Here is a 121896-nt window from a genome sequence, read left to right as displayed (position 1 = left end):
CTCAGCGACCCAGGGTGCCCATAGCGACAGGGCATTGGAACGTGGGACAGAGTGGAGGGAGGCAGGGACAGTGCGAGTTGCGGGTGGCAGCAGCGGCGCTCTGCAGCCGTCGCCCTCGGGTTCCCTTGAGCTGCGGGACGGAGTGACTCGGAAGAGAAGCGCAAGCGCCTTCCCGCCGCTCCAGCGTCCGCGCGGGGGGCGCGCGCGCATCCACCCGGCGCGGGGCCAGCGAGCTAAGGCCGGGACTCGAGCAGCTCAGCCTGGAAGTACCGACCAAGGCGCGAGCCTCCGAGAGGCAAGACCCAACCCCAAACGCACGCGGTGCGGACAGCCTGGTCCAGGGCTTCCCGGCCGGTAGCCTCGAACCCGACTCCCAGTTGCGCCGCGTTCCCAGTCACAAGTTTGCCTCGCGCCGGCCAAGTTGCGAGTGTGGAGCTTATCCCGGGCTCCGGGAAGAATGTTCCAGTTCCTGGCTCGGGCTGGTCTGGGTATGGCCGGGCCAGGGGCCTCGCTGCATTTCTGGGGGTGGCTGTTGCTCGGCTGCTGCATTCTCGCCGGAGCCCAGGTAAGAGCCAGTGCCCCGAGGTACCTGCTTCCCGGAACCACCCGCCAGAACCCGGCGTTAGGGCCGCACGCCGGGACTTGGCTGAGACCAAAGTGCGCAAATCCTTACACATCCACGCACTAACGCACACAGAGGCAGACAGACAGACACGCACACACAGAGGTGCACCCGGCAAGGTTTGACAGGCATATAGTGACAGGCTGCAGAGATATACTTTAGGCGAATGATGTCCTGGGGTGGTATTCCGGCCAGCATCTTGGCATCTGCTAAGTCAGAGGATTTTTAGGAACCACGGCTTTCTGGATCAGTAGAGTGAGATTGAGAGGTGAGGAACTTTTCTTACTGTTAGACTTCTTGCTTCCCCGTTTAATTAAATTGTTTTTTGTCTGCTGGCAATTTACCGTCCGTTTTGAGAACTTAAATTTCTAGGATTGTTTGTGACTACTGCCTGAAAGGATAACTGGATCTCGCTAATACAGAATCATGCATCATCAAAGAGAGGAAACTAGATAGAAAAATATACGTAACTTGTTAAAGCTGAGTTCGTTTTTAGAATAAGTGGCAATTGTCATTTTCGGACTGCTAGTATCCTTCAGAGAGTTTCTGGGTTATCTTTCACAAAGGAGCCTCTCTAATGTACAAGTCATAATTCATCCTCACATTGTTTTGAATCAAATAAAATGTAGGATTTACACTCAGCTTTTCAGACGAGCTAGAAAGAGATGCTTGTAGTGTCGAGTGGAATGCAGTTTAAGAGCCCAATGTTATTTCTCTCTTTTGTTCGGAAGGGGGCGCATTTTGACCGTCAAATAAAGCCCCAAATTAGTTAGTTGTTTTTTTTTTTAATTCTTTCCCCGTGAGAAAATTAAGGTATTAATTTATGCACGGATACTGTCTAAACTTAATACTATGTTCTTGGCTTTCAAACGGCCAGTTTAAATTTCAGTTATTCTAAACGTGCAGTTTGTTTGTGTGTGTGTGTGTGTGTTTTGCCCTGCTGATATGACCAGAATAGTTCATGTGAAATAAATCTGTTAAAAAAAAAATCAAACGAGGTACGCTGTCATTGAGCAATAAAATTGTCAATGAATGCTCAAAAGTAGGGTATGCTCAAACCTGAAAAATTTCACCCAGATAACAGAAAGAATGTGAAAGAATGAAAAAAACGAAGAATTTGGTGACAGTGATAGAACTTGGGTGGTCACTAATGTTTCTGTCTCATAAGGTATTTGGATAATGTGCTTGAAAACGCAGCTTGCTTATATAAGGGGCAAATGACCTCTAACCATTTATTTTATTCAATGTCCCAGATTAATTTTTATAAGGAAATGGAGAGACATTGTTTAACACAACAAAGAAAAAAAATCACTGTGCTACCATGGGAAGGATATTTCCTTTTAGCTTTAGAAAACTCAGGACATTGAACACTTTTTCTATAATTTTAAGTCAAAATTTCTCAACATTTTGGGCCATGTAAGTCTTTGTTATGGGAACTGACTTGTCCATTGTAGAATATTTAGTAAAATCTCTGTCCTCTTTACACTAGGTCCAGTTGCAACCCCCAACCCTTGCCTGGCTGTGACGACCAAAAATGTGTCCAGATACTGCCCATGGTCCTTTGGGAGGCAGAATTGCCTCTGGTTGAGACCCGTTGCTTAACAATGATTTCCATTTATGTTTATAGATTGAGTTATGTAAAATGACAGTTTGTGATAATATTTACATTTTTGGCACTTTAAACAAAATTTGAAGGTTACATTAAAGAGATTTGCATAGACACATTGACACCTTGTTTGGTGTTCAGTTTCTTCATTCCCAGCCAAGACATATATTTAAAAGTTTTGATATTTTGATGGAACAACAGAGGGAACTCATCTAAGCAGAGTTAGCTTCTGGCTTGTGTATAATAAATGCTTAGTACCTGGGGAACACTGGATCACATTACAAAATAGATAACATAGGCCAGTTCTTTCAATTATTTTAAATAACTCTGTGGTCTTTAGTTGGTGAAGCTACCCCGCACCCCCTCCTTTCCCTCAGATCAGTTCAGAGGCCATGAATTCATGCATCCAGCATCATTGCAGAGCCCAGCAATACATTTCCCAGTCAGATTTTCACATGGTAATGAGGACAACTGTATTAATGTCTGTAGTTTTTCTTTACTGTTAGTGAATCCTCCTGGAAACAGACTGAGAATAGGGGTATACATGCTTATTGGAGGGTAATGCCTGAGAAAGATAACTGGGTGAGGAAGCAGGGTTGCACAAGGAGACCTCAGACTGGGATGCAAGCCTGACAAAGTCTTGGCCAACCCCATGGAGAAGTAGTAAGCAGTTTGAAATCCCGTGTGACAATTAGCATGGTGGCTTTGGGTGGTAGCTTCTCCATAAGGTACCACCTTTGGAGTGGTATCACTCCATTGACTAAGGTAATTTGTATTTCTTTCATTCCAAGAAAATCTTTTTTGAGCCCCTAGGGAACCCAAGTCTCTAATTATTTATTCCAGTTTTAATTTTAAAAATGTCATTCTATTCTAAGGGGCAGAGGTGCCTGCTCTGGGTACGAATTACGCAGTGGAACGCACATCTGGTCACAAAGCTAGGGAGAAGAGAGCTACTGGCAAAGCATATATCTAAAAGAGTTGGGTGTTTCTAGAACTCTCCTGTCTTAGTAACTGACAAACAGAATTCAATAAACATATTCTTTTAATCCTTTAACTGCAACTTTTTGTCACTATATGAATGGAAGAGTGTTATATCTTTAAAGGTCAGAGTCTTGAGATTGGGCTATCCTATATATTAATATTTTAGGCTGTACGCAGCATTCTTTCACAAAAGGTGCAGAACCAGCTTGACTAAGCATAGGCAACAGAACACAAAGGTTAAAGAAAAAGAGATCCACTATGGAGTCAGATGTGTTCTTCCCTATTACAAATGATCATTTGCACAGGAAACATTGCTAAAATGTATTTTTCTAAATGTACTGCTTTGTTTTGGATGTAGTTGTTGCTTTTGGAGTAACAGACACTGAATATGAAAACTGCTCTTTTGGTTTAAATACACTGTGAATAATAGTGTCCCTTTATGGTAAAGAACATGTGTTTCTGTAACATAGGTAGAAGAGAAAACAATGTAAAAGATGAACATTTTCTTACTTTCACTTGATGAAACAAATAAAGATCAATTTAACAGATCATCAGCACATGCTAATCAAACTTACCTCCTGGTTAAACCGGCCACATTTTTTTTTTTAGAACAAAATTATCTTTAGAAGCTGTAGTTTACATGAGGATTTTGTTCCTGAAAAGATTATCCCAGTAAAAATGCTACATCTGTACAAAAGGAAACAAAAACAAATGTGTTCAGGTAAGAACAGTACACAGTGTGATTTGAAATGTTCATGTTTAATAATTGAGGTCAGATTTCTCTCAATCAAATTTATAGTTCTGAAACTTGGTCATAGGTTACCCAGTGTTTTCTGGAATTAAAGTAAAAGAAAGTAACTATTGAATTGGAAAAACAGCCAGGAAAAACAAAACAAAAAACCAAAACAATTTGAATGGTGCCTGACTATTTCTAGAGAATATTGGAAGAAGTCAGATTTTCCTCCCTGCCCACTCAGGTGACTCATCTCTTTCCATATTGTTCTCTGTTTTTGATAAGTTAGATTTTATGGCAAACTTTTAGTGTAGCTGCCTTTAACTCACAATCTGCATTGTGTTAGTCTATTAGCTAAATTATGGTGTGTATTTCAATCCAAAAAGTTAGTTTTGATTATTTTCTCCTTTCACGTTAAAATAAATGTGGGTTGTATACTCGCTAAGTTGTATCCGACTCTTGGCAACCCCATGGACTTTGCTCATCAGACTCCTCTGTCCATGGGATTTCCCAGGCAAGAATACTGGAGTGGGTTGCCTTTTCCTTCTCCAGGGGATCTTTGAGACCCAGGGATCAAACTTGTGTCTCTTGTGTTGGCAGGCAGATTCTTTACCTCTAGCCATGGGGAAGCCCATGAATACTATGCAGAAATATTTAAGGCTATATACCTATTTACTAATCTACTCTATTACCTGATTTCAAGCTTTATTACAAAACTACAGTAATCAAAACTGCAGAATTCTGGCATAAAAACAGACACATAGACCAATAGAGCAGAATCAAGAGCCCAGAAATAACTTTTTGACAAGAGAGCCATGAATACCTACTGGGGAAAGACAGTCTCTTCAATAAATGGTGTTAGGAAAATGGGATTCATATAAAATGAATAAAATTAGACCCCCATTTTATACTACTCACAAAAATTAACTCCAAATGGATTAATGACTTAAATTTAAGACTCTAAACTTACTAGAAGGAAACAGGGGTAAATTTTCTTGACATTGATCTTGGTAGTTATTTTTTGGATATAACGTCAAAATGCAAGCAACAAAACAGAAAATAAACAACTGGGATGACCTCAGTCTAAAAAGCTTCTGCACAGCAAAAGAAATAATAGGTACATGAAAAGATTCTCAACATCACTAATAATGAGGGCAGTATACCTCAAAAGCACAATGAGGTATCCACCTCACACTTGTTAGAATGGCTATCATCAAAAAGACAAAAGACAAGATTTGGAGAGGATGAGGAGAAAAGGGAACGCTTGTGCACTATTGGTGGGAATGTAAATTTGTAAAACTACTCTGGAAAAAGTATAAGTTCCTCAAAAAATAAAAATAGAGCTATTGTGTGATCTGGCAGTCTCACTTCCAGATAATACCCAAAGGGAATGAAATCACTATCTCAAAGGTTAGGTGTCTGTACCCTCTTGTTTATTGCAGCATTGTTTACAATTGCCAAGACATGGGAAAAATCTGAGAGTCCATGAAGGGATGAATGAATGAAGAAAATGTGATGCACACACACAGAGGAATATGATCCATCCATAAAGAGGAGGGAAGTCTTGCCTTTTGTGCAACATGGATTGACTTTAAAGCCATTATGCTTAGTGAAATAAGTAAGAGACAAATACTGTATGTTCTCATTTGTATGGAACCTGAAAAGGCTGAACTCAGAGAGAGTAGAATAGTGGCAGCCAGGGCTTGGGGAGTGGAGGAAATGAGGGGACATTGGTCAGAGGGTTCAAACTTCTAGCTATAAGGTGACTGAGTTCTGGGGATCTAGTGTATAATATGGTGACTATAATTAACAGTACTTTATTATATACTCAAAAGATTGTTGAGAGAGTAGATCTTAAATGTTATCATCACACACACGTTAAAGGTAATTATGGGGGGGAGGAGGTGTTAGCTAATCTTATTGTGGTAGTCATTTCACAATATATAAATGTATCAAATCACTACATAGTACACTGTAAACTTAATTTATGTTGTCTTTAAGTAATATCTCAATAAAACTGGAGGGAAAAAGGCAAAAATTAACTAGAAACCATTTGGAGTAACTCTCTTATTTCATAGATGAGTAAACCAAAACCCCAAAACATGGAATGATTGTCCAGTTTCACTGGTAATTTTTCAGTAGAGCTAAACAGAATCTTTTAGTCCATTTCTCCTTTTTATGTGCCATAATTGACATATTATAAGAGGACTAATAACATTCTGGGTCTTTGTAACATTCCAGGAAATTTTCAATATGTTTATTATTTTTTCTGATTATATTATATAGGGTTACCTAATTAAAAATTTCTATAGCTTTTTAATTTTTAAAAAATGGGTTTTTTTTCTTTAGGCTAAGCAGGTAAAATATGATTATTCTAAAATCTTAAACATTGATGGATTTTGAATTTTGATTCAGATGAAGAACTACTTCTTTAGAACTAGTTCTATAAAGAACTATATCAAGGTAGCTTGATATCAAAGTAATTTTTAATTAGAAGGTGAAATAATGAAAGATTGTGTCATGGCTTAAAAAAAATAGTGGCATGTTTTTCTCTGTTTGTATTTTGTTCATATCTACAGCTGGATTCTGATGGCACTATCACTATAGAGGAGCAGATTGTCCTTGTGCTGAGAGCTAAAGTACAGTGTGAACTCAACATCACAGCCCAGCTCCAGGAAGGAGGTAAAGATGCTGAAGAAACTGTGTCCCCCATGTGTCCCACCCAGATCCTCACAAAGATTGCAAATCTCCTTATTGAGTATTAGGGAGCTTCTCATCAGTTATTCCATGTTTGTGTGTGGAGAGGTGTGTGGCAGAATAACGCTATTTTCATCTCTTTCACCATCATCTCTTCCCTCCCTGTGGATGAGTGACTTGCCTGGTTTGTGAGTTTGGGAATAGACCAGGCATGTATATGCCAGCCTCTTCCTCACACCTGTCTTTGTGATCTGTCTGTTTGCAGAGAGCATGCATATTGTTTTGCCCTTGACTGTGCAGTCAGCTTCAAGGAGCTTCAAGGTGTTCATCTGCAGTTTTAGTAGGTAAAATTCAAAGGAGTCAATAGGCAAGCTGACTGATGCATACATAGACTATGTTCTCCAAAAACTTTCTTCTCAATAAAGTGATTATTTTATCTTCATCTGCCGACTCCTTATATAATTTTTCAATTAGTTCCAAGTGGTAAACTGTAAAAACAAAGCTGCTGACGAGTTTGTGGTGATGTTGGTGGTCTCAGGCGTCTCTGCTGTTGCAGCTGGGGACCTGTGGCTTGTGTTCCTTGGGGTCTGGTGGTCACTCACAGCTCTCATTAGGGCCATTGGATAAAGTCATGTATTGAATTGAGTAGTATGAAAATTACAATGTTGTAAATAGGGAAATGCCTTGTCTTGATAGTTGACTGTATTCAGAGACATTTTTTTAAAAACAGAGAGGTGTTGTTTACCGAGTTCCCTAAATCTGCATGCACTAGATGATGTCCTTAAAGCTGTGCTTTAAAAAGACGTGTGATTGATTTCGCAGTTGGTTATGATCAGAGAACGTGGTCTGCATGATATTAATTTTCGAAAATGTGCTGAGACTTACTGGCTTCTGTTGCGGTCAGTTTCGATAAATGTTTCATGTGGTTTTCAAAAGAATGTGTACTGTTCAGTTTCTGAGCATAGTGTTTTATAGTATCCACTGGGTTAAGCTTATTGGTTGTGTGGCTCATGTATTCTGTATCTATGATTTCTCATCTATTTGACTTATTCTTTTCTGATATATATATCTTAAAATAGCCTACAATGATGATAAAATTTTTGCTTCATATATTTGGAAAATATGTTATTGGGTATATACAAATTGAGAAATGTTATATTTCCCGGTAAGTCAAACCTTCTATTGATATGAAGCATCTTTCTTTGTTTCTAGTTTACTTTTGCTTAATTTTTTTATTTTTATTTTTTTACTTTTGCTTTAAATACTAACTAAATACTAAAATTATTATATTAAAATAACAATATTTAAAAAATAACGTAGTTCTTTCTCTCTTGTTTGATATTTGCCTTGCACACCTTTTCCTATCCTTAAAAATCTTTAATTATGGTACAATGTGCATAATATTAAATTAATCATCTTAAGTATTTTAAGCATACAGCTCAGTAATGTTAAGTATATTCACATTGTTATGATAAACCAATAGCCGGAAATTTTTCATTTTGCAAAACTGACACTCTAACTCTGTTAAGCAATTCCTTATCTTTTCCTATTTATTTATTAAACTTCTCTGTGTACTTATACTTTGGGAGTTTCATTTATAAACAAGACACAGGTGGGATTTTTCTTATCCATTTTGATAGACTTTGTCTATAATTAAAGAATTTAGCCAATTGCATTAATTATGATTATGAATACCCTGTATTTGAATTTACCGTCTGTCTGGGCTTTTCATTTTACCAGCTCTTCCTATAATTCCTTCCATTCTCTACTTCCACCTTCTGTTGGCTTCTTTTGAATTGATTGAGACTTTTTTCCTTATTTCATCCTCCCTCCCCCTACTAGTTTGGAAGGTATATGTTATATTTAATTCTTTAGTGATTAGCCTAGAATTTTTCATGTTATATTAAAGAAAGTTTAAAGTTATCAATAACTTCCCTCTATCAAATAGTGTAAGCATTTTGAAATACCTTAACTGCTTCCAAATTATATGCTATCATACAGTTTTATATTAAGTGTAAGTTTGTATAATTTTTCTTTTTCCTAAAATACATCTTTTTAAGAGATTTCCTTACACTGGAATTTACTTATAATGATACTATAAGTAGTATCACTGCTTCTGGGTTTCCCTAGTGATTCAATGGTAAAGAATCCATGGGCAGATGCAAGGGTCGATCCCTGGGTCAGGAAGATCCCCTGGAGGAGGGCATGGCAACCTACTCCAGTATTCTTGCTGGGAAAATCCTGTGGACAGAGGAGCCTGGCAGACTACAGTCCCTAGGACTGCAAAGAGTTGGACACAACTGAAGCGAGGGAGCACTCATGAACACATAGTGAACTTTGTATTTTTGTTTGTTTGACAAGGTATTAATTTCAATCTCAATCTTCAGAGATATTTTTTCTGGGCTAATGATCTTTGGATGAGAATTATTTTCTTTAGCTCCTAAAGATTTTATTTTTCCACTGTGGCTTCCATTGTTATTGTTGGCAAATTTTGTTGGTCATTAATTTTTCTTATTAGCTCCTTTTCAGAGTTTCTCTTTGATTTTGAGGTTCTGCAGTTTCACAGTGTGTCTAGGTATGGGTTCACTTGATTTCTGGAGCCTAAGGATCTGTGTCTTTCTTCAGTGGTGGGAATGTTTTGTTATTTTGTCTTTGAAAATTTGCTCTTCCTCATTTTCCTGTTTTCTCCATTACCCTTTGTATCTTGCATGTTTTCCTTTTCTTTGTTTTTCTACTGCTGTTTTGGTAATTTCTTCAAATATATTTTCCAATTCATCAACTCTTTTTCAAGCTTTGTCTAAAGGCTCTTTAATCCATCCATTAAATTAATTTTTATTATTCTATTTTTCAGTTTTGAAGTCTATTTAATTTTGATTTTTTTATCTTAAATATAATTTTAATCTCTTTCTTTTTTTCTCACTAGACATATTTTATATTCTGCATTTGATATTAAGATAACCACAGACTTTGCTTGTCAATACTGACTACCACACATGGGGGCTTATTTCCTTGTGTATCTAATGACTTATGATAAAGGATTTATGAGATCCTCATTTAATATCCATTCTTCTAGAGAAAATTTCTGTTTTCTGCAAGGTGCCTAGTAGAACTATTGATATAACTCCACTTTAAACTAAGACCATGTATTAGACCACACCTAAGTGTGAGCTTGTGGTTAGAAATTTTCAGAGAAGAATCTTTTTCTTACTGTTACCTGTTCCACCTCTAAATGCAGCCAGCAGTGAAACAGCCAGTCTCTTTCTAAAGGATTCTTTTGTGTTTTGTTCACCCACTAAGTGATTCATCTTTTGGGAATCCTGACCTTATACAGGAGTTTCCAGTATAGCTTCCTACTTCATCAGGTCTCAGACTAATTTTTTTTTAATCAGAATACCATCAAAATCCATTTTTAAGCCAACAAATCAGTAGAGGCCTCTAGTGTAAGCCCCAGTGTGGTGATTGCTGATCCTGTGGAATATTTTCTGGCCTCATATTTTTAAATTTGTAGCCATAAACCATATTTAAAGAAAATTTAAGTGGAGGAAAATTGCTTTGTGTTGGTTTTTGCCATACAACAACACAAATCAGTCATATATATATGTACCCCCTCCCTCTTGAGCCTCCCTCCCTAAGCCATGTTTTAAGCAAGAAAATTTTTATATTAATTCAGCCTTTGTAGATGTCTTGCACTAGGAAAGAGTTTTCTGAATGGCTAGGCTAATAATGTCAGGAAAGGAAATCACTAATGTTATCTTTAAAGAACACTGACCCTGATGTCTCAGACATTTAAGTCTACTAATGAGGGACAACATTACCATGAAGGTATTTATAAAGATTGTTATCTATGAGAGTTAAATGAATTATCTTTTATGAAGTCTCATGAAATTTTGAGCTGGAAGATGTCTTAGAAATTATCTAGTCTAACATGATTATCTGTAGTGTCCCTTTAACAGTTCAACAAATATATTATGTGCCTACAGTGTGTTGCTTCTGTAGTGAGCACTGGAAGAAATGAATCAGGTTCTATCCTTACTCCATGGAAATGATTATCTAATAGTATAGGAAGTAGACACCCCTCAGATGGTGTCTGAGTTTAACAACAGAAGTATCACAATTGTGGAACCACTGAAAAAAAGCATCTTAATTCATCACAGTGGAATCAGAGAAAGCTTTATGGACAAGTAACCTTAAAATTAAAGGAGTAGGAATTAGATGTGTAAAGGAGGAAGTAAAGAGACATTCCATGTGGACAGAATAAAGTCGTCAAAGACAAGCAACTGGCAATCAGTAACACACCTTGAGAGTTAAACATAAAAAGAGTAAATGATCTAGATGTAAACTTATATAACATCTAAAATTTGTGAAGGTGCACCTCATGGGAAACATGTAGAGGAATAAATATTAAGAGAAAAAAGATACGTTCTTTGAGATCTTTCTCTATTAAAAATGCTAGAATTAAATCTGGACAAACTTTGGTCTACTTTCAATGAAAAATGTCTAATTATATGTAAATTGATTCAACATTTCTTCATGTGCAACTAAAAAGATAAATGACAATTTGAATTCACTAACTTATTTAAGAAGTTTTCATTTAAAAATTCTCTTAAATTGAGAGATGTATATCAAAATATTTAGGAGTGAACTGTTATACTGTCTGCAACTTACTTTAAAATACCACAGTGAAAAATAAGTTAGATGAAATAAATTTGATAAAATCTTACTAACTGTAAATTTTAAATACTGGGTATATGATATCTTCCATTTTATTTCTGTAAAAATGTTTATAATAAAAAGGAAGTAAAAATTTTCCTCTTTTCTATGAAAGAAAGAAAAGAAAATATAAAAATATCTAATTATAAAACTATTTAAGTATTTAAAAGCAAAACCCCAAATATTATGATCCTAGGTTTATTTCACAATTGTATGGTCATATTATGCTATGGAAGCTGTAGAACTGAAAAGAGTCAAAGTCAGATTCTCCAAATTTTAGAATGCTTTGTGTAAACATGGTTTGACAAGTTTCACTAATGATCAGTTCCTCCTGGCACACAGAAAAGATTGCATGGAATGTAATTAATGGTGTTAATTTATAAAGGGAGTTTGGTGACACATTGGGCAATTAATTAGTTTCTTGATAAATAATGAAAGTATTTACTCATACAGATTGTGAAATGTTGATCAAAGAGAAGATGCTAATTAAGGTCTCTGTATTATGTGTATGAGGGCATGGTTTTCCCATTCTTCTCAATCTTTTGTGAATATTGATTATTCTTTTTGTCAAATAGCCAGCAGAGAAATTATTACAATCTACAGAAACATTATTTTTAGGGAGTGTTGGTTTTCTCAGTTTTGGAGTATATCTGTGTGTGTATGTGTATGGGATGGTATTTTTTTTAAAAGAGAAATACTATTTTATTTTTAAAAACTTAAAAATAATGAAGTATAGTTAATCTACAATGTTGTGTTAGTTTCAGGTTTATAGCAGAGTGATTCAGTTATATCTATCTATATGCATATTTACATTGTAAGTTTCTATTACAGGTTATCATTAAGATATTGAGTATAAGTTCCCCGTACTATTCAAAAAGACCTAGTTATTTACCTGTTTTATATATAATAGTGTGTATATGTTAATTTCAAACTCCTAATTTATCTTTCCCTCACATCTCCTTTGGTAACCATAAGTTTGTTTTCTGTGTCCAGGAGTATATTTCTGTTTTGTAAATAAGTTCATTTGCATCATTTGTTTAGATACCACACAGAAGTGATATCATATAATATTTGTTTTTCTCCGTTTGGCTTATTTCACTTAGTATGATCATCTCTGGGTCCATCCATGTTACTTCAAATGACATTGTTTTATACTTTTTATAGCTGAGTACTATACCAGTGTATATTTCTATATAGGTATCACATCTTTATCCATTCATTTGTTGGTGGACATTTAGGTTTCTTCCGCATCTTGGCTTTTATAAATACTGCTGCTGTGAATATTGGGGTGCATATATCTTTTCCAGTTAGAGTTTTTTCATATTCTTTTCCATTGTAGTTTATCACAGGATGTTGAATATAGTTCCTTGTGCTATACAATTGGACCTTGTTGTTTATCTATTCTGTATATACCAGTTTGCTTCTGCTAGTCCCAAATGTCCAATCCACCCCTCCCTCATCCCCCTTTTCCTTTGGCAGCCACAAGTCTGTTCTCCATGTCTGAGTCCGTTGCTGTTTTATAGGTAATTTCTTTTGTGTCATATTTTAGATTGTGTCATATAATTGGTACCATATGGTATTTGTCTTTCTCTTTCTGACTTACTTCACTTAGTATGATAATCTCTAGGTTGTTGCAAATGGCATTATTTCATTCTATTTTATGGTTAAGTAGTATTCCATTACACACACGCACACACACATATACATATGTACACACATACATATATACATATATGTATGTGTGTGTATGTATATATATATATATGGGCTTCCCTTGTAGCTCAGTTGGTAAAGAATCTGCCTGCAATGCAGGAGACCTGGGTTCGAGACCCTGGGTCAGGAAGATCCCCTGGAGAAAGAAATGGAGCCACCCATTCCAGCATGGGATCCTGGAGAATCCCATGACAGAAGAGTCTGGCAGGCTACTGTCCACAGGGTGACAAGAGTCAGATAGGACTTAGCGACTAAACCGCCACCATACATATATAAGTGTCACATTGTCTTTATCCATTCATCTGTTGATGTGTAGGTTGCTTTGATGCTTTGATGTCCTGGCTATTGTAAATAGTGCAGCTATGAAGGATGCATGTAAGTTTCTGAAATATAATTTATTTCTGGATATATGCCCAGGAGTGGGATTGCTAGATCAAAAGGCAACTCTATTTTTAGTATTTTGAGGAAAATCCATACTGTTTTACATAGTGGTTGCACCAGCTTACATTTCTGCCAACAGTGTAGGAGGGTTCCCTTTATTCCACAACCTCTCTAGCATTTATTATTTGTAGATTTTTAAAATGATGGCCATTCTGACTGGTCTGAGGTGGTACTTTGTTGTAGTTTTGATTTGCATTTCTCTAATAATTAGTGATATTGAGCATCTTTTCATGTGCCTGTTGTCCATCTGCATGTCTTCGTGGAGAAATGTCTATTTAGAGTTTCTGCTCGTTTAAAAAAATACTTATTTGTTTACTTATTGGGTTGTGGCATGCAGGATAGTTCCCTGACCAGGGATTGAACCTGGGCGTCCTGCTTTGGGAGCATGAAATCTTAGCCTCTGGACCACCAGGCAAGTCCCTTTGCTCATGTTTTGAATGGGTTGCTATTTTCTGACATTAAGCTGTATGAGCTATTTGTATATTGGGGATGGCATGAAGCTCCAATACTTTGGTCACCTTTTATGAAGAACCAACCCATTGGAAAAGACCCTGATGCTGGGATAGATTGAAGGCAAAAGGAGAAGGGGACTGCAGAGGGTAAGATGGTTACACAGCATCACATTTTCAATGGACATGAATTTAAGCAAACTCCAGGAGATATTGGAGGACTGAGGAGCCTGGCATTCTGCAGTCCATGGAGTGGCAAAGAGTCAGACATGACTTAGTGACTGAACACCACCAACAACCTTTTAAGGAACCAAAAACTATCCCTTTTAAAGCATAAGCAAAATAGCAACAGTTTTCTCTATTGCAGCTTAAAAACTGCATAATTAGAAAATAAATTGATCATTGATTCAGGCTTCTATGAAGACCTTAGTCCCTCACATGACCAACTCTTGGAAAATCTCATGTGACACTGAAGTACACATTTTGAAGGACAACTAGTTACAAGAACAAAAGAATATGTGTCTGGGTCCATTTTATGTAGACTATATGATAGATATCTGCGAAAGTATTGGTTTCAGAAAAATAAGGAAACATGACTTATTAAATATAAAGTAAATGGATGGGAAACCATATTGAATGCTATCAAGACAGAAAAATAATTCAGAACAAAATTGATGCTTTTGAGCTGTGGTGTTGGATAAGACTCTAAAGAGTCCCTTGGATAGCAAGGCTATCCAACCAGTCCATCCTAAAGGAAATAAGTCCTGAATATTCTCTGGAAAGACTGGTGCTGAAGCTGAAACTCCAATACTTTGGCCACCTGATGTGAAGGATTGACTCATTTGAAAAGACCCTGTTACTGGGAAAGATTGAAGGCAGGAGGAGAAAGGGACGACAGAGGATGAGATGGTTGGATGGCATCACCAACTCAATGGACATGAGTTTGAGTAAACTCTGGGAGTTGGTGCTGGACAGGGAGGCCTGGTGTGCTGCAGTCCATGGGGTCACAAAGAGTTGGACACGACTGAGTGACTGAACTGAACTGAAGCTGGTGGAAGAGATTGATTCATTATACTCTATTTAAACAAGAAGAAAGATAAACAAAAAATAGGTCATGGTGGAAAGAAGCAGGTAAAGCCATGTACCAAATATTGGAGCCAGTGTGAAGAGTTCCATGGTTACTAGCAGTATGTAAATCCAAGCTTTTGTTATGAGAGCAAAGTAAGGCTGGTTCCAAGAAAACATTCTCTTCTGTGAGAACAGTGTGGATGAGGGAAGATATTCTCATTTTCTTATTGTTTTAGCTATCCACAGAAAAAATCAAGTATTTGTTTCCATATGATATGGTGGACATTAGCAAGTCAATTTCAGGTTCACATTGAATTCTTTGCTGTAGATACTGGTCTTTCCATGAGGTTCTGTTATGCTGAATATTCAAAACCAAACAAACGACTTGACATAATGAACGCTCTGTGTGTGTGTGTCTGTGAGCTCAATATATCCAACTGTTTGTGACCCCATGGACTAGATGGCTGTTGACCCCATGGTCTGTAGCCATGTACTGTAGCACAATTGCACTCATCTCACACGCTAGCAAAATAGTGCTCAAAATTCCCCAAGCTAGTCTTCAACAGTGTATGAACTGAGAACTTCCAGATATTTAAGCTGTATTTAGAAAAGGCAGAGGAACCAGAGATCAAATTGCCAACATCCATTGGATCATAGAAAAGGCAAGAGAATTCCAGAAAAACATCTACTTCTCTCATTGACTACACTAAAGCCTTTGTGTGGATTACAATATACTGTGGAAAATTCTTAAAGAGATAGGAATACCAGACCACCTTACCTGCCATCTGAGAAATTTGTATGCAGGTCAAGATGCAGCAGTTAGAACTGTATATGGAACAATGGACTGGTTCCAAATTGGGAAAGGAGTACGTCAAGGTTGTATATTGTCACCCTACTTATTTAACTTAATATGCAGGGTACATCATGTAAAATGCCAGGCTGGATGAAGCACAGGCTGGATTCAAGATTGCTGAGAGAAATATTAATAACCTCAGATATGCAGATGACACCACCCTTATGGCAGAAAGTGAAGAAGAGCTAAAGAGCCTCTTGAGGAAAGTGAAAGAGGAGAGTGAAAAAAACTAGCTTAAAACACAATATTCAAAAAACGAAGACCATGGCATCTGGTCCCCTCACTTCATGGAGAATGGATGGGGAAACATGGAAACAGTGAGAGACTTTATTTTCTTGGGCTCCAAAATCGCTGTAGATGGTGACTGCAGTCGTGAAAGTAAAAGACACATGCTCCTTGGAACAAAAGCTGTGACAAACCTAGACAGCATATTAAAAAGCAGAGACATTACTTTGCTGACAAAGGTCTGTCTAGTCAAAGCTATGGTTTTTCTAGTAGTCATGCATAGATGTGAGAGTTGGACCATAAAGAAAGCTGAGCACTGAAGACTTGATGGTTTTGAACTGTGGTGTTGGAGAAGACTGTTGAGAGTCTGTTGGACTGCAAGGAGATCAAACCAGTCAGTCTTAAAGGAACTCAACCCTGAATATTGATTGGAAGGACTGATGTTGAAGCTGAAGCTCCAATACTTGGGCCACCTGATGTGAAGAACCAACTCACTGGAAAAGACCCTGATGCTGGGAAAGATTGAAGGCAGACGAGAAGAGGAAGACAGAGGATGAGATAGCTGGATGGCATCACCGACTCAATGGACATGAGTTTGAGCAAGCTCCTGGAGTTGGTGATGGACAGAGAAGTCTGGCCTGCTGAAGTCCTTGGGGTTGCAAAGAGTCGGACATGACTGAGCGACTGAACTGAACTGAACTGAACTGGACTTTAGCCCACCAGGCTCTTCTGTCCATGGGATTTCCCAGCAAAATTACTGAAGCAAGTTGTCATTTTTTCCTCCAGGGGATCTTCCCAACCCAGGGGTCAAACCTGCATCTTGCATCTCCTGCATTGATAGGCAGTTTCTTTACCACTCTGCCACCTTAGCTAGAACAAAATCTTCAGCCACAGTTAGTGTAATTGGTAACTAAAAGATTGAGAGCTGTAATGGTAGTTCTGGTAGCAAAATAATGTCCCCTCAAAGATGTGCAAACCCTAATCTCTGGTGTTCTGCCTGTGTATTTATGTAACAAGGCAAAGGGGCATTGCAAATGGAATTAAGGTTATCAACCTTAAAATAGGAAAATTAGCCTGCATTATTTGGGTGGAACTAATGCAAATATATGGATTCTTAAAAGTGGAAAACAAAACAAAAAAAAATAGATGGTAAGAGAAAAGAGTGGAGAAGAGATTGAAAACATGAGAAAGACTTGACCTCCCTTGTTGACTTTGAAGACAGAGGAAGGGGACCATGAACCAAGGAATGCAAGTGGCTTCCAGAAGTTGGGAACAACCCTCACCTAACAGCCAGGAAGGAAATGAGAATCTTAGTCATCACTGCAAGGAACTAAATTCTACTAGCAACTGGAATGAGTAAGGAAACGGGTTTTTAACCCTGTATAGTTCCTGATTTAGGTTTGTGAGTCTCTAGCATGGATGGAGGAGCCTGGTAGGCTGCAGTCCATGGGATCTCGAAGAGTCGGACACGACTTCACTTTCACTTTTCACTTTCATGCATTGGAGAAGGAAATGGCAAGCCACTCCAGTGTTCTTGCCTGGAGAATCCCAGGGACAGGGGAGCCTGGTGGGCTGCCATCTATGGGGTCGCACAGAGTCGGACACGACTGAAGCGACTTAGCAGCAGTAGCAGCAGCAGCAAGCACTCATCTCACATGCTAGTAAAGTAATGCTCAAAATTCTCCAAGCCAGACTTCAGCAATATGTGAACTGTGAACTTCCAGATGTTCAAGCTGGTTTTAGAAAAGGCAGAGGAACCAGAGATCAAATTGCCAACATCCGCTGGATCATCGAAAAAGCAAGAGAGTTCCAGAAAAACATCTATTTCTGCTTTATTGACTATGCCAAAGCCTTTGACTGTGTGGATCACAAGAAACTGTGGAAAATTCTGAAAGACATGGGAATACCAGACCACCTAACCTGCCTCTTGAGAAATCTGTATGCAGGTCAGGAAGCAACAGTTAGAACTGGACATGGAACAACAGACTGGTTTCAAATAGGAAAAGGAGTATGTCAAGGCTGTATATTGTCACCCTGCTTATTTAACTTATATGCAGAATACATTATGAGAAACGCTACACTGGAAGAAACACAAGCTGGAATCAAGACTTCCATGAGAAATCTCAATAACCTCAGATATGCAGATGACACCACCCTTATGGCAGAAAGTGAAGAGGAGCTAAACAGCCTCTTGATGAAAGTGAAATTGGAGAGTGAAAAAGTTGGCTTAAAGCTCAGCATTCAGAAAACGAAGATCATGGTGTCTGGTCCCATCACTTCATGGGAGAAACAGTGGAAACAGTGTCAGACTTTATTTTTTGAGCTCCAAAATCACTGCAGATGGTGACTGCAGCCATGAAATTAAAAGATGCTTACTCCTTGGAAGAAAAGTTATGACCAACCTAGATAGCATATTCAAAAGCAGAGACATTACTTTGCCGACTAAGGTCCATCTAGTCAAGGCTATGGTTTTTCCTGTGGTCATGTATGGATGTGCGAGTTACACTGTGAAGAAGGCTGAACACTGAAGAATTGATGCTTTTGAGCTGTGGTATTGGAGAAGACTCTTGAGAGTCCCTTGGACTGCAAGGAGATCCAACCAGTCCATTCTGAAGGAGATCAGCCCTGGGATTTCTTTGGAAGGAATGATGCTAAAGCTGAAACTTCAGTACTTTAGCCACCTCATGTGAAGAGTTGGCTCATTGGAAAAGACTCCGATGCTGGGAGGGATTGGGGGCAGGAGGAAAAGGGGACAACAGAGGATGAGATGGCTGGATGGCATCACTGATTCGATGGACGTGAGTCTGAGTGAACTCTGGTAGTTGATGATGGACAGGGAGGCCTGGCGTGCTGCGATTCATGGGGTCGCAAAGAGTCAGACACGACTGAGCGACTGAACTGAACTGAACCGAAGCAGAGGTCTGGCTGAGCTCAACAGACATCTGACAGACAGATAATAGTTAGATAATAAGCTTGGGTTATTTCAAGCTGTAAGTTCGTGGTGTTATAGTAACAAGGGAAAATGAATACAGAAATCATTAAAAGTCTCTTTTGGGGAAGTTTGAATATGACTTGCCTGATGGGCTCTCTTCTTGGAAGTTTTATGCACAACTAATGGAGAAGAGTCCTGAACAACACAGAATAGCAAATGTGTGTGACAAAATTCCCCACTCTCAAAGCCCTTAAATCCTATGGTTTAAGAAAATTATAATAAAACTTGATAGTGGAAGAAAAAAGAAAGCTCACAGAGGGATAAAGAGTGTAGCCTGGGGTGGGAGGATGAGGGATAAGCCAGAGAAGAGAGCAGATTCTGTGGGGCTTTTAGATGTTGAAGAGACTTGGCTTTTCCTCAGAGTGAGGTGGGAAGCCTTTGGGCTATTGCATGAGGGGAACAAGAATAGAATCAGGAAGATCAGTCAGGGGCCATTGCAATAATTAAGGCTGGAGTTGTGGTGGCGTGGATGGGCGGTGAGGGTGGGGGGTGGTGGTGGCAGTCGAGATTGTGAAAAATCATAGGGTTCTGGATTTATGTGGAGGAGAGTAAAGTTCATGACAATTTTGTCTGAGATGATTGTTAGACTCAAATAAATTACTAATTATTTGTAAAAAGGCAAACCCAGATCTTAGAACTTATCTGTGAAGTTCAATCTTTTTCATGGGTCATATTTTTCAACAGTAATTTGAAAAACTTAGGGTAAAAAAATGTAGCTACAACTATGATAGAATTTTACTAAAGGAAATTGTTCTCAATGAATTTTGGTGTTTCTTACATATTCATTGCTATGATTCATATATATTAGAATCACTAGTTTTAATTTATGCAAATCAAATGTTCCTAGCAATGGGCCTTTGATGAGGCTAGGTGGATGAATTTTGAGATGTTTGTATCATATGTCCATCCCATTCTAGTTTACACAACTACCAGTTCGCTTTACATTTTGCTATAGGCAGTGACTTGAAATTTTGTATTTTGAACACAATAACTCTCTGGTTCTAACTGCATTTTTGTTTATTTGTTTTTAAATTTTTTCCTTATCAGAAGGAAACTGTTTCCCAGAATGGGATGGACTCATTTGTTGGCCTAGAGGAACGGTGGGGAAAATGTTGGCTGTCCCATGTCCTCCTTATATTTACGACTTCAATCATAAAGGTATTTAATTTTTTGTGAAATGACTCATTTGGAATAGAAACTTCCTTTTTTAAAAATAATAGACTCTACAGGAACTGAGCAATCTCAGTGTTTTTCTTCACATCTTTATAGGAGTTGCTTTCCGACACTGTAACCCCAATGGAACATGGGATTTTATGCACAGTTTAAATAAAACATGGTCTAATTATTCAGACTGCCTTCGCTTTCTGCAACCAGATATCAACATAGGAAAGGTAATGGTATTTTTGTATTTGTGAGTCCCTAAAGGAAAACAAAATGATTACCAACCACTGTACAAAAAACTCTTATATTATCTGATACAAATATCAAAAAAGATAAAAGCAAGCTTGAAAGCTTTTCAGATACCTGGTTAAGGAGAGGTCTAGGACCTGAAGCATTTTGATATCTTCTTTTGGTTAGAATTACCTGGCTGAGATATATGTATGTATACTTGTGAATATGTGTCACTTATCTTACATTATGTTTATATTACATTCAGTTCAGTTGCTCAGTCATGTCTGACTCTTTGTGACCCTACTCTATGATGGTGTATCATGTGTAAAATTCCAAATAGGTAGTCAGCAATATAATTCATGATTTTTTTCTTGGTTACATATGAATAGAAACATCTTGTCTCACTATATGTTCCTGGAGTAACTTTATATTGTATAGATGTGTTTTTCATCTCATAAGATTCGCCAGTAGGTGATTTCATTAGTATAGGAAAAATCAGAGTATGTAGAGTTAAAGAGGAGCGAGGAGGTATCTTATAGATCTTCTCACGTAATACCTCAATTGTACACATGTGTGTCAACTTAGAACCAGAGATGAGGGGTTGATCAAAGTGACACAGCTCAGTTATGACAGGGTCTAGAGCAGGGCCCTGGTCTCCACATTCTTTATCGGTGCTATTTCTGATATGGTAATCACATGTAAACTTCAGAAACTTCTAGATAGTTACTTTTAGGTTATATATGGTCGATAGATTAAAAGTCATGCTTAAATTCCTATCACTCAGACCTCATCTATAAAATGCTTGATGCTATAGGGATGAGCATAACTTCACCATAGTCATATGATGGTAGGGGGGAACATAAGTTGAAGCGTAAGTGATTTTACGAGGCCCCTGAGAACAGTCGTAATACGTAACTCTCCTAACATCAGACATTTTCCTTTATGCTTGGTGGTCTTTTTTGGTTGTGGGGGAGGAGGAGCAGTGGCGTGAGAGTTGGTGAGTTGGAGAGTTCCTTGTCTGATTAGGCGTTAATAGTCAGGACTTCTTTCCTTAATTTTTTTTCTAACACAAAACCCTACCACCTTAAGGACTCTTTAGTAAGTTGCTAAAAGGCTTCAGTTTTGTATGTCATTGTTGACATGCTTCTCAGGTAAAATTAGTTAATGTGAGGAGATTATTGTGTATGTTACAGTGGAGCCAAAGCCAAGTTAATGTAAAACACTTTAAAATAATTTCAATTTCATTGAAATAGATAAACATTCACAATGTTTCGTGTTCTGTGTTATAAATTTGTGGATTAAATGACAAATGCAAGTCTTTCATAGCTTTTAAATGGCATTAAATTGCATCATGATTTTATTTACATTGAACTCTAATATTACAACCATTCTTTTTGACTACTCTGTATTCCAAGAGTCAAAGTATCAAAGGAAGGTAAAATATCCAAAATATATACTGTTTTATATGAACATGATTTAAAGTTTAACTGAAAAATTTGACTAATTTTGTTAGCCATAAGTAATTTGATCTCCTTAATTAAAACACAGAGTGTTTTCTATTGTTTACAACCCTTAAGTAATAATTTGAGAAAACTTCAGAAATGTAAAAAATCTTTTAATAAGAAAACTGGATATGTCCTAAAGTTTTGATATGCTGTAGGGCAAAATGATATTACTTATTTATGAGATATTAATTACTGATGGTTGTAATCAGAATTTTTGTATAAGAAACAAAAGATAAAAGTAAAGACAGTGAATTTAGAATACATGCCAAAGATTTTTAAAATATCTATTGTTTTGTTCTTTAAATAATTTTCATATCATTGACTTGACAAATGAGAGAATTACTTTTAATAAAAAAAGGGAAAATGGCTTCCTCTGTGGATCAGTGGTAAAGAATCTGCCTGTAATGTGGGAGACGTGGAGATGTAGGTTTGATCCTTAAGTCATGAAGTTCCCCTGGAGGAGAAAATGGCAACCCCACTCCAATAATCTTGTCCAGAAAACGATTTCAAAAATTAAAGAACAAATAAGCGGGGATTACTTATGAGGGGCCATGAAGTTGTTAAATTCTTTAGGGTATTATATTCAAAACATCAGCATACTATAAAAATTATTATATATCCTTCTGTCTAAAGGCTATATGAATTTTTGGACAACAATTTAACAATATATACTAAGAGACTTCAAGAGGGTCTTGTCCTTTGATCTTATAATTTCATTTCTGAGATTCAAGCATAAAGATTTGGAGTTGAGGGGAACTGAATGGAATAGTGTTCACTGAACCATTAATTATTATAGTGAATGTTTTGAAGAATTTAAATTTCCAATGAAGAATTGGCTAAGTCAGCTGAAATATATATTTTGTGTAAAGAGTTTGTGGTCTTAGGAAATCCTTTTGTTATTCAATTACTTGGAAGAAAATCAAAGTTGTATATAAATTAGGGATGCAAATATTCAAAACAATGGGAAATGATACACAGAAATAGAGAAATATACGAAATGCAGTGTTTCTTTTTGCTTGTGTGGGAATTATGGAGTTATTTCCCTTCTCTCTCTCTCTCTCTCTTTTTTTTTTTATTTTACACATTATCCAAATATTTTCTACAGAAGTTTAACATTTTATTAAGAGAAAATATGTCATAAATGTTTTAAAAAGGCAGTCTTCTGCTTCCAGTCAGCATGTGAGAAGTTGCAATATTAAGAAAAAGCTGAGTAAGATGCAACATTAATAATTTGTAAAAGCCTGTCAGTGAGCTGAAGATGCCAAGAAATCTAAATGGAGCTAATTGCAGAAAGAGGAAAGCCTCTTCTTATGACAGAAGAGACCTGTAGCTGTATTTATCTCTGTTTCTGTGCTAGAAGAGAGCAACCAGGCTATAGAAGAGGATAAAAAGAAAAGAACCATTTTTAAAAGAACTTTCATCAGACGAGGACTAGAATAAAGGCTTAGAATTCCAAGAAATGAAGCCCATTCAGGGTGAGCTGTTACTCATCAGCCAGTTCTTACCCATGAGCCTTCACTGAGTTTCTGGAGGCAGTGAGTTAAAGGCTGGGGGCAGTGTAGGTGGTCGCAGAGAAACTTCCCAGGATGTATGTAGGACCCTCACTGGGTGAGAGGTAGCTGTTAGCTGAAGGTATGGGATAGAAACAGAGGAGCTGAGAGATATCTCTTGGGCTATCTGGGGCCCTCACTTAGAGCATGACTGCTGGGGGAGGGCAGGAAAGTTGAGAGAAACCCCCGAGATGACAAATCTCAGTGAGTGAAAAGCCTGACAAAATAGAGCTGAAAAAGATCTTTACTAGGCACAAGAGGTCTTCATCTAAAATGAGGCAGTGGCTAGCTGAGAACTGGAGCAGAGCAGCATAATGGACAGACGCGTTCTGAGATGCAGGAAGCTCAGGGCAGGCTAGAGAGCAAAGCGAAATTCACAGCAAAGTGAAATTAAAAGACAAAAAAGGTAGGGAATGCTTATGAGAGGCCATGAGGTTGTTAAATTCTTTAGAGTATTATATTTAAAACAGCAGCATACTGTAGAAATTATCATATATTCTTGGGTCTAAAGGCTATATGAATTTTATATAGCTGATGGATGGTTCAGAAAGCAGAAAGAGTTTCTCTGCAGCTTAGAAAACCTTCAGATGGACAAAAACCCATATAATGGCCGCTAGAGGCTGCTGGTCCCATCATCTACTGAAGGAAAATTCAGAATTCTTCTCTCAAAACCTAAAATCAGGATAAACAGAATCATGGAAAGAACAACAAACTGAGAAAAACTACCACAAACCCAACCTCAGATTAAAACAAAGTAATCCATCCTCACTACCCAAGAAGCCTGATAGAGGAAGATGAATGCCCTTTTCAGCCTGTTAATACCGATCTTGGGTGGCCTCTGTCTGCAGTGACTTGGGGCGGGACTTGGATTTCCAGCCAGACACGGGCTGGATTGCAGCAGTGAAGGCACCAGATCCTAGTCACTTAGACCAGTGGTCGGTGACAAGGGCCCTGGCCATTTGGCTTTGCAGAAAAGAGTTTCCACAAAGATGGAAAGTAGTGAAGCAAGTAAAGTATTTACTAGGAGGAGAGTACAGTGCATGTGGGATAGACACGCAGGCAGACCCAGAGGGAGAGTCACTGAGTGGTACCTTCATGGCAGTTTAAATCACTAATATGGGGCATTTCTTTCGGGTTTCCTTTGGCCAATCATTGTGATTTGCCTGGTTCACAGTCCGTATTTGTAATATCTCAGAATCCTCCCATGTGTGCATATGCATTCCTTAGCCAAGATGGATCCTACTAAAAAGGCATCTGGGTGGAACATCCCTTGACATGACTCCCCTTTGGCCTCCAAGTGGCCTTTTCTGCACATATGTGGTCCAGGAGGTCTCCCAACTTCCGGAAATGAGAACTATGTGGTCTGTGCAGGGTCCAGCCTCTTCCCTTAATTGCCCCACTATTCTTATCTTAGAATTTTGGTCAATAGAAAATGAATCTCCAATTTGCTTTACCCTGGTGGGAGAGGGGGCCCATCTGCCTCCTGCCTCAATATTACATGCTTCAGTCCCAACTCTTCTTTTACTTACAGTGCACATAATGCAATAAAAAATTACAGAGTAGGGACCGCAAATCTAGAGTAAAAAACAAAGCATAAAAGATAGATGATCCAGATGTTGTAATTTCCAGGTAATGACTCATAAATATGTTAGCTGATTTAGTGAAAAAAGTACATAAACAGATGGGAAAACTACAGAGAAATGAAAACTTAAAAAAAAGGAAATTCTAGAATTGAAATATTCAATTCAAAATGAATTTATTTGATATGCTCAACAGAATACTGGACACAGAATGATAAAGATCAGTGAACTTGAAAAGAAGGCTACAGAAATTTTCCAAGTGACACATTAGGAGAAAAAGTAAATTAAATAAACAAAAGTATCTGAGATTGTGAGATAATATGTAATTGCTTAAGATATGTGAAATTAGGGTAAGAAGAGAGGGAAAGAATAGGACAAAAGAAATATTTCAGAAGGCAATGGCTGGTAATTTTATAAAGTGGCTGAAATAAATCAATCACAGGTCCCAGGCATTCAGGAAACCCTAGGCAGGTTAAATAAAAAGAAGACCATACTTTGACACATCATAGTTAAAATGCTGTAAATCAGGGTAAGAAGAAAACCTTAAAAGCAGTGAGAGGAAAAGCGCACATGGTATTCAGGAGAACAAAAACTAAAAGGATGCTTGTCTTTTAGTTAAACAACAGAGGCCTGAATACAATGGAATGACATTCTAAAAGTGATAATATGCATTAAGATAAAGGGAAAATAATAATATTTTTCAGACAGAAAAAAATCTGAGAGAATTCATCTTTATCAGACTTCTGTATAAGAAATGCTCAAAAAAAATTCTCTAGATGGGAGAGAAATATATCAGATGGAAGCCAAGATTGACAGGAAAGAATGAGGAGTACCAGAATAGATACATATGTGGATAAAAATGACAGACTAAAATAATAAGCAGAACTATATACCTATCCTTATTTATTACTATGTTTATATCCATCTTTATATCTATAATTTAATTCACTTAAAAGTCTGCTGACTGCTTAAAGCAAACATAATAACCTCTCATTAGGGTTTATAAACTATGTAGAACAAAATCTAGATGTGACAAAGGCTAAGGGAGCAAAATTAGGGACATAATTGCGAATATCTGTTAATATGGTGAAATAGTTCAGTATTATTCAGTGTAGGTCTGATAAGTTCAAGATGCATAACTAAGTCTCTATAGTAACTGCTAAAAGATAACACAAGTGAAATACTAATAAATACCTGATTGAGTTCCCCATCCCTCAACCCCCAATAAAAGGTAAGGAAGTAGGTACAGAAGCTCAGAGAAAAGATAAGACGTATAGAATGCAAATACTTATATGTTAGATCTAAACCCAGTCACAGCAATGATTGTATTTGAGGTCAGTGAACTAAACATTTCTCTTAAAAGGCAGAGATTGATAGAATGGATAATAAAAGTACCGCTCAACTGTATGCTGTCTTTGAGAAATGTAGACATTAAGACAAAGAGCATTACCAAGACAGAGCAATATTTAAAATTACGAAGAATCAATTTACCAAGAGGAAATAATCCTAAATATACATGCTTTTAGGAACTTCAAAGGCTTCCCTGATGCTGCTTTCCTTTTGCTGCTGCTGCTGCTAAGTCACTTCAGTCATGTCTGACTCTGTGCAACCCCATAAACGGCAGCCCACCAGGCTCCCCCATCCCTGGGATTATCTAGGCAAGAACACTGGAATGGGTTGCCATTTCCTTCTCCTTCCTGATGGCTTAGATGGTGATAAATAATCTGCTTGCAATGCAGGAGACCCAGAGCTTGATCCCTGGGTTGGGAAGATCCTCCTGAGAAGGGAAAGTCTACCCACTCCAGTATTCTTGTCTGAAGAATCCCATGGACAGAGGAGCCTAGCGCGCTACAGTCAATGGGGCTGCAAAGAGTCAGACACGACTGAGAGACTTTCACTTCACTTTACTTCATTCACAATAACTGAAAAATTCACATTCTTTTAAAGTACTCACCAAAGTTTATCAAGATAGAACATATGCTGGGGTATAAAACAAGTTTCAGTAAATCTCAAGATTAAAACCACACAGCCTATGTATGTTCTCTGACCACAAAAGAATCAATAGAAAATCAACTAAAATATGTAGATAATTCATAAATAGTTGAAAATTATGTGACCAATGGCAAAAGTTTGGATAAATATGAAAGCTCAATATATATCAAAGACTGTGGGAAACAGCAAAAGCAGATGTCGAGATAGATTTATAGCTCTCAATACTTAATTAGAAAAGAAGAAAGTTGAAAATTCAGTGGTCAAATCTTCCACATTAAGTTATATGGTATAATACCTAGAGCCACCACCAAAAGCCACCACCAAAAATACACATCAAAATGGAATTCTACAAATTGTTCGAGTAATTCAGGGATGGCCAGAAAACTAAAAGAAATGAAAAACATAACAGAAAATAAAAATATAAAATGGACTTAGCCTTAATATTATATCAATGTTATATTAAAAACAAATATCTTAAGATACCAATTAACATAGAAGAGTCTATAAGAAACATGACCCAACTTTGTATGTTATCTACAGAGTCTGAAACTCATTTCAAATATAATGGTGGTTATGTACATACCATGCAGTGTGCTAAGTTACTCAGTCGTGTCCGACTCTTTGTGACCCCATGGACTGTAGCCCTCCAGGCTCCTCTGTCCATGGGATTCTCCAGGCAAGAATACTGGAGTGGGTTGCCATGCCCTCCTGCAGGGGATCTTGCTGACCCAACGAGCGAACCTGTGTCTCTTATGTCTCCTGCATTGGCAGCAAGGTTCTCTACAGCTCGCGCCACCTGGAAGGCCCTAGTTTAGTTATATCTCTTAATTATTCTAATCATTTGCCACAAACTGTGCAGCAATAAAAAAGTACAGACTTGGTATGAATAACAACCTGAATGAATCTTGAGGTTATTACTCTGAGTGAAAAAAGCCAGACTCAAAGTTCATGTTCTATAGGATTTCATTTATCCATTTATGAAATGACACAATTGCAGAGATAGAAAACAGATTAATGTTTGGTGGGTGATAAGGATGGTGGAGAGGAATAGGGTAGGTATGACTGTAAAAGGAACAGCAGGAGGAAGATCTTTGTTGTGATGGACTATTTCTTTAGTTCGACTGCAGAGATGTTTAAAAATTTTTTTCATGTGTGATAAAATGACACAGACTGTAAACACATGAATTGCACCAATGCCAAATTCCTAGTTTGGTATTTTAGTGTAATTAAATGCAAGCATTGGAGGATACTGGTGAAGGGGCACAGAGGACCTTTCTTACTGTCTTTTCCTACTTCTTTTGAATTCATAGTCATTTTGAAATACAAAAGAAGAAAAAGGAATGAACTGTTGATTCATGTAATAATATCAGTGAATATCATAACAGTGTCTTGACAAAAAGGAGTATACACTATATAATTCTAAGAAGTCTGAGAAGAGTCAAGAAATATATGAAGTACATGAACAGATAAAGCCAATTTGTGATGACAGAAATTGGAACAGTAGTTAACCTGGGAGGTGGATGGTGGGTGGATTTTTGACTAGCTAGTGGCACAAAGAACTCAGTTTGTCAAAACCCATCAAACTGCTCATTTAAAATCTGCACAGTTTGCTTTCATAGAAACTACAGCTTGGTAGAAAAGCAAAAGAAAACTAGAAATAATATTCCAAAAGTGATATATCCTTTTGACTAGTTTTAAAATCATCCTTCAGTGTGTTTTATTTACTTCAAATATCATGTTAGATATACAATTCCAACTAGTTAAAATGAACACTGCAAAAAATCCGTGAAGTGAATCTTGAAACATTGAGTTTGGCCTCACTTAAAGCAAGAAGAAATGCCAATTATTTTTATTATATGTTAATCCTGACTTCAATCTGGGGAGTAAAAGGAAGGCCATAAAAATAATTTATATATTATATGAATGTGGCAACACATTGCCTATCTTTTCAATGCACACTCTTAATTTACCTCCATTAAATATGCTTTTCTGATTAAATCTCTTGCCCTGCAGCAAGAGTTCTTTGAACGCCTCTCTGTCATGTACACTGTTGGATACTCTGTCTCCTTTGCATCCCTGGCCGTGGCTATTCTCATCATTGGTTACTTCAGGTGAGTAATTCTCAATCACTTCCTCCGTGAAGGGGCAGGTCTGTTTCTTATGCATCAAAGACACAGACCTCTCACAATCTGTGCCTCCAGATACTTTCCCTAAACATAAGCTTCTGAATTCAACCTTGCGTTATATTATTTGACTTTGAGAAGTTATTTTTGATGAAAAATTCAGGGTTATTCTTCGTTGTTTGTTTGTTTAAAGACTTAAAGCCTCAAAGCAGTATGAAACCATTAAAACAGTGGGTCTGCATTGCAGTCTATTTTTGCTAAGTGATGCAGAGTATTGTCAAAGGAGTTAGAAAATTTTCATTCATGATGTGAAAGCTTATTTCACCTTTTCCAAATGGTTTTGGTGGCACGGGACGGAAATTCATCTTAAATAATCTCTAGATGATTCAATACCATACAGGAAGAAATAGAGGCTTCTCAGGTGGGTCAGTGGTAAAGAATCTGCCTGCCAATGCAGGAGATGTGGGTTTGATCTCTGGGTTGGGAAGATCCCCTAGAGAAGGAAATGGCAACCCACTCTGGTATTCTAGCCTGGGAAATCCTATGGACAGAAGAGCCTGGTGGGCTACAGTCCATGGGGTCACATAAAAGTTGAACATGACTGAAGCAACTTAGCATGTATGCACACATAATATAATGGTATATTATAATATTATACTGTAGTATAATATTTAACACTGCATAATCTGGATAAACATGGTAGCTGCTCAGGATATATTTGAAATTAACTCTCAAAAAATTATATTTTAGTTTTTGACTCCAATTTTTGCTCTTTTTGTTCAGGTTTATTATATTTCTTTTTTTGGGGGGAAGTTTGAGCTCATTTACGTATTTTCTGTCTCCATTTCTAATTTTATTCAAACCTAACTACTAAATATTTTCTTTCTGTAGACGACTGCATTGTACTAGGAACTATATCCACATGCATTTATTTGTGTCTTTCATGCTGAGAGCTGCGAGCATCTTTGTTAAGGACAGAGTGGTCCACGCTCACATAGGAGTAAAGGAGCTGCGGTCCCTGATACTGCAGGATGACCTACAAAGCTCCATAGAAGTGCCTGCTGTGGACAAATCACAATATGTAAGTGTTTTCCTCATGACCCCTTACATGGCTCACCACTTCTAAAAGTAAAAGCAAAACCTACCTGCAAAACTAGAAGGTTGGGATTTAAAAACCCAGGGGATTTAGTTCCTTTATTAGAGACCCAAAGACTTGTTCCCATGTAAGATTCCATAGTACTTGATTGTGCTCTTAGATATCCTAGTGTTATTAAGTATGTAGAATTACCCAGCCATTCAGTTAATGGGAAAGCATTTTCACCTTAAAGTGGTATATCTGGAAATTAGGTAGAGTAGACTGATTTTTTTAATGCCATCGTTATCTTTGTCCTTTTCCCTGTAATTCACTATCGTCTCTGCTGATTGTAATTCTGCATTGGCTTTGTGACTTGTTTAAAATGAAGGATGAAGTGGGTGTAGTGGTATGCCAGTTGAAAATAGGCCTCTATGAATGAACCTAGTCAAGATTACCTGAGCTTCTCCCAGATCAGTAGAATCACCTAGCCAATCCATAGATTCATAAGACACATTAAATGTTTAGTGTTTTAAGCCATTTAACTTTTGGAGTATAACAAAGTCCAGAATAAAATAAATTCATGGTAGAATGATAGATAAATTTCTTCTTTATGCTTTTCTGTACTTTCCTAATTTTCTCTGATGATCAAGTATTCTTTTTTGAATAAATTGAGGAAAAGTGATTTCTTGTTACTTCTAAAGGAAAAAAAATTCTTATTTTAAAAATAAAATCAAGCCAGCAGTCTTAGAAATGCTATATTTAAATAACATTGTTGTGGCCTCTTTCAAAAGTCTTGGCTTCCCCATTTATAAGAGACATTAGATTCTAAAAAAGAAATGGAGTAACTGCTTTTTAGTGGTAGAAACAGTATGATTAGGAGTTCTAATATGGTGCCATGTTGGTTTATTTGTAACAGATTGGGTGCAAGATGGCTGTTGTGATGTTTATTTACTTCTTGGCTACAAACTACTATTGGATTTTGGTGGAAGGTCTCTATCTGCATAGTTTAATCTTTGTGGCATTCTTTTCGGACACCAAGTACCTGTGGGGCTTCACCTTGATAGGCTGGGGTAAGGCATTTCTGTCTCCTTTCCTTTTCAAGTGGATTATGGATTTCAGGGCTTTGTGTCATGCCTGTCATCAGCATTCTTTCAGCTCTTTTCCTGAAATAGTCTCTCCCCACCCCATCTTTATGTTTCCTTTCTCTTAAATTATTTATTGAGGAAAATCGTTAAAATCAAGTCTATGATTCTCCCAGTGGTAACAAACTTTTCACATTTAACTTAGGGTTACTGTTCTTAGACCAGAATCTTGAGAGGATTCTTTGGGGGAAATACCTTGTTTGCCTTACACATTTAGAACTGCTGTGCTCATCATGTCTTACGCCAGTGTCTTGATTTAACCGTAATTCCATTCTACAAGTTTTGATTTTTGAATTTCTAATCCATAATGATGCATCTTTGATTTATAATTCTAGGTCATATGATGAGAATGACAGAAAGAAATTTATAGAACCATCTTGGCTGTATTTAACAATACAAATTACAAGCTAGTTATGTAGACTTACCATGTCTTTTGGAAGGAAATAGTTAGAATTACTTTTGGCATAGGTAATTAAAAAAAAAAGATTGAACTCACATTCTAAAATGCCTTTTCAGTCCTAGAGGGATTACTGAACCAGGCACTAACTCAATGTGATATGGAGAAAGAATGTTGTTTGTTTGTTATAGTTTAAGAGAAATTAAAACTCATATGTGGTTAAAATTAAGAAGTCTCAAGATTAGCAACTGTTATTTTAATTTGTAAATGATCAGGTGGTCAGCAGAGGGAAAAAATTAACTAAGTGGCTCAAGATTAAATTTGAAGCTTTTTTTCCCCTCCAAAATAAGAAAGTTTTTTGCCTGTTTTGCCTTAACATTGTCTTAACATTTAAAAGCGTAAAGTAAGGGATATTGAATTTCCTGTTAGTTAATAACCTTGAAGAAGACAAAGGGTCAATTTACTGTTACTCTTTATTTATTATGAAATACTAATTGTTGTGAATAAAATTTTATTTCTGAAAACAGTTTGGTTTCAAGCTGTCCCTTATCTTTGACTACCAATTACTAAAATAAAAAAAGATACATTTAATATTTTGGGGGGGTACTTTGGTAATTTTCTTAACAGTTTTTGTAGTTTACCTTCAAGTCAAAATTATGTCTGTGTACTCACATCATTAGTAGAAGTTGATAAAGTTGTTGATAGAAAATTCAACAGTGACTTTGTCTGAGTTTGATTTTATTTTTTGGCTTGCTGTGACACTGGTCACACTAGTAATAAACTTGTTTTTTTTTTTTTAATTTACGAATTGGTTTGATAGTCAGCTGCTCAGTCCCTTATCAGCTCTTATTTGGGCTGTATCACTCAGTCTGTCGCTTCATAAAGTCAGGGATTTGTCTCACTGAAACCCAGGAAGTGTTAGTGGCTCTAGTTGTGTCCAGCTCTTTGCAACCCCATGAACTGTATAGCCCACCAAGCTCCTCTGTTCACGGGATTTTCAAGGCAAGAATACTGGAGTGGGTTGCCATTCCCTTCTCCAGAGAATCTCTCTGACCCAGGGATTAAACCCGAGTCTCTAGCTTGTCCTGCATTGCAGGCAGATTCTTTACTATCTGAGCCACCAGGGAAGCTCTGAAACCCAGGAAACTAGTTTTCAAATCTTTCTATGAAAAATAAAATGTAACAACAAAAAAAGTAGGATTCCAGTGAGCTTCTATACAAGTCTTAGCTTCTTACCTTTCTTTAAAACTTATATTAATTTCCCCAGAAACATTTTGGCATAGGAGTGACAATTATAGTAGATAACCATCACAACTTGAAATCATCATTTCATTGAATGGTTTAACAACATGCATGAAAGCAAGTAGGATTTACATGAAAGCTCACTTTTATAAATCATATTACATGCAATATTATGCTCACTTAACCACAATTTAAAACAGTAACAACTAATCTTTCTCTATGTTGTATATTACATCTCTAGTACTTATTTATCTTATTGCCGGAAGTTTGTACCTTTTGTTGTATTTATACTGGAAGTTTGTACTTTTTGACTGACCCCTCTGGTGGCTCAGACGGTAAAGCATCTGCCTGCAATGTGGGAGACCCGGGTTTGATCCCTGGGTCAGGAAGATCCCCTAGAGAAGGAAATGGCAACCCACTCCAATACTCTTGCCTGGAAAATCCCATGGATGGAGGAGCCTCGTAGGCTATAGTCCATGGGGTTGCAAAGAGTCGGACATGACTGAGCGACTTCGCTTTCTTTTCTTTTCTTAAGTGTATAATTAAATGCAATTTTAAAATGTGCAGTTGGAGCCAAGAATAAAGTACCTTATTTATGAGAAAATTGAGGCAGGGATAGGAAAAATTAAGACTATGATTGGTTGAAAGAATAGAAACATAGTTATCATTAGAATTTGCTTTTGCTTCTCTGTACATCTTGTTTTGTGATAAGGATGTACAAAAACAGTCATTTTAAATATCCGTCTTCAATTTACAAAGGCAGATACAGCATATGTTCCTCTTTAGATGGTAATTTCCTTCCTTGCCGATTTATTAAGAACCAGCAAAATCAATGTAAATAAAAGCAGCTCCACACATCATTACAGTGTGAATAATAATGTGCTGAGTGTTTACCTACCAAATGAGTGAAGTGAAGTTGCTCAGTCGTGTGCGACTCTTTGCAACCCCTGGGACTGTAGTCTACCAGGCTCCTCCATCCATGGGATTCTCCAGGCAAGAATACTGGAGTGGATTGCCATATCCTTTTCCAGGGGATATTCCCGACCTAGAGATCGAATCTGGGTCTCCCACATTGCAGGCAGATGCTTTAACCTCTGAGCCACCAGGGAAGCCCGTTAACCTACCTAGAGGGAGCCTTAAGTTATAATTGGGTCTAAACAAGATTTAGACCTAAAGTAATGTATAAGATAGAAAAAAAAGTTTCAATCTTGCTTCTTTATCCTTATTGAATGTGGTAATTTACCTCTGTATTAGCAGCTATTAATTTTCACCTGTCAGATGACATGCCAGAATGTGTGTATTATCATATAAAAGCACTTTACCTTTGGGCTTCCCTAGTAGCTCAGCTGGTAAAGAATCTGCCTGCAATGCAGGAAACCCTGGTTCAGTTCCTGGGTTGGGAAGATCCCCTGGAGGAGGGCATGGCAATCCACTCTAGTATTCTTGCCTGGAGAATCCCCATGGGCAGAGGAGCCTGGTGGGCTACAGTCCATGGGGTCTCAAAGAGTCAGACACAGCTAAGCACAGCACAGCACACTGAGCTTCCTTGGTGGCTCAGATGGTAAAGAATCTGCCTGCAATGCAGGAGATTGGGGGTTCAATCCCTGGATCACAAACATTCCCTGGAGAAGGGAATGGAAGTTTACGCCAGTATACTTGCCTGGAAGAGTTCCATGGACAGAGAAGCCTGGCAGGCTTCGGTCCATGGGGTCCCAAAGAGTTGGATGTGACTGAGGGACTAACACTTTCACTTTCATTTTGACAAAAATTTCCTAAAACATAGAATTTGAGCAGATTTTTTAAAAGAGGGAGTTATATAAAAACAATAAATAAAACTGGAATATAAAGTTATAAAATTAAATAGCCACACAGGCAGACTGAGGTTAAATTCAACTAGATCACTAAGAAAACCAAAGAAATTCCCTGCTGTAGGATATCACCTTATTTTAATTTTTCTGAAATTTTTAATCTACATCTATTTTTATGTTCCTTTGCTTAGAAAAGATATCTGAAAAATTACAAATGTGTTTTTTATTTTTTTTTAACATATATATGGAATTTTTTTTTAAATTTTTTTTTATTTTTTAAATTTTAAAATCTTTAATTCTTACATGCGTTCCCAAACATGAACCCCCCTCCCACCTCCCTCCCCACAACATCTCTCTGGGTCATCCCCATGCACCAGCCCCAAGCATGCTGCACCCTACGTCAGACATGGACTGGCGATTCAATTCTTACATGACAGTATACATGTTAGAATGTGTTTTTTAAAAGGTAAAAAATATTGTGTTAAAAGTGTTCTGAGTTAAATTTTTTTCTCTCTTTGTAAAGTGCTTCCTGTGGCCTCTCTTTCCTTTTTTAAAAACTTCTTTCTAAAAGGCCACATATTCATTAAATCCTTTGATCTTCTATTGCAGAGTTCTAAAGTATGGTTTGTGGTTTTTTTCATGATGTCAGAGTCTAACTGAGTATAGCATAAACAGTCCATCTTTACTGGAAGCAAAGACTCATAGAAAGTCAGTATAATTAATAGATTTGATGTTGCAAGCTCATAGGTGATTATTACTTATGAAAGACAAATATGTCATGCTCAAATCATCAAGCTAACATAGCACCATTCTTTGGTAAGTTTTCAGTACCTGCAAACGCTTCTGTCTGCAGCCAATATGAGCAAAAAAGAAGAGGCTAAACTGATCAAAACGTCCTAATTTTGTAACTTTCAGTGTAGGCTCTCTATGCCTTCCACCTTTAGAATGAGAAAATTCAAATTTTTAAAAACAATAGCCTTCCTGTCACTTCTCATGAGTCCCTCTTGTTGCTTCATGCTTCTTGGAAAGCATGTGGCTGTTGGAGTGGCAAGAGGTAAAAGTTATATGCACCGACCACTGCCTGCCTTTGACTCCAGGAACTTCAGTCCCCTCCTCACATAGCTTAACCTTATACCCCTCAAATGAAAATAGGGCCAATCTTCTTCTTCAGACTTTTGGGAACAAATAACATCAATGTACCAGCTCTCTTCTCAAATGGACAAGATGAAAATTAAGTGGAATTTTCTTGTTTACATAGTAACATTTTTCATGTCCAGTTTTTCTCTTTCACCTTTTAATAGTATATTTTTATGTGATGAGTATAAGAAAAAGATACCTTAATCCTGAAACAAATATTGTCTCTGAATTCTTTTCTGTTTGCAGGGTTCCCAGTGGCTTTTGTGGCAGTCTGGGCTATAGCACGAGCAACTCTGGCTGATGCAAGGTGGGTAAAAAGGAAGAGCTAAAGCAAGAGCTTCAGATTTTCTCAAGGCTGGCTTCCTGCTTGGAGTTCGCACTTGCGGCTGTTCTCGATGACATTGCCCTTTAGGGATTACCCTGTAGCCTCTCATGTATTACCAGCCAGCTATCCATTCCAGAGTCATGGGACGGAAGGACTCACAGACCCAGTTGGGATGCTTGAACCCCATGGTTTATGAAATCAATTTGAAACATACCATAAGAAGCTGGGGGAAAGAGATGGGTTAGTTAACATACTTAGGATATTGTGCACACCGGTGAAAGGACCGCAGTAACTGAGTTTAGGCAATATTCATATCTCCTTTCTCTTACTCTCTGCCACATTAGCATTCCCCACTGATGGTGTGGTTATAAGGGCCAGAAATAAGGTTGCAGCAAGAGACCCACAGACAGAAGGTGCCCTGGGCCAGGGACACGCACTTGCTGTCTCAGAGAGATGTAAGGGCACGTAGCCTACTCAGCAGTCCTAGGTTTTATTTGCCTTCTTTGGGCAAAGGATATGTGGCCATGATTTCCACCTATTGGTGCTTAATTAAGACATCAAGAATATCAAGGACTCCCTGTGTCTCAAGGGATACTTTGTGTCTCATATATTTGGTGAACTGTGGATATTTAATGCTCAGTTGCCCTAAATATATAGTACCTATGCTTAACACACATGTGTTCTACTTACTACTTACATATATGTGTTGTCAAGTATAGGTTTAATCTACCTCTTTGTTTTCTTGTCTTGCATAGCATAGGTAAATATATTAAAATGATAAAACAAGTGCACATTAGAAGTGGAATCCATCCTAGGGAATCATTAGCCTCCCAGTTGCCTGTTTCTTTTATGATGCTACATGACGCATGGATGCTGAAACATTCATTGCTTCATATTATTTCTGTTTTTAGTGATGATGAGTCAGAAAGGAAAGGAGAACATAGAGAAATATTCAGTTCCTGCTCATTGCTTTCACTGTCAAACTTATTGCTTGGACTAAATGTATCTCCCCCAAATTCATATGTGGGAAACCCCAACCCCCAATGTGGCTGTATTTGGAGATAGTACCCTTAAGAAGGTAATTAAGGTTAAATGAAGTCCTGAGGGTAGGATTCTGAAATAACAAGATTAGTGTCTTTGTGAGAGGAGAAACCAGAGGGTGCCTTCTCTCTCTGTGTGTACATAAAGTAAACATTTTATGAGCGCACAGCAAGATGGTGTCATGGATATTGGTTAGTGGTTAGGTAACAGGGTGACGTTTTGGGAATCTTAATTACCAGTCTTCTGGTTTTAACCAGCCCGGGGACTACATGCTTGTAGTCAGCATGTAGTCAACATCCTCCTCTGGGCTGGTGCTTAATTTCTGCAGAACAGTGCAAAGTTATGCATTAATTCAGTTCAGTTCAATTGCTCAGTCGTGTCCGACTCTTTGCAACCCCATGAATCATAGCACGCCAGGCCTCCCTGTCCATCACTCAAACTCACGTCCATTGGGTCAGTAATGCCACCCAGCCATCTCATCCTCTGTCGTCCCCTTCTCCTCCTGCCCCCAATCCCTCCCAGCATCAGAGTCTTTTCCAATGAGTCAACTCTTTGCATGAGGTGGCCAAAGTACTGAAGTTTCAGCTTTAGCATCATTCCTTCCAAAGAAATCCCAGGGCTGATCTCCTTCAGAATGGATTGGTTGGATCTCCTTGCAGGCCAAGGGACTCTCAAGAGTCTCCTCCAACACCACAGGTCAAAAGCATCAATTCTTCGGCACTCAGCCTTCTTCACAGTCCAACTCTCACATCCATACATGACCACAGGAAAAACCATAGCCTTGACTAGATGGACGTTTGTTGGCAAAGTAATGTCTCTGCTTTTCAACATGCTATCTAGGTTGGTCATAACTTTTCTTCCAAGGAGTAAGCGTCTTTTAATTTCATGACTGCAATCACCGTCTGCAGTGATTTGGGAGCCCAAAAGAATAAAGTCTGACACTGTTTCCACTGTTTCCCCATCTATTTCCCATGAAGTGATGGGACCAGATGCCATGATCTTCGTTTTCTGAATGTTGAGCTTTAAGCCAACTTTTTCACTCTCCAATTTCACTTTCATCAAGAGGCTTTTTAGTTCCTCTTCACTTTCTGCCATAAGGGTGGTGTCATCTGCATATCTGAGGTTATTGATATTTCTCCTGGCAATCTTGATTCCATCTTGTGCTTCTTCCAGCCCGACGTTTCTCATGATGTACTCTGCATATAAGTTAAATAAGCAGGGTGGCAATATATAGCTTTGACGTACTCCTTTTCCTATTTGGAAACAGTCTGTTGTTCCATGTACACTTCTAACTGTTGCTTCCTGACCTGCATACAGATTTCTCAAGAGGCAGGTCAGATGGTCTGGTATTCCCATCTCTTGAAGAATTTTCCACAGTTTCTTGCGATCCACACAGTCAAAGGCTTTGGCATAGTCAATAAAGCAGAAATAGATGTTTTTCTGGAACTCTCTTGCTTTTTCCATGATCCAGCGGATGTTGGCAATTTGATCTCTGGTTCCTCTGCCTTTTCTAAAAGCAGCTTGAACATCAGGAAGTTCACGGTTCACGTATTGCTGAAGCCTGGCTTGGAGAATTTTGAGCATTACTTTACTAGCATGTGAGATGAGGGCAATTGTGCGGTAGTTTGAGCATTCTTTGGCATTGCCTTTCTTTGGGATTGGAATGAAAACTGACCTTTTCCAGTCCTGTGGCCACTGCTGAGTTTTCCAAATTTGCTGGCATATTGAGTGTAGCACTTTCACAGCATCATCTTTCAAGATTTGAAACAGCTCAACTGGACTTCCATCACCTCCACTAGCTTTGTTCATAGTGAGGCTTTCTAAGGCCCACTTGACTTCACATTCCAGGATGTCTGGCTCTAGGTGAGTGATCACACCATTGTGATTATCTTGGTCGTGAAGATCTTTTTTGTACAGTTCTTCTGTGTATTCTTGCCACCTCTTCTTAATAACTTCTGCTTCTGTTAGGTCCATACCATTTCTGTCCTTTATCTGAGGACATCTGAGCCCATCTTTGCATGACATGTTCCCTTGGTATCTCTAATTTTCTTGAAGAGATCTCTCGTCTTTCCCACTCTGTTGTTTGCCTCTACTTCTTTTCATTGATCACTGAGGAAGGCTTTTGTATCTCTCTTTGCTATTCTTTGGAACTCTGCATTCAGATGCTTGTATCTTTCCTTTTCTCCTTTGCTTTGGCTTCTCTTCTTTTCACAGTTATTTATAAGTCCTTCTCAGACCGCCATTTTGCTTTTTTGCATTTATTTTCCATGGGGATGGTCTGTACAATGTCAAGAACCTCCGTCCATAATTCATCAGGCACTCTATCTATCAGATCTAGTCCCTTACATCTATTTTCACTTCCACTGTGTGATCATAAGGGATTTGATTTAGGTTATACTTGAATGGTTTAGTGGTTTTCCCTACTTTCTTCAATTTAAGTCTGAATTTGGCAATAAGGCGTTCATGATCTGAGCCACAGTCAACTCCTGGTCTTGTTTTTGTTGACTGTATAGAGCTTCTCCATCTTGGCTGCAAAGAATATAATTTTGGTGTTGACCATCTGGTGATGTCCATGTGTAGAGTCTTCTCTTGTGTTGTTGGAAGAGGGTGTTTGCTATGACCAGTGCATTTTCTTGGCAAAACTCTATTAGTCTTTGTCCTGCTTCATTCCTCATTCCAAGGCCAAATTTGCCTGTTACTCCAGGTGTTTCTTGACTTCCTACTTTTGCATTCCAGTCCCCTATAATGAAAAGGATATCTTTTTGGGGTGTTAGTTCTAAAACGTCTTGTAGGTCTTCATAGAAGTGTTCATCTTCAGCTTCTTTGTGTTACTGGTTGGGGCATAGACTTGGATTACCGTGATGTTGAATGGTTTGCCTTGGAAACGAACAGAGATCATTCTGTCATTTTTGAGATTGCATTCAAGTATGCATTTTGGACTCTTTTGTTGACCGTGATGGCTACTCCATTTCTTCTAAGGGATTCCTGCCTCAGTAGTAGATATAATGGTCATCTGAGTTAAATTCACCCATTCCAGTCCATTTTAGTTTGCTGATTCCTAGAATGTTCACTCTTGCCATCTCCTGTTTGACCACTTCCAATTTGCCTTGATTCATGGACCTGACATTCCAGGTTCCTGTGCAATATTGCTGTTTACAGCATCAGACCTTGCTTCTGTCACCAGTCACATCCACAGCTGGGTATTGTTTTTGCTTTGGCTCCATCCCTTCATTCTTTCTGGAGTTTTTTCTCCATTGATCCAGTAGCGTGTTGGGCACCTCTGACCTGGGGAGTTCCTCTTTCAGTATCCTATCATTTTGCTTTTTCATACCATTCATGGGGTTCTCAAGGCAAGAATACTGAAGTGGTTTGCCATTCCCTTCTCCAGTGGACCACATTCTGTCAGACCTCTCCACCATGACCCGCCCGTCTTGGGTGGCCCCATGGGTATGGCTTAGTTTCATTGAGTTGGCAAGGCTGTGGTCCTAGTGTGATTAGATTGACTAGTTTTCTGTGATTATGGTTTCAGTGTGTCTGCCCTCTGATGCCCTCTTGCAACACCTACTGTCTTATTTGGGTTTCTCTTACTTTGGACGTGGGGTATCTCTTCACGGCTGCTCCAACAAAGCGCAGCCACTGCTCCTTACCTTGGATGAGGGGTATCTCCTCACCGCCCCTGCTCCTGACCTTGAACGTGGAATAGCTCCTCTAGGCCCTCCCTGCGCAGCCACCGCTCCTTGGATGTGGGGTTGCTGGATCATTAGATCATTATCTATATTTCTTTAGGAGAAACTAGGAGTCCTGCAACTCTGTCTTTCATGTTGTTACTACTTTTCTTGCTTGACTGCTTTTCCTTTGTTTCTGCATTTTCTCACTTTCCTAATTAGTAACTGAGTCTGCTCTTTGAAACTTGGGGAAGCCCTTGAAGACTGTAGACTGAAAAATATAGTCACAACCTGAAAGCAGAATTATTTTGTTTGGTGTGCATGTTTAGGACTCAGAGCCCAGGAGACAGTATCTCAGTAACTCTGAGAAAACTGCTCCAAGGAGGCAGGAGGGCGGAGTTTGGCTATATACAAGTTTGCAACAAAGGGAGTAAGCAGTCTGAACATCAAAGATTAGATATCAAGTTAAGGAATTTAGCATTCTATGTATGGAAAGATGCAAGCCTCTGAGCTCACTGAATTCATTCTTTTCATATGCAGCTCAGCTCTCTGGTGCCAAATCCTATTTCCTAGTTCAACCTTAGGAGTGGCTGTTGGCTGTTTCTTGCATTCCCTCAGTTCCTCAGCAATTACCTCAGCGAGGGGGAAGGGGGAAGTGGCAGCATCTGTTGGATCACAGTTTTGGGAGCCCTCATTCACATTTGGAGGCCAGAAATTGCTGAAGGCTGTGACATTTCTTATTTATTGATATGGCAGGAGATGTTTTCATTTCACAAGGCTAAAGCTTTTTCCCAAATAAGAAGTGGGAATGTGGAGGGGCTTGTACCCAGAAGAATCCTGCAGGGTTTCATCCTTACTTACCTTTATCTCTTTTTGCTATTTGGATTTGCTGACACTTGGGGGTTAATGAGGGCTTCCCAGGTGGCGCTAGTGGAAAAGAACCAGCCTGCCAAATGCAGGAGACCTGAGGTTTGATCCCTGGGTTGGAAAGATTCCCCTAGAGAAGGAAATGGCAGTCTACTCCAATATTCTTGCCTGGCAAATCACATGGACAGAAGAGCCTGGCAGGGTACAGTTCATGGGGCCACAAAGAGTTGGACATGACTGAAGTGACTTAACACACACATGGGGGTTAATGCTATCTACATTGTTATCATTATTGTTATGTTTACACAGCAACATTGGAAATCTCAAAGAAAACCTGCAGCCTTGCTGTTTGATTTCTTGAAGGAGAGAGGGAGGTTGAGTCAGTAAAGAGGTACTGCTAAGTCGCTTCAGTCATGTCCAACTCTGTGTGACTCCGTGGACTGCAGCCTACCAGGCTCCTCCGTCCATGGGATTTTCCAGGCAAGAGTACTGGAGTGGGTTGCTGTTGCCTTCTCCTGAAAGAGGTACTAAATAATGCTAACTAATTTTACCCTGAGATATGTAACCAAATCACTCAGATTTGGAATTTTAGAGAGGGTAGACCCAAAAGCATTGTTTGGTCCAGTCCTCTCTTGTGAGAGATGAATAGAATAAGACCTGATTGCCTATACATATCCTGGAGCATTTTGACTCCATTCATCCCATTCCATTAGCTCTTCCAGGCCTTGATCCTGGAAAGAAAGCAAATATATTCATAGTGCATTATATATTGAATTAAATAGGTAGGAGAAGGCAATGGCAACCCACTCCAGTACTCTTGCCTGAAAAATCCCATGGACGGAGGAGCCTGGTAGGCTGCAGTCCATGGGGTCGCACAGAGTCGGACATGACTGAAGCGACTTAGCAGTAGGAGTAGCAGGTAGTTTCCTTAGTTATCATGCATTTTTCTCAAAAATTATAAACTAGATATTGCTATTAATAATTCAATTCTTTTGCTGAACAAATGGGAAATATGAGTTTATTATTTTGAGAAAAAATCCATTAGGTACATGATACTTGCAAAACTACAACTGATGCTAAATATTGCTCTAAAACAGACGAATTAATGTAAAAATATTGACTATAAGTTAGATCATATGACTCCTCTGCATAGCATATTTACTCCTACCTTACCTTAGATTAAAATCTTGAATTCTGTAGTGCTCTGAGTGTGATAACTGGGTTAAGAGGTCATTTTACATTTATTTTGCATAGAAAATAAAACTGTGTTACCACATTCATGGCATAATTTCATAACTGCCTGATTTGATTTCTCGTGAAATTCAGCTTGTCTAAGATAAAAAGATTTTTGGCTTTTCTTGAGTGTCTTCTGACCTACGTATCGTGTCACGTCACAAAGTTCAGGTGGAGAAAGCAGACTGGGAGCATCTCCAAAGGCCAGAAGGGGTCCTGGTTCATGTCTCTTACACTTGAGATTTATCTTTTTCTTATCTGGACTTTCAAAGCTAGAACTCTTATTTTCTCTGTATCTTGGACATTTAGAAATAAGCAGATAAGACCTAGTTTTAGAAGGTACTTTAAACTATTGAATATACAAAAAGTTTTCTTCCAGTTCTAAAGTTCTAGTGAAGTGTTGACTAACGCAGGGTAAGATAACTGAGTCCTGTAGTTTGTGTTGTGTTCGGTCACTCAGTCATGTCCAACACCTTGCGACTGCAGCACGCCAGGCTTCTCTGTCCTTCACCGTCTCCCAGAGCTAGCTCAAACTTATGTCCATTGAGTTGCTGATGCCATCCAACCATCTAGTTCTTTGTTGTCCCCTTCTACTCCTGCCTTCAATCTTTCCCAGCATCAGCGTCTTTCTCAATGAGTCAGCTCTTCGCATCAGGTAGGTGGCCAAGGTATTGGAGCTTCAGTTTCAGCATCGATCCTTCCAATGAATATTCAGGGTTGATTTCCTTTACGAAATTTCCTGCAGTTTAGATTGGACAAATGACTTAAAGAGTGAATAATTTTCTCTTTCTTTTTAACTTACAAAAGCAAAATACCTTATGACTGTCTCCCTGCTCACTCAAAGGAGATAAGAGGTGCCAATAGGAACATTAAGGCTTGCAGTGGAAAGGACCAAGAAATGTTACATTCTATCATTCCTGGGAAATCTGCATGGCTTTGAGGTTACTTCACTTCCTCTTCTCTTATCAGAGTGTGAGTGTTGGAGACAATACAGTATTTCAATACTGGGTCCCTCTGGCAGAACAATGCATTTCCTGCTCCCAGCTTGGCTGCAGAAGGACCTACTTTCCTGTCTATGCTCTACTATTCAAGACTACTGTATTTTATGCCTTACCATTCAGAGTTACATATTTACTGACATTTATTCCTGCATTTCTAGGGTGTTAAAATTTATTTTAAAAAATCTGAACAGATGGTAGTTTCTTGGCCATGTTCACAAACACAGAGTGAGCTGGGTCATTGAATAATTAATGAAAAACAAGAATCAACAGCATTTTCTTAAAAAAAAAAAAAAAACAAACGAAACCTCAGTTGCCTCTTATCAAAGGGCAGATTTAAAACTTTGACATTGAAAATGATCAAAGTCAAGTTTTTCTTGTTTTTAGAAGTAGCTAATTTGACCTACTTCCAGATACGAGCCTTTTGTAGAGCTGATGTTGTAGCCACACATTCCGGGAAACAAACTCACTCAGAAGGACAATGCAGATAGTGGAGTGCAATTTATTACACCAGCGGGCCCAAGGCAGAGTCTCCTCTTAGCCAAGGACCCTGACCAGTCCTTGTGAAAACCTTATATACCTTAAGTGTGTGTGCCCAAACCCACCTCCCCAAATTCCCTGAAACTAGTCTGAACAAAGGAAAAGAAAGATACAGTCAAAGATAACCCGTGATTCATATGCCTTAGGCCTAAGTAGTTAACAGTGGACAATTATCAATAGGCCTGTGGTCAATAGAATTTATGATTCTATTCGGTTACACAGATAATTAGGGTATTCTTTTAGGTGAGGAGTCTAGGTGTGAGCCCTGGGGCTCTTCCATCTGGGGGGTCTGGTTTTCCAGTTGGTATGTTGTTTCCATAGATACTGCGCATATAGCTCAAAGTCCATTCAGGCCCAAGATGGAGTCGTGCTTTCAAGATAAAGCCTGTTCTGTTTCCTCCTTCACTGAAATTGCATAATTGAATTCCAGTGTGTTAGGAGACACCACAATGAAATGTCATTGTGGCAAAAAGAAAGAGGACTATAAAGATATTATCAAATGTCAAAACTGAAAAGAGAATTTATGAAATCCAAGAGTCTCATAGCTAGTGAATCAGTGTTCAATATATATTTTCACAATATGTGCCACTTTCCTTACAGTTGGAAGCCTTTTTAGAGCAGTGTGATAGACGTTTTGCATGACTCCATAACACTGTCTTTCTCTTGTCTGGCTGAACAATGTGGAAAATAGGTGCATGCAGATAATATTGGGCAGTGTTCAATACTGTGTAAACAAGTAATGTACGCAAGTTACTTGTGTAAACAAGTAACATATGTTTGATGTCCATTCTGATTCAGTCTTCAAGCCCATTGATTTTGCTGATTTCAGTGTGGCTGGATCAGAATTACACTTTGGTGTAGGAGTTTGGTCGATTTAGCTGTGGTACCTCCTTCCAATGGAATGCTGGGCTACTGAGCTCTCTCTGTACTGACATGGAAAGAAATTAAAGATATGCTATAAAAAGGAAAAGGCAAGTTACAGAACAGAGTGTACATTGCATTTTTGTAAGATGGGGAAAATAAGATTATAGTATCTGTATGTGTTTGTTTATGCACGACAAAATACTGAAAGCATGCACAATAAAGTAATAAAAGATATTAACCTGTAAGCAGAAGGGCAAGGTCAGATATAGACAGCAAGATGGGGAGGACTGAAATGTCTCAATGTCTGTCTTTTTATATAGGTTGATTTTTGAAATGAGAATATATTGCTTACATAAAAAAATAAAATTTTTGTTATTATATGTGTGCTGAAAATGTTTTACTTTCAAGAAATAGTTGAAATAGCTTTTTATTATCCATAATTTGTTTATTAATTTAAAAGTAACTTCTTAATATAAGTTTATCATCTAGAATTTAAAAATTATCATTATTTCACTAAAATTTCTTCATAAGCTTTTATTTACTAATGCTACAATCAATGCTAGGTGTAAGGAGAAAGAAACTGAAGGCTTTTATTTATGTATCTTTAATTTTAAAAACTGTTTAAAGTGTGATGTTAAAGTTTCAAGTGGAACTAGTTTTTCTCAACTCTGTTCCATTTATTCTAGTGTAAGACCTTTACCACAAACCAAACTGGGTGAAGTTTAACTTACTTTGAATTCAGTTAATTCAAAACATGTTTATTGGCTACCTAAATCCTTTGTATGTTCTAGGCACTTATAACAGAAAACAAAAACAACAGCAATCCCTGCCTATCTAAACTTAAATTCCAGTTGGAGCGAGCAGGAAGCAGAAAATAAGTATAGCAAATAGATAAATTATATACTGGTGGCTCGGACGGTAAAAAATTTGCTTGCAATGCAGGAGACCCAGGTTCAACTCCTGGGTCAGGAAGATCCAAGATCTTTGGAAAAGGGAATGCCAACCCACCCCAGTATTCTTGCATGGAGAATTCCATGGACAGAGGAACCTGGTGATCTACACAGTCCACCGGGTTGCAAAGAGTCAGACACGACCGAACAACTAATGTATTTTTATTAATGCTATTAAAAAAACTCTTAAAAAAAGAAGATAAAAGTCATGATGTTATGCAAATATGAAATGACTACCTGTCAGAGATTTTTTGACTCACTGATTAGTAAGCTAACCAATAAGCTTAGCTTAGTAACCAGTAAGCTATTGTAACTGGTTCAAAGGAGAAATAAAAGAATCGCATGTTTATATTTAGTACTGTGAATGCTGAAATGATTTTACAAATAAATGTAAAAACTGGTCAATATTCACAGATCACTAGTCACTTACATTTCACCAAACAGCTAATTTTCCTTTCTAGGGATAAAAATCATTTGTATTCAGTTTTCTTCTCCATTCCTATTAACAAGGATCATTTGCATTATTGTTAGTTTTATGTTGCATGTCTATGGATAAGAATGTATTAATGTCAGTGTCTTACAGCCAATGAAGTAAATTCTGAAAATGGGAGGACTTTCTTGGTCAACTGTTAAAAAATGGCTCATTCCAGTGATAACAAAAGTAAAGAATCAATGGTACCACATTTAGAAGACTAATTTTTTTGTGGCTCTGGAAGCATAGTTTTGACTCTTGTTATAAAAATAATACACCACTATTTATAATACTTATCCCCAAAGGGTAGCTAATAGTATAGAAAGCAGGACTCACTACATTTTTCCCCACTGGGAGTTTTAGGAGCCTTTTTTTTTTTTTTTGGTCTGCTTGTTTCTTAATCAAAATCCTGGGTATGGAGTTTTTGGTAAAACTTAAAATGGTACTTAATTTTTATCGCTTATTTGCTTTGCCAGTCTATTCATGGAAGTTCTTTTTCATGTCTCAGATGCTGGGAACTTAGTGCTGGAGACATCAAGTGGATTTACCAAGCCCCAATATTAGCCGCTATCGGGGTAAGTTTAAAAGCCTGTATAGTTTAAAAAAAAAGAAAAACAAGATGCATAATTAAACTGGTGCTAAAATCCAGAGAAAATATGTTGGTCACTTTGTTTATAAAAGTTTAGGAAACCTCATGTTATATAATAGCTGTTGAGAAACTCTGGGTTGGGAATCCTTATTCCTTATTCCTGGATCCTTATTCCTGGCTGACACTGAGATCCATGAAGATCCACGAAGAAAGCTCCCTTTAATCTTCTAGCACATAGGAAAAATTCTGGGACTTCAAAATATCTATGAACTTTTGCAGGTTCAAGCAGTTGGGAGGTCCTTACACTCTTCCCTTTTTTCAGCCATTATTTTATAATGTTCTGATCACCTGGTAATAGGTCAGGAGGAGAGGTCAAGAGGGAATAGCAAGAGAACAGGAATTATCGAGAGGGAAATATGGGAGTATGATTTATTATAAAGCATTGCCTAAAGCTTTTATTTGACATATTTTCCAAAAGGAGTTAAGAGAATTCCACACTGATGTGTAGCCTCTAATAGGTACTAAGAAAAAGACTAGAGTTGGCAGTGATATTGCATGGGACCTTATCTGCTTGTAATATTTCAAGTATATAGTACAGTTGATTTTTATCTGAAGGTCTGTCGTTTGTTTACAGATTTTGTGTATGTCAGTTGCTCAGTTGTGTCCGACTCTTCGTGACCCTATGAACTGTAGCCTTCCAGGCCCTTCTGTCCATGGGGATTCTCCAGGCAAGAATACTGGAGTGGGTTGCCATGCCGTCCTTCAGGGGATCTTCCCAACCCGGGGATTAAACCTGCATCTCTTACATCTCTTGCATTGACAGGCAGGTTCTTTACTCACTAAGCCACCTTACTCACATCACCAATGTGGATGAGAAGTTTATATGCTGAGTTTTCTAGATTGCAATGCGAAACAGTTAAGTTAGGTGATAATGACTGAGGGAGTTAAAGTCGTTCAGTCATATTTGACTCTGTGACCCCATGGACTGTAGCCCACCAGGCCCCTCTGTCCATGGGATTTTACAGGTGAGAATATTACAGAAACCAGTAATCAAGAAACCAAGCACCACACTCGGAGAGTTGGAGAACTCATGTTTATTATGCCAGCAGGAGTTAACACTGTAAGCTCTGAGCCCTGAACAAAGGGGTTACAGAGTTTTTATGGACAGACTATAATGGGCAACACTAGCTGTTAATAGGCTGATTTAAGCTAAGGGGTTTTGCGAGCGTGGGGGGAACAGCAGTCAAGATGGGGAGGGGAATGCCTGACCTTTACACAGACAGGCATGATTAAGCAGGTTTACAGGGGCTGGGCTTTTGCAAACAGCAGGACAAGGGTGTGTGAGATAAGCTCCAGTTCCTAGTATTGTAAGTTCCCACTTTCTGAGACTATGTTACCTATGTGATCCAGACTTTGCAAGGAGCAAGCTGAGTTACAGAGGCAGAAGGAGCAGGAGGTTATGTAAAATTTTAACTTTTCCTCTTCGAGAATACTGGAGTGGGTTGCCATTCCCTTCTCTAGGGGATCTTCCTGACCAGGGATTGAACCTGCGTCTCCTGCATTGGCCGGTGGATTCTTTACCATTAGTGCCACCTGGGAAGCCCCTAGGTGATTACAGAGATTCTGAAAGATTCACCATTGGTGAAAAGGAACCAGAAATGATGGTACAGTCAATAAATTTTGAAGGATACTTGAGTGGGATGTCATTTTCATCTTCTAGAACTAAAATTATACAAATCAAAAATTCTTAAATCTTTTTTCCCTATTAGAACATCCATTTAATTTCAAAAATCAGATTTTTTTTTTCTCTTCACTTGAAGCTACCTTTTTGTTTCTTTATTACAATTAGGGGTTATCTCAATTCCTTTTAGTTTCCTCATTTTATGGTGGAAACAGCCTGTATGGGAAGAGATGCTCTAGAGCCCAGGTCTCAGCTCCTGGAGTGCAGTTCTCCTTCCTCTGAGCTTTTCTGAAGCCTGAAAGATGATGCTAATAATAACAACATACATAGCCAAGAGCTTATCACCACTGGGCACTGTTTTATATACTCTTTTTACATTGATCACATTGATTTACATTGATCTAATCCTACCAATAACTCTAAATGAGGAAACTGCCCAAGGTCACTCAGCTAGTAAGTGGTAGGGCTCGGATTTGAACATCAGGGCCAGTGTCCCTGCCTAGTGAGCTCCATACACTCATGATAAAAGCTGGCATTCTTGATAGTTCAGAGGAGACCCTGTCATTCATGCCCACATGCCTTTATGTGCTCTGCCTTTGCCTCGTTTCTCTTTCGGTTCCTTGAACTTTTCCATGTCTGCCCCTCTCAGGGCTGTTCTTCATTTTGCACTATACTCCCGAAAGGCTGGGAGGTGCTGCCTCCTACTCCTCACTTTAAATGTCACCTCTCCATTGTGGCCTCCCTTATGCTGTCCATCTAAATTAGTTCACCTGTTATAACCCGAGGGCTTACCTGGTGGCTCAGTGGTAAAGAATCTGCCTACAATGTAGGAGACCTGGGTTCAATCCCTGGGTTGGGAAGATCCTCTGGAGGAGGGCATGGCAACCCACTGGTGTACTCTTGCCTGGAGAATCCCATGGACAGAGGAGCCTGGCAGGCTGCAGTATAGGGTTGCACAGAGTTGAACGTGACTGAAGCAATTTAGCAGCAGCAGTATTATATCCCACAGAGCCTGGTGAGGTTTTTTCCTCTTCAAGATCATCATCAAGTATAATGCTTTGGCTTATTTGTTGAATGCCTTTCTTGCCCACTAAACTGCAAGGTTTATGTGAATAAGAACCATGTTTTTCTCTATGTCTATATTCTAATGTCCAGCAATTTGCCTGAAATGGAGTGGCCACTTCATAAACACTTGCTGAAAAAAATAAAACTTGTGTACAAAGTAATTAATCTGCAGAAACAGTAAGAAGTAAGAAGTGAAATAAGAGCACAAAGCCAGTATAATTGCAGAACTTTTGAGTTCATTTCACACAATCTTTTTATTTTCTTAAAAAGGAAACTAAAGTCCACACACATAAAGGTCACACAGCCAGTGTGACAAAACAAAGACTATACCCTGCATTTTTGGACCATATTTTTTTCACTTACATTTCCAAAGCATGTAAAAATTTTTTCCTCAAAATTATGGGGAAATAATCTTTTTATTTTTATGGCTGCATTTATAGCTTTTATATGTTAAATTCAAGATAAATTTTGTTTTTTAGTCTTGCATTGCATATAGTATGAATGAGAATTCATAGTTTCTGACTTGAAGTCATCTCAATAGAATTGAATTTTAGAGATAATTACAGACAAGTACAAGTTTGGAAGAAACCACCCACTTGATTTTGGACTCATGAAATCTAAAACCGTTGTTATTCAGTCGCTTATTTGTGTCCAACTCTTTGTGACCCCATGGACTGCAGCATGCCAGGCTTCCCTGTCCTTCACCATCTCCCAGAGTTTGCTCAAACTCTTGTCCATTGAGTTGGTGATGCCATCCAACCATCTCATCCTTTGTCATCCCCTTCTCCTCCTGCCTTCAATCTTTCCCAGTAACAGGGTCTTTTCAAAAGAGTCAATACTTCACATCAGGTGGCCAAAGTATAGGAGTTTCAGCTTCAGCATCAGTCCTTCCAATGAACACCCAGGACTGATCTCCTTTAAGATGGACTGGTTGGATCTACTTTCTATTTATTTGATAAATGAATATTTTAGGGTCTTTTTTGCTCCAGGTTTTATCGCAAAACCTTTTCTTCCTTAACCTGCAAACAGCTTTGAGACTGGGATTTTCATTATTCTTAGTTTGAGTCCAAGAGCAGTTATGTAACTATTAATACCTTAGGTTTATACATTTATAATATATAGAAAAGGCCAGTTTTCATTCCAATCCCAAAGAAAGGCAATGCCAAAGAATGCTCCAACTACCGCACAATTGCACTCATCTCACACGCTAGTAAAGTAATGCTCAAAATTCTCCAAGCCAGGCTTCAGCAGTACGTGAACCATGAACTTCCAGATGTTCAAGCTGGTTTGAGAAAAGGCAGAGGAACCAGAGATCAAATTGCCAACATCCACTGGATCATCGAAAAAGCAAGAGAGTTGAAAAACATCTATTCTGAAAAACATCTATTTCTGCTTTATTGACTGTGCCAAAGCCTTTGACTGTGTGGATCACAATGAATTGTGGAAAATTCTGAAAGACATGGGAATACCAGACCACCTGACCTGCCTCTTGAGAAACCTGTATGCAGGTCAGGAAGCAACAGTTAGAACTGGACATGGAACAACAGACTGTTTCCAAATAGGAAAAGGAGTATGTCAAGGCTGTATATTGTCACCCTGCTTATTTAACTTCTATGCAGAGTACATCATGAGAAATGTGGGGCTGGAAGAAGCACAAGCTGGAATCAAGATTGCTGGGAGAAATATCAATAGCCTCAGATATGCAGATGACACTACCCTTATGGCAGAAAGTGAAGAGGAACTAAAAAGCCTCTTCATGAAAGTTAAAGTGGAGAGTGAAAAAGTTGGCTTAAAGCTCAACCTTCAGAAAACGAAGATCATGCATCTGGTCCCATCACTTCATGGGAAATAGATGGGGAAACAGTGGAAACAGTGTCAGACTTTATTTTTTGGGGCTCCAAAATCACTGCAGGTGGTGATACAGTCATGAAATTAAAAGACACTTACTCCTTGGAAGAAAAGTTATGACCAACCTAGATAGCATGTTGAAAAGCAAAGACATTACTTTGCCAACAAAGGTCTGTCTAGTCAAGGCTATGATTTTTCCGGTGGTCATGTATGGATGTGAGAGTTGGACTGTGAAGAAAGCTGAGCACCGAAGAATTGATGCTTTTGACCTGTGGTGTTGGAGAAGACTCTTGAGAGTCCCTTGGACTGCAAGGAGATCCAACCAATCCATTCTGAAGGAGATCAGCCCTGGGTTTTCTTTGGAAGGAATGATGCTAAAGCTGAAAGTCCAGTACTTTGGCCACCTCATGTGAAGAATTGACTCATTGGAAAAGACTCTGATGCTGGGAGGGATTGGGGGCAGGAGGAGAGATGGCTGGATGGCATCACCAACTCGATGAATGTGAGTCTGAGTGAACTCCAGGAGTTGGTGAAGGACAGGGAGGCCTGGCGTGCTGTGATTCATGGGGTTGCAAAGAGTCGGACACGACTGAGCTACTGAACTAACTAGCTATACATTTATAAAGTGCTGACTGCTGCTGCTGCTAAGTCGCTTCAGTTGTGTCCAACTCTGTGAGACCCCATGGATGGCAGCCCACCAGGCTCCCCTGTCCCTGGGATTCTCCAGGCAAGGACACTGGAGTGGGTTGCCATTTCCCTCTCCAATGCATGAAAGTGAAAAGTGAAAGTGAAACCACTCAGTCATGTCCTACTCTTAGCGACCCCATGGCCTGGAGCCTACCAGGCTCCTCCGTCCTTGGGATTTTCCAGGCAAGAGTACTCAAATTCAGGCAATGCATTATAGTTACAGAGCCCACAGATTTCTCTGTTCATGGTAATTGAATTTAAGCTCAGCCAGTGTTTACCAGATTGAGAGCACATACCCTTGGACATAGAGGACTGATTAAGTAGTACATGCAATATTATTAAGTAATGTGCAGTCATATGTTGAGAGTATTGATCCTTCTCCAACTCTTCTGAACACATCTCAGAGACAGTCTCATTATGGTACTGGTCTTTAATACTCTTCTATTATGTGTGATATCTTCCTTTGGGGAATGGAGGTGGGGGACAGACAACCCAGTCTACATAAAATTTCATGTGACTTGTTTCCATTGTATTTATTTTTACAGTTGCCACTTGCTTATAGCAGCTTCTACTGGATTTCCATTTATGGTAATGATATGCAATTTAAAAGTTTAAACTTTAATAAAAGTAGATTGAAGAAGGGTATCAAGTAAATAATAGTGGATGAATAATATTGATATAGCAAAATTATGGTGATGGCACTCTAAGCCACTTGGAAAATGCTGAAATAGACAAATTCCCTTGACAATTAAATTTGAAGTGGCTGCAAAAGACATGACAAGTGTAACCAGTAGTTGTGGAAGACTAGCTATGTTTCATGTGATCAGGAATTTTAAAAATGTAAAAGGACGGGTCATGTTTTCTGTGGCTGGCTGGATGGGTGCATTTGTGGAAGATGCGGGAGAGTAGACTGAAAGTGGAGAGGGGTTGATTTGTGATTGGCCTTGTATTCTGTGCTAAAAGGACACTGGAATTTTCCTTAAAATTGTAATGAGACTTTGGAAGATTTTAAGCAGGTTAGTGATCAGATTAGATTTGGGCTTTGACATAACGGGGATGGTGTCTAGGCACAGGGTGCTCCTAACCCTGGAGATAACTGCAGAGGAAGTCTGGTCACCGCAGGCTCCCTCCATAAAGAAGGGTGGGCTGAGTCAAGCAACCTCAGTATTCTTCCCACGTTCACTCATCATATGCTTTAGTCCATCACCTCCAGGGCTGGAGAGAGTAAGGGAGGTGGGGAGAGCAGAAGTGCACATCAGTTGAGCTGCCTCCCCTGGAAGGAAAGATCAAGAACAGGGGTTAAATGAACTAGTCTGGAGGTATGGACATCTGTTTAAGAGAGCTATTAGCTATTCACTTTTAAGTACATAATTCTATCCGATTAACTCTCACATCAATTACAATATTTTGAAGGTCCTTAGATTTCACTATGAGAGGTCATTTTCTTCATGTAGGTTTCCAAAGAAAGATACAAGCATTAAAGAATTATGTTAAAATTGGAAAAACCATGAAGAGTGTTAAACTAAGGTGGGCAGCAAAGGGACATCAGTGCTTCAGTAGCTGGTGACCATGAGGAGGGTGACAGCAATCCAAGGCTTTTTCTTTTTCTGATAGGAGTCAGTCCCATCTCTTCCATTCACATAAAACCATTCCTTTTGAGGCGTCACAAACTCTCAAAATATTTTTCTGTACAATGTTTTGCTTCATCTTAGCAGAACCAAAATGTACATGCAATAAAAACTATTTATTTTTAAGGAACCAAGAAAAGGTAAGTGTCATTGATAAAAAGTATTACTGATTTAGTTAATATTTAATAATACATCTTTTATACCTGGGAGCTTCCCAGGTGGCTCAGTGGTAAAGAATCTGCCTGCCAATGCAGGAGACACAGGAAATGCAGGTTCAGTCTCTGGGTCTGAATGATCCCCTCGAGTAGGAAATGGCAAACCGCAGCAGTATTCTTGCCTGGAAAATCCCATGGACAGAGGAATCTGTGGACTATAGTCCACAGAATTGCAAAGGGTCAGATATGACTGAGCATACATGCCATACAACTTTTATATTCGTAGGGTATAAATTTCTTTGAGTTACTTTTCTTATGGTACGTACATCTAAGTAATGTGGGAGGGGTGAAATAGAAAATCCAAAATTCAGTCTTAAAGCAATCCAAAACTTTTATTAAAGAGACTGAAATGCGAAATCAGGGCCAGTTACTTGCTGAGATACTAGAATTTATGTACTTGTTTTTTTACAGGCAGCAGTTTATTTCCTGGTAACACCCCCCAAATAATCCATAAAATAAAAAAATGTACATGTTGGAAAGCATTTGGGGGATCTCTTGCCTGATGATAATCTGTCAACACTATTTCAGAGATTTTGATCTTTAAATAATCCTACAGAAAATTGCTAACTGTGAGAGCATATAGTTTGGTTTATACATGTTGATGGATTTTAGGAAATTACAGGGCAACAGTTCCTTCCTTCCTTCCGCCCCCGTCTCTCTCTCCCCTCTCCTCCCCCCCCCCTTTCTTTCTGTTATTGGTATATTTGCCTGTTTTTAGATGTCTGTCATGGATTACAGCACCATTGTGTACCCAAGCTAAGGACTAATCTCTGGCCAACAAGGAGTTTGTGATGTTTGTCATGGGCTTGCTCATCCTATGAGTAATGATCTAATTTGAGTGAGTAAGTAGTGGCCCTTGAAGAGACTGTATGCTATTTAGAGTTAAATGGAGAGGCTCCAGACTTTCATTTTTTTCTTATACATGTTTTGTTCATGTACCTGTCAAAAGATATTTCGGGGAATTCCAGAAAATGGAATAAGATGGTACTTTTACTAGTTCCTTTAAGAAAAATTTTACAGTGATGAGTTAAAAAAAATAATACCCAGTGCACTTTATGAAATATAAAAAGAAGGGGACAAGCAGAGTACAAGCACCTCAGCTGCTGTTGAGTCAATGATTCATTTCCGCCCAGTGGTTATTAAAGAAAACTCAGTGATGAAGCACAAGAGGGGAGGGTGAGAGGAATGACTGATAAGGAAGGAATTTAAAGTAAAGTGAATGAAATTTAATTTCTAATCTTTGATGGAATTGCAAATACAAAATTTTTTTTTTCCCCCAGAGGAAAATCTCTGCTCCATAATCCCTTTCCTCTTCTAAAAAGTCAAATATAGAACTTCAAGTGAAATTAAAGCTCAAGCATTTACCCATAAGTTACAAATTGAATTCCAACTGATAAGAATTGAATTAAATATTTTATCATCATGCCTGTTATAAAGATAACCAAATGATAATAATTGATAAAGATTAAGGAGTTTATTATTTATCATTAAAAGTTTAATATTTAGAACTGATGTACATATAAACAAAGCAGACACATTTCCTAGGTTCATGATACTGAAAAAGAAACCAGTATATGGGGTGAGGTATGATGTGTTCAGAGGATCTCTGAGGACAGCTAATACATCGCATCCCTCTTTGCTGCTCAGATTCCAAACAAGTCGAGATATAAAACAAAGGAGGAGAGAGAGAACCAAAGCAAAATCCTTAGAGCTGCTGGAGTCTGGGGTGATCTTAATCTGCCGGTGCAGTGGGCCTGTTGAAGAAGCCCGTAATTAGGCAGTATCTGCCCACTCAAGCACAGGATGTTCAGATGCTGAGATGCTGCAGAGCAAGTCTGCTCACTGCAAGCTGCCAAAGTAAAGAAGGATGAGTTGGATTAAACAGATTTAGTATTCTTCCCGCATTCACTCATCAAATACTTTAGTCCATCTTCTCCAGGATGGAGACAGTAAGGGGGAGTGGGGAGAACAGAGGTGCACACCACTTGAGCTATCTTCCCTGGAAGGAAAGGTCAGGAATGGGGAGAAAGAGAACCCTCCCCATTACGTATCCAAAGGCACTGACGAAAATTTTAAGTGTAAATAGATAGCTTTACAGATTCTTTAGCTCAGACAGTGAAGAATCTGCCTGCAATGCAGGAGACCCGGGTCAGGAAGATCCCCTGGAGAAGGAAATGACAGCCCACTCCAGTAATCTTGCCTGGAGAACCGCATGGACAGTAGAGTCTGGCGGGCTACAGTCCATGGGGTTACAAAGAGTTGGACAGGACTGAGAGACTAACAGTTTCAGTTTCAGATATCTTTAAAGATATTTTAAAACAGTGGACTTTCTTATACATAAATTTTGACTTCTTTCTCTACTAAAATCTTTTGTGATAGACATTTAGAGGTGAAAATTCTACACTGAAGTGGATGTGCTAATTTACCTCAATATAAGTAGGGTTTAGAGAGTGCACATTTCATTCACTCATTTAACAAGTCTTGTTTAAGACCAAGAACACTGCAGATGCTGTGTGAGCAGTGGGGTTGAGATGGTGGGAAGACAGTCACCAGTTTCTCCTTAAACTTAACCATAGTCGGTTAAAGCATGCAAGTGAGTCATGTCTGACTCTTTGTGACCCCATGGACTGTAGCCCGCCAGACTCCTCTGTCCATGGAATTTTCTAGGCAAGAATACTGGAGTGGGTTGCTATTTCTTTCTCCTGGGGATCTTCCCGAGCCAGAGACTAAACGTGCCTTGCCTGTGTCTCCTGCACGGGCAGGCAGATTCTTTACCACTGCACTACCTGAGAAGCCCATGGGGGTGAGATGAGATTTAAATGTGACAAGTGCTAGGGTGGGACTGGGGTGTCAGGAATAGCTTTTGAGAGAAAGTGACATTCAGGCTAAAGCCTGAGAATGAGCTGTCCTAGTAAGGATGAGGGAGAAGGCAATGGCATCCCACTTCAGTACTCTTGCCTGGAAAATCCCATGGATGGAGGAGCCTGGTGGGCTGCAGTCCATAGGGTCGCTAAGAGTCGGACACGACTGAGCGACTTCACTTTCATTTTCACTTTCATGCATTGGAGAAGGAAATGGCAACCCACTCCGGTGTTCTTGCCTGGAGAATCCCAGGGACGGGGGAGCTGGGTGGGCCTCCGTCTATGGGGTCGCACAGAGTCAGACACGACTGAAGTGACTTAGCAGCAGCAGCAGCAGCAGTAAGGATGGGAGAGCAGAGGGAGTGGGGAGAATGATTCTGGCAAAGGTGATTCTAGGAGCAGTCTTTGCGATGGCCTAAGGAGCCACAGGTTTCATGGCTGAAATTTTGAATTTGAAATTTATCTATGCTTCACTTTGAATAAATCTTTAAAAACGTAATTGAGAGAGAATCTAATGTTTATATTTGCATTATTTTAAAGCCACACTTCCATAAAATGTATTCTGTGTGCTACTGGCTTACTCTGTGTGCTACAGGACTTCCGTGGTGGCTCAGTCGATAAAGAGTCTGTCTGCAATGCAGGAGACCCAGGTTCAATCCCAGGGTCAGGAAGATCCCCTGGAGAAGGACATAGCAACCCACTTCAGTATTCTTGCCTGGGAAATCCCTCCAAGGAATGCTTTTGTTGAATTCCTTGGAGTTCTCTTTTGGGATTCCCTGAGAGCTCAATTGCTTTCGAACTATGGTGTTGGAGAATACTCTTGAGAGTCCCGTGGACTGCAAGGAGATCCAACCAGTCCATCCTGAAGGAGACCAGTCCTGGGTGTTCATTGGAAGGACTGATGCTGAAGCTGAAACTCCAATACTTTGGCCACTTCATGTGAAGAGTTGACTCATTGGAAAAGACCCTGATGCTGGGATGGATTGGGGGCAGGAGGAGAAGGGGACGACAGAGGATGAGATGGCTGGATAGCATCTCCAACTTGATGAACATGAGTTTGGGTAAACTCTGGGAGTTGGTGATGGACAGGGAGGCCTGGCATGCTGCGATTCATGGGGTCACAGAGTCAGACACAACTAAGAGACTGAACTGAACTGAGAGCTCAGTTGGTAAAGGATCCGCCTGCAATGCAGAAGACCCCAGTTTGATTCCTGGGTGGGGAAGATCTGATGGAGAAGGGATAGGCTACCCACTCCAGTATTCTGGCCTGGAGAATTCCATGGACTATAGTCCATAGGTGGCAAAGAGTCAGACACGAATGAGCCACTTTCACTTTCTTTCACTGGCTTATTAATGACATTAAGCAAAATTTTCCCTTCAAGAAGGTTACTTGAGATATGCAAGGATCCTCTAAGTGATTTCTCTCTCTCTAAATGATATTTCTTTATTTAAAAGAAATTTTAAAATCTCCCCAGAATGTGAGTTGTTATTTTTCATTCCATTTCCCAATATATAGTGTCGTTTTTCCTTCTGTAAGCTCAAATCTTTCTCTAGAGCAGGCTTTTTTCTTTTTATGTCTTTATTGATTTGTTCTATTTATAATTTTCTTCAGAAAGAGAAATAATCTTTCAATTTTGTGCCCTCCATGTAGACATCTAACCCTCATCAAAAAAGTCTTTGTTCTTCATTCCTCCATTTGGAGAGATTCTTCAAGTGTCTTCTAAATTGCGAAATCCATTTTCCTTCTTTGTTAGACCTAATGTTTGTGTTTCTAATATTGATTTTAAAACCTGGTTATAGCAAAGGAGAAAAGGAAAGATATACCCATTTGAATGCAGAGTTCCAAAGAATAGGAAGGAAAGATAAGAAAGCCTTCCTCAGTGATCAATGCAAAGAAATAGAGGAAAACAATAGAATGGGAAAGACTAGAGATCTCTTTAAGAAACTTAGAGATACCACTGGAACATTTCATGCAAAGATGGGCTCAATAAAGGACAGAAATGGTATGGACCTAACAGAAGCAGAAGATGTTAAGAAGATGTGGCAAGAATACACAGAAGAACTGTACAAAAAAGATCTTCACGACCCAGATAATCACGATGGTGTGATTACTCATCTAGAGCCAGACATCCTGGAATGTGAAGTCAAGTGTGCCTTATAAAGCCTCACTATGAACAAAGCTAGTGGAGGTGATGGAATTCCAGTTGAGCTGTTTTAAATCCTGAAAGATGATGCCGTGAAAGTGCTACACTCAATATGCCAGCAAGTTTGGAAAACTCAGCAGTGGCCACAGGACTGGAAAAGGTCAGTTTTCATTCCAATCCCAAAAAAGGAAATGCCAAAGAATGCTCAAACTACCACACAATTGCACTCATCTCACATGCTAGAAAGTAATGCTCAAAATTCTCCAAGCCAGGCTTTAGCAATATGTGAACTATGAACTTCCAGATGTTCAAGCTGGTTTGAGAAAAGGCAAAGGAACCAGAGATCAAATTGCCAACATCCACTGGATCATCAAAAAATCAAAAGAGTTCCAGAAAAACATCTATTTCTGCTTTATTGAGTATGCCAAAGCCTTGGACTGTGTGGATCACAAGAAACTGTGGAAAATTCTTCAAGAGATGGGAATATCAGACCATCTGACCTGCCTCTTAAGAAACCTGTATGCAGGTCAGGAAGCACAGTTAAAACTGGACATGGAACAATGGACTGGTTCCAAATAGAGAAAGGAAGTCAAGGCTGTATATTGTCCCCTGCTTATTTATTTAGTGGATACACCAGGCTCTTTGTCCACAAACATTATTTCATTAAACCTGTAACACTGTAAAAAAAATCCAGCAAACTCTCAAAAAGTTGATTAAAGAAGACACCCACCAATCAGTCTATCAATTTGATAGCTAAAATGGCAATCAAATGGATTATGGAAATAATTAAGAAAAACTAAGATTAAGAGAACTTGCTGCCTTAAAAGACAGGTAAACAAAATGCACACATGCACGCACACATGCACATACGCTCACTTAACAGTTGAATGAAATTTAAAAAAATTATAAATAATTTGAGAAATTATCATATATAAGTTGGAGAAGGAAATGGCAACCCACTCCAGTACTCTTGCCTGGAAAATCCCATGGACGGAGGAGCCTAGTAGGCTGCAGTTCATGGGGTTGCGAAGAGTCGACACGACTGAGCGACTTCACTTTCTCTTTTCACTTTCATGCATTGGAGAAGGAAATGGCAACCCACTCCAGTGTTCTTGCCTGGAGAATCCCAGGGATGGGGGAGCCTGGTGGGCTGCCGTCTATGGGGTCACACAGAGTCAAAGACGACTGAAGCGACTTAGTAGCAGCAGCGGCATATATAAGTAATATATGCAGAATGCATCATGAGAAATGCTGGGGTGGATGAAGCACAAGCTGGAATCAAGATTGCTGGGAGAAATATCAATAACATCAGATATGCAGATGACAACACCCTTATGGCAGAAAGTGAAGAAGAACTAAAGAGCCTCTTGATGAAAGTGAAAGAGGAGAGTGAAAAAGTTGACTTAAAGCTCAACATTCAGAAAACGAAGATCATGCCATAACTTCATGGGAAATAGATGGGGAAACAGTAGAAACTGTCGGACTTTATTTTTCTGGGCTCCAAAATCACTGCAGATGGTGATTGCAGCCATGGAATTAAAAGATGCTTACTCCTTGGAAGAAAAGTTATGACCAACCTAGATAGCATATTAAAAACAGAGACATTACTTTGCCAACAAAGGTCTGTCTAGTCAAGGCTATGGTTTTTCCAGTGGTCATGTATGAATATGAGAGTTGGACTATAAAGAAAGCTGAATGCAGAAGAATTGATGCTTTTGAACTGTGGTGTTGGAGAAGACTCCTGAGAGTCCCTTGGACTGCAAGGAGATCCAATCATTCCATCCTAAAGCAGATCAGTCCTGGGTGTTCATTGGAAGGACTGATGTTGAAGCTGAAACTCCAATACTTGGGCCACCTGATGGGAAGAGCTGACTCATTTGAAAAGACCCTGATGCTGGGAAAGATTGAGAGCAGGAGGAAAAGGGGATGACAGAGGATGAGATGGTTAGATGGCATCACCGACTCAGTGGACATGAGTTTGGGTAAACTCTGGGAGTTGGTGCTGGACAGGGAGGCCTGGCCTGCTTCATTCCATGAGGTTGCAAAGAGTTGGACACTACTGAGTGACTGAACTGAACTGATAAGTTAGAATCTTTCCAAACTTTTCTTAATTCATTCTACTCTTTAAAAAATTTCTTTATCTCAGTCCACCATTAACTCTATTTTATGGGCAGTTTGGTGCAGTGGTTGAGTCCATTCTATACCTAGGCTGCATGTGTTTCATTAGGGATCTGCAACTTGCCAGCTGTGTGACCATCCCTAATTTGTGTAAGCTGTGACTCAGATTCCTCACCTGCAAAATGGGGAGAATAATGTGCCTGTTTCATAGAGCTGTTGTGAAGACTGTCGATTCACCTGAAATACTTAGGATAGTACATAGTCAGTAACTCAGTTTTTGACTAACCTATAGTCTATACTTATTTTCTTGAATTTCATTCAGCTGTTATGTGAGTGTATGTGCATGTGTGCATGCATGTGTGTATTTTGTTTACCTGCTTTTTAAGGCAGCAAGTCCTCTTAATCTTCAGTTCAGTTCAGTTCAGTTCAGTCGCTCAGTCGTGTCCGACTCTTTGCGACCCCGTGAATCGCAGCACATCAGGCCTCCCTGTCCATCACCATCTCCCGGAGTTCACTCAGACTCACGTCCATTGAGTCAGTGATGCCATCCAGCCATCTCATCCTCTGTCGTCCCCTTCTCCTCCTGCCCCCAATCCCTCCCAGCATCAGAGTCTTTTCCAATGAGTCAACTCTTCGCATGACGCGGGCAAAGTAATGGAGTTTCAGCATCATTCTCTCCAAAGAAATCCCAGGGCTTATCTCCTTCAGAATGGAATGATTGGATCTCCTTGCAGTCCAAGGGACTCTCAAGAGCCTTCTCCAACACCACAGTTCAAAAGCATCAATACTTCAGCGCTCAGCTTTCTTCACAGACCAACTCTCACATCCGTATGTGACCATTGGAAAAACCATAGCCTTGACTAGACTGACCTTTGTTGGCAAAATAATGTCTCTGCTTTTGAATATACTGTCTAGGTTGGTCATAACTTTTCTTCCGAGGAGTAAGCATCTTTTAATTTCATGGCTGCAATCACCATCTGCAGTGATTTTGGAGCCCCCCAAAATAAAGTCTGACACTGTTTCCACTGTTTCCCCATCTATTTCCCATGAAGTGATGGGACCAGATTTCATGATCTTTGTTTTCTGAATGTTGAGCTTTAAGCCAACTTTTTCACTCTCCTCTTTCACTTTCATCAAGAGGCTTTTTAGCTCCTTTTCACTTTCTGCCATAAGGTTGGTGTCATCTGCATATCTGAGGTTATTGATATTTCTTCCGGCAATCTTGATTCCAGCTTGTGCTTCTTCCAGCCCAGTGTTTCTCATGATGTACTCTGCATATAAGTTAAATAAGCAGGGTGACAATATACAGCCTTGACGTACTTTTCTTAATTCTTTCCATAATCTACTTGATTGTCATTTTAGCTATCAAATTGATGGACTGATGGGTGGCTGTCTTCTTTAATCACATTTTTGGGATATTGCTCCATTTTTTTTTAACACTGTTACAAGGTTTAATGAATAATGTTTGTGGATAAAGAGCCTGGTATCCACTAAATAAATATTAGTTCCCTTTCAGGTCAGTTCTGTTCAGTTCAGTCGCTCAGTCATGTCTGACTCTTTGCAACCTCATGTACTGCAGTACGCCAGGCCTCCCTTTCCATCACCAACTCCCAGAGTTTACCCAAACTCATGTCCACTGGGTCGGTGATGCCATCCAATCATCTCATCACTGTCATCCCCTTTTTCTCCTGCCCTCAATCTTTCCCAGCATCAGGGTCTTTTCAAATGAGTCAGCTCTTCACATCAGGTGGCCAAAGTTCCCTTTCACTGTCAATGAATAGAAGATCACCTACAGTTTAAATCAGTTTTGTCTAGATTATTGTTTTATTGGAGTGAAAGACAGACAAAGACTGAATTGGTAAGCATATTACTTCATCTATCTTTAGGTCTATCATAGTGCCAGCCACTCAGAAGAGACTTAAAATTGTGCATTGCACTGTGCTTAAGTACATCGTATGTTTTATTTACAGAATGTTGCTCTAACATTTATTTTCTTATTTAAGCTTTTTTTTTACATGATAACTAAAAGATTTTATTTTATTTTATTTTTTTAATTTTAATTTTTACTTTATTTTACTTTACAATATTGTATTGGTTTTGCCATACATTAATATGAATCCACCACGGGTGTACATGCATTCCCAAACTTGAACCTCCCCCCGCCACCTCCCTCCCCATAACATCTCTCTGGGTCATCACTGTGCACCAGCACCACGCATGCTGTATCCTGCGTTGGACATAGACTGGCGATTCGATTCTTACATGATAGTATACCTGTTACAATGCCATTCTCCCAAATCATCCCACCCTCTCCCTCTCCCTCTGAGTCCAAAAGTCCATTATACACATCTGTGTCTTTTTTGCTGTCTTGCATACAGGGTCGTCATTGCCATCTTTCTAAATTCCATATATATATGTTAGTATACTGTATCGGTGTTTTTCTTTCTGGCTTACTTCACTCTGTATAATCGGCTCCAGTTTCATCCATCTCATTAGAACTGATTCAAATGAATTCTTTTTAACAGCTGAGTAATACTCCATTGTGTATATGTACCACAGCTTTCTTATCCATTCATCTGCTGATGGACATCTAGGTTGTTTCCATGTCCTGGCTATTATAAACAGTGCTGCAATGAACATTGGGGTACATGTGTCTCTTTCAATTCTGGTTTCCTCGGTGTGTATGCCCAGCAGTGGGATTGCTGGGTCATAAGGTAGTTCTATTTGCAATTTTTTAAGGAATCTCCACACTGTTCTCCATAGTGGTTGTACTAGTTTGCATTCCCACCAACAATGTAGGAGGGTTCCCTTTTCTCCACACCCTCTCCAGCATTTATTGCTTGCAGATTTTTGGATCGCAGCCATTCTGACTGGTGTGAAGTGGTACCTCATTGTGGTTTTGATTTGCATTTCTCTAATAATGAGTGATGTTGAGCATCTTTTCATGTGTTTGTTAGCCATCCGTATGTCTTCTTTGGAGAAATGTCTGTTTAGTTCTTTGGCCCATTTTTTGATTGGGTCATTTATTTTTCTGGAATTGAGCTGCATAAGTTGCTTGTCTATTTTTGAGATTAGTTGTTTGTCAGTTGCTTCATTTGCTATTATTTTCTCCCATTCAGAAGGCTGTCTTTTTACCTTGCTTATATTTTCCTTTGTTGTGCAGAAGCTTTTAATTTTAATTAGATCCCAATTGTTTATTTTTGCTTTTATTTCCAGAATTCTGGGAGGTGGATCATAGAGGATCCTGCTGTGATTTATGTCTGAGAGTGTTTTGCCTACGTTCTCCTCTAGGAGTTTTATAGTTTCTGGTCTTACATTTAGATCTTTAATCCATTTTGAGCTTATTTTTGTGTGTGGTGTTAGAAAGTGATCTGGTTTCATTCTTTTACAAGTGGTTGACCAGTTTTCCCAGCACCACTTGTTAAAGAGATTGTCTTTACTCCATTGTATATTCTTGCCTCCTTAGTCAAAGATAAGGTGTCCATATGTGTGTGGATTTTTCTCTGGGCTTTCTATTTTGTTCCATTGATCTATATGTCTGTCTTTGTGCCAGTACCATACTGTCTTGATGACTGTGGCTTTGTAGAAGAGCCTGAAGTCAGGCAAGTTGATTCCTCCAGTTCTATTCTTCTTTCTCAAGATTGCTTTGGCTATTCAAGGTGTTTTGTATTTCCATACAAATCTTGAAATTATTTGTTCTAGTTCTGTGAAAAATATGGCTGGTAGCTTGATAGGGATTGCATTGAATTTGTAAATTGCTTTGGGTAGTATACTCATTTTCACTATATTGATTCTTCCGATCCATGAACATGGTATACTTCTCCATCTATTAGTGTCCTCTTTGATTTCTTTCATCAGTGTTTTATAGTTTTCTATATATAGGTCTTTAGTTTCTTTAGGTTGATATATTCCTATGTATTTTATTCTTTTCGTTGCAATGGTGAATGGAATTGTTTCCTTAATTTCTTTTTCTGTTTTCTCATTGTTAGTGTATAGGAATGCAAGGGATTTCTGCGTGTTGATTTTATATCCTGCAACTTTACTATATTCATTGGTTAGCTCTAGTAATTTTCTGGTGAAGTCTTTAAGGTTTTCTATGTAGAGGATCATATCATCTGCGAACAGTGAAAGTTTTACTTCTTCTTTTCCAATTTGGATTCCTTTTATTTCTTTTTCTGCTCTGATTGCTGTGGCCAAAACTTCCAGAACTATGTTGAATAGTAGCGGTGAAAGTGGGCACCCTTGTCTTGTTCCTGACTTTAGGGGAAATGCTTTCAATTTTTCACCATTGAGGATAATGTTTGCTGTGGGTTTGTCATAGATAGCTTTTATTATGTTGAGGTATGTTCCTTGTATTCCTGCTTTCTGGAGAGTTTTTATCATAAATGGATGTTGAATTTTGTCAAAGGCCTTCTCTGCATCTATTGAGATAATCATATGGCTTTTATTTTTCAATTTGTTAATGTGGTGAATTACATTGATTGATTTGCGGATATTGAAGAATCCTTGCATCCCTGGGATAAAGCCCACTTGGTCATGGTGTATGATCTTTTTAATGTGTTGTTGAATTCTGATTGCTAGAATTTTGTTGAGGATTTTTGCATCTATGTTCATCAGTGATATTGGCCTGTAGTTTTCTTTTTTTGTGGCATCTTTGTCAGGTTTTGGTATTAGGGTGATGATGGCCTCATAGAATGAGTTTGGAAGTTTACCTTCCTCTGCAATTTTCTGGAAGAGTTTGAGTAGGATAGGTGTTAGCTCTTCTCGAAATTTTTGGTAGAATTCAGCTGTGAAGCCGTCTGGACCTGGGCTTTTGTTTGCTGGAAGATTTCTGATTACAGTTTCAATTTCCGTGCTTGTGATGGGTCTGTTAAGATTTTCTATTTCTTCCTGGTTCAGTTTTGGAAAATTGTACTTTTCTAAGAATTTGTCCATTTCTTCCACGTTGTCCATTTTATTGGCATATAACTGCTGATAGTAGTCTCTTATGATCCTTTGTATTTCTGTGTTGTCTGTTGTGATCTCTCCATTTTCATTTCTAATCTTATTGATTTGATTTTTCTCTCTTTGCTTCTTGATGAGTCTGGTTAATGGTTTGTCAATTTTATTTATCCTTTCAAAGAACCAGCTTTTGGCTTTGTGGATTTTTGCTATGGTCTCTTTTGTTTCTTTTGCATTTATTTCTGCCCTAATTTTTAAGATTTCTTTCCTTCTACTAACTCTGGGGTTCTCCAATTCTTCCTTTTCTGTTTGCTTTAGTTGCAGAGTTAGGTTATTTATTTGGCTTTTTTCTTGTTTCTTGAGGTATGCCTGTATTGCTATGAACTTTCCTCTTAGCACTGCTTTTATAGTGTCCCACAGGTTTTGGATTGTTGTGTTTTCATTTTCATTAGTTTCTATGCATATTTTGATTTCTTTTTTGATTTCTTCTGTGATTTGTTGGTTATTCAGAAGTGTGTTGTTCAACCTCCATACGTTGGAAGTTTTAATAGTTTTTCTCCTGTAATTGAGATCTAATCTTAATGCATTATGGTCAGAAAAGATGCTTGGAATGATTTTGATTTTTTTGAATTTGTCAAGTTTAGATTTATGGCCCAGGATGTGATCTATCCTGGAGAAGGTTCCATGAGCACTTGAAAAAAAGGTGAAATTCATTGTTTTGGGGTGAAATGTCCTATAGATATCAATTGGGTCTAACTGGTCTCATGTATCATTTAAAGTTTGCATTTCTTTGTTAATTTTCTGTTTAGTTGATCTGTCCATAGGTGTGAGTGGGGTATTAAAGTCTCCCACTATTATTGTGTTATTGTTGATTTCCCCTTTCATACTTGTTAGCATTTGTCTTACATATTGCAGTGCTCCTATATTGGGTGCATATATATTTATAATTGTTATATCTTCTTCTTGGATTGATCCTTTGATCATTATGTAGTGGCCTTCTTTGTCTCTTTTCACAGCCTTTGTTTTAAAGTCTATTTTATCGGATATGAGTATTGCTACTCCTGCTTTCTTTTGGTCTCTATTTGCATGGTATATCTTTTTCCAGCCCTTCACTTTCAGTCTGTGTGTGTCCCTTGTTTTGAGGTGGGTCTCTTGTAAGCAGCATATAGAGGGGTCTTGTTTTTGTATCCATTCGGCCAGTCTTTGCCTTTTGGTTGGGGCATTCAACCCATTTACGTTTAAGGTAATTACTGATAAGTATGATCCTGTTACCATTTACTTTATTGTTTTGGGTTCAGGTTTATACACCCTTTTTATATTTCCTGTCTAGAGAATATCCTTTAGAATTTGTTGGAGAGCTGGTTTGGTGGTGCTGAATTCTTTCGGCTTTTGCTTGTCTGTAAAGCTTTTGATTTCTCCTTCATATTTGAATGAGATCTTTGCTGGGTACAGTAATCTGGGCTGTAGGTTATTTTCTTTCATTACTTTAAGTATGTCTTGCCATTCCCTCCTGGCCTGAAGAGTTTATATTGAAAGATCAGCTGTTATCCTTATGGGAATCCCCTTGTGTGTTATTTGTTGTTTTTCTCTTGCTGCTTTTAATATTTGTTCTTTGTGTTTGATCTTTGTTAATTTGATTAATATGTGTCTTGGGGTGTTTTGCCTTGGGTTTATCCTATTTGGAACTCTCTGTGTTTCTTGGACTTGGGTGATTATTTCCTTCCCCATTTTAGGAACTTTTCAACTATTATCTCCTCAAGGATTTTCTCATGGTCTTTCTTTTTGTCTTCTTCTTCTGGGACTCCTATAATTCGAATGTTGGAGCATTTCATATTGTCCTGGAGGTTTCTGAGAATGTCCTTATTTCTTTTAATTAGTTTTTCTTGTTTCCTCTCTGATTCATTTATTTCTACCATTCTATCTTCTATTTCACTAATCCTATCTTCTGCCTCCGTTATTCTATTTGTTGCCTCCAGAGTGTTTCTGATCTCATTTATTGCATTATTCATTATATATTGACTCTTTTTTATTTCTTCTAGGTCCTTGTTAAACCTTTCTTGCGTCTTCTCAATCCTTGTCTCTAGGCTATTTATCTGTGATTCCATTTTGATTTCAAGATTTTGGATCATTTTCACTATCAATATTTGGAATTCTTTCTCGGGTAGATTCCCTACCTCTTCCTCTTTTGTTTGGTTTGGTGGGCAACTCTCCTGTTCCTTTACCTGCTGAGTATTCCTCTGTCTCTTCATCTTGGTTATATTGCTGCGTTTGAAGTGGCCTTTTTATATTCTGGTAATTTGTGGAATTCTCTTTATTATGGAGCTTCCTCACTGTGGGTGGGGTTCTATCAGTAGCTTGTCAAGGTTTCCTGGTTAGGAAGGCTTGTGTTGGAGTTCTGGTGGGTGGAGCTGGGTTTCTTCTCTTTGGAGTGCAGTGGAGTCACCAGTAATGGGTTATGAGACATCAAAGGTTTTGGAATAACTTTGAGCTGCCTGAATAACTTTGAGGAAGCTCAGGGGAGTGTTCCTGTGTTGCTGGAGAATTTGCATGGTATGTCTTGTTCTGGAACTTGTTGGCACTTGGGTGCAGCTTGGTTTCAGTGTAGGTATGGAGGCTTTTGATGAGCTCCTATTGCTTAATGTTCCCTGAATTCAAGAGTTCTCTAATGTTTTCAGGCTTTGGACTTAAGCCTCCTGTTTCTGGTTTCCAGTTTTATTTTTACAGTAGCCTCAAGACTTCTCCATCTATACAGCACCGATGATAAAACATCTAGGTTAAAGATGAAAAGTTTCTCCACATTGAGGGACACTCAGAGAGGTTCACTGAGTTACAAGGAGAAGAGAAGAGGGAGGGGGTAGTTAGAAGTGACTGGAATGAGATGCGGTGAGATCAAAAGAGGAGAGAGCAAGCTAGCCAGTGGTCACTTCCTTATGTGCGTTCTATAGTCTGGACCACTCAGAGGTATTTACGGAGTTATACAGGGAAGAGGAGAGGGAGGAAGTAGACAGAGGTGGCCAGGAGGATAAGAGAGAGGAATGAGAAGGAGAGAGACAAATCCTACCAGTAACCAGTTCCTTAGGTGTTCTCCACGGTCTGGAACACACAGAGATTCACAGAATTGGATAGAGAAGAGAAGGGGGAGGAAAGAGACAGAGGCCACCTGGTGGAGAAAAAGGAGAGTCCAAAGGAGGAGAGAGTGGTCAAGCCAGAAATCTTGCTCTCAGGTAAAATTGGGTAGTGAAGTTTGGGTTTTTAAATGTACAAAATTGACAACAAAAACCAAAGAGCAAAGATTAAAAATCTAGAGTAGAGGTTGGATTTTCAAAAATACAATATTAAAGAAAAGAAGCAGAAGGAAAAAGGAAGAAAGAAAAAAAAAAGAATTATTAAAAAAACAAAAAACAACAACACACCAACAACCACCCAAAGACTATATATGGTGTTTGCCTTAAAAAAAATAGTCTTCTTTTTTTTTTTTAAATAGTAATAGTAGGTTATAGAAATAAAAATTAGAGGAGAAATAAAAGACTTAACAAAAAAAAAAGTTAGAAAAAAAGAAAAAAAAAAAGGAATGATTTTAAAAATAGTAAAAATATATCTAGCCCTTCTCTGATGTTGTGGGCAGTGTGGGGTCACTTCCAAGGCGGTTCCCTCTGTTTAACTTCTTCTGTTTGCTGGTTTTTTAGGCTCACTAGTTCAGTCGCACTGTGGGGAGGGGGGATGCTGCAAACAAATAGCACTGTTGTGTGCACACAGTGTCTCAGCCCCACTTGACCTGTCCCTTCTCGCGGCGCACAAATGCTCCGGCTCTACAAAGCTCAGCCGGGAACCGTCTGAGGCCGGCCCTAGGCTGTGTGCACTTCCCCGGTCTAAGCTGCTCAGGTTCGGCGCTCAGGTAGCCCTCAGAGGCACAGATTCGGTTGGGACTGCGTTTTGTGCCCTTCCCAGGTCCGAGTAGCTCAGGAGTTTGGCGAGCACGATGGCTGCGACTTGTCGCCTTTTCTGCCTCTGCTGCTCAGCTCTCTGGGTGGACCGCTGGCGCCCCTTGTGAGGCAGATGGTGACTGTCCAGCACCCCCAGAAGTCTTAGCAAAGAAGCCTGCTTGCAGTTAGGTAAGTAAAGTCTCTCTGGGTCTGCAATTGCCCCTTTCCAGTCCTTAGGGCTCTGGTTGCCTGTCCCCGGCGGGGGATGATCTGCAGCCGGCTTTTTCCGTCCTTTGTTCTGTGCTCAGCCCTGGCGGTGTCTTATATTCGAGCTTTTCGTGCAGTAGCTATCCCACAGTCTGGTTTGCTAGCCCAAGTTAGATCATTCTAGTTGCTCGTGGGGCGTTCCTGCCCGATTCTTACAAAGCACTGCAGCCTGCGCCTCCCACGCTTCCCTGCCCTGCCCCCACTTGCTTGTGGCGGATGCAGGCGTCTGTGCTGCTTTTCCGCTGGGGGAGTTACTGTTGGGCTTGTAATCTGTTGGTTTAAATTATTTATATGTTTTTCCCTTCCTGTTATGTTGCCTTCTGTGTTTCCAAGGCTCGCCACAGACTTGGCAGGGAGAGTGTTTCCTAGTGTTTGGGAACCTCTCTTCTTAAAATTCCCTTCCCGGGATGGAGCTCCCTCCCCACCTCCTTTGTCTCCTTTTCCGTCTTTTATATTTTTTCCTACCTGTTTTTGAAGACAATGGTCTGCTTTTCTGGTTGCTTGATGTCCTCTGCCAGCCTACAGAAGTTGTTTTGTGGAGTTTGCTCAGCGTTGAAATGTTCTTTTGAGGAATTTGTGAGGGAGAAAGTGGTCTTCCCGTCCTATTCCTCTGCCATCTTTGATTCTCTTCCTAAGCTTTTTTAAAATTAATTTTAAAATTTTAATTGGAGGCTAATTAATTACTTTACTATATTGTGGTGGTTTTTGCAGTACATTGACATGAATCAGCCATGGGTGTACATGTGTCTCCCATCCTGCACCCCTCCCACCTTCCTCCCCATCCCATCCCTCTGGGTTGTCCCAGTGCACCAGTTTTGAGTGTCCTGTTTCATGCATCAAACTTGGACTGGTGATCTATTTCACATATGGTAATGTACATGTTTGAATGCTATTCTCTCAAATCATCGCACCTTCGCCTCCTCTCTCAGAGTCCAAAAGTCTTCATCTGTGTCTCCTTTGCTGTCTTGAATATAGGGTCGTGGTTACCATCTTTCTAAGTTCCATACATACACGATAATATACTATACTGGTGTTTTTCTTTTTGGCTTACTTCACTTTGTATAATAAGCTCCAGTTTCATCCACCTCATTAGAACTGATTCAAATGTGTTCTTTTAAAATAGCTGAGTAATATTCCATTGTGTATATGTACCACAGGTTTCTTATCCATTCATCTGCTGATGGACATCTAGGTTGCTTCCATGTTCTAACTACTGTGAACAGTGCTGCGGTGAACACTGAGGTACACATGTCTCTTTCAATTCTGGTTTCCTCGGTGTGTATGCCCAGCAGTGGGGTTGCTGGGTCATATGACAATTCTATTTTCGTTTTTAAGAAATCTCCACACTGTTCTCCATAGTGTCTGTACTAGTTTACATTCCCACCAACAGTGTAAGAGGGTTCCCTATTCTTCACACCCTCTCCAGCATTTAATGTTTGTAGACTTTTTGAGAGCAGCCATTCTGACTGGCATGAGATGGTACCTCATTGTGGTTTGGATATGCATTTCTGTGATATTGAGTGACACTGAGCATTTTTTCATGTGTTTGTTAGCCATTTGTATGTCTTCTTTGGAGAAATGTCTGTTTAGTTCTTTGGTCTATTTTTTGATTGGGTTATTTTTCTGGTATTGAGCTGCATGAGCTGTTTGTATATTTTTGAGATTAATTCTTCATTAGTTGCTTCATTTGCTATTATTTTCTCCCACTCTGAAGGCTGTCTTTTCACCTTGCTTATAGTTTCCTTCGTTGTGCAAAAGCTTTTAAGTTTAATTAGGTCCCATTTGTTTATTTTTGCTTTCCTTTCTATTACTCTGGGAGGTGGGTCATAGAGGATCTTGCTGTGATTTATGTCAGAGCGTTTTGCCTATGTTTTTCTCTAGGAGTTTTATAGTTTCTGGTCTTACATTTAGATCTTTAATCCATTTTGAGTTTATTTTTGTGTATGGTGTTAGAAAGTGTTTTAGTTTCATTCTTTTACAGGTGGTTGACCAGTTTTCCCTAAAGAGATTATCTTTTCTCCACTGTATATTTTTGTCTCCTTTGTCAAAGAAAAGGTGTCCATAGGTACATGGGTTTATCTCTGGGCTTTCTATTTTGTTCCATTGATCTATATGTCTGTCTTTGTGCCAGTACCATACTGTCTTGGTGACTGTAGCTTTGTAATATAGTCTGAAGTCAGGCAGGTTGATTCCTCCAGTTCCATTCTTCTTTCTCAAGATTGTTTTGGCTATTCGAGGTTGTTTGTATTTTTATAAAAATTGTGAAATTATTTGTTCTAGTTCTCTGAAAAATACCATTGATAGCTTAATAGGGATTGCATGGAATCTATAGATTGCTTTGGGTAGTATACTAATTTTCATTATATTGGCTCTTCCAATGCATGAACATGGTATATTTCTCCATCTGTTTGTGTCATCTTTGAATTCTTTCATCAGTGTTTTATAGTTTTCTATATATTGGTCCTTTGTTTCTTTTGGTAGATTTATTCCTAAGTATTTTGTTCTTTTTATTGCAATGGTGAATGGGATTGTTTCCTTAATTTCTCTATCTTCTCATTGTTAGTGTATAGGAATGCAAGGGATTTCTGTGTGTTAATTTTATACCCTGCGACTTTACTATAATCACTGATTAGCTCTAGTAATTTTCTGGTGGTGTCTTTAGGGATTTCTACATAGAGGATAATGTCATCTGCAAACAGTGAGAGTTTTACTTCTTTTCCAATCTGGTTTCCTTTAATGTCTTTTTCTTCTCTGATTGCTGTGGCTAAACCTTCCAAAACTATGTTGAATAGCTGTGGTGAGAGTGGGCACCCTTGTCTTGTTCCTGACTTTAGGGGCAATGTTTTCAGTTTTTTGCCATTGAGAATAATGTTTGCTGTGGGTTTATCATATATGGCTTTTATTATGTTGAGGTATGTTCTGTATATGTCTGCTCTCTGGAGAGTTTTTATCATAAATGGGAGTTGACTTTTGTCAAAGGCTTTCTCTGCATCTATTGAGATAATCATATGGTTATTATCTTTCAGTCTGTTAATGTGGTGCATCATATTGATTGATTTGTGAATATTGAAGAATCCTTGCATCCCTGGCATAAAGCCCACTTGGTCATAATGTATGATCTTTTGAATATGTTGTTGGATTCTGTTTGCTAGAATTTTGTTGAGGATTTTTGCATCTATGTTCATCAGTGATATTGGCCTGTAGTTTTCTGTTTTTGTGGCATCTTTGGTTTTGGTATTAGGGTGATGGTAGCCTCAGAGAATGAGTTTGGAAGTTTACCTTCATCTGCAATTTTCTGGAAGAGTTTGAGTATGATAGGTTTTAGCTCTTCTTTAAATTTTTGGTAGAATTCAGCTGTGAAGCCATCTGGTCCTGGGCTTTTGTTTGTTGGAAGATTTTTGATTGGAGTTTCTATTCCATGCTTATAATGGGTCTGTTAAGATTTTCTATTTCTTCCTGGTTCAGTTTTGGGAGGTTATACTTTTCTAAGAATTCATCCATTTCTTCCAAGTTGTCCATTTTATTGGCATATAGTTGCTGATAGTAGTCTTTTATGATCCTTTGTATTTTTGTGTTGTCTGTTGTGATTTCTCCATTTTCATTTCTAATTTTGTTGATTTGATTCTTCCTCTCTCCCCTTTTTTTGATGAGTCTGGCTAATGGTTTGTCTATCTTTCCAGCTTTTAGTTTTGTTGATTTTTGCTATAGTCTCCTCTGTTTCTTTTTAATTTCTGCCCTAATTTTTATGATTTCTTTCCTTCTACTAACCCTGGGGTTCTTCATTTATTCTTTTTCTAGTTGCTTTAGGTGTAAAGTTAGGTTGTTTATTTGATTTTCTCTTGTTTTTTTGAGGTAAGCTTGTATTGCTATGAATCTTCCCCTTAGCACTTTCACTGAATCCCATAGATTTTGGGTGGTCGTGTTTTCATTTTCATTACTTTCTATGCGTATTTTGATTTTCTTTTTGATTTCTTCCATGATTTGTTTGTTATTCAGAAATGTGTTGTTTATCCTCCATTTGTTTGTATTTTTAATAGTTTTTTTCCCCTGTAGTTGACATCTAATCTTACTGGTTTATGATCAGAAAAGATGCTTGGAATGAATTCAGTTTTTTTGAATTTACCAAGGGTAGATAAATGGCCCAAGATGTGATCTATCTTGGAGAATGTTCTGTGTGCACTTGAGAGAAAGGTGAAATTCATTGTTTTGGGGTGAAATGTCCTATAGATATCAATTAGGTCTAACTGGTCCATTGTATCATTTAAAGTTTGTGTTTCTTTGCTAATTTCCTGTTTGGTTGATCTATCCATAAGTGTGAGTTGGATATTAAATTCTCCCACTATTATTGTGTTATTGTTAATTTCCCCTTTCATACTTGTTACCATTTGCCTTACATATTGTGGTGCCCCTATGTTGGGTGCATATATGTTCATAATTGTTATATCTTATTCTTGAATTGATCCTTTGATCATTATGTAGTGTCCTTCTTTGTCTCTTTTCACGGCCTTTGTTTCAAAGTCTATTTTATCTGATATAAGTATTGCTACTCCTGCTTTCTTTTGGTCTCCATTTGCATGAAATATCTTTTTCCAGCCTTTCACTTTCAGTCTGTATGTGTCTCTTGGTTTGAGGTGGGTCTCTTATAGACAGCATATATAGGGGTCTTGTTTTTTAATCCATTCGTCCAATCTTTGTCTTTTGGTTGGGGCATTCAACCCATTTACAGTTAATGTAATTATTGATAAGTATGATCCCATTGCCATTTACTTTGTTGTTTTGGGTTTGATTTTATAAACCTTTTCTGTGTTTCCTGTCTAGAGAAGATCCTTTAGTATTTGCTGAAGAGCTGGTTTGGTGGTGCTGACAGCTTTTGCTTGTCTGTAAAACTTTTGATTTCTCCTTCATATTTGAATGAGATTCTTGCTGGGTATAGTAATCTGGGCTGTAGGTTTTTCTCCTTCATCACTTTAAGTATGTCCTGCCATTCCCTCCTGGCCTGAAGAGTTTCTATTGAAAGATCAGCTGTTATCCTTATGGGGATCCCTTTGTGTGTTATTTGTTGTTTTTCCCTTGCTGCTTTTAATATTTGTTCTTTGTGTTTGATCTTCATTAGTTTGATTAATATATGTCTTGGGGTGTTTCACCTTGGGCTTATCCTGTTTGGGACCTTCTGGGTTTCTTGGACTTGGTTGGCTATTTTCTTCCCCATTTTGGGAAAGTTTCCAACTATTATCTCCTCAAGTATTTTCTCATGCCGTTTCTTTTTGTATTCTTCTGAGACTCCTATGATTTGAATGTTGGAGTGTTTAACATTGTCCCAGAGGTCTCCGAGGTTGTCCTCATTTCTTTTCATTCTTTTTTCTTTTTTCCTTTCTGCTTCATTTATTTCCACCATTCTATCTTCCACCTCATTTATCCTATCTTCTGCCTCAGTTATTCTACTGTTGGTTCCATCCAGAGTGCTTTTGATCTCAGTTATTGCATTATTCAGTATTGATTGATTCATCTTTACTTCTATCCTTGTTAAACATTTCTTGCATCTTCTCAGTCCTTGTCTCTGGACTATTTATCTGTCACTCCATTTTGTTTTCAAGATTTTGGATCATGTTTACTATCATTATTCTGAATTCTTTTCCAGATAGACTCCCTATCTCCTCCTCTTTTGTTTGGTTTGGTGGGCATTTATCATGTTCCTTTACCTGCTGAATATTTCCCTGCCTTTTCATTTTGTTTAAATCACTATATTTGGGGTGTTCTTTCTGTAAGCTGAAAGTTTGTGGTTCTTCTTTATTGTGGAGCATGCTCCTTGTGGGTGTGGTTGGACTAGTGGCTTGTCAAGGTTTCCTGGTTAGGGGAGCTTGTGTCTGTGTTCTGCTGGGTGGAGCTGGAGCTCTTCTCTCTGAAGCGCAATGAAGTGTCCAGTAGTGAGTTTTAGGGTGTCTATGGGTTTGACATGGCTTTGGGCAGCCTGTCTTTTAATGCTCAGGGTTGTGTTCCTCCTTTGTTGGATAATTAGCAGGGTATGTCTTGCTCTGGAACTTGTTGGCTCTTGGGTAGACCTTGGTTTCAGTGTAGGTATGGAGGCTTTTTGTTAAGCTTTGTCTATTAATGTTACCTGGAATCAGGAGTTCCCTGATGTTCTCAAGTTTTGGAGTTAAGCCTCCTGCCACTGGCTTTCAGTCTTATTCTTACAGTAGCCTCAAGACTTCTCCATGCATTCAGCACAGATGATAAAACATCTAGGTTAGTGGTGAAATAATTCTCCACAGTGAGGGACACCCAGAGAGGTTCACAGAGTTACATGGAGAAGAAAAGAGGCAAGAGAGAGATAGAAGTGACCAGGAGGAGAAGAGGGGGAGTCAAAAAGGGAGAGAGCAATCTAGGCAGTAATCAAGTCACTATGTGTGGTGGTCCCGAGATGGTGGAGGAATAGGACAGGGAGACCACTTTCTCCCCTACAAATTCACCATTAGATCATTTGAATGCTGAGTAACTTTGACAAAACAACTTCTGAATGCTGGCAGAGGACACCAGGTACCCAGAAATGCAGGCTGTTCTCTTCAAAAGGAGGTAGGACAAAATATAAAAAACAAAAAGCGAGACAAAAGAGTTAGGGATGGAGACCCATCCTGGGGAGGAAATCGTGAAGGAGGAGAAATTTCCAAACAGCAGGAAGCCTTCTCACAGGTGGGTCTGTGGGGAGTTTTGGAATCTCAGAGGGCAACATAACCAGGAGGAAAAAACTCCACAGAATATGTGCCTAACCAGGACTCCCAGTAGAGAAGTAGCCCAGATGCTCATGTCCGCCACCAGCAAGTGGGGGCTGGATGGGGAGGCTCAGGCTGCATGCTTAGGGTAAGGACTTGGCCTGAGTGACCTGAGGACAATCTGAGGGAGCTGATGTGAGATAGCAACCCAAACTGTGGGATCACCAGAGAGAAAAAGCCTTTCCCGTGAAAGGCTCTAACCTAAACATGCAGCCTGGCCTGCTCACAGAACAAAGGATTGAGCGAATACCAAAGGAGAGCTAGCCGGCTCTATGAAATTTGCTTTAAAAATAGGGTCTTTTTTTTTTCAAGGTAATAGTAGGTTATAAAAATGAAAATTAAAGGAGTAATAAAGAACTTAAAGATAAAAAATTTAATAATAGTAGTAAAAATAAATCTAGGAATTTCTCTGGAGTTGTTGTGGGCAGTGTGAAGTCAGTTTAGTTTCAGATAGTTCCTTGTTCCAGCTTGTACTTGTTCTCAAGGTCTATAGGCCCCTTCCAATGCTTCAGTTCAGTTCAGTTCAGTCACTCAGTCGTGTTTGACTCTTTGTGACCCCATGGACTGCAGCATGCCAGGTCTCCCTGTCCATCAGCAGCTCCTGGAGTTTACTCAACCTCATGTCCATCGAGTTGGTGATGCCATCCAACCATCTCATCCTCTGCCATCCCCTTCTCCTCCCACCTTCAATCTTTCCCAGCACTAGGGTCTTTTCAAATGAGTCTGTTCATCACATCAGGGGCTTAGTCAATGTTAACTACAGGGTTTTCATCTATTGCACCTGTCACTTCCAGAGTGGTTCCCTCTTCTTTATTTTAGCTTCCTCTGTTTGCAAGTCTCTTTGGTGTCTAATTTCTGCCCTGACACAAGGGGGTGAAGGTAGTCACTTATTTAGGTTCACTTGTTCACTTGTGTTGTGGGAAGGGAGAGACACTACAAACAAATATTGCGGGCATGTGTGGGGAGTGCTCACAGTGTATGGACCACACTGGGTTTGCCCCAGCTCACGGTGTGTGTGCTTTCCGGGTCTACGCTGCTCAGGCTCCAGGGTGCTCTGCAGGGGTACTGTCCAAAGCAGGCCCTGCATTTCATGCACTTTCCAGGTCTCAGCTGCTCAGGTTTAGGTTCTTGGGTACTCTGCAAGGGCACAGATTCGGTTGGACATGCATTTTGTGCCCTTCCTAGGTTCGAGCAGCTGAGACACCAGGTGCTTGGCAAGCATACTGTCCCAGGTGGGCCATGTATCTTAATCACCTCCTCCATCCCGGCCACTTGGTTTCGCAGTGCACCGCAAGAGCACCATCTCAGGTGTGCTGTGTGAATCCTCTGGGGAGCTGATCTCAGGCTGCAACCCTCCTGGCAGGTGTCAACCATCCAGGATCCTAGGAAGATGTGGTTAGCAACTGGGAGCCTGCTCACAGTTTGGTGAAGGATGCCTGTCTCTGGGGCCAAGATTGGAGCAGCCCCTTGCTCTCCGGCTCTGGCTGTTGCATGCCTGCTTCTCTGCCTCCAGCGGTGGGGAGGGACCTGTACACAGCTGGCTAGCTCTCCTTTGGTATTTGTTCAATCCTTTGTTCTGTGAGTGGGCCAGGTTGCGCATTAGGTTAGAGCCTTTTGAGGGTAAATTCTCTTCTTTTTTCCCCTCTCTGACGATCCCACAGTTTGGGTTGCTATCTCACGTTAGCTCCCTCAGATTGTCCTCAGGGCATTTAGGCCTGGTCCTTACCCTAAGGACTGATGATGTGCCCGCATCTCTCTGTCCAGCCGAGTGTCTGGGCTACTTCTCTGCTGGCAGTTGTGGTTAGGTGCCTATTCTGTGTGTGTGTGTGTGTGTGTGTGTGTGTGTGTGTGTGTTTTTCCCCCAGTTATGTTGCCCTCTGAGATTCCAAAACTCCCCACAGACCCACCTGCGAGAGGGCTTCCTGCTGTTTGGAAACTTCTCTTTGACGACTCCCTCCCCAGGACAGGTCTCTGTCCCTAACTCTTTTGTCTCTCTTTTTGTCTTTTATATTTTGTCCTACCTACTTTCAAAGAGAACAGCCTGCCTTTCTAGGTGCCTGGTGTCCTCTGCCAGCATTCAGAAGTTGTTTTGTGGAAGTTGCTCAGCATTCAAATGATCTTTTGATGAATTTGTGGGGAAGAAAGTGGTCTCTCCACCCTATTCCTCCAGCATCTTGGAACTGCCCCTAAGTTTGCTGCATTTACTTAGTATGGTCTACTAACTTGAGTACAGAGTCCCTGATCATGGGCATCTTAATATAGATGGAGCTAAAGATTGGCTCATCTGTAGCCATTTGCAATTATTTATTTTCTAGGAATAGGGAATGGCAAGTGGCAGTACCCAGCTAGTATTGTTTCCATGGCTCTGCCAGCTTCAGCTCCTAGCACTTGGACCTTCACACCTGCGCAGTATCACTTCCACCTGCATTGTATTACCAGGGAGTATAGTCTTAGGGAAAGAGGAATTAATGAAGCATGAAGTAAGTTTAGCCATTCAGAAAGTAGCACTCATATGATACACATGCAGTATCTTCTTACCTTCTTACTGAAAACGTTTCTATAGATGTGAACCAAATATTGTGGTGGGAGAGGATAAATGAAAATCCTCAGCTCTCATGTTTTGCATCTTTTTATCCTCCTGAAAAGAAGGTATAAGATTGTGATTAAGCATGACATCAGCATCATTGTGGTGTGTGGCACTCTCTTTGCCTTTTCTCTTCAATTTACAACCAGTAAAAACATCCATAACTCAACAATGGTGCCTCTGTTCAACACAGCAGGACGCCAGAGTTCCTAGGTGGCACTAGTGGTAAAAGAACCCACCTGCCAATGCAGGAGATGTAAGAGACGTGGGTTTGATCACTGGGTCTGGAAGGTCCCCTGGAGGAGTTCATGGCAACCAGCTCCAGTATTCTTCACTGGGAAATCCCATGGACAGAGGAGATGGTGGGCTATAGTCCACGGGGTCACAAAGAGTTGGACATGGCTGAAGTGATTTAGCATCTTTGCAAAGGTAGGTGGACTGGAACACATGGAGGAGGCAGAGCCAGGAGAATAGCAGAGGTGATGTCTGTGATCCTGGAACCCCCGCCATGGCAGCTGAGCCTGCAGCCCCAGAGAGCCTGGCAGCATCAGGGGGAGCAGAACATATGACTCCAGCCTCCCTGTCAAAGGGGTGCCCCTTGCTACAGGGATCCAGGCAGTAGTGGCAGTGGGCCTATGGCCCTGTCCCCCAAGTGTTGGACATACTGATTACTCTGGCTCCTCCATTTGCCCCTACCCACAGTGGTAGTGCCTGACAACCCTGGCCATGGCTCCCTGTCACCCCTTGTCCTGAGGGATAATAGAGACTGAGACCCTGGGCAGAAGTGACCACCACCCTAATGTCCAGGTAACAATGCCAGCAGCAACAAGGCACTAATAACCCCAAGGGCACAAGCAGTGACATGCGTGACACCTCTGATAGAGCTGATGGAAGGTAGAAAAGGCTGATTCTCAAATATAACCAGAAACAGCTCAGGTAAGAGACCAGAAACTTGTGAGGCCTCTACTAATTACTAATCCACTGAATCCTTAGAATCAAGTTCTAAAAAAAACAACAAAAAACTTTACCTAAAGAAGAGTGTTCACTACTTCACATGTGCTGGCAAAGGAACAACTCATCAAGAGCCATGAAGAACCATAGTAACAATGTATCACACACACAAAAATGACAGACCCCCCAAAACCAAACTTAAAGTCACAGAATATTGTGATTTTACTGATAGAGAACTCAAAATCGTTGTCATGAAGAAACTCAACAAGCTATAAGAAAATATAGAAAGACAGTTAAGTAAGCTCAGAAATAAAATTGATGAACAGAAGGGATATTTTACCAAGGAGAATGGAACTCTGAAAAAGAACCAAAGTGAAATTCTGGACCTGAAGGATTCTAAATGAGATGAAGAAGGTATTGGAAATACAGCAGCCAATATGGAAGAGAGAACTAGGGAGTTTGAAGATAAAAATCTAGAAATGATAGAGACAGAAGGGAAAAGAGAATGAAGATCTTAAAAAAATAAGACATTCTATAAGAACTGTTAGGAAGGAAAGAATTATGTTACTGGTATCCCAGCAGGAGAAGAATGGAAGAAGGGAGAAGAAAGTTTATATTTAAAAAATAATAGCTGAAAATTTCCCAAATCTGGGGAAGGAATGCGGTATATTAGTCAGGGAAGCTAAGAGAACACTTATGGTGAGCAGAAAACAAATCTAGAGCACAGACATGAAACATAAACAGTTCATCAATCTCTTTGGCATGAAAAATGAAAGTGTTAGTTGCTCAGTCGTGCCAAATTTGTGACCCCATGGACTATAGCCAACCAGGTTCCTCTGCTCATGGGATTTTCCAAGCAGGAATAATGGAGTGGGTTGCGGTTCTTTTCTCCAGGGGCTCTTCCTTATCCAGGGATCGAACCCAGGTCTTCTGCACTGCAGGCAGATTCTTTACTCTCTTGAGCCACCAGGGAAACTCCTTTGGTATGAAACTAGAGATCAACTACAAGAAGAAAGCTGAAAAAAATAATAAACATTTTGAGACTAAAAAACATGCTACTGAAAAGCTGTTGGGTCAAAGAAGATATTAAGAAGAGGTGGCAAAAATACAAAGAAGAGCTCTACAAAAAAGATCTTAATGATGCAGATAACCACGATGGTATGATCACTCATGTAGAGCCAGACATCATGGAGTGTGAAGTCAAGTAAGGCCTTAGGAAGCATATCTACGAACAAAACTAGTGGAAGTGATGGAATTCCAGCTGAGTGATTTCAAATCTTAAAAATGATGCTGTGTTGCTCTCAATATGCCAACAAATTTGGAAAACTCAGCAGTGGCCACAGGACTGCAAAGGGTCAATTTTCATTCCAATCCTGAAGAAGAGCAATGCCAAAGAATGTTCAAACTACTGCACAATTGCATTAATTTCACATGCTAGCAAAGTAAAGCTCAAAATTCGCCAAGCTAGGCCTCAGTGGTATGTGTACTGAGAACTTCTAGATGTTCAAGCTGGATTTAGAAAAGGCAGAAAAACCAAAGATCAAATTGCCAACATCTGTTGGATAAATTAAAAAGCAGGAGAAGTCCAGAAAAACATCTACTTCTGCTTCATTGACTACACTAAATACTTTGACTTTGTGGATCACAAAAAATTGTGGAAAATTCTTCAAGAGATGGGAATACCAGACCACCTGACCTGCCTCCTGAGAAACCTGTATGCAGGTCAAGAAGCAACAGTTAGAACCAGACATGGGAAAACGGACTGGTTCCAAATTGGGAAAGGAATACGTCAAGGCTTTATATTGTCATCCTACTTATTTAACTTATATGCAGAGTACAACATGCAAAATGCCAGGTTGGATGAAGCACAAGCTGGAATCAGGACTGCTGGGAGAAATATCAATAACCTCAGATATGCAGATGATACCACCCTTATGGCAGAAAGTGAAGAGGAACTAAAGAGCCTCTTGATGAGAGTGAAAGAGAAGAGTGAAAAGGCTGGCTTAAAACTCAACATTCACAAAATGAAGATCATGGCATCTGGTCCCATTACTTCATGGCAAATAGTTAGGGAAACAATGTAAACAGTGACTTTATTTTCTTGGGCTCCAAAATTATTGCAGATGGTGACTGGAGCCATGAAATTAAAAGACGCTCCTTGGAAGAAAAACTATGACAAACTTAGACAGCATATTGAAAAGCAGACACACTACTTTGCTTACAAAGGTCCATATAGTCAAAGCTATGGTTTTTCCAGTAGTCATGCATGGATGTGAGAGTTGGACTATAAGGAAGGCTGAGAGCCAAAGAATTTATGCTTTTGTACTATAGTGTTGGAGATGACCCTTGAGAGTCCCTTGGACTGCACAGAGATCCAACCTATCAATCCTAAAGGAAATCAATCCTGAATATTCACTGGAAAGACTGATGCTGAAGCAGAAGCTCCAATACTTTGGCCACCTGATGCAAAGAGCTGACTCATTACAAAAGATTCTGATGCTGGGGAACTTGAAGGCAGGAGAAGAAGGGGGAAGACAGACGATGAGATGGTTGGATGGCATCACTGACTCGATGGACATGAGTTTAAGCAAGCTCCAGGAGTTGGTGCTGGACAGGGAAGCCTGCTGTGCTGCTGTCCATGAGGTCGCAAAGAGTTGAACATGATCAGTCAACTGAACAACAACAACAAAGAAGAAATCAAAGTAGAAATGAAAAAAAAATTAAGATAAATAAAAATGAAAATACAACATACCAAAATCCATGTGATGTAGCAAAGGTAGTACTAAAGAGGGAAGTCTGTAGCAATACAGGCATATCTCAAACAAGAAAAATCTCAAACAGTCTAACAATCTAACTTTATACCTAAATGAACTAGAAAAGAAGAACAAATGAAGCCCAATAAAATATTGCAAAAACCCTCAACAAAATATTAGCAAACTTAATACAATAACATATTAAAAGCAGCATACATTATATAAAGTGATATTCATTCCAGGGATTCAAGGATGGTTCAATAACTGCAAATCTATCATGATATACCACATTAAAAAAATGAAAAATAAAAATCATGTGATCATCTCAATTCAGTTCAGTCACTCAGTCGTGTCTAACTCTTTGCAATCCCATGGACTGCAGCACGCCAGGCCTCCCTGTCCATCTCAATAGATGCATAAAAAGTAATTGATAAGATTCAATGTCCACCAATGATAAAAAACTCAATAAAAATATCAAAGGAATGTACTTCAACATAATAAAGACCATATATGATAATCACAGCTAACATCATACTCAACAATGAAAAACTGAAACCTATCCCTCTAAGAGCAGGAGCAAGGCAAGGTTGCCCACACTTACCACTGTTATTAAACATAGTATTGGAAGCCCTAGCTAGAGCAGTTAGGCCAGAAATGGAAATAAAAAGCATCCAAATTAAAAAGGAAGAAGTCAAACTAATGCTGTTTGTGGATGACATGATTTTATACATAAAAACCCCTGATGACTCCATAAAAGAACTGTTAGAACTAGTAAGTTCAGTACAGTTTCAGGGTGCAAAATCAATATACTAAATCGTTGCATTTCTATACACTAACAATGAACTAGTAAGAAGAAAAACTAAGAAAGCAATCCCATTTACAATTATAGCAAAAAGAATAAAACACCTGGGAACAAATGTAACCAAGGAGGTGAATAATATCTACACTGAAAACTATAAGACAGGATGAAAGAAATTGAAGACTACACAAAGAAATGGAAAAACAGACTGAGCTGATGGATTGGAAGAAATAATATTGTGAAAATGTCTACATTACCCAAAGAAATTAATGCAATCCCCATCAAAATCCCAAGGACATTATACACAAAACTAGAACATAAAAATTAAAAAATTTTTATATAGAGCCACAAAAGTTTCCTGAATAGCCAAAGACATCCTGAGAGAAAAGAACAAAGCTGGAAATCTCTCTCTCCCTGATTTCAAAATTATTACATGGCTATAGTAGTCAAAACAGAATAGTACTGGCTGAAAATCAGACACAGTGGAGTGGAACAGAATTGAGAGACCAGCAATAAACCTATGCATATATTGACAACCAGTTTACAACAAAGGAACAAAGCACATGCAATGGAGAAAGTATAGTCTTTTCAAAAACGGTGTTGAGAAAACTGGATTGCCATTTGCACAAGAATGAAGATGGACCACTGTCTCACACAATACACCAAAATCAACTCAGAGTGGATTAGACTTGGATGTAAGACCTGAAACCGTAAACTCCTAGGAGTAAACATAAGCAGTATGCTCTTTGGCATGGATCTTAGCAATTTCTTTCTGGGTCTGTCTCCTCAGGCAAGGGAAACAAAAGCAAAAATAAGCAAATGGGACTATATCAAATTAGAAAGCCTCTGCATAGCAAAGAAAGCTATCAGCAGCAAAAAGGACAGCCTACCAAATGGGGGAAATACCTATAAATCATGTATCATTATTCTAATAATGGGACTAATATCCAACACATATAAAGAACTTACACAACTAACCAGCAACAACAACAAAAATGGGTAGAGGAGCTGAATAGATATGCAGATGATCAACAAGCACCAAAAAGATGTTCAATATCACTAATTATTAGGGAAATGCAAATCAAAACCACAGTGAGGTGTCATTCCATGTCCATTAGAATGGCTATTATCAAAAAAGGAGAAATAAGAAATGTTGGAGAGAATGTGGAGAATGTGAATTGGTGTAGCTACTATGGCAACAGTATTGAGATTCCTTAGAAAATGAAGAATAGCACTATCATATACAATCCAGTTTTTCCACTTCTGGCTATTTACTCAAAGAATGCAAAGACATTAATTCAAAAAGATATATGCACCGCTATAGTCCTAGCAGCATTTTTTTTTTTTTACAGTAGTCAAGATATGGAAACAACCCAAGTGCCCACTGATAGATGAATAGACATAGAAGATGTGATACTTATATATCTATATTTATCTACACACACTCAAGCACACAGTGGAATATAAATCAGCTATAAAGGTGAAATCTTGCCATCTGTGATACAGATGGACCTTGAGGAAATTACACCGACTGAAATAAGTCAGACAGAGAAATATGAATATTGCATGGTTTCACTTGTATGTGGGATACAGAAAAATTAAAAAAAACAAACCCTCAAACAAAGTAAATGAGCAAACCAAACTAAATGAAAACAAATACTTAGATACAGAGTTTACCAGAGAGGAAGAGGGTGAGGAGGACGAAAGGGGTAAAGGCGAAGGATAGAAACAGACTTTTGATGTTAAACATGCTGTAGTATATACCGAAACTGAAATATAACGTTGTATACATGAAACTTATGTATTGTTATAAACTAATGTTACCTCAATAAATTAAAAAATTCAATTTAATTAAAAAATAAAGATAATGGTTAGGAATTCCATATTACAGACTCATACAGACCTGGTTCAAATTCCAGCTGGTAGCTGGGTAGTCTAGGTTAAATCAGCTAACCTCCTTGAGCTAGAGTTTGTTTATATATAATAAATATGCCTGTCTCATATTTATGTGAACATTTAAACTAGAGAGAGTGTTCAATACTTAGTAGCTCTTATTAACCTGAAGACATCCTTATTCTACAAGTTCACAGCATAGCTCTGTTTGTTCTCTAGGATATGGGGCTCAAGACCCCCAATTCTTGTGGGAAACTGTGAAATTGGTGAGAGTTGCCTATGGAGTAGTCAGTGGTAGGATGGCAAAAATGGTAAGGGCTGATGCGGATGATAAACTCGATTGGGTAATGGGGCACATAAATCACCCAATAACCGAAATTCTCCAAATACCAGAAAGGACTGAAGACTCTGCAGGATAAGTCATCCCTGGATGCAGAGTTGATAGGTCCTCCCGTTGAGCTGTTAACACAAACCCACTCTTGGTAACCCACATTTCCATTATTCCTGAGTACTGGCACTTCCTGGACTATAGACATCTTGAATGAAGGGACCCAAGGGGTTTGGGCTTCCACCTCTTTATGAACCCTGACCTGGAGATCTTTCCTTCTTTTTCATTTTGGACCTCTTCACTAATCCTTGAGGCCCTTGGACATAAAAAAATGTCCAATATCTTTTCCTCACTCCCTCCTTTTTAAAGCCAGAACTTGATTGTCTCTGGTGGTGCTCATATCTCAATTTAACTGCCAACACAGGGACCTTTTCTTACAGCATCTTACCTGGCTTTCCCCCCCGCCCCCTTAACCTTATATATACTTCACCCAGTGCTTTTCATACATCATAGAAGAGACAGCATCCCCAAAGCAACCCTGTTATTCTCCCTAAAATAGATACAGAAATGGGTAATTCATTTTGAAAAGGCAGTCAGTTACATTTATATGTAACTTTAACCAGTCTTCCACAGAACTTCATCTAAACTTTGGCCTGGAAATCCCCTATGGACTCTGGCAGATTATCCTCTGGTATTTCTGATTTCTAGTGTTGTTGAAATTTTCTCTGTGTTATCATAAGGGCAAATCAAGAATCACTATCTTTCTAATATCTTATCTGAGGTTTCCTCATTCACATTTACAGAATCAGTAATTTTCAGTCTTTGAATACAAAGAAGTTCAATTTATGTAAATTTTTGCAAACGACTTGAAGACTAAGTTATAATTCTTTGTAATATTATCTTCTTTTTCAGCTGAATTTTATCCTGTTTCTGAATACCGTTAGAGTTCTGGCTACTAAAATCTGGGAGACCAATGTGGTTGGGCATGACACAAGAAAACAATACAGGTAATTCCAGGACAGACATCCATAAAAGAAGATATTTTGGTTACTATTTAGACTAAAGGACAGGTATCAATTGATCTGAAATGTCTCTAAGAGACTAAATTGGGAATATGTATTTTTGTTTGGTTTAATTGTGCTATTTATCGGAAAAGTATATATATTTTAGGAAAATATAAATAACAACAAACCTTACCATGTGCTTAAATTCTAAGTATGTTTTTAAAAATATGTTCTTAGCATTGGGATTTTATAATAAACTTTGTAACCAGGGTTTACCTGGTGGTTCAGTGGTAAAGAATCCACCTGCCAAGCAGGAGATGCAGGTTCTATCCTTGGGTCAAGAAGATCGCCTGAAGGAGGAGATGGCAACCCACTCCAGTATTCTTGCCTGGGAAATCCCATGGACAGAGGAGCCTGGTGGGCTACAGTCCAGGAGGTCACAAAAAGTTAGGCAGGGCTTAGCGACTGCACACACACACAACAAAAATCAAGAAAGTGTATTTGCTATATTGGTTCCAGTCTGCCCATCAGACTGTGTGTGTTGTGCGCTCGGTCATGTCTGACTCTGTGACCCTATGGCCTGTAGCCCATCAGGTTCCTCTGTCCATGGGATTTTCCCAGGCAAGAATACTGGAGTGGGTTGCCGTATCCTTCTCTAGGGGATCTTCCTGACCCAGGGACTGAACTTGCCTTTCCTGCCTCTCGGGCACTAGGAGGTAGATTCTTTACCACTGTGCCATCTGAGAAGCCTTCCCATCAAATTGGCACCTCCCAAATAGTTGATTTTTAAGAACTTTCAAATGTATTGATTGAAGGAGGTCTATTATTCAGTCTTTGTTGGAAAAAAGGACAAATTAAGTATTTATTCACTTTTCACTTTCATGCATTGGAGAAGGAAATGGCAATCCACTCCAGTGTTCTTGCCTGGAGAATCCCAGGGACGGGGGAGCCTGGTGGGCTGCCATCTATGGGGTCGCACAGAGTCGGACACGACTGAAGTGACTTAGCAGCAGCATGAATATGAAAGTGTTAGTCACTCAGTTGTGTCCAACTCTTTGTGATTCCTTGGACTGTAGCCCACCAGGCTACTCTGTCCGTGGGATTCTTCAGGCAAGAGTACTGGAGAGGGTTGCCATTTCCTTCTCCAGGTGTTCTTCCTGACCCGGGGATCAAACTTGGGTTTCCCGCATTGCAGGCAAATTTTTTACTGTCTGAGCCACCAGGAATATCCTAAGTATTTATAATTATTATCAAACTATTTTAAGACTATGTCTGTTTCTCCCAATGATCATTTCAGAGGTTCTAAGTCATTCTGGAAGTGGCTTTTAGGCAACTGAACATATACACCCACTGGTCAGGAGCATGTGGATTAGTTTCTGCAGTGTTCTGCCTCACGTTGTCATGAAATGCTATCTCAGACACAGAAAGGAAGCAATCATAGCCAGCATTTCCATCTTGTCTCACAAACATTCCCCTATACCATGTAGGAAGCATTTACTGTCAGGCAGAAAAGACTGCAGGTACAGATGGACCGAGGTCTAGAATAGGACGCACAGTATGAGCGAGTGATCAGCTGCTAGCTCCAGTTATTTTCAGTACGGTGGAAGTGGTGGTACTGTAAATTGTGCCTAAGCATTTATAGTAAAGGGTGCATGCTATACTAGTATAGCTTGTCCCATGTCACATCCCACTGGTGAAGACAAAGGTCAAAGGATGGAAAAATGTAAGTAGCCTTTCAATCTTCATAAAATGAAAAAGTGCACTTGTGTTTGAAAGATGCTTACTAGTTCTGAATAAAAGCTATTATTTCCTTTATTTCTGAATGATGTGAAATTATACTTTCAGTAGAAAGTTGCCCAAGAGACTTGAAAAACGCTGGTGAGAACAAAGAGTGGATTATCTTTGAAACTAGATAGAGTAGTCAGCTTACCTCCAAAAAGAAAAAAAATAAGTAAGTAGGGAAAGAAAGAAAGGAAAGAAGGAAGGAAGGACGAAAGGAAGGAAGAACACTGAAGGAAAGACTAGTGAGGGAAGGAAGGTTACAGTCCTTTGAGATTGTCTTAGTTAGTTCAGGCGCTCAGTTGTGTCTGACTCTTTGTGACCCCATGGACTGCAGCATGCCAGGCTTCCCTGTCCATCTCTAACTCCCCAGAGCTTACTCAAACTTATGTCCATCGACTTAACATGAAACTTATGTTCATCCTCTGCTGTCCCCTTCCCCTCCTGGCTTCAATCTTTCCCAGCATCAGAGTTTCTTCTAGTGAGTCAGTTCTTCCCATCAGGTGACCAAATTATTGGAGCTTCAGCTTCAGCATCAGTCCTTCCAATGAATATTCAGGACTGATTTCCTTTAGGATTGACTTTACATTGAGATTACTGGGGTATTAAATGATTCTTAGAGAAAGAGGTATATTTCTTAGAGAAAGAGCCACTTCTTAAATCTCAAACATTGAAGCTGAAGATTTAGGACAGAAAAAAAAAGGCATTTTACAATTTCATGAAAATAGTATCCTTTAAGCAAAAAGAGTATAAATGAGATTAGAAAGACTTAGGGGATAATTGTGCTTTTCTCTGGTGGCTCAAACGGTAAAGAGATTTGCCTACAAAGCAGGAGAACTGGGTTCAATCCCTGGGTCAGGAAGACCCTCTGAAAAAGGAAATGGCAACCCACTCCAGTATTCTTGCCTGGAGAGTGCCATGGACAGAGGAACCTGGCAGACTACAGTCCGCAGTTGCAAAGAGTCACCTAACTGATCAACTTTCACTTCTTTCAGGGGATAGTAATCACTGGAAGTGAGAATAAACTGCCTGATTTAGAATAGAAGTAACAGGAAGAAGAGGGAGACAGGGAAAAATTAGCAGAAGTAGTGGGTCAGAGCAGAGAAGGCAATGGCACCCCACTCCAGTACTCTTGCATGGAAAATCCCATGGATGAAGGAGCCTGGTGGGCTGCAGTCCGTGGGGTCACGAAGAGTCGGACACGACTGAGCAACTTCACTTTCACGCATTGGAGAAGGAAATGGCAACCCACTCCAGTGTTCTTGCCTGGAGAATCCCAGGGACAGGGGAGCCTGTTGGGCTGCCGTCTATGGGGTCGCAGAGTCGGACACGACTGAAACAACTTAGCAGCAGCAGCAGCAGCAGCAGCAGCAGTGGGGCAGAGATGGGGAAATTAGTCCCTGTTAGTCCTGCTAATGGAGAAGGCAATGGCAACCCACGCCAGTACTCTTGCCTGGAAAATCTCATGGACGGAGGAGCCTGGTAGGCTTCAGTCTGTGGGGTCGCTGAGTCAGACACGACTGAGCGACTTCACTTTCACTTTTCACTTTCACGCATTGGAGAAGGAAATGGCAACCCACTCCAGTGTTCTTGCCTGGAGAATCCCAGGGATGGGGGTGCCTGGTGGGCTGCCGTCTATGGGGTCGCACAGAGTCAGACACGACTGACGTGACAGCAGCGCAGCAGCAGCAGTCCTGCTAAGCTTTATTTTTTTCCAGAAAGCTGTGTCTACAGAGGGCTTCCCCAGTTCTCAGTGGTAAAGAATCCTCCTGCAATGCAGGAAATGTGGGTTTGATCCCTGGGTCAGGAATATCCCCTGGAGGAGGAAATGGCAACCCACTCCAGTACTCTTTCCTGGAGAATCCCGAGGAGAGAGGAGCCTGGCTGGCTACAGCCCATAGAGTCTCAAAGAGTTGGACATGACTGAAGCAACTTAGCATGCACATGTCTACAGAAAAGTGAAGTGAAGTCGCTCAGTCGTGTCCAGCTCTTTGTGACCCATGGATTATCTAGCCCATGGAATTCTCCAGGCCAGAATACTGGAGTGGGGTGCCATTTCCTTCTCCAGTGTCTACAGAAGAGCACTCTATATTGACTAATTAAAAGACTTGCTGTTCTCTTCCAGGAAACTTGCCAAATCCACACTGGTGCTGGTGCTGGTCTTTGGTGTGCATTACATCGTGTTCGTGTGTCTGCCCCATTCCTTTGCGGGGCTGGGGTGGGAGATTCGGATGCACTGTGAGCTGTTTTTCAACTCCTTTCAGGTAGAGAGTGCCATCTAGTAATGTGATTCCTATATTTTGCCCTCCTCTCCACCTCCGCTCCTCCAACCCCCCTCCGATGCTGCCAAATTGCAAGCTCATTTCTCTGCCTCTTCTCTGACTTTCATGCACCACCCACCCGTCTCTGAAGGGCCAGGAAAGGGGCTGTTTTCTGGCACCTGTACTTTTCTATCCTGCGGAGGTCAGGTTAACCTCTTACCACAGCAGGAGCCTGGGCTGTGAGACAAGAAAGCATATTTCTGTAACATATGTAACACCGTTGGAGCAGGAATCTGTGTGTGTGTATGGAAATCAGTGAAAACAAAAGACAGCATAGGCAGGTGAGGGGAAAAAAGGGAAGGGGAGACAAGAAAGAGGAAGAGGTTGCTTCCATACATTTGGTCTCAGTAGAAAGCATGATACTATCATCCCTCACATGGACGGCTACACACGCCTCCTAACTTTTCTTCCTGCTATTCATTTGCTGCCACCTCCTGCCTTCAACCTAGTATTCATAGAATAGTCTGAAGACTCTTAAAGATAAATCTGACCATGTCACTTATCAGCTGAACATATCCAGAGGCTTCTCATTGCAGTCAGAATGAAATCCAAACACTGTTTCCTTGTGTGCACAGCCCTACGGTGCAGGGACCCTGCCCAGCTGTGGCCTCACCTCACACCATGTTCCATGCTGCCCACTAGGTCTGAGCCACACTGGCTCACCCACAGTTTCCATTCCTCAGGTTCACTTCTGCCTCAGGGGCTGTACTTGCTGTTTTCTCTGCCTGGAATGCTCTTCCCTCTAATACTCATATTGTCTGGCTTCTTCTCACTCAAATCAGCTTAAATGTCACCCTCTTAGAGAGGTCTTCATTGAGTTCCCCCTCTGATAGATCTTCTCCACTCTTCTCTTCCAACACCACTTGTTTTGCCTGAATAGTCTTTTATCTCATCATTTTACATTTTTCTCTGTGGCTATTTGTTTATATTTTATTCATCTGTATTCTCTTCCAGAATATAAGCTGTAAGAGAACAGGGACCTTATCTGTCTTGATTAAATTGTTTATCTCTGTAACGCTGAACATTTCACAGTGTGTAAAGTCAACAAATATTTTTGAATGAGTGGGAAAAAAAAGTTTGTGTTTTCGCTATAATATACCCTATGCCTATAGTTGTCAACATTCACAGTATATAAATTTCACTTACCAGCTAGGGGATGTTCGGTGATTCTGAAAGGCAAACATGAAATTAACATGATAAAAATCAGTTATTCATGTATCCTGAAGTATTTTATTTATTTATTTGGTTAATTTGATACTAAGGAAAGATCTCAGACAAATTTCATGTATATTTAAGGATTTTGAAATATTAGGAGAGAATAACTTGTATAATTTTCTGGAGGAATCATTAAAAAAAAACCTGTTTTTCAACATATGCATTTTGACACAAGATGCTTTAGTGCTATAATCTTCATAATTAAAATTAATTAATTAAAACATTCTATTTTCTCTTCCAGGGTTTCTTTGTGTCTCTCATCTACTGCTATTGCAATGGAGAGGTAAGTTTGAAGGAACCCCAGACCTCCTGTAGGTCTAACTCTGAGTATAAATTGCTATCACAATATGACCTGAATCTCTTTAGAATCTCCAGGGGTTACAGGAAAGAATGGGCAGGGAGAAAGGAGATATTTTTATCATAAATTATTTTGAGAAAGTAAGAATTGATGTAAATAAGCCAAGGTCTTCCTCTTCCAGCACTTTTCAATGTCAGTTCAGTTGCAGACCTTGATGTCAGAAACCCAATTTGTTGGAATGCAAATTGATACTTGGAAGGACAGTGAACATCATATTCCAGTCAGTGCTTCAACTTACATTTAATTTCAAGTTCTATAAGAAAATCAAATATAACTCTCTGGGAATAACCCATTAGAACATTGTGACATTTTTAAAACTACCTGATGGTGATGGGACAATTTCAGTTCATTTAGGAATTGCCTGGAGAGAAAGAATGGTACCAATCTTCTAGGTGATGTCAGCTTATCAGGTTTCTACTGCTTCCCATGGAACTTTCAAAAAGCTCCCTTCTGGAAAGTTGCAGTAGCAGAACGGAATCTTCAGCAGCAAGAATGGGAACAAGAGCCCTACCCTGCTAAGAATGCCCTTGCAGTGCCCGCTTTTCATAGTCCAGTCCTCCTCCTGGTTTCTCTCCTTCATTATGCTTGTGCAGAGTGATAGGTTTACAGTTCCATTTACAGATAAGCAGCTTCCATGCCCTTCCACAGCCTCAGCTGGCACTATGTATCCATATTGTTCCTCCAGCCCAGACCCCTTTTTTTCCCTCTCCCATGAGCCATTTATACTGGCTGCATTTCAACTTCTATTAAAGCACTAACCTTTGACACATCTTTTTGCCTCTCTCTAAACCTCAGTTTGCTCATCTCCAGTAATAACACCTCTCAGGAAGAGATTGAGAGAGAATACAGAGTTGAAAATATACATTTTCACTATATATGCACTACAGTACCACACATCTGGGGTTGGTTGAGTCCACCCATGTGAAACTCCAGATATAGGCTAACTGAGAATTCATAGGGAATTTTTCAGCTGCAGGTGGTGGGCATCCCTAATCCCTGTGTTGTTGAAGTGTCAACTGTATATGTAAAGTCCCTGGTATACAGTGGAAATTTAGTGATTATTACTATCAATGAAGTCAGGGCACATATCCATCCAATAAGGTTGCAGGGCCTCTGAAGGTTTTTGATGCATGAAATGGTCCTTGTGGCGTTTAGGTTCAGTCTGAGGTGAAGAAGTTGTGGAGTCGGTGGAATCTCTCCGCGGACTGGAAAAGGACGCCCCCGTGCGGCGGCCACAGATACGGCTCCGTGCTCACCACGTTGACGCACAGCACCAGCAGTCAGTCGCAGATGGCGGCCGGCACGCGCGTGGTGCTCATCTCAGGCAAAGCAGCCAAACAAGCCAGCCGACAGCCCGACAGCCACGTGACTTTACCTGGCTACGTCTGGAGTAACACGGAGCAGGACTGCCTACCACAATTGATCCATGAAGAGACCAAGGAAAGTGGCGGGAGGCAGGGAGATGAGATTCTAATGGAGGAGTCTTCCAGGCCATTAGAATTGAACACAGGCCTGGAAGGAAGCAAAGGAGAAACCGAGGATGCTCTGTGAATCCATATCTGTGTCTTTGAAGAGCTGGTTCATCTCGTTGTGTCAAAGGAGCTAGGCCTGTGAGCAGTCAGGGCTCCGGTGTTCACAGCCCATTTTCAGGCGCCAAGAATTGACTCCTGTAAATACTAAAGCCACAAAAGGAGAAAGTCAGTGGAGCAGTTTATTACCTTATTTTGGCATCAAATTCTTTTCTGAATTGATGTGCAGTACTTGCTCTGTGATGTTCATTCTTCTGCTCTTTTTGGGTAGAGAAACATTTCAGTTGCTTGGTTCTAGTTTTCTCTTGTAAATATCACTCAGTATGATAAAGATCATTTGGTATGTGACATTTGCCTTTAAACAAATCAGTATTCTCTTTTCCACTTTAAGGGACTTCTATCATCCCATTCATTTTGTCTGTGCATAGGAACAATTAGGGTCTAAAAATGTACATTGAAAGATTAAAGATCACAGAACAAGTACACACTGGAAGATGAGTTGTCTGGATTTTGTTAAAATAATAAATGTGTGAGAAACTTGTTTCATTCTAGGAAAAAGGGAAATTATTCAAAAAAGAATATTGCACATATTCCTCCTTTTGAATGTCCCCTCTGTGACCAGCCAAATCTCAAGTCTTCACTCTCTTGTAAACCTTAACACAAGGTTTTCTTGGTCAGTGAGCTTATGTCTGCAAACAGATTTTGTTTGTAATCATTTATAGTGATGGTCACACTGAATTTATTATTTTTCTTTGTTTTATTACTGTATTCCAAATGGCATGTGGGATAAATTAAAGTTTGTTTTAAAAATACATTTTGAGTCACTTTTTAAAATGTTCTCTTAGCATCTAACTTTGTTTATAGGAATCAGTCAAATGTCCCTTCTTCAAACCTACAGAGATCAGCATGTAGCCCCAGAACTTCACTGAGCTTGACAAGTCAGTATATTGTAGCAGTGAAATATTTATTGTGTGCATGTTGGGTACACATATCCTGCTAGGTTTTTACACACATTAACCTATTTAATCCTCACCACAAAGTTTATGGAGTAAATCTTATTGCTGTCCTGCTTTTTACAAATGACTGTGACTCATGGAAGTAGATTGACTTGCCCAAAGTCACACAACTAGTGATTGAGAGAACATGGTTTCACACCCAGATCTACTGACTTTAAGCATCTTTTTCTGTCCCTGTTGACCATCTGCATATCTTCTTTGGAGAAATGTCGGTTTAGGTCCTCTGCCCATTTTTTTTGATTGATTGTTTATTTATTTTCTGATACTGAGCTGTCTGAGCTATTTGCATATTTTAGAAATTAATCCCTTGTTGGTCAAATCCTTCACAAATATTTTTCCCCATTCTGTAGGTTGTCTTTTTGCTATGGTTGTCTGTGCTGTGCAAAAGCTTTTATGTTTGTTTAGGTCCAATTTGTTTATTTTTGTTTTTCTTTCTATTGCTCTAGGAGAAAGATCAAAAGGAAAAAAAATTGCTGTGATTTTTGTCAAAGAGTGTCCTGCCTATGCCGTCCTCTAGGAGTTTAATATTATCTGTTTCACATTTAAGTTTTTAATCCATTTTGAGTTTATTTTTTATAATAGTGTTAGAGAATGTTCTAATTTCATTCTTTTATGTGTAGCTGTCCAGTCTTCCCAGCACCACTTATTAAAGAGACTATCTTTTCTCTATTGTGCATTCTTGTCTTGTCATGGATTAATTAACTATAAGTATGTGGGTTTATTTCTTGGATTACTATCATAGTCCATTGATCTATGTGTCTGTTTTGTATCAGTTCTATACTGTTTTGATTATTGTAGCTTTATAGAATAGTCTGAAGTCAGAGATTATGATTCCTCCAGTTCTGTTCTTTCTCAAGATTGTTTTGTCTATTTGGGGTCTTTTGTGTCTCTATACAAATTTGAAGTTTTTTTGTTCCAGTTCTGTGAAAAATGCCATTGGTAATTTGATAGGGATTGCATTGAATCTATAGATTTTCTTGGGTCATATAGTCATTAGAACTCACTTTCTTACCAGCAGTTATTTTTATAAATATAAATATTTATATAGTTGAGTTTATTAAAAGGCATTTTCATCTTTTCTAGTTATTAAGTATTTTGGGCCATGAGTTGGATTTTATCCTGCTCTGTGTGTGTCTTCCACTCTTGAACCCTCTCCCTGAGACAAACAGAGAAGCAATTTCTCCCAGGAAGTTCAATTCTGAATGGATGGTCAGTTTAGAAATAACATATACAAAGAATTATATATGTATACATTGGCTTTGTTTTAGGTACTAATCTTGGTATTTTCAGTATATTTTGTCAAATAGTCTTCATTACACACTGTGATGCAGTTATCACCGTCTCAAAAATGTCATGATGATCAGAAGTAAAACAATTTGCTCAAAATCACAGTGGCTTAGCCAAGATTTGAACCCAGTTCACTTTAACTCTAAAATTCTTGATTGTTCTCTCACCCATGTGACCCTTTTAAATTTTCTTTATCAAGAGCCTAGTGGTATGCCAAGTCAATGAGGAAATAAAAAATAATTATTAATAATTCCAACTATTTTGATGGTAGAGTTACCAATAATCAAGGACATGTAAAAAAGAAATAATATGACCATAGTTTTGATAAAAGCATTTTAAAAATGTATTTATTTACTTATTTAATTTTATTTTTGGCTGTTCTGGGAATTCATTGTTGCATGGGCTTTTCTCTAGTTGTGAAGAGCAGGAGCTACTCTCTAGTTGTGGAACATGGGCTTCTCATTGTGGTGGCTTCTCTTGTTGCAGAGCATAGACTCCAGGGTGCTTCAGTTCAGTTCAGTTCAGTCGCTCAGTTGTGTCCAACTCTTTGCAACCCCATGAATCGCAGAACGCCAGGCCTCCCTGTCCATCACCATCTCCTGGAGTTCACTCAAACTCACGTCCATTGAGTTGGAGATGCCATCCAGCCATCTCATCCTCTGTAGTCCCCTTTTCCTCCTGCCCCCAATCTCTCCCAGCATCAGAGTCTTTTCTAATGAGTCAACTCTTCTCATGAGGTGGTCAAAGTACTGGAGTTTCAGTTTAGCATCAATTCTTCAGTGCTCAGCTTTCTTCACAGTCCAACTCTCACATCCATACATGACCACTGGAAAAATGAGACCTTGACTAGATGGACCTTTGTTGGCAAAGTAATGTCTTTGCTCTTCAATGTGCATTCTAGGTTGGTCATAACTTTTCTTCCAAGGAGTAAGCGTCTTTTAATTTCATGGCTGCAGTCACCATCTGCAGTGATTTTGGAGCCCCCCAAAATAAAGTCTGACACTGTTTCCATTGTTTCCCCATCTATTTCCCATAAAGTGATGGAACCGGATGTCATGATCATAGTTTTCTGAATGTTGAGCTTTAAGCCAACTTTTTCACTCTCCTCTTTCAGTTTCATCAAGAGGCTCTTTAGTTCCTTTTCACTTTCTGCCATAAGGGTGGTGTCATCTGCCTATCTGAGGTTATTGATATTTCTCCCGGCAATCTTGATTCCAGCTTGTGCTTCACCCAGCCCAGCGTTTCTCATGATGTACTCTGCATATAAGCTAAATAAGCAGGGTGACAATATACAGCCTTGACATACTCCTTTTCCTATGTGGAACCAGTCTGTTGTTCCATGTCCAACTCTAACTGTTGCTTCCTGACCTGCATATAAGTTTCTCAGGAGGCAGATCAGGTGGTCTGGTATTCCCATCTCTTTCAGAATTTTCCTCAGTTTATTGTGATCCACACAGTCAAAGGCTTTGGCATAGTCAATAAAGCAGAAATAGATGTTTTTCTGGAACTCTCTTGCTTTTTCCAGTGGATGTTGGCAATTTGATCTCTGGTTCCTCTGCCTTTTCTAAAAGCAGCTTGAACATCAGGAAGTTCACGGTTCATGTATTGCTGAATCCTGGCTTGGAGAATTTTGAGCATTACTTTACTAGTGTGTGATGTGTGCAATTGTGCGGTAGTTTGAACATTCTTTGGCATTGCCTTTCTTTGGGATGGGAATGAAAACTGACCTTTTCCAGTCCTGTGGCCACTGCTGAGTTTTCCAAATTTGCTGGCATGTTGAATGCAGCACTTTCACAGCATCATCACTAATTATAGCACACGGGCTCAGTAGTTGCAGCTCTCTAGAGCACAGGCTCAATAGTTGTGGCTCATGGGCTTAGTTGCTCCAAGGCATGTGGGATATTCTTGGACCAGGGATCAAACCAATGTCTTCTGCGTTGGCAGGTGGATTCTCTACTACTGAGCCACCAGGGAAGATCCAAGCATTTTTATTAACCGGTATATCATGACTATCAAAATGAAAAATAACTTTTCAGTTTATGCTCTTTTTAAAATTTCACCCAAAATATCTAACTCAAGTTTATAAAGATCTAAATCCCATTCTGTTTTTTAAAGAATGTACACAAACTTTACTGACAGTGAGTATGTAAAGGAGTATTTTGTTAACATTTTTATTTGATATATGGAGAAGGAAATGGCAACCCACTCCAGTATTCTTGCCTGGAGAATCCCATGGACGGAGGAGCCTGGTAGGCTACAGTCCATGGGGTCGCAAAGAGTCGGACACGACTGAATGACTTCACCTCACCTCACCTCATAGTAAATGTGGTCATGTTTTCATTATGAATAGTAAGGGGGGATAAAAAAAGAAAAGATCATATAATTAAAGGCACAAATGTGGATGAGTTTCTTTAAAAGCACTGACTCCTAAGGAATCTGGTCATTCTTTACCAGTTAACATGCAGTGCGCCAATCTTTCATATGATCTGGTTCTTAGTTACTTATTTTACAAATGAAATCACAGTTTTCTAACAGAGGAAGTCCGCAAATCGTGTTTTATTTCGAATTCTTCAATCCTGGAGAAATAATAGGTGCTCTTATTATAAAGTAATGTTATTATAAAGTATTAAGTGCAACATCAATGACTTACATCTATTAGAGGTAACGTAGTTTCAGTAAATATGTAGAGGAGAATCTGCATCCCATGATGTATTTCATTTCTGAACAAAGTATTTTTAAACATAGGAAACATTACTTTTCTATTTGACACATAGATTTCCAAGCCATTATGTAAGTGTTGTTATTCTGTGTATACGGGTAAAATGTCCTGATAACCTCTAAATCCTGTTCTTAGGCTACCTTAGGAGACTGTGGAAAGTTTGCCTATCTCTTGTTGCAGAAATGGCTTTGAACAACTTTGCCTTTAGATTACTCATCTTTATGGCACTTAAAGACAAACTTTATGTGGGGTTTCCATTTTTTCACTGATAAAATGGTTGTCAGAGGAGGCCTTAGAATAACCGAGAAAAGAAAAGACATGAAAGGCAAAGGAGAAAAAGGAAAGATATATCCATTTGAATGCCGAGTTCCAACGAATAGCAAGGAGAGATAAGAAAGCCTTCCTTAGTGAAGTGCAAAGAAATAGAGTAAAACAATAGAATGGGAAAGACTAGAAATCTCTTCAAGAAAATCAGAGATACCAAGGGAACATGTCATGCAAAGGTGGGCTCAATAAAAGGCAGAAATGGTATGGACCTAACAGAAGATGAAGATATTAAGAAAAGGAGGCAAGAATACACAGAAGAACTGTACAAAAAAGATCTTCATGACCCAGATAATCACGATGGTGTGATCACTCACCTAGAGCCAGATATCCTGGAATGTGAAGTCAAGTGGGTCTTAGGAAGCATCACTAAGAACAAACCTAGTGGACAGATGGAATTCCAGTTGAGCTATTTCAAATCCCAAAGGATGATGCTGTGAAAGTGTTGCACTCAATATGCTAACAAATTTGGAAAACTCAGCAGTGGCCACAGGATTGGAAAAGGTCAGTTTTCATTCCAATCCCAAAGAAAGGCAATGCCAAAGAATGTTCAAACTATTGCACAATTGCACTCGTCTCACAACGCTAGCAAAGTAATGCTTAGAATTTTCCAGCTAGGCTTCAACAGGACATGAACCATGAACTTCCAGATCAAGCTAGATTTAGAAAAGGCAGAGGAACCAGAGATCAAATTGCCAACATCCACTGGGTCATTGAAAAAGCAAGAGAGTTCCAGAAAAACATCTACTTCTGCTTTATTGACTACTCCAAAGCCTCTGTGGATCACAATAAACTGTGGAAAATTCTGAGAGAGAAGGATATACCAGATCACCTTACCTGCCTCCTGAGAAATCTGTATGCAGATCAAGAAGGAACAGTTAGAACTGGACATAGAACAACAGACTGATTCCAAAATGGGAAAGGAGTACGTCAAGGCTGTATATTGTCACCCTGCTTATTTAACTTATATGAAGAGTACATAATGAGAAATGCTGGGCTGGATGAAGCACAAGCTGGAATCAAGATTGCCGGGAGAAATATCAATAACCTCAGATATGCAGGTGACACCACCCTTATGGCAGAAAGCAAAGAAACATTGACAAGCCTCTTGATGAAAGTGAAAGAGGAGAGTGAAAAAGCTGGCTTAAAACTCAACATTCAGAAAAGTAAGATCATGGCATCTGGTCCCATCACTTCAGGGCAAATAGATGGGGAAACAATGGAAACAGTGAGAGACTTGATTTTTTTGGGCTCCAAAATCACTGCAGATGATGACTGCAGCCATGAAATTAAAAGACACTTGTTCCTTGGAAGAAAAATGATGACCAACCTAGACAGAATATTAAAAAATAGAGACATTACTTTGCCAACAAAGGTCCGTTTAGTCAAAGACATGGTTTTTCCAGTAGTCATGTATGGATGTGAGAGTTGGACTATAAAGGAAGCTGAGCACTGAAGAACTGATGCGTTTGAACTGCAGTGTTGGAGAAGACTCTTGAGAGTCCCTTGGACTGCAAGGAGATCCAACCAGTCCATTCTAAAGGAAATCAGTCCTAAATATTCATTGAAAGGACTGATGCTGAAGGTGAAACTCCAATACTTTGGCCAGCTGATGTGAAGAACTGATTCATTTGAAAAGACTCTGATGCTGGGCAAGATTAAATGTGGGAGGAGGAGGGGATGACAGAGGACGAGATGGTTGGATGGCATCACCAACTTGATGGACATGAGTTTGAGTAAGCTGCGGGAGTTGGTGATGGACAGGGAAGCCTGGCATAGTGGAGTACATGGGGTCGCAAAGAGTTGGACAAGAGTGTTCGACTGAACTGATCTGAACTGAAAAGTCACTCAGAGCAATGGAAGAATTTATAATTGGTGCAGAACCAAGCAAAATGGTAAACTTCCTTCTCTCTCATTGACTCTTAATTTAATGATGTTAGTATTTAAATTCAACTCCAACTTAGACCCTTAATCTCTTCTTAAAGCACATTTCATTTGGGGAGCTTATGTGGCTCGTTTGGTTAATGATTAAAGTGGCTAAATAGGAAAACATTTAGTAAACGAAGCTGAGTTTGTGTAACATTTTCTTTTCACCATTTTAGCACATACAGCAGATTCCTAATGACCAAAATCTTTTCCAAAGTCTGACTTTGACCTCCTCAGAGCCTGGTAAAAGAGATCAGTGCCTTAGAAAAATGCCAACTTGAGCAGGCAAGAGTCAGGTACCCCCAATTCAGGTTAATTGAGGGGCAGTGGAGGCACTCCCAATTCCATCCCAACTGGTGGCCAGAACATCTAACATTTTCAAAACCACTGTAATGTGAAAAGAATGCTTCAACAATTCTTTAAAATAAAAAATGGCAACATATGATATAATCTTGCTTGATCTTGTTTTGGGGTCTGACTATGGGCAGAATAAACCAAGAAAATTTTCACAGGCTATTTTCACACACTAAGAAAAGGACTTCTTAAAATAGGACCCCTTAAACAAGTGCTATTTCCCTGAAATTTTTCATTTTGCCTCAATTTAGTCATGAGAAAACAGACAAACCCCGGTTGGGGATGTTTTAGAGCATATTTGGCTAGTACTTCTCAAGACTGTCAAGGTCAGGAAAAGAGAACAGACGGAGGAAACTGTCATGATCAGAGGGGACAGAGAGACAGGACAACTAAATGCAAGGTGTCAACCCTGAATGGGATCATGGAACAGAAAGAAGAGATTAATGTCAAAACTGGTAAAATCCAAACAAAATTTGGAGTTTTGTTAATAGTAAATGTGGCAGTGTTAGTGCCTGAGGTTTGACAAATGTACAACGGTAATAAAAAGTGTTAACAAAGAGGGAAACCCAATGTGAGGTAAGGGGTGTACTGGAACTCTGTGTACTTATTTTTGCAACGTTTTTATAAATACAAAACCATTTGAAAAGAAAAATCTTTTAAAAAATCTCATTTTAGCAAGTTAGGAATAAATATAAGAAATCAGTATAAACACTATAGTCTAATTTCCATTAAATTTTTAAATACAAGTTGACATATAACAAAAATCACACACCAGGATCCTTTGGCTCATCTATATATATCTGTGCTGTGTGCTGTGTGCTGTGCTTAGTCACTCAGTCCTGTCTGACTCTTTCTGTCAGGCTCTTCTGTTTATGGGGATTTTCCAGGCAAGAATACTGGAGTGGGTAGCTGTTCCCTTCTCCAGGGGATCTTCCCAACCCAGGGATCAAACCCAGGTCTCCTGCATTGCAGGCAGATTCTTTACCATCTGAGCCACCAGGGAAGCCCAAGAATACTGGAATGGGTAGCCTATCCCTTCTCTAGGGGATCTTCCTGACCCAGGAATTGAACCAGGTTCTCCTGCATTGCAGGCAGATTCTTTACCAGCTGAGCCACCTGTGAAGCCCATAAATATATCTAGTATTAATTAAAGAAATTTGAAGAGAATTTTCACTTTTATGAAAAAAGGTGAAAAGCAAAAATAATATTCAGGCTTTGTTTGGAGCCAGAGGCAGCATATACCCTGAGCAGTGAGAGTGGGACTGTCACGCCACTTCACAGGAATTACACTCAGCATCTCAGCATCAAGTTGCCAGCTTTGAACTGGATGCAAGCATCTGTGCTTTACTGCAGTTTATTTCGTGTATCCCTTGGTAAGATATGTCCTAGGGTGCCGAGGTCCTGCCCCGGCTTGGATCCAGGGTATCCGAAGTGTGACGGCGTCGGTGAAGAGTGATTTAGAGAGAGAGAAAGAAAGAAAGAATGTTACAGATAAGAAAATAGAGGAGAGAAAGAGGCTGATATTCCTTGGTTTACACAGAAAGCTAATAAAGTCTTAGAAGCCCAGGCAGGAAAGTGAATGCAGAGAGCCTCTGTGTTCCAAGGGATCAGCCTGAAAAAGAGAGGGAGGGAGAGGGAGAGAGAAAGAGAGAAAAAAAGAAAAACACGGGGTGACCAAGCTTCTTTGGTGAGCGAGGCCCATTATTTTATTTTCAAAAGGAACTTTTATACCTCAACTTGTACATAGAGGGAAATGGAAGATGCAGGGTCATACAGAGTCAGCCCAAACATTCCAGCAGTTTTGCCCTTATCGAAACCAGGATTTTTTCTGCAAACCTTTCCCACAAATGATGTTGTGTACATTATCTTCTGGCCTCAGAGGCCTGTGAACATTTTATGACCCTCTTTTGATAAAGGCTGCTCAACCAGAAAACTTATTTTCCCTCAAAGTGTTTTTTCTTTATATTTCTAGTCTATGTCAGCCTCAGAAAATGCCGAACAGAGTTACATTTCTCACAGAGTAAAGGTGCAGTGAGTTACAAGAAAGAACCAATTAGCTCAAAGATCTGATGTGGTTAATTTCAAGGCTACACTTGTTTTTCTTACATTCCAACTATGTTAACTAATGCACTCCCAGGTGCACAGTGGATAAGGGATATGAGAACTTGGGAGCAAGCATTGGCTCAACAGTGAAATCTTACACCAGCACTATTCTAATAGCTTTTAACTCTTTGAAAAGATCTATATTTCAGGCTTCCCGTGCCTCTCACAGTTGGGGGGCTGTAAACAATCACATACATAGTTGTAAAAGTCTGGGGAAACCTGTCAGGCAAGTCAGAGAGCCATCAGAGGGGTTTGAGCTGAGACACTCCTTTTATATGCAGGAGACTATTAACTGGAGCTCTAAGTTAACCTTTTCCAGAGAAAGTTGGCCGGGGATAGCCCCCTGTTAAGGTCAGGAGAGTTGGTGAAAGGCACAAAATGATAAGACAGACAGATTTCTGGTTATGGGGTAGATGCTCGAGAAGTTCCAGGGGGGCCTCACGAGGCCTGATCCCGCCTTTGCATGTCAGGCCTCTTCCTCATGACCTTTGCCACAGGCGGGGTTCCCCATGCTGGCTCCCGGCACTAGGGAACATGCTTCCTTGTTTAACACCACTTCGGCTTATAAAAACATTCTACTTTTGGATAGTGAGGGGGAAACCTGTACCGTATCTAGAGTGTAGAAGGCAGGCAGAAGTACTACTCAGCAAAGTTGGTTTGTTCAGTGTTGGGCATGCTGAATTTGAGAGCCCTTCAAGTAAGGTAGTCTGAGGATGGGAGAAGAAATAAAGAGGAAATTTCCTCTGAGGCAGAGAAATCACTGCGTGCCACGGCACTGGCAACGATTTCTTCAGAGCTTTGCAGGCTGTACCACTGAGAATTTGGTAAGTATTATCTGGTCTCAGCTCAAAGGAAAGAGTCGTGGTCCAGTAATTTAAGACTGATAAAGGATGGGATGAGCCTCAGTGGGGATGGCGATCTTGATCTCCCTCCCTGTGGAGGTCTTAGGGCAGAGTGGTAGCCGGCACAATGGCTCTGTGGGTTAAGAATCTGCCTGCAAGGCAGGAAACACAAGAGACACAGGTTTGATCCCTAGGAAGGGAAGATCCCCTGGAGGAGGAAATGTCAACCCACTCCTGTGTTCTTGCCTGAAAAATCCCAAAAGACAGAGGAACCTGGCTGGCTACAGTCCAAAGGGTCGTAAAGAATCAGACACTACTGAGTGACTAAGCATGCAGGAGCTATAGAAATATTAATGAACAATGAAAAGAATATTAAGTAACATAGACTCAACACTCCTTTTTGTTTTCCTGATTCTGATCAGAAATAGCAGTATTGCATAAGTCTAAATAACCAAATAAAATGATAGGTTTGAATCTAGCTATCAGTTTAGTTCAGTTCAGTTGCTCAGTTGTGTCCAACTCTTTGCGACCCCATGAATTGCAGCACAGCAGGCCTCCCTGTCCATCACCAACTCCCGAAGTTCACTCAGACTCACATCCATCAAGTCAGTGATGCCATCCAGCCATCTCATCCTCTGTCGTCCCCTTCTCCTCCTGCCCCCAATCCCTCCCAGCATCAGAGTCTTTTCCAATGAGTCAACTCTTCGCATGAGGTGGCCAAAGTACTGGAGTTTCAGCTTTAGCATCATTCCTTCCAAAGAACACTCAGGACTGATCTCCTTCAGAATGGACTGGTTGAATCCCCTTGCAGTCCAAGGGACTCTCAAGAGTCTTCTCCAACACCACAGTTCAAAAGCATCAATTCTCAAATAAAACTTACCTGTTCCAAAAAAAAAAAAAGCATCAATTCTTTGGCGCTCAGCTTTCTTCACAGTCCAACTCTCACATCCATGCACGACCACTGGAAAAACCATAGCCTTGACTAGACAGACCTTTGTTGGCAAAGTAATGTCTCTGCTTTTCAACATGCTATCTAGGTTGGTCATAACTTTTCTTCCAAGGAGTAAGCGTCTTTTAATTTCATGGCTGCAGTCACCAGCTGCAGTGATTTTGGAGCCCCCCAAAATGAAGTCTGACACTGTTTCCACTGTTTCCCCATCTATTTCCTATGAAGTGATGGGACAAAATGCCATGATCTTCATTTTCTGAATGTTGAGCTTTAAGCCAACTTTTTCACTCTCCTCTTTCACTTTCATCAAGAGGCTGTTTAGTTCCACTTCACATGGATGGCAAAGGGATTCAATGAAAGATATTGTGAAGAGTATTTTGTATTCACTGCCCAGTATCTGTTCTCTTTCATTCTGATAATATAATCATAATTTATATTATAAAATTGAAATATTTCAAATTTTCTCTGGGAAACCAACCCTACCCCATTCTCAGGCAGGTGACTTGGGTGGGACTGATGCCTCCTGTGACTCCCAGGAGTCATCTGTAAGGTTTTGATTAAACAGCTTCTTTCTTCTGACAGGTAATCAGGTTGGTGACAAGGGCATAACCAAGAAGAAATAGGTTGAGCTCTTGGGGAAAAGCAACTCACTTGCTTACTAAAGCTGCCATTACACAGAACTCGGCAATGGAGCTATCCCCAAAGAGACAAAGCTGATGCATGCATCCTCATGACATTGTTTTGTGGTAAGAATCTCTTCAACTCATATTAGCTCTTTAATGATGAAACCAATAAATTTTATTTTATTTTTTTTGCCACTTGAGGTTTTTCTACCTTTTCAGTCCAATGAATATTGGTATAAAAAGTCATACTTTATTCAGAAGTTTATCTGTTCAACAAATATTTCACATTGTGTTCAAGGAAATGAAATTAAAGCAATGAACAGGGATAGACAGGGTTTTTGTTCTCAAAATGATTATATTCTTAGGGAGAAGAACATAGTAAACAAATGAAGTTTTTCATAGATGAGATAATTTCAGATTAAATTAGCTGCTAGGAAGAAAATTAAGAGTGAAAGACAGAGAGTCATATTGGGGTAGGTCCATACAGTAGGTCAGGGAAGCCCTTTTTCTGAGGATGTGGCTTCTGAGTTGAGACCGAAAAGACTGCCGTGGAAATGTTTTTGAGGAAGATGGCTCAGCATGAGCAAATTCTTCAGCAGGGAAGAGTTTTGAACATTCTAAAAATATAGAGAAAATCAGTATTATTTTGAAGATAATGAGCAAGAAAGGCAAGCTTGGTGTACCTCCCCCAAGAAAAACATCCTACTCCTTGTTTTAACTCAGATGGATTTCCACTTCATTCACATATTAGTCATTCAACTAACACTTAGGTCGTTTATGTGCCAGGCTCTATGATAGATACAGCAAACAAAGGGGTGAAAAACTCAGACTTCCTATTCCAGAAGCTCTCACAGTTTTTGAGAGTTCTTTTCACCCGCAAATTCTAGACTCTCATGCACTCTCGCAGTTCTGCTTTGACATCTCAGTGTCCTGAGTTTGAAATCTACCTCCAGTCCCCACATTCATCACCGGTTGAACCACGCACTGTCTTCCTACCTTGTGTCCCATCCCATCTCACCTTTCATGTGACTGTGTCAGGCTTAAACATCCTTGCCTCTGAGCTCCCCACTTTCTGGGCTATAAGCAGTTTTCTAAAGTAAAGCTTTAAGTGCATAAATATCCTCAAATTTGGTATATAATTTATTGTTGTCTTATCACATGCATGCTTGTTAAAATTGCCTTGTTTGTAACAATAAATTCAGGAATTCTGTACAGAATCTGACTATTTTAATGCCGTTGATGAAAGTTATATGCGAATAAGGATTTCTGTAAATTTTCTTAAAGCCAGACTGGCAGATAGGTGATGAGAAATAACTAGAGAAGGTTGCACACATAAAAATCTGCCATCTAAATTAGGAGATTCAGGAGTAGAAGCGATTTTTATCATTGAGAAGATGCTTCACATATTAATAATAAACAGAATACTAGAAAAGAAATAATAAAGGCAAATAAGATCATTTTCATTGGTAAATATTTATCAATAGTTATTTTACAGAAAGCACTGAAGCAAGAATGACATTGGACTATTCAGTGGGTGTAATGTTGTAACTATGAAAAAAATAATATTTGAAGGCAAAATGATGAGGAATCATGACAGTTTCAAATATTGAAATATTCGAAAGCTTAGACAGACCAAATTTTATTTCAGGCAGTCATTCAGAATGCTAAGACAGGTATTTCACACTGTGGTCCCAGTGGGAAAATGAATATACATTTAATTAGTGTCACCTTATTTTCCCCCTTTATTATTTAATTTTCCTTAAGTTTCTAAGAAAATGTCATCAAATAGCAAGATGTATATAGATAGATGACTATGAATTTTATGTATGTAGGTAGATATAGTTAATTAATAGCTTTTAAATTTAAATGCCACCTCCTTTATTCTTTTTCTCTTGCAGAAAGCATAAGAAAATGAAAGGTATATCACAAACAGACACATCACAATGAAAAATAGTGATGTTCAGAAGAAAGAAATAATATGTAACTCTCCAAAAGGCGATTAAGCATGAAGTACAGCATATAATGAATCATGTAAATCATGAAACATAAACTAAAGTTGGATAGCTACAGAGTTTGTGTATACATTAAAAATGTGTGTAAAGTTAGAAAAAAGCAGAATGATAAACAAAAATATGCTGTCTCATAGCATGACCCATGTATACTACACACTTCAGCTGTGTGGTCTATGCCTCTAAGATCATATGCTTCTTCTGGTGGTTTGCTTGCATATTCTAATAGGATAAGGGAAGAATTCAGTGATTTGAACCTGCCCATTGCTTTTGGTAAATTAATTTTTATTGGAGTACAGTTGCTTTGAGGTTCCCAGGTGGGCTCAGTTGTAAAGAATCTGCTTGACAAGCAGGAGATGCAGGAGATGAGGTTTGATCCCTGGGTCAGGAAGATCCCCTGGAGAAGGAAATGACAACCCACCCCAGTATCCTTGCCTGGAAAATCTCATGGACCGAGGAGCCTTTTGGGTTACAGTCCATGGGGTTGCAAAGCGTCGGACATGACTTAACAACTAAACAGCATAGTTGCTTTACAATGTTCTGCTGTACAACAGAGTGAATCAGCTATACGTATACATTCATCCCCTTTTTTTGATTTCCTTCCCATTTAGGTCACTGCAGAGTATTGAGTAGAGTTCCCTGTGCTGTGGAGTAGGTTCTCATTAGTTATCTATTTTGGGCTTCCCTGGTGGCTCAGACAGTAAAGAATCTGCCTGCAATATGGGAGACCTGGGTTCAACCCCTGAGTTAGGAAGATACCCTGGAAGAGGGCATGGCAACCCACTCCATTATTCTTGCCTGGAGAATCCCCATGGACAGCAGAGCCTGGCGGGCTACAATCCATGGGATTGCAAAGAGTGGGACATAACTGAGCAACTAAGCACACACACACAGTTATCTATTTTATACGTAGTAGTGTATATATTGAAGAAGGAAATGGCAACCCACTCCAGTTTATTCTTTCCTGGAAAATCCCATGGACAGAGGAGGCTGACAGCCTACAGTCCATGGGATCGCAAAGAGTTGGCTGTCGTATCCGACTTTTAGCAACCCCATGGACTGCAGCCCACCCCACCAGGCTCGTCCATCCATAGGATTTTCCAGGCAGGAGTATTGGAGTGGGGTGCCATTGCCTTCTCTGAGCAACTAAACAACAAGTGTATATGTGTCAACCTCTATCTCCCAATTCCTCCTACTTCCCTTTGCCTCTTGGTATCCATAAGTTTGTTCTCTACATCTGTGTCTCTATTGTTGCTTTGCAGGTAAGTTTAAATCTCCCCCACTATTAATGAGCTACTATAGTCTATTTTCTTTATGTTCAAATTTTTATTTTCCCTAAAGTATACCATTATGATTGTAACATCATTTTATTTAAAAGCATTTGTCTTCATATTAAAATAAACAAAAGCAGACATTATTAGAAAAGTAGCAGTGAAAAGTCACATTTTTCATGCTAAATTTCCCAGTGACCCCACTTTAAAAAAGATTTTTTAAAAATAAAATGTACCTATTTTAAAGGTGCATTAAATTCTTTGAAATTTTTATACAATTTTAAAGGTTACTTTCCATTTACAGTTACTACAAAATATTGACTATATTCCCCATGTTGCATTTATAATACATCCTTGAGCCTATCTTACACCCAATAGTTTTTACCTCCTAATTCCCTATCCTTATATTGCCTTTTCCCCCTCACTGGTAACCATAATTAATTCTCTGTCCGTGAGTCTGCTTCTTTTTTTGTCATATTCACTATTTTGTTGAATTTTTTTAGATTCCACATATAAGCAATAGCATACAGTATTTGCCTTTCTCTGTTGGACTTATTTCACTTAGCATAATGCTAAGTTCATCCATGTTGCTGCAAATGGCAAAATTTCATTCCTTTTTACGGCTGAGTAGTATTCTATTCTATATATATATATATATATATATATATATATATATACATACATACACTATATCTTCTTTATCCATTTATCTGTTGTTGGACTCTTAGGTTACTTCCATATCTTGGCAATTATAAAGCTGCTGTAAACATTGTGATACATATATCTTTTTAAATTAGTGTTTTGCTTTGTTTTTTTATATACTTACCCCATATTCCACTATAGAGTGGGATTGCTGGGTCATATAATATTTCTCTTCTTAGTTTTTAAAGAAACTTCCATACTGTTTTCCACAGTAGCTGCACCAATTTACATTCTCACCAACAGTGCACAAGGGTTCCCTTTTCTCCACATCCCCACCAACATTTGTTATTTCTGTTCTTTTCAGTGATAGCTGTTCTGTTAGGTGTGAGGTAATATCTCATAGTAGTTTGACATGTATTTCCCTGATTATTAGCTATGTTGAGCATCATTTCATATGCCTGTTGGCCATCTGTGTTTCCTCTTTGGAAAAATATCTATTCAGTTCTTTTGCTCATTTTTTAAAATTGGGTGGTTGTTTTTTGATGTTGAGTTGTGTGAGTTGTTTATGTATGTTGGATATTAAACTCTTATCCATCATATCATTGACTTATTTTATGCACATATTAATGTACTTATTTTAAGTACCTATTTTAAGTAGACTGTACAGAGAGTTTTGATAAAAGCATAAAACTGTGTACTACCACCACACTCATGAATATTTTTATCACCTCAGAAAGTTCATTTGTGATCTTTCCCAGTCAATATTATGTCACTCCTGGAAAATCCCATGGATGGTGGGCTGCAGTCCATGGGGTCGTGAAGAGTCAGACATGACTGAGCGACTTCCTTTTCACTTTTCACTTTCATGCATTGGAGAAGGAAATGGCAACCCATTCCAGTGTTCTTGCCTGGAGAATCCCAGGGACAGGGGAGCCTGGTGGGCTGCCGTCTCTGGGGTCGCACAGAGTCAGACAAGACTGAAGCGACTTAGCAGCAGCAGCAGCAGCAGCATGGAACCAGACAACCACTGATTTCCTTTCAGTTCCTAGAAGTGAGGTGCACTTTTCCAGTATTTCATACAAATGTAATCATATACTGTGCAGATTTCTTTTGTTTAGTGAATGCTTTTTGAGATTCATCTATGTTGCTGAGATATAAGTAGTTTGTTCCTTTTACTGCTGGGTAGTATTTTATTGGATGAGTCTACAATAACCAGAAAAAAAATGTTTTTAATCATTAAACCCCAGGTCATATAGTTTTTCTCTTCCTATGTTGTCTTCCAGGGATTTTATAATTTTGCCTTTTACATATAAGTCAATGACCCATCTTGAGTTAATTTTTGTGAAGGGTATAAGGTCTGTGTCTAGATTCATTTTTTTTCTTCACATGTGGATGTCCATTTGTTCCAGCACTTTTTGTTGAAAAGACTATTTTCACTTCATTGTATTGCCCATGGTCCTTTGTCAAAGATCAGTTGTCTGGGTCTGTTTCTGGGCTTTTTATTCTGTTCCATTAAGCTATTTGTGTATTCTTTCAGCAATACTGTTCTGTTTTGATTGTTATAGCTTTATGGTAAGTCTTAAATCAAGTTGAATCAGTCCTCTGAGTTTCGTCTTCATTTTCAATATTGTTTTGGCTATTCTGTCTTCTCCCTTTCTTATGAGCTTTAGAATTGGTTTGGCAACATCTACAACATAGCTTTCTGTGATTTTTATTGGGATTGCATTGAATCTATTGATCAAGTTGGGAAGAACTAACATCTTAACAATATTGAGTGTTTCTATCTATGGGCATGGAGCATCTCTCCATTTAATTTGTTCTTTGATTTCTTTCCTCAGAGTTTTGTTGTTTTCCTATATAAGCCTTATTCAATCTCAGGTAGCATTTTCATTGATAGAAATCACATAAAATATTTTAAAAACCCAGAATCAGTGTAGTACTCTGGAAAAGAGGAAATTGACAGGATGTGGATAGAAGGATTTTTGGGGTGTTGTGGAAATGTTTTTATTTATGATAAGGGCATAGGTTTCACGGGTCTTTACACTTGTTAAAATTGTACACATAAGATTTCTTTAAAACCTATTTGCTGGCTAAAGCACAAAATGATATATTGTAAGATGTATGACATTCGTGGAATTTTACTTCAAAAAATCCATAAGTATGTGCTTTTTAAGAAAAAATTTCTGAACATTTGTTAAATATTTTATTTAGATTATCATATTCTACAACAGAGTTTCCAACTAATTAAACCTCAGGTGAAACTTAGAAGTTGGCATAATTAGCAACCATATCAGGTACTTCTTAGGAGAAAGTGGCACACTTTGAGAAATAATGGACAGAAAAAATTCCAAAGAGGGCTCCAGGGAAAGACATGTTACATTTCTGGTAGTTGGAAAGACCTTTCTGAGAGAAGTTGGATTTAAGATAGGCACTGTAGAATAGGAATAGTAAAGTAAACAGCAAGCAGTTAGATACATTTTGTAGAGAAACAGCCCTCGCCTGAAAATTCCAAGTTGTGAGGCTTCATCCACTTTATAAATTTCAGTCCTATTTGGTTTATAGCAAGCTAAAAAAGAACCAGCCTAGCTACTGACCCACATGTAACCATGGTAACTTTTTAAAAAGCATACTTTTCCTGAAAAGAAAGTAGCGAATATGGCAATGTATTGTGTCTAATATCTGTTTTAAACATCTGAATGAAAAGTAGTTGAAGAGAGGAATTGAATGTAGTGAGGCATGGAATTGCGAACCAAGAAAATACATGACAACATGGTTTGTCTGTACTAATCTCCCACACAACCTTCAGTCAAAGGTAATAGACAAGATAAGGTGTGTTTTACTTTTTTCTTCAAATATACTGTCACAGCGACTGAATACTGGTAAGTTAGGTATCCTGAGCTGCAGTAAAGTGAAGAATTAAACTTTGTACTGGTTCCTTTAGAATTTGAAAGTGAACACTAATATGTAATTCATATGCAAACAATGCATAATTCATATTAGAGTAAGTACATCATGTATTAAAGCTGAATGGTGATTTCAGTATCAATTAGGAACCTGGATGATGAAGAGGTTTTAGGAAATGTCAAGGAGCACCACTTTATTCTACATATCTATTAATGTCACATTGTTTACATGAGTACTGTTGGATCAATATCCATATACTTATTTCTGAGCAATATAAAAAGAACATAATCATTCTAGTAGTGGAAAGAAGTTATGACTCTAAATTAATAAGAACTAAACTCAGATACTAAGGATATAGGTATAAACCATTTCCTTCTTCCTCATTTTAACTGTGTATGTGTGTGTGTAAGTATCAGAGTCTGTGTCTGTATTTGTATGGTATGCTTTTGAATAATGTCTGTGAGAGAGCTATTGGTACATATAATAAAGTTGACATAATTGATTAAATTCAGTGTCAGTTGATAAACATGGTAAATATATAAGGATTTTATTAAAAGTTGAAAATTGAAAACTAACCAAAGAAAGCTCAATTAACACAGAAATATGTTGTAATGAATTAATTTAAGAGCTGTCACATTCAGTGAGAATATTTCCATAGTGTGATTAGTTTTAAAATTTCTGCTTAAATTTAAACATCTGAATTACCTGGAACATGTTACATTGACACTGTAATGGAAAATGACTTGTCCTCATCAAATCATGTGCACGATGGTAAATTATTGGCTTATTGAAAGATGCCATTAAAATATAGAAAGGAAACTAAAGCAGAATACTACAACATATATTCAGGCTCATGCACAGTGACATTAATTGTCTATAAAAATTGAGTCATTATCCCAAAATAATAGTAATGAGATTTAATCAAGACAATTCAGAATGATGAGGATATAGTAAGAGCTGGTCATTTACTTCTGTTCATATTGCCCTTTCATTCATGTAAATGAAATCTGGATGAAATGAAATACCTGAATGTGAATAGGGAGTAAAATGTAAAATATATTTAAATATAGGAGATATGGCCAATGAGTGCCTCACCCAGAAAGTCCCTAAATCAGAAAGCTTGTCTATATGGAAAGGGAAAATATTTTTATCATCTTTCTTTAATCTGTCTCTATTGGATCCTCTCACTGGGTTCAGAGTTCTATGCTAGACATAAAAACTCATGGCTTAATGGAGCAGCTGCTGAGACATGAAATATTGCCTTCTTTAACATCATTGTTTACGTGTGTACCATTGGATCTTATCTATAGCTTGAATAAAATATTTCTTTTGTAAACAATAAATAATACCACTTATTTAGAAAATACCTTGTACCAGGTGCTTTGTGTTTTACTTGTGTTAATCCTCACCACAACTCCACTTTACCATAAAGAAATTGGTGCCCACAAAGTGACCAGGTAGGATTTGAAATTCATTACACACAGGTTTGGCATAGGAAATAGAAACCCACTCCAGTATTCTTACCTGGAAAATTCCATGGACAGAGGAGCCTGGTGGACTACAGTCCATGGGGCCACAAAGAGTCAGAGACGACTGAGCAACTGAGCATGAACGCATGCATCCACAGGTTATTAATAATTTCACATAGATCACTGATATGCTATAATTGCTAACTCTTTATTTCAATGGGACTTCAACCAGAAAAGAAAGTGCTAACTTCATTTAAGTGGAAGATATTCAGGGCTGGGATTTATAAGTCTTGTTCTAATTCAGCCCTGGAGCAAGCTGGTCATGCAGCTCCCATAAGTTTGCAAGGTATTCTATTTTAAAACAGGTGAGTCAATATTTCAGCATTCCATCTGAAATCTTTCATGACTAAAAATATTTTATCTGGATGATATCAATCTTTCCATTTCCATTTAGAAAACAATTTGAGAAAATCCCAAACTTAGCAGACTGTTTCTTTGTCCAGCTTTGTTAACATACTATGTTATGACTCCTAGGAAGACTAGCCCCACTGCACGCCCTGGTTTTTCACTACTGGTCACCACACTGGGGAACTGCTGGGTGGAATAAGAGTTCTCCTGGAGCCCAGAGCAGGCATCCCTGTGTAGCACAATCTGCTGCACGCGTGGGCAGCAACCGAGGGCACTTTGAATCTGTCAGGCAGTGGCGATCACACAATAGCATTGGAGGTTGTAAATATTTGATTTGCTCGCTTATAGTCACTAGTCTAGATTTTAGATTACCCAAATGCTCCCTATATAAATAATAATCAGACCTTTTGTCAGAAATAGTTTGTTTCCTTAAGGTAAAAATTAATAAAATGCAAATTTAATTAGAACATTTCTTAATACAAAGATCAATAATAATGTGTAAGGTATGAATGCGATATTATTAGTGCATAGAATTGATATATTTTCTATTGAAGCAGGGAATCTTTTTTTTTGATATTAACGTAGAAAAAGTGATTTCCTTTTGAAAACTCAAATACAGGGCCATCAAGATTCCATTTTGAAGCAAAGTGATCATGTTTAATATTAGGTTCAAGGGGATGAAAATAAGCTGAGTTTCCATCTCTGTTGAAAATTTGAGTAATACTTTCAATTAACTCTTTATTTGGTCCTTGGTTAACAAAAGAGCTTAGTATTTTGTAAATGGATTAAGACGACCAAGCTATGTGTAATTACATGTGTTCTCTATTATAAATAAAACTGTTTGTCTTCTGGTATGGCTCTCCTCAGTAATATTTTGTTGGAAAAATGAAGGAATGCTAAATGTATTCTCTAGTTTTTAAAAGCTTCATATTTTAAATGCTTGTTAAATCAAGGAAGAAAGTGATTTTAAACTGTGAAGGAAAATGGACAGCCTCTCATGAAATTAGGGCACATGGATGTAGGCTTTTAATGTTCCTTTTTCAAAACATCTGTCAATATTTTTATTTTTCTTCTTACTATCAATCAATCAGCTAAAGGACTTTTAGAGATGATGCTATTCATCATATCACTCTCAGCAGAAATTGCCTCACAAAGAGGAAGCTGTGATAGCATAAGAGCTGGAAATATCCATGTTCAGCATACATCTACTCCAATATTCTATCATGCTCCTAAATGCATTTTCTCTAATGAGTGAAATTATCCAGTAATTCAGTTTTTAGATTGTATTTACCTTTCTGTGGGTTGTTTTGTTTTTGTGCACTTTCTCTTTATCAATTTCTCTTCATGCAGGTGCAACAATATTACTTCCCACTACTGTGGAAGTTGAAGAAACTAGAAAACATATGTTTTAGTCAGCTGCTCCTCTCTTTCAGCAGGCATTTTGCCAAAAGGACAGGAATTGTGCAAACATTGCTCCCAACTAACACCCACATGGGCAAATACAGGCCTAATTTTGCTGTCAGTGGCACAATTTGTTGCTCAAGCATGAATTGAAATGGGCACAACTCCTGGTAAAGAAAACATTCTTTTATTTTGTATCACAGGGATAATTCCTCCACCTTAGCTGGTTGGTCTGCTTTAGAGTGGCTGTTCTCAAGGTGTGTTCTTAGGACCACCAGAGCATCCCCAAGACTTTACTCAGAGTCTGTGAGGTTCAGTTTCTTTGTACACACCAATAAAAAAACAACACATTTAACAAATTTGATGTAAAAGCAAATATGAAAATCCAGCTGTCTTCTGTTAAAGTAGACATTGAATAGATTTTACAAATATGTAAGATAATGCTACTCTCTTTTTTGAAAATATATAGTTATTTTTCATTAAAATGTTTACTATTTTGCATATTATAGAGAATACATATACTTCTGTTATTTTCAGTGACATAAATAAATATTTTTAAGTGCAATAGTATTAATTTCTAGTATGGTAAATATTGATGATATAACTGAGACAAAAAAAAGTTCTTTTGGTTTCTCAATTTTTAACAGCGTAAAGGGATCCCCAAACCAAAAGGTTTGAGAACTGAATCTCTAGAGAATGTCTCCTACCAATTAAAGCAGAAGGAAAAACTATTTTTCTCTTTAAAATAAATATCTGAATAAATACACTTCTGGGTTTATTGGCTCATGCATACATTTTAATATAGTCTCCATGGCCCTAAACAGTATAAAGTTTTGAGAATATCATTGTTAAAAATCAACAAATAAAAATATTTTGAACATAAGGTATATATTTTTATTCTAACCTAACATAAACTGCTATGTAAGTTAAATTAACACTATCATTTCCAAATTATTCCCTTGGTGTTATGTGAATTGCATAGTAAAATGACATGAGTATTCAGAATTATGACCCAGACATATTTTAACATGCTGTCACTTCCACACTACCTTTATTCCTCATTTGCCACTGCTGTTGCTTATTTCTTTACTGTGTTGCTGCTGCTGCTGCTAAGTCGCTTCAGCCGTGTCTGACTCTGCGCAACCCCATAGATGGCAGCCCACCAGGCTCCCCCATCCCTGGGATTCTCCAGGCAAGAACCCTGGAGTGGGTTGCCATTTCATTCTCCAATGCATGAAAGTGAAGTCGCGATCCCATGGACTGCAGCCTACCAGGCTCCTCCGTCCATGGGATTCTCCAGGCAAGAGTATTGGAGTGGGGTGCCATTGTGTTAGGCATCCAATTTCTTTTTTGGATCAAGTTACTTTAAAAAATAATCTGTTGCATGTTAGTCAGATTTGTTCCTTCCAAAGACTAGAAATATTCTGTAGAAAGATTTATGCTCAAATTTGTTGACCTTAAAATACAAAATATGGTAATGCACAGTAGGTACAAAACTAATGCTTATTAAATGAACTGTGTGCTGTATGCTTAGTGTCTCAGCTGTGTCTGACTCTTTTCGACCCCATGGACTGTAGCCCGCCGGACTCGTTTGTCCACGGGGATTCTCCAGGCAAGAATGCTGTATTGGATTGCCATGCCCTCCTTCAGGAGGTCTTCCCAACCCAGGGATTGAACCCAGGTCTCCTGCATTGCAGGTAGATTCTTTACAGCTGAGCCACCAGGGAAGTCCTTACCAAGTATTATAAAACTTACTTGTTGCAATTAGCATTACACTGAATAAACTGCTAATTATTTTCTTTTGGGGAAGTTGCGTGAACATTGATTAGATTTGTGTGACTAGATTGTTTTTGCAGTCCTCTTGCTTTCTAAACTTAATGGAAATTTGACTTTTCAGAAATTTGAGCTTTTTATTGCTTCCCTCAAATTCAAATTATAAGTTATGATTTCAAATTATAAGTCTGTATAAATGCATCTGAGTCTGTGTGTTGTTTTGTTTTCTGTGTTCCCTTTCTCAAGATACAGATTTGAAAACATGTCTGTGAAGTATGTATTTCATGAATTTTAAATAATGTGATACCAATACATTTTAAATATGTGATACCATAGAGATTGGATGACTCAGTGAAATCAAGTAGTTAGCAAAACTGTTCTTTGCTTAAAATCTTGGTAAAATTGGCCAGGTCTAGACCAGTATAGAAAGACTCTCATTTTAAAGTCATCTCAAGGGGAAAAATTATTTTGGTTTAGGCAAGCTGATTATTTTTTTCTTTCAGAAGTATCTTCCAAAAAATAATTGTTCATTTTTCAAAAACATTTTGACACTGGATGTAGCTTACACAGAATTAAGAATAAAATGATTGGGAGTTAAACTTCAAACAGCAGAAGCGGGCACGTCTGGTCGAAGATGTCGCATAGAAAGTTCATGAGCATCCATAGTTCTGCCTAATTGGAAGCATTTTGAAAGTGAATTCAAGCTTGAAACCACACATCTGTAGTATAAGAAAGCAAAGCTAGTAGTTAAAGGAAGGGGATGGGGGAAGAAATAGAGAAAGAGAAATAAGCTATAGTGATGCACAGAGAGAAAAGTCATTCCTATCTCTTTAAAGTTGTGTAAATCAGAATTTAAAGCAGTTTCATAAGCAGAAACTGAGACTTCCCTGTCACTAATAAATTCTCTGATAAAAAAAATGGCAGTGATTTTAGCATAGACATGAGAGATTAAAAGGAAGATCAGCAAAATTATCTGAAAGAAGATCAAGACAAATTCTTCACCCAGGTAATTCTTAGTGATACGGTAGGTAAAGCTAATATGGTTTGTGAGTATTCATATATAGTTGACTGATACCATATACAATTATATTGTATTTTATAAACTATTACAAATATTTCTCAATCTCTTTTTCATTGTCAGCCCCATAGGAAGAAAAATTAAAATTTAATTTTTCCCTAATGAGAGAAATTGAATAATAAGGAGTAAGGTTTTGCTGATTAAAATTGAATTTTGGAGGGTTACAAACAATTGTAATATGTAGGATAAACTGGGCTCTCCCCTACCAACTTTCACTCCTTTGGGGCAGTTATTCTCAGTTATTCTCTGGTATTCATTTCAGTTCAGTTGCTCAGTCGTGTCTGACTCTTTGCAACCCCATGAACCGCAGCATGCCAGGCCTTCCTGTCCATCACCAACTCCCGGAGTTCACCCAAACCCATGTCCATTGAGTCGATGATGCCATCCAACCATTTCATCTTCTGTTGTCCTATTCTCCTCCTGCCCTCAGTCTTTCCCAGCATCAGGGTCTTTTCAAATGAGTCAGCTCTTCATATCAGGTGGCCAAAGTATTGGAGTTTCAGCTTCAACATCAGTCCTTCCAAAGAACATCCAGGACTGATCTCCTTTAGAATGGACTGGTTGGATCTCCTTGCAGTCCAAGGGACTCTCAAGACTCTTCTCCAACACCACAGTTTAAAAGCATCAATTCTTCAGTGCTCAGCTTTCTTTATAGTCCAACTCTCACATCCATACATGACTACTGGAAAAACCATAGCCTCGACTAGATGGACCTTTGTTGACAGAGTAATGTTTCTGCTTTTTAATATGCTGTCTAGGTTGATCATAACTTTCCTTCCAAGGAGTGTTTTTTAATTTCATGGCTACAATCACCATCTGTAGTGATTTTGGAGCCCCCCAAAATAAAGTCTCTCACTGTGTCCACTGTTTCCCCCCATCTATTTGCCATGAAGTGATGGGACCAGATGCCATGATCTTCATTTTCTGAATGTTGAGCTTTAAGACAACTTTTTCACTCTCCTCTTTCACTTTCATCAAGAAGCCCTTTAGTTCTTCTTCACTTTCTGCCTTAAGGGTGGTGTCATCTGCATATCTGAGGTTATTGATATTTCTCCCGGCAATCTCAATTTCATCTTGTGCTTCCTCCAGACCAGCGTTTCTCATGATGTACTCTGCATATAAGTTAAATAAGCAGGGTGACAATATACAGCCTTGATGTACTCCTTTTCCTATTTGGAACCAGTCTGTTTTTCCATGTCCAGTTCTAACTGTTGTTTCCTGACCTGCATACAGGTTTCTCAAGAGGCAGGTCAGGTAGTCTGGTATTCCCGTCTCTTTCAGAATTTTCCACAGTTGACTGTGATTCACACAGGCAAAGGCTTTGGCATAGTTAATAAAGCAGAAATAGATGTTTTTCTGGAACTCTCTTGCTTTTGCAATGATCCAGTGGGTGTTGGCAATTTGGTCTCTGGTTCCTCTGCCTTTTTCTGGTATTAATCATCTCCAAATCCCTCCAGTTACAGATAAAAGAAGTAAGATGACTTACCCTCTATAAACCTATTTTGTCACTCTTGCATGCGTGCATGCTAAGTTGCTTCAATCATGTGTGACTGTTTGTGAAC

The 121896-nt window shown here is 39.1% G+C and overlaps 1 protein-coding gene across 1 annotated transcript; it reads left to right on the top strand.

Annotated features, from left to right (window-relative positions):
• On the top strand, positions 263–95409 carry PTH2R (parathyroid hormone 2 receptor). Its single transcript, XM_005676449.3, has 13 exons — positions 263–565; positions 6522–6624; positions 20138–20248; positions 20360–20481; positions 29123–29220; positions 30124–30313; positions 31224–31377; positions 36280–36340; positions 47497–47563; positions 87943–88037; positions 91939–92077; positions 93591–93632; positions 94863–95409. Exons 1-13 carry the CDS (start codon positions 458–460, stop codon positions 95256–95258), a joined length of 1686 nt encoding a protein of 561 aa, XP_005676506.3. The 5' UTR covers positions 263–457; the 3' UTR covers positions 95259–95409.

Source organism: Capra hircus, chromosome 2 (genome assembly GCF_001704415.2).
Source record: "Capra hircus breed San Clemente chromosome 2, ASM170441v1, whole genome shotgun sequence".
NCBI classification, from domain to species: Eukaryota; Metazoa; Chordata; class Mammalia; order Artiodactyla; family Bovidae; genus Capra; species Capra hircus.
This window is presented reverse-complemented; position numbering and strand designations above follow the sequence as displayed.

Bases quoted from the DNA above. Each gene is read 5' to 3' on its own strand.
- PTH2R (XM_005676449.3), top strand. From the start codon at position 458: ATGTTCCAGTTCCTGGCTCGGGCTGGTCTGGGTATGGCCGGGCCAGGG. The intron at 20,249-20,359 runs GTATTTAATTTT...ACATCTTTATAG, and splicing joins TTACGACTTCAATCATAAAG to GAGTTGCTTTCCGACACTGT. The intron at 93,633-94,862 runs GTAAGTTTGAAG...TGTGGCGTTTAG, and splicing joins ACTGCTATTGCAATGGAGAG to GTTCAGTCTGAGGTGAAGAA.